Source organism: Pempheris klunzingeri, chromosome 6 (genome assembly GCF_042242105.1).
Source record: "Pempheris klunzingeri isolate RE-2024b chromosome 6, fPemKlu1.hap1, whole genome shotgun sequence".
NCBI classification, from domain to species: Eukaryota; Metazoa; Chordata; class Actinopteri; order Acropomatiformes; family Pempheridae; genus Pempheris; species Pempheris klunzingeri.
In genome coordinates, this window is record NC_092017.1 from 21,454,704 (window position 1) to 21,576,599 (window position 121,896).

General features: G+C 40.7%; 1 protein-coding gene across 1 annotated transcript; it reads left to right on the forward strand.

The window, feature by feature from the left end:
- The first annotated feature begins 54,163 nt into the window (after positions 1-54,163).
- On the forward strand, positions 54,164-121,396 carry pde4ba (phosphodiesterase 4B, cAMP-specific a). The gene is made up of 14 exons (XM_070831580.1): positions 54,164-54,539; positions 68,439-68,633; positions 69,840-69,876; positions 70,138-70,208; positions 72,770-72,822; positions 104,719-104,831; positions 115,059-115,152; positions 118,512-118,795; positions 118,918-119,082; positions 119,512-119,611; positions 119,722-119,876; positions 119,994-120,116; positions 120,565-120,747; positions 120,873-121,396. Exons 1-14 carry the CDS (start codon positions 54,439-54,441, stop codon positions 121,311-121,313), a joined length of 2,115 nt encoding a protein of 704 aa, XP_070687681.1. The 5' UTR covers positions 54,164-54,438; the 3' UTR covers positions 121,314-121,396.
- The last annotated feature ends 500 nt before the right edge of the window (positions 121,397-121,896 follow it).

Sequence of the window (121,896 nt, forward strand, 5' to 3'; positions counted from 1 at the left end):
CCTCCTCCTCAGGTCCCGGCGTGCTACCGTATAAATAGGGAGAGAGGCAATTTACTGCACCTGTTCCCAGGTGCGCTGGTGTTACTTGCCTCTCTCCCGCGCCATCTCCTGGGCCAGCCCTGCAACTCTCTCCGTTGCAGCTGAGCTCAAAACCAGCCACCCCTCCACAATTAGATAAATTGCCATGACATTTTAAAACAGACATTCGTGGTCCCCTGAGGATGCATCCTACTGACTTTGCTAACCCTATGTAAAATGTCTCAACAATTGATACACACATTTATACGATATATGAATTTTATATATAATGTAGCAGCACCATTTGGTCAAAATTTCAATCTGTCGAATACTTTGGTTTGTGACTAAAAACCTGCAAAACTAATTGCATTCCCATCAGCCTCAGCTGTACTTTGTGCTCAGTATTACAGGCTAACATAAGATGTGACCAGGGTGAACATTACACCTGCTAGATTAGCATGTTAACATTGCCACTGTGAGCATGTTAGCATCCTGATGTAAGCAGCTCAAAGCACTGCCCTCATAGAGCCATTAGCAACTACTAGTCTTGGTTATGATAAATGACTCAATAATCCAATTCATTTACTTGTCAATAACAATTCATAATTATTTCAGCACACAAGACCTTCATTTTTGGGGGTGGTCCAGAAGCCTAAAATAAAGCAGCATTTGTATCAGTCTGCACTCTCACAAGTGCCAGCACTAAGGTCCAGAGGAAGATAACACACAGGTGAAGAGCTGCCAGAGCTCCTTTACTGTTAGCTGCAGGGCCTATTGTATACCTCAGTTATTCCCTCTGCTGTGACCGTGCATTATGTGCTTCCATTCAATCCTTCAAGGATGCTAAAACCAGAATTTAACATGGAATGAAATGGCTCAGTCACCCTCTAATTCAATCTCTTTCAATCATTCATCTCTTTTAAAATGACTTGTTGGCATTGGCTCTCTGCCCCTCTCATTTGTGCCTTGTCATTCATCTTTTGTCCTTTTCAGTGCTGAAATCTCACTAATGTATAAGAGCCAGCAGTAATATTTTTACGATTTTGTTTACAGGTCATTTTAGGGTCATTCTTTCATTTTTTTTATATCTTTATTAGTAAGTGTTCAGCAGTTGCACTAGTCTCAAGAAGAAATGGCACACAGATGGAGAAACTGTGAGAATTTCTTTTTCACTTGCCATGAAGTGCCTTTTAGCCGTGTTAGCAGCATGGCTCTAGGGATGGCATTGTCAGTCAGTCCACCACTGTGGCTGATTTATGTCAGCCCAACTATTGTGTGGATGGCCATAAAATCTTGTACACGTTCCTCAGGAGTGCCTTCAGCGAGACAAATTTTCAATCTGTCCAATGGTATATGACTTAACACAAAACCAATTCCCATCAGCTTCAGCTGTACTTATGATGGTGAACATGGAAAGCATTACAGTATACTTGCTTAACATCAGCATGATGTGATTATTATTGTGTGCATGTCAGCACGCTGACATTAGCTCAAAGCACCACAGTACCTACATACAGCCTCACAGAGCTGCTAGCATGGCTGTAGATGCTTATTCTTGTTTCAAGGTTGAACAGAATTTAGAAGACAGCAGCACCGTACGTTTACAGCAGGGTCCAAGTAACACTACGCTTTTGGGTGGTGCTGGCACACCTTGTGACGTGAGTATATGCATTTCCAAATGTACTTAAGTCAGCAGCACAGACCACACACATTTAAAATCTAATGTACAGAACATATATCACCAATTCTCAATAGCAAACATTAAGCTTCACAGACATTAAAACACAGAATAAGAAAAGAATATCTTACCTTTTAGCAGATGTAGAACAGAGGGGTCTGTTCACAGGTGTTGGCCTGGTAAACAGGTTAAGGATAACAAAGGTTAGATTGTCCCTTTTGTCTAGAGGAGGTCTGTTGAAAATCTGACATCTGAAGCCTTCTCATCTTTTTTTCCTTGGCTGTCTCCTTGTAGCTTGTAATCTCTATTTTCATTGATTGCTTCCCTGGACTACTGTCCCATTAGTTTTGCCACATCTCCTATTTCCTTTTCTCCAAAGAGACTGTGGCTGTCGCTCTGTTTAAGCCAGACAAGCATGTCCAGAGGTTTCAAAAGAGCCAAAAGAGCCTCTGTCAGGTGAATGTTTAACCAGATTATCAATGACAGCCCAATAGAACTGCAACATGTTTATCTTTCCTGGGGTGGCTGTAAGATCAACACCGTTTAACTGGCCTGTGGCAATACGTCTCCCAGTGCCCTCCCTCTTCATCTCTCTCAGCACATCATCACATCAGTCGTCAGATGTGTCACATTTCTCTAACTTAAGGGAACGAGTTCACATACAATATCCTTCATGCATGCTAAATAACTGAAGAACCCTGGAAGCAAGATGTTTGAGAAGGCCTCTGTGTTTAACACTCACCACATATGAACACAATGATGTATCATCCTTTCCTTTTTGAAAATGATGGGCCAACTCAGCAAAGTCCTTCACCACAGCTTTCATTGTTTTGAAGCTGCTTGCAGTCATTTTATACTAAACAACTTGTCTGTCGGAAACTGTGCATTCAGTCCCCTAACACTCTTACATTTTTCATAGACCGGCGGTACAACGGATACAATTGTAACAGGAGACAATCTAAATGATTGCATCCTCCCAGTTCTTTTTAAAGAATTGCACTGAAAACACCAAGTGATGAGCCAGGCAGTGAACTGAACGGACAAGAGGAAACTCCCATTTAGTCACAAGTCGATTCTCTCTCCCAGTCAGGACAGCAGCTCTATCTGTGGCAACATGGATGAGATATTTGTGCAGAAAGTCATCATCCATTCCGGCACCCCCAAGGCTCTCTTGTGAAGAACTGCATATCAGCTCAGCATCTGTTCCCTTTTCCAGTTCAGCTATGTCAAAAACGCATTGTCTATATCTCCATGACTGCACATCCGACATAAACAATCACGTGCGCATATCCTCATATAGTATTTTCATCCAAAATGATGCTAATGGTAATGTCAAGCGATTTGACATTAGACACAAATACCGCCTTTTTTTTTGGTTATAGGAGTGGTTGGATCTGTGTGCACCACTCAGTTCATTAAGCTTTATGAGGGTGCTTATTTTTTGTGTAAGCCAGCCTCTCTCCTCAGCAACCATATAAGCTGATCTAAATGAGCTGATTTTTTTCCTACATCAGACCAGCACCCTTTTCATTTCTGAAAAGTTGCTGTCATGGTGCATGTAAATTTCATGCACAGCTGCTTTTTTTTTACACTGCAACTCACTGTCTCATGAATCAATTCATGTGCCACATGCACACCTTTCACCTTGTCAGCAAGCTTCTCTTTACACAAGGCAAATTTTGTAAATATATGTACAAAATTTAAATAGTTTTGCCTCTGTTTTGACATTGTTTGAGTCTTCTATTTTCCCAGACAACTGACCATGCACTGCAAAGACCCACAATAAATGCAACGAGATTTAATTCTTTTGAAGTATATTGTATAATTAGAAATGATATAGTATAATGGTTTATTAATCATCTGTTTTTTGCTCAAGCTTGAACTTGTGTTGCTTTTAGGGGTGGGCTTGGGTCTTTTTTTGGGGAGCTAAGCCCCCACTGGCTCTCAAATAATTCGACACTGACCTAATAATACAGGTCAGTTTTTTTAATCTAGTGTCCAGTGTTATGATTTTCAAGTATTAGTTTTATTGCTGGTGAAACGGTTTGCTGGTGAAACTGATTTTATTTTTTTGTACTGGAATATAAAACAGGAAAGAGCCAGGGAATACCATGCGTCACTGGTTGATTTTAAACCACCAACAAATGATGCACATTCTGGCCTGCTTGGCTCCTCTGACGCCTTTATATTACTACAAGTGTTTTCTTCTTTATACACCAGCTTGGAAAGACTATTTTCAAAGGAATTATTGGCAAGCATTTAGTGAGAAAGCGCTCCATGCTTGGATGGCTCAGAATCATCAGTGACTCACAACCAAAACAAATCAGTCCACAGAGCAGATGAGCTGGTGCTCACATTTCCAATACTCGTCACGCTGCCACTCTGCCTCTTCTGATGTTCCTTTTGGATTTTTCTCCCTCATCTTGTCTGTCTCTCTACCTTTAGGGTATTACCCTTCTTTTTCTCTCTCTCTTCTTTTCATCACTCAGAGTAGCCCTTTGTGTGTGTGGATATGTATCTGGAATGACTGTATCTATCAATTCTTTCTTTCTTTCTTGCTACATACTGTGGCAATCTCATGGTTGGATTGTTTCCAATGAGAGAGAGAGAGAGAGAGACAGAGAGAGAGACGGAGGTAAAGAGAGATATTATATAGTGATGGAATAAACTGTGTGTATTACGTTAATATGTGGTTTCCTTCTTACAGCAGAAGGACTTATGTATAGGCATAAGTGAATGCTTTAGAGTGTTTATTTGAAACAGCTGACCTTTGAGCAGTGTGTACGTTTCTCCTCAGTGATGCCCATTAAGCTGTTTGCTTTAATCCTCATTCCAAATTGCCATGTTTTTCTTGGCCTGCATTCACCAGTTGCCTGCCTCACGAAAGGTCACAACATCATCTGCAACATTACCACAAATCCTGGCTAAACAAAAAATAAATAATAAATCTGACAACCTGTTACTGTGCCTGCCTGCCTGTCGTCACAACCACCACCAGCCAATCCTTAACAGGGGAGGCGTGGCTTGCATTCGCTGCGTGCCTGCTCTCAGCTCCTTGTGTATATTCTGAATGAAGCAGCAAGTGAAGCATTTGCCTGCTCGCTGTGCTGTGCTCCGCTTACCGCTCTGACTGTGCGAGTGAAGGGAAATCTGACTTAAGGCTTGGCATAGTGGGAGCCACTCTGTGCCTCACTGGGAGTGCCTTTGGGAGAGGTGGGGGTTGTTTGCAGAGAGAGAGAGGAGGTCAGTCAAGCAGTGGTTGATGGAGGGAGAGCGAGGGAGAGCAAGACAGGAGGAGGCAGAGAGCAGTTTTCTGCCCCTCTGAATCTTTCATAAGGGAGATCCTCCAACATCAAGCTGCCTAGATGGACTGAAAGAAAGAGTTGGCACTCTGGTGTGCATTTAGCAGGCACCAAAAGTGACAGAGAGACGGGGGTGCACAGAGAGGGAGGTGACAGAAGGGGGGTTTTTACTTTACAGACAGCAAGACCAGGAGGGAGATGGGCGAGAAGCTGTGGTGAGAAGAGGAATTCTCTCGTGGAAGGAGCTGTATGTGACCCTGCTGTGGGTAAAGCTCCTTTAAAGCACGGTGCATGAGCCAAAGGAAAGAAAGAGGGAGAGGGCACGACTACGGGCTGGCTAATCCCTAAACCCGTGAAGAACGGGGAAAAGGGGGAAGGATAGAAAGCACAGAGGCAACACAAACAACAAAAAGGTATGTGTGAGCTGGCCTTTTCCTGGGTGAATGTTTGAGTCCGAAGTGGCCTCAATCTTTCCGCTACAACATTTCAACCCAGTGCAAACTTCTCTGTGTCTGGATAAGGCAAGAGGAGGACAAAATCAGCTGTACATGACAAGCTGATGTGACTGAATTTGGACAGAAAGGGGCAGAATTCGAAAGTGGAAGGAAGGTCTGCCGTACAGGAGTCAACCCAGCCTGCAGGGATGTCATCCAACGAGCTGAGCGTGGAGATGGACTCCTGCATCCGGACATTCAAGGAGCACATGCACCTGGAGCTGGAGCCTCCCAAAATCCCAGGTGTCGTGGGAGGGAAGAGGGGTGCCACGTCCCCCAAGCTGTCCCCCAGAAGCTCCCCGCGGCTCTTCCGCAAGCTGATGGTCAACAAGAGCATTCGACAGAGGCGACGCTTCACTGTAGCCCATACCTGGTAAGACCTGTGGTGTGGGTCATTGAAAACATAAAGGGTAAAGGGGAGGGGGGGATATGGCTGTGAAATACAGAAAAACAAGGCGGTAGGTTTCGGGAGAAGGGGTCGATGGGTGTGATAGGATTAAAGCAAGGAGAGATAAGTTAGAGAAGGGAAGGATGTTGGTGGAAAGGGGAAATTAATGTCACTTAATGGGGGTTGAGGATGGGAGCTTAGAGATTGAAAGAGGAATCCTGGAAGAAGAGGGGTAGGTTAAAGAGGGGTTAAGAGAGAGTCGACAAGGGGAGGAAAAAGGTGAGGTGGAGAAAAAAATATCTACAGAACAGAAAATGATTGTAATATACTGAGTTTTAACACAATGAGTGGGGTCAAACATCTATGACAGGGCTGCTGTCTGGTGATTTGTCAGGATTATATAATGGAATAAAATCACATTCAAGAGACTCCCCTGTCCTCCATTTTGATGTCAGTATCTCTGCCCTGTACCTAGGTGAAGTGTGTATGTGTGTGTGTGTGTGTGTGTGTGTGTGTGTGTGTGTGGATCAGTCCTTGTTTTGGATGGCTGCAGTGATGTGGAGGGTGTGTTTGGTGCGTTATGCAACCTGGTGGTTCTTAACCTTTTTGGGTTGACAACCCCAATGAACAAATGGATGTCTACATAACACAGCACAAGCTCAACACGAAACGGCAAATAAGTTGCAGTGTCACACAATTTGCAATCTGCTTCCATTCACATTTTGTTGATGCTGCAAGTCTGACTTTCTCAATGTAAGATCATAGGACCAAAAGAATGATAGCATCTTTACCTCCATATAAACATCACACTCCCATATCTTATTATTTGCATAATTTTATGCCCCATCCCCCATCCACTCCCTGAGTCTACCTCTTCATTTTGCAGCAGTTAGGCACTATAATAGATGTGAAGGGAGGTCTTGCTATGTTATGCAATGTATGGATTAGAGGCGAGGAAAAGAGCTGCTGGGATTTGACTACAAAGGCTCAAGGTGACTCTTGTATCTCATAAAAACAACAGATGCATTCAATTTGTTCAAATTAGGAAGTGGCAGACAGAGGGGCTTTGTTGCCTTTATTTCATGAGGTTTCTGAAGGTGAAAACCAACGTCTACAAAAGATGGAATTAGCATTTATCCATAAACTCATACCACACATCTCTGAAATGGGCTACATGTGCTGAAATGTGTGGTAACATGATAAAGCGGGCTTGTCACTGTTTGCATGGGGAGGCATGAAAAGAAGAGGGGTAGGGAGGGAAAGGAAATAAGTCTAGATATGAATCTGCTCCTGTATGTTGTGTTTACAAGCTGTGTTTTGTATAATACAACAGATAATATATGCAAATGTGTGTTTTTCTGTGTGGATGTGTGTCACGTCATTGCTATCATACAGTATTTGTGTCTGCATGACAGTACGTACATATTTTTTGACACTATATCCATATGTGTTTTTTGATGCACATATTGCATTTGTAAATGTTAAGGATGTTTATTCTCCTTTTTCTCCGTATGTCTCTTCTCCCTCCACAGCAGCAGTCAGAGTGGGGACTTTATCTCTTCTCTCTCTCATTATATAGCCTATTTCTGAGCGGAGAGAGAGATTGGTGGGGGTTGGGTGGGTACGGGGGGAAAGTACAAGGAAAAAAAAACAAAGAAAATGGCTTCATTTAGAAATCATTAAAGATGTCAGTAGTGTCCTTTGCCTTGTTTGTTCTCATAAGTCCACAATATATGGGCTCGATCCAGGGACATGGCAACACCCATTACAGCCATTAACCGATAGCCCAGCCCATCAACAGCCATGTCCATGATAAACTGTCCTTGAGCAAGACACTGAGGTCTATCTGCTCACTTACTGTAATGCTCTAAGAATGACAGTTAAAAAGCTAAAAATGGAAATGGGGGAAAAGGAGCAGAATAGACACCATGAGAAAGAGCCCAAAGGGAAAAATCAGCAGTCTAATCCAGAGGGGGAGGCGTGACAATCAGAACAGCAAGGAGAAAATTAAGAAGATAATGGCATTTACCAACCAGCACCAGGTGTTTGTCATGCTTATGTATTTTTTATCGGGCGCACGGTACACGTTAGGTTATACAGCAGTTAAGTAATCAGCAAGACAACAAGATTAAGCACTGCTTTAACCCATGTTGTTGAATACATCATGTTCTACCCCAGAATGTCATTATCCCTTCTGCCTTAAAAACATGTTGGGAATCCTTCGGGGTACGTACTGTCCACACACTCTCTCTGGCCTAATTGTCTCATCACCTGTGTCAGACCTTGGGAATGTTATAAAAAAGGATGGTGAATTACTAATATGTGCTGGTCAGGCCATTCTTGTTCGACAAAGGAACAAAAACGCAATTATGTAGACGTGGTTTTATATATTTTCTGAAAATTAACACTGCATTAATTATCACTGATTATCATCATATGATAGGGACAAAGAAAAAAACAGTTCCTAACAGTTCGAGTATATAAAGACTGTCGAGGAATCTTATTTACAGTTTCAATACCAGATGTTTGTTGCTTTTCTAAATATATTACATTATGTAATTGGTACAGTCTTTATAGTTATGATGTTACTTTGTGTTTGAAATGGCAATAATCAAATGTTTTACAAAAACAGTGTATCAAATGACAGTGTGCAATGTTAAAGAGGTGGCTCATATGAATCCACAGAGAATTTATCCCCTGAATCTGGTTCAGATTTAGAAATGTTTACACGGAGAGAAGACACACGCTGTATTTGTCTTAGTCTGGGCTCGAATCAGGAGTTTAAATATACCAGCTAATTTTGACATCGTGTTCAATCACAGATGTACAGAGACATTTCATGGATAATCTGATTCATTTGCTCTCAAACCTCAAAAAATCTTATTTCACATGCATCACACACACACACACACACACTGCTCAATATTATTAAGATTATCTAGCGAGACAGACCTTTCTCTCCACACTCGTTGTTCTCTATACTGTTTTGTTCAAGGCCGGGGGCATTGTTTTCATGTAGTACAGTCTGGAGTTTAAAATGAATATCTGTTGCCAATTTTGAATCCACAACATGCACCAAGTTTTCCAGTGTCCTGTATGATCGATTATAAATTCCGTCCTTGTTAGCATTGTTTGGCCATGCTGTGGACGAGTGGCTGGTGAACTCCTGACCTACTGGCACTCAGACAATGACTCTTCTGTTTGAGCTGTTCAGCTCTTGCCCTCTCATTCACTGTCTGTCTCTGTCTTTTACACTCTCTTTGTCTGTCTGTGTTTGTGTCTTTCTTTCTGCCCTCTTCTGTCTGTCTGCTCCTTTCTTCCTGTGACTTCCTCGCTGTCTGTCTTCTTTTTGTCTGTGTTCTCGTGTTTCTCCATGTCCGTCTTTGTTTCTATTGTAGGCGCCCCTCTCCTTTTCTATACGTGTCTTCCTTCTCTGTCTTTCTCTTGCACTCCAAAAGCACCACATGATGTAAATGTTTGATGGCCGGCTGAGGCATATGACCATTCTGTTTTCCACTCACACAAAAAGCACATTAAGGAGAGAGAGAGAGGGAGATTGGAGGGATGTAAGAACTATGCCATGGGAATAGGAAGAAGGGAGTGGCGGTAAAAATGGGAAAAACTGGAAAATTCCTCTTTCCTCAGCAAAACTTTTGATGTTGAATAAAAGTAATCATATATGCACTTACACCTAACCAAGTATCACCACACCTACCTATCTGTGAAATGTAAAACACATAAGGATGGATTTATCTACAGCTACAATAGAAAAGGGTGCTCACAGATTATGTTGAACTTGGCCTCATCCCATGTGTTGACGTCTGTCAGATGCTTTCCGGCTGGGCTAAGAGATACCAGAGAAGGCGAGAGGGAGAGATAAAGAGGCAGAGGAAATGCACAAGTTGTATATATCGAAAAAGGGAGACAGATAAACAGAAAAGCAGACCTAATTTACCACAGAGGAGTCAGCCCCGGCAAAAACAGAGGTTGCTCTACACAGAGGGTTATTTACCTTAGCTTAAATGTCAACCAAAATATCCATCTCGCCACACTATTCTGTCCAGGTCTCCGTCTGCTATTGATTTGTTTTTTTCTCCACTCGCCTCTGTGACTCACCCAAAACCGTCTTTATATGCACGTCAGGGAAGGTTTGACGTGATTATTGTTACTGCTGCAGCGACTATGATTACGCCAACTGTTCATTTGAGTAAGAGATAGGGAGACAGATGGAGAGAAGGAGAAATAATTCCATTACAGATCAAATGGTTAAAACATCTATCATGATGACTGAAATATATTATGACATCTTATTATAGTTGTAGCTCTGCCTTTTTGGAAATACTAAGTGTGCCCTTGTCTCATTTGCCTGAAGAGTCTTTTAACTTTCTCATTTTGTGTGTGTGTGTGTGCATCATGTAGCCTAATGTCCTTTATACTCAATTATGTATGTAATACGTGTTCACATTTTTTGTTGTCTCTGTTTCAGGAGTCAAATCAACTAAAATAAAAACCAGCTTTTTTAACACAGAAATCTACACAATGCATTGTTGAGATTTGGGAGGTGTGCACATCGGCTCCCTTGCAACCTGCAATTACCCATAACACCATTCTCAGTGTATGTCCTTGAAGACATTTAGCATGATTCTAGCATTTGACCACAAACACCAAGCATATCGTGGACTTGGTGTGTCAAAAAAAGAAAACCATTTGATTTACTTGGTTGGTGGCCAAGCTCCACTTGAAGGCATCAGTTGATCCCCAGAATCTGTCACAGCTTTGTAGCGTCACCTGTATTTGTCCCACCCACAAAGGTTCTGTTTGGCTCAGTTGTCTCTCCAACCAGAAAACAGCCATTCACGAGAGCAATATCAGTCCTTTTTGAGTCACCGATAAATATGGTGATGTGGGCAGAGATTCTCTAGAGGTCTGGAACAAGGCTACCTCCTCCCCTCTCCTCTTCTTTCTCCTCCTCTTTGTTCTGTCACACTGCAAGACTCGGTTCAGCACCCTCCATCTCTCTCTCTCGTCTCCCTGTACCGAACCAGTCAAGCAGAAATCTAACTATTACGGATGGGTGAAGGAGTATGATGGCTTAGGGTTGTGTATGTGTGTGCATGCATCTGTGCATGTTAACATGTTGGTATGTGATTATCCTGGCCTGGATTGGGACTCAAGGGATGAAAACTTGTGACAAGTTACGGGTGACATGTTTCACACTCTTTCACATGTTGACAGTGCAAAGCACACATGCTTTATTGGATTATCAGATTGTTCAGTCATTCATTGTTCATTTCATAACTGCTCTGAAATGACTTTATTTGTCCTGGCTGTAGGTTTATACATCCATTAATAAAGCAACATAAGGGATTCATGAAATCTGTTGATGCAATGTGTTAGCAACTCAACTGCTTAATTAGCTTAAGTCTTTAAGTTTTCATGCATACAGTGGTAAGGGGCTGATGGGAAGGTAAGCGCCATTCTCATGGGATATCTTAGTGGTTGCTTTAAGCTACTGTAAAAAAAAAACATACTGTACCATGTACTTACACTGCTGTCAGTTTGAATTCAACTCATGAGATGTATCACTGCCCCCCCCCCATCATTGCCCCTTTGGTACGTTACTGTTTATGATCTACCAAAGCCCTACAGTGTATTGGTTTGGATAAATATCTAAAATACTCTATTTTGCTTTTATTTTCTGGCAAAGCCCAAAGAATAATTACATTATTAGATGGTTAATTGTAGTGACTGGATGATCAAAATGTCAGTGTTTCATGAAAGAAAAACAAGCCTCAAGTCCAAATTGATGCCTCTGACCTACTGTTCTTACTGCAATGCCTTGCATGCACACATACGGGTGTGTGTGTTTCGCTTATTTCCATATTCATTACAAATGTGCCAACCAGCTGTGGTGAAAAGGCACATCAAAATACACAACATCGCACGTCAAATCTGTAGAAAGAGAAAACGAGAGACTACAATAAAAAGAGGAATGAGCACAAAAATGGTCATTTCACTGTATGATGATAGGGTAATGCTTTCGTTCTGCGAAAAGGTTAGTTTTTAGGAGTAATAATGATGTAGAGAGCAATTTGCCTATGAACATAAGGTTCTCCATTTTACTCTATAAAAGGTCTCAGGGTTTCTTAAGCAAAATTTGAAACTCAAATTCCACTGTTGACAGAAACCGGATTATTAAGGTGACCAATACATTTAAAAACATGTAAAAGGTTTTAACGTTATTGCTTTTCTCACAGGGAGCACAGATAAACCCAAATATGACAAAATTAATGAAAATGTTCAATTTTTACTTACAAAAACAATGAAAACGCTTTGGCGATGATTCAAAGTGGGATTAACAGTACTGTAGCAACCTTTCTACATTACAGGGAGTGGTTTGGTCCATTGTTGATATTAAAATTTTGATTACAGCTGCTTGTAAGTACATGAAATATAGGCATGAGGCAAAAGTTATGAAAGAATACTTCAGAGTTTGGAGTTGATTATCAGTGGGATCCGCTGTACAGCAAACTCTTCTCATTACAGGAAGTCATTTGATTCGTTATCAGCTTTAATGTTGCAATGTGCAGAACATCTGTGTTGGACTGAGGGCAGACTGGGCACTCCAGTGAATTACTGTCTAAGTGGCATTACAAAAAAGAACTGGCCGAGGCAAGCTGATCTCAATAGATATCTTTGGAACACAGTACATTGACGCACTAATGCCAATACTGATATGTCTACACATCCTGGTGATATTTCTGAATGTTTTTAACTAAAACTCTGACCTTTCTTAGACATGGCTCCTCTAAGGCTCCCATACAGTAGGATACATGGATATTTTCCTGTTGTTTCATACCAAGTTTTAAATTCATATGACGTTTGTATGGCCACAATGGAATTTCAACTCTTCAGGCTCGTTTACACTCACTTCAGTTTTTATACACTGTCAAATCATAGGCGGATATAAAACAGTAATTGGTGTGTATGTATTGGAATTACATGGCCCTATGAATCAGCATTTGGTGCCATTGTAGTGCTGCAGGCACTTGTCCTTGGGTCTCTGGGAAACATGTGGCCTTTAGTGCTTGCATTTGGGAAACATCAGAAAACCCATTTGTCTTCATTATAGTCGATGCTCATCCCCTTTCCTCCTCCTCCTCCTCCTCTTTTTTCGAACACCACCAACCCCGTCATCTACCCTTGACGATAATGTGACATTTGAAATGAAATTTGGGATGCTGCAGATCCCATCTCTCCTCTTTTTGCCATTATTTAAGCATATCATTTACAACTGACATTCGCAACCATTTGTATGTTTTATAATCTGCTGCATTGGAAAATGTTAGAATGAGGGTGCTGTGAATTCAACCTTTTCTCTCTTTGACAGCTTCATATTTTTTCTCTCTCTTTGGTTGGGGCACTAGTAAGTTAGGCTATAATTGATTTCTCTTTCATAAAGACACACAACATCCTCTGTTAGATTGAAGGGGGAGAAACAGAGAACAGCAGCGGGAGAGAACCAGGCGCAAAAAATGAGAGCAATTACTTGCCATTTCAATTCGGAGGTAGAGAATGGGGTTATATGCTGTTTGGAAGGACCACGGCTCTATTGATACTGTGACTTTGTCATTAATATATTCCTCACTGTGTGACTGAGCAAGCATGTGTGTGCTCTTGGTCTGAGTGCATACCTTCATCCTTCTCAGTAGGAATACAGCTGTGACATTAACGTATTACACATGAGAGTGTGGGCCTTTGCATTTGTGTATTTGTGCGTGTATCTGTGTGTGTGTGCGTGTCAAGTACCAGCTGTATGTCCTTAAAGCTCATTCAGGAGAACACAAGCATTCATTAATTCAACAAGAGCTCTAAAGCATCATTTGTATGAGTTAAAGTAAGCGGAATGCAACAGTACATTTCCTCTCTAGCTTTTCCCCTCCTGTCTTCACTAAGAAAGAAGTAGCGATTATTCTCCGCTTGATTGCTGTCTGTCACGATGACTGAAAGGAATTGTGGCAGCGTCTTTTTTTTTTTTTTCAGCTGGCAACAATGCGCAGCAATGCAAAAGTGAGGCAGAGCTGCATTGTGCTTTATCTTATCGAATGAGCGCAGGCTAGCTGCATCGGAAAGCTGAAGTTATTGTAGCTGAAGTTATTCAGAAGTTGTTTCAGCTGAGCATGAATTAACAAAGAAAGAACATTTGCCATCACATAGACTTAGTGACCCATTACTGTTCATTTTGTCAGCAAAACAGATGCACAATTCTTAGCTTTCACTTGCAACCTGGTGAAACAGCTGACAATGATTTTGCATCAGAAAAACTGAACTAAATACAAACTGCATTTTGCCATTACATCAAATGTGTTGTCTTCCCTGCACACACAGCCTACCTTTCATCCTGCCATCCTATTCTATTTAAATTCTATCCTGACGTCCCATCATATTTAAATTGATAATGAGAAATAAAAAATACAAATAAAGAGCAGAGAAATACAGAGAAGTCAAGTCAAGGCAAGGTGACTTTATCTGAATAGCAACACAGGCACTTCAAAGGGCTTTAGTTAAGTTGAAGATATGCAATAAAAAAAAACATTTAGAAACACAATAAAATCTTGTGTGAAATCAATAATTACAGAATAAAATTAGATATTGAAAATAGATAAAATAGGATACAGTACAAATAGACAAAAATAATCGACTGAGTGCACAGATTATCAAGCTGCCAGTATGCTTCTACTTGTTTGATGGTTGAATAGCCTCCTTTACCTCTCTGATGTTAGATTAGGAAGACGCTCTGAAAGCAACGATTCAACATTCACACCCAATTCACTCAGTGGGCTGATCACTGAGGTGAGAAAGCAGCCAGGGTTTGAACTTCTCTCTCTAGCTCTCTTTTTCTCATTCTTTACACAACTGTTTCTGTCACTTTTGGTGTGAACAAGTGAGTGCAAAACCACACACATGGAGAACAGAGGCTAGAAAGACATTCATAGACATTCACACTGTCTGGGAATGTGTGCTGTACTTATCAACCCTCTCCAGGATGGTTATCTTTTCTTTCTGACCTTCCAGTGTGGTCTTTTGGATTCTGAAGTGGTCGGACAACATAGAAGCTGGTTCTTTTCGAGCGTAACCTGACCTCTAGGTTCCCTTAATAACAGTAGCCCTGCAGTAGGTCCTACTTACATGAACATTTAAATATTCATTTAGTGAGTAAGTAAAATTAGTTTTCAGAGTAGTGTTGATACAACTTTATGGTAATTTTGGAGGGTGTAGATTGTGGTGCTGTTGAATTATATTGTGTTAGGCTGAGAGATCTTTGTGATGATTAGTCTACCCTTAATTGAGGCTAAAATATTACATTTCAAGTGATTAATTACTTAGTGGTTTAGTTTTATCTAGAAATCATTTAGTGAAAAGACTATCAATCAATTCCCCCCCATTTGTCTCAACAAAAATCAGTTTATACTTTTTACCAACACAGCATCTCATGTGTCTGTGGCAACCAGTCACCTTACAAAAGCTATTAAACGTCACCTCAGAGCTCCAGCTATGTGAAAAATAGTGTGTTTATCTAACGGCTGAAAAGCACAAAGCTTGAGGAATGAGCAGGAGATGGATTTAGATAACAATCCCTCTCAGAAATATCAATATTGTTTGAAAACCTGAAGATGAAAGATTGAAGATGAAATGTTTTTTTTTGGTGAAATATATTTAGCCAAGGGAAACTATAGCATAATCCCATAACTAGCTAATAACTAATCCCACAACACTGTAAAACTCATATTGTATTTATGAGTACAATCACCTTATTTGAGACAGAAAGAGCGTGCTTATTGATCACAGGATTACCCAGAACACTGTTGGTGACTTAAACACGAGATAAATTGTTCAAATTTCCACAAAGTTCATCAAACCAACAGGGAAACAGCGTCTGCCGACTGTCTGGCTCTGAGGTACCCAATCTGAATCACAATCTTCTCGTACAAGATTTGCTTTGCTGCTATCTGATAAACAAGGTTTTGGCCACACGTTCACACATTATCGTGTTTTAATCGCCATTGTCCTTGTTGTCAAAGTCGTTCTTATCGTTCCATACTGCCCATCAGTGTTCTTTGCAAACAGCAGTGCAGTGAATGTAGGAATGTGTGTATACATTTTAGCCGCAGAGTCTGTGACTTGGTGCATGTACAGTATGTCCATCTGTGCCTAGGATTTTTGTGTGTGTGTGCGCGCGCACACACACACACACACACACACACACACATGTTTGCACGTCCCTGTCTCCTTGACTCATTGTCACCACAGGCCTATGGGGAAACCACCACCCACACACTTTCTGATATGCAGTGTGAGATGCAGTGTGTGTGTGTGTGCGTGTGCGGGTGTGTGTGTGTGCGTGTGCGTGCGTGCGTGCGGGTGTGTGTGTGTGCATGTGTGTGTGCATGTCTGATGTGAATAAAATTGGACTTGTAGAGAGGCTGAATGGTTTAGTGTTAGTTTGTGCTCAGGGATAAAAGGATTTGTGTGCATTGTTTCTGTGTGTGTGTGTGTGTGAGAGAGAGAGAATGAGACACACATAGTAAACCTGGGAGATTATATGGAGGAAAAAGAGGAAATAATGGATGTATTGTACAGTATTATCATTTTTTAATAGATCATTTTAGCTAAAATGGTGATATTGCACTGGGTAGGTCTGGTCTGTAAAAGAAAGTGTGGGAGCTGCGTTTTTTCTTGATAAAAAGCACTATAACATATACATGGGGCAAACAATTTCAATGACTCATTTTTATGTTCAAGAGTTAATGGTAGAAAAAATATTTGATTTTTTTTTCTACTTTATAAAAATGACTGAAGTCAACTGAAGAATGTAAATGTTACAGTGCTTTTTAGCCAGAAGACAATGATGGTTTGCAGCAAAGGGCTGAAGCAGCCTATGCAGTGTGTACATAAATATGCCTATTGGTACATCTACCATTTTACATTTTTATCAATCAAATGTTGATACTCTTGTATTTACTCTGTTTAGTGTTTGCTGTGATTCACTAGTTTTTTTCTGCGATCAGCTTCCTGCTTACCAAACTAGCCACTGCACTAGCTGTTTGAAGCTAATATGCTGCTAATACAACAGTGATATGTCATTACATGAGGGACAGTGTAGTCAGCATATCTTTTTCTGATTTGTAATCACAATATTCTTCACTTTATTGGGAGTGTGTTTAGCTCGCCGTATAGCTGTGTACCTCCACCACAGAATGTAATGATAGATCTTTTACACGACTTTGTTGAATACCCGATACTGAGTGGTCAATTATGGCATTCTATGTGTCCGTTTTTTCGGTACAGCAGACCATTGCCATCTATCATATCAACAAAATCGTTTTTAATTGAGTATTTTGTGTCAAATTGTTGATTTCTTGAGTACAAAGCCATGTAATAAGCAGGGAAATGAAATGTGCAGCGAGCGGCGGTGATTATTGCAAAAGAAAAGATTGCTCTGCTTCGCGTCAGGGTCCTGCACCATCCTGTTGGGGCTCCCCTCGCAGTAATGACCAGTTCGCTGTACATTATCCCTTACATAATGCTGTCTATGACTAACACACATACAATAGTGAGGGCAGTAGAAAAATAGTAGAATCATGTCACAAAGATGAATCACTAAGTTAAGGCAACACAGACTGAGGTATTATTTAGGAAAGAGTGATACATTCTGAAGGGCAGTACATCTCCGTAGCACTGACTACATTTTTTTTTCTGTGCTCGTTTTATCGTCATTCTCAGTACCTGTGTGCCTTAAGTCTGTTTTGGTGTATGTACCTGTGGGAAAAGGCACATCCTTTGACACCACCTTGCGTTTTGTTAACCTGGTTTAAAACTGGAGGGTTGTAGAAGTGTGCACACACTGTGCAATCATAAGCGGGACTTGTCCCTTGCCTACATGCAAAACAGAAATCTATGTGTAAACAGTTTTAGCAATGAACCAAAATATTTTTCAACTGGTTTGCCTAAGTTTATTTTCCCCCAACCACCCACAATATGCCCCCAAGCTTACTGCGAGAGGACATTGCTCCTCAGAAGCTATGTTCATGCAAACTCATGGAGTCAGTAGGGTTTTAAATTCTAATTTCAGGATGTGCTTTTAGAGTGTTTTTCAAGTAAACATGTTCTTGTTTTCTTTCTTTCTGCACATTTTGCTGCAGGCGCTAATTCGCTATTGTCAGATGACCACAAAGAGAACACGGTAAATTTTGGAGCATTTCGGATAGCTTACCGGCCGTCTGCCTGGTCATCTGTTAACCCCGTCTGTAGAGGTCTGTGTGTGTGTGTGTGTGTGAGCAAGACATGGTAACACTCATTTGTTCATGACTGCTCCTTTTTCTGCATGTTTGTGTGTTAAATAATAGAGACCTGAGGGTCACAGAGTGCCATGTGGCCAGTGTTTATCCACGCTGGGATGTTGGCAGTGAAATATTGGCACCACATTCACATCCAACAGTCTCTCTCTCTCTCTCTTTCTCGTTCTCTCTCTCTCTGTCTCTTCCACCTCCTGTGCAGACAGTCGAGCCCAGTGACTGAGTGGGTACCCATGGGTGTGTTAATTTTGTCTGATCACCCTTGGCTACTCTCAGATTTGCAGGTGTCCCACTTGACATTGATGCATCCTAGGCTTTGTGTCCCTGCGGCCAACTGTTTGTTTGTCCTGATATTCATGTTTCAGTCAGGGATGAGGGCTGTGAAATTGTGGCGCCTCTGAATATGGATCATCTAATAAAACGCCTCACGTATCTCCTCACAGTCTCTAAAGGCCAACAACTTCTTGGATGCTGTATTAGCAGGCTGTTAGGCTGTTACTGAAAACAAGTACGGCACTTTACAGGGGTTTACCACATTGGACCGGCTGATGCAATTTTAGTCAAATTGGTAATCACACAATAGCATTTCAAACTTTATAGGCCCATAAAAAGGTTGAAAAAAACATAAAGAAACACCATTTTAAGTCTTTCTTTCCAGCCATTTTCCACCTGCCTTCTCCCCTCCCTACCTCTCTCCATCAGGCCTGCCCCATGATTAAGACTCAGTTTGCCTTCAGTCCATTTCTGTTCATTATCCCTTCTCTCCAGCAGGGTTTGTTTAGTTAGTGTCACATTGATTTATAGACACACAAACTGTTAGAGGCCTTTTCATATACTCGTCAGACTTCTTTAATGAGCTTGGTGCCTCACAGCAAGAATGTGAGTGGATAGAATAGGTATTCACAGTCAAACCGAAGCTGCTTACATCCTTTAGATGCCCACGTTTGACCCTTAAAGATCAATAAAGTGAGCAAAGCATAACGTAATTTTTGTGCCATTTTGTTGCAATTTTTGTCTAGTAATTTCCTTACATATTTGTTATCTTCCTTACCTCACGCCTAAAGTCTATCTGTGGATTTTTTTTAATGAGTTCTGATGGAAATAACCTTCGTGTTTGTTAAAGGGCTGTTATTTTAGGTTTAATAGTGACAAAAGCAGTTGATTTTACTTGTCTCACCTATCTCTCAATGTAGGAACGTCCCACCTTTTTGAAACCATGTTTCTCAGAGATCCTTCCTCGTCATAGTAATAGCCACGATGTACCGCAAGATTTCCGGTAACAATTTTACACTAAATATTTACAGTTTACGGCTAAAGGCATGGCTGTCAGTTGTTTTGTCATTCTGCTATTTTGGCTAAGATTTAAATATCTAGAGTACCTATGAGATGGTTTGACGTTAAATTTGGTATATACATTCATTAATTGAGAAAATGTCTCAATAACAACAATCCTTAATTTCCATTTAGATCATCATCAGGTAAAAATGTTAATTTGTCCAATATTTTGTTTTATGACGAAATCATAAGTTATTATCAGGATACTCTTCAAACTGGCAGCATTATCAAACAATAACAGCAATGCTTTTGTGGCTTTTATGCTTTTTTTTTATCATTATATATATCAATTGAACAATATGGGAAAAAAATATTGATATTGATATTTTTTGCCATATCGCCCAGCTGTAACTAAAGCAGCCAATGCTCTCATCTCTCATTTCCAACAAAAAACTGGACTATTTGCCTGCCTTATTACCAGCCACCTATAAGGGGGTGAGGCGATTCATCTCTCACAGCGATTCTGTAGACTAAATGGACATACCAAGGCCAGCTCAAAACCATTTCTGTCTACTGTAGTTCTCCACTTGATGGAAACATCATAACTCAGTGGCATGTGGGGGAGACTTCATATAGCTAACCATTCCAGGGGGGCAGTGGAAACACACACACACACACACAGATATGCAGTCATACATGTATATAAACACACTCAAATAGAGGTATACTGTGCACAGAGATAAACACACACCCAAATACACGCCTAAAGCCTGTAGACTGATGTTAGGGTGAGAAATATATAGATTTGGAAAATATATTTGGAACTTCCTAGAGAAGTTAATGAGGAACACATTCCAGTGGAGCAGTGAAATGTTTTGCGTGCACACACACACACACACACACACACACACTCCTCTATTACCAACAGGGGACTCTCATTCTACACTGACCAAGTGTGAACTGATGTTCCTGGTCATTTTGGAAAAAAAACCCTAACCCTGACATTCATAATCTAAATGCAAATGTGACTTTTATAGCCTGTTATGAAACTGTCTATCGTGATTAGAGATTACAAACTGAACACATACAAAGACTTAAAATGTTTCATTTAAAGTGGACTTTTTTGGGGGATTTTCTGGTTTAACTTCATTATGAAGAATCATTATGAAGGTATTGATTGTGTAGTGTAATGGATGTAGAGTAATGACAGTAGAATAATGGTGTTCAGATTGGTTTCCTACAAGCATCACTTTCACCATGCAATTCTATCTACCACCAGGAATTATCTTCCAGGAAAATGAAGGCTTGATTTACACCACAAAGGAAGTGTGTCAACAACTGCGCAACCAAAACAGGAAGAGGCTGGTGCTTTTGTTTTCCCAGTAGCTTTTGGTAGCTATCCCCAGTAGTTCACCCCTACTACCGCACACAGACAGGGTCCAATGTTAATGATGTTAGTATATAAAAGAAATTACATGAGCAATTATAGTGCCTAGGAATAGTCCAAATATATTTTGAGTTTGAGACCGAATATAATACTTACAATACTACTTCCAACGAAGACTCCAGGGACTAATAAACAAGCTTAGTGAAGCTTCAGGAATCTGCATTTACCTCCATAATCTGGTCGGCGTGCTACAGTCGGCTCTCGGGGATGGATGGCCTGCACATCCACCAGCACACTGCCCAGCTCCCAGGCTGTCCATCCCCGGGACCTGGGAAGTGTGTTGGTGGATTTACGCAGTGGAGGATGAAGGACTTTTTGGCTCATTGCTAGGACTTGGCTAGCTAACGGATATCACTCTTAGGACAGACTGTGACACAAATGTTCTGAAAAATTCACAACCACTTAAATTTGGAATGTTTTACCTGTAAATCATCAGTTGTTTGGTTGTATACATTAATAACATGCACTTATCAAGAACTACAGCATCAGAAAAGAGTATGTATGTATGCTTCTGACCTCCTCTGTCTGACCTTGAAACTTCAAAAGCAGATAGTATTAGATGTGATTTTAGCGTAATTTAAAACAACAGTGAGCATCCAAGCTAAAGTCCACTGTTGGATAAGTATGAAGTGCACACACACACACACCACTGCCACCATAGTTTTAATTGGCATAACAAATGGCTGACTGGAATAATATTTCACAAGATGTAGCCTAGAAAATCTTAAAGGCTTTTTTCTTAAAATGTTATCCCTATTTAATTCATCTGTGTCTCTTACTTTTCTTCTTTCTTACTCCACCACGTTCAAGGTAACAAAGTCAGTGTGTCCACTGCTCCTTCACATGCATTTCATTCTTTTATATGAAAATGAATGTATCTTATTCGCCCTAACTATCCAAAAGTCCACTGTGCACTGGTCATGTGTTAGCAGCACATTGAGGTGAAGAGTTTACATTAATTGGCTAAAACATCACATTGGAGGTTTAATGAAAAAGTCACTGCTGTCATGTTGATATATTTGAGGTGAAGTTGTATTGATGTAGGTGTGGCTGTAGCCATTCCTAAATGTCCATTAGGACATCAATCATGAAATTGTCCAGTATTATAGTGGGGTTCCTGCGTCATAGGGTATTTTCTGCTGCACTGCACAAGCTATCTTGTCTCTGTGCAACTGCGTTTGGATTTCTGTCTTTAAATCTCCGTCTTCTTGCCTTATTCTTGTCCACATAAGCTCATTGACTAAAGTCTTCCAGGAGTGCTTGTAGTCTTTTTTTTTTTTTTTTTTACACTCTCATTTGTAACCTTTCAGATTATTCCAGGAGGCACAGAGCGCTGAGCCAATGGGCCTGGCATTTGAAGGTCAATCGTACAGAACCACAGAGGAGCCATGAACCACTGTTCAGACTACAGGGCAGAGGATGATAGAAATTAACATAAATACCCTCACACGTACACATGAAACATATTGACGCGTGTCGCAGTAATGAATGGAATCAAACACTCATATGAAAATAAGGAAAACTTCCTGTCCAGATAAGCTCTTATTTTTTGAATGGTTTAGTGATCTTCACACAGACATCAGGAGACACATTTGAATTCAGTCCTTGAATTCAGCGAGTTAATGGCCAGCAAATTAATGAGACTTGCTGTAATCTCATTCTTTGCAGCTCCACTGTGTCATTGCAGCTCCACTGTGTCCAGCAATAACTGACACACAATTAAGAAGCAAAAAACGTTGCTTCGGAGACAAGCATGTATTTGTGTGGCCTCGCAGACCTTTGAAATGTTTAAGTGAACACTATGCAAAAGAGCATGTTTTTATATTCAAATCAGCCTTTCAAAGATCCAGAAAAGTTCTGTTCTATCTGTTTACAACTGATCAACAAAATGTTGACTGATAACACCGTCCTTCATCTTTAACCTTGTGTGTGTTAGCCTATTTTGTTAGCATCCATGTCAGAATACACAACTTCTGTGTTGTGTAAATTGCGTACTCTGTCAGACATCATGGAAAGCCCTCCAAAATCCCTCAGTGTCACTCAGTGTCATCTCAAGGTTGGTGACGATGTGGCAAAACAACAGATCAATAGATTGAGGGGAGAAGGCGCGCTGAAGGAGGCATGCCATTTTTTTTTGTTTCACAAAGTACAGCAGTGTCACTTTCTCTTTCTCGCTATCTAACATCCCTTCATTTTTCATCAGCGCCTCAGACTGTTCTGAGGTTTCTCGCCTGAACTCATTGGCAGTGAAAAAGTGACCGTCATCAGGAAGTTGTGGCATGTCTTGCTTGATATGTGGGTGTGTGTGTGTACCCAGAATTCAAAGATGATAATGAAAAATCTGTCAGTTTTATTAATATTCTGCTTTAAATCCTATAATATCCTCTTCTTGTTGCCAGAGTTCTGGTGAATAAATGCAAGTACAGCACAGGATTACAGTGGTATGTATTGTCTTCTCTAAATTTTATTTTACTACTAATTACTTCTTTGGCTTTATGGGATCTGCCTCCTAGCTACTATTTTAGAGTTAAACCTCTTGTGGCATGTGTGGATAGACTCCCACAGAGACATTGTCTGACATCTCAGCTAAAAGCCAAAAGTGGTTGAGACTATACTATTTAACTTTGGCTTTTTTTGTGAGAGGTTTAGACCAACTAAAACCTGTGTGAAACACAGTTTGGGAAGTTTACTTTATGACCATGAACCACAATGTCCCTGGTTCGTGTCTGGCCAGAGGCCTTTGCTGCGTGTCATTCCCATCTGCTGTCTCTCCTCATTTCCCGTCATCTCTCTACTGTAGCTATCTAAAAAAAGGCATTTTTAAAAAAATCAACCCCATTTTACCCCCAAAAAAAGATAAGTTACAAGGAAAGAAAATGAAAAGTATATTTCCCCATCCAGTTCAGAATTTTTATTCTGTATTATTCTTGCCTTTTATCATATTAGCACTGATAGTGATGTTAAATTGTTCATTAAACACTTTGCAACAGGGCTGAAAATGTTTGTTCACAAGCTGCCATTAATGTGCTACTTTCTGCGTGTGTGTATCCTTATGTGATTATGCCCCTGTGTTTGTCCGCTCAGTGATCCAGACCATTTTGGCGTGCAAATGTGTGTTTACTCTGCTACAATTGACTGGGATAATTAAATTCTTTCTTTCTTCCTTTCCTCTCCTTTCTTCTTATTCCTCACGACACTCCTCCTCCGCTCATGTCTGTTCTTATTATGCATATTTCTCCCTTTTCTTCTCACCCCAGTATTTTCCCGCGGTCGACTCCCTTCGTATTCCTCTGCTGTTCATGTGTCACATGCAGCAGAGTGGTTGTCTGCATTGTAGTCATCACTAATTCAAAGCAACCGTGGGCCTTTACTTGCCTCTCTGCTGCATGATGCATCCATTATTCACATGTCTCCAAACATATTTCTAATTGCTGGCACAAACACACATCATGGGCATAAAGAAAAACCCAACTGTATGTATTGCTGTTGTAAAGAGAAAGCTTTGTTTCTAAAAAAAGGCAACATCAAAAAAATCCGCTGTGTTTTTATAACAAGTTAAATGACTCCCCTCCATTTTGAAAAAAAAAATATAGAGAGATTTAATAAGTGGATTTAAAGGGAAAACTCTTGCCACCTCTACCACTTGGCTCTTAGACTTCACTCTACACTACTAGAGAGTTTAGGTTACTGATTGCCACTCTCAGACACATTACCTGCTGCTACTTTGCGGTGGAGCTAAGAGGATATTTCATGTAATCTTCCTCTTTGTCACTCTATTTCCTTCCATTTACACCTCCGTCCCCCTCAGCAACAATGGGCTCCCTTCACTACATCGTACTACATTTGCTGAACGGGATCATCGACTTCATGTCGTGCATGCCGCTTAATAACAGTTATCGTAATTGAAATCAATAGGGTGATATAGAATTTGCTGTAGCCGGAGGGACTGGGTGGTGGCAGCTTATGTATTTCCTGCCTCTCCACTGCTCTCTTCCAGCCTGTCTGTCTCACAGTGAGTGTTATGCCCTAGAGATAAATTCATCTCAGGAAAAACACCAATAGTTGTAATTTTGATAGATGTTTGAAAGTTGTTTGTTATGTAACTGCAGTCCTACCTACCTACAGCCTCTTTGCACTTGTTTTTCTCTCTGCTGTCTTTGGTAGTTTGGCGGTAGAGACGGGAGGGAGGCATGATGACATGAGACAAAGGTTGCATGCCAGATTGGCGGGTACACAGTATGCGTCTGAGTCATCTGAGCTGCCACAACACCATCAAACCCCACAGTTTATGGCACTTGTTCCAGCTTCAAGAGGAATTATTCAGAACATTTTTGTAGGATAGATGGAGAATTTGTCTCTCGGCCTGTGTGACTCTCTTTTAGAAATCAAATGATGTAAATGCCATGCATTGTTTTATTTACATTTCACCGATGCATGCACTCTACAGTCCCCAGATGTCTAGAGTCATTGTATGTATGTCAGAACACAAACCATTTAAAAAATTAACCCAAAACTATCAGCTTTCATATGATTGAGTGTCTACAAAGATGAACTATTTACAGCTAAGTTAATACAGCTAAAGTAAAACACCAGTTTTTATTTACAGTAGCTAATTTGAACCAGCTAACAGTGTATGTATTTGTAAAATTAAGAGAGACATACAGTACTCTGACGTGTTATTGGACATTTACATTCTAAATATTTTGAATTGGGACAAGACCAAAATATTGTTGCTTGTCAGTCCCTCTTTATATGTTTATGTTTAGTGCCTTTAATGTTGCTCTTGTCTTAAAGCAGAATCCTTGCACATCTCCAAGACAATCTTGTATGATTTGACTTTGAATAATGAAAATATATTCACTTTTTGCTCATTGCCAAAATTGATGCATGAGTGCTCTCACTGAGGAACTGGGGCACACAGTCGTACTGTGTACCAGCATCTAATGGCAGGAATCAGCTTGCTTTACTTTAATTTGCCTTGCAAATGATTAATTGCCTTTGATGTCAGCAGTGAGGAATGTCTACTTGAAGTCTGATCATATTCTCTATCCTTGAACATGCTTTTTGCCCAGTAGTAATTTCTCCTAGCCTTTTTCTCCCATTATTGTAATTCTATTGTGGGAAATCTTGAACCACTAAAAGACCTCTTGATCTCTCTTCATCGTCAACTCATCCCAAATTTAAATGCATTTTTTTGCATTATAATGCTGCGTTATGATGCTAATCTTTTTCTGTATGATCAGTATGACACAATGTGAGCTCATAGAGTAAATACATGAATAAATTGATCGGATGGATCAACCTGTTTGTTGACATCAACCTGTAAGATAAACAGGGAGGACATGCAAGGTTGTGTCGAGGACACTGCAGAGTAATTTGGTGTCTGCTGCTCTGTAGAAGATGATAATGACTGTGTGAGGTGGCAGTGCCCTGGCAGCAAGCTGGGAGCAAGGCAAGCAGAGAGGTGATAACGGGCTGGAAAGGCTAACTAAGCAAATACAGAATGAAAACAGGATGAATAATTGACCCAGTGCTTGCCTTCTCATTTAGCAGGGCTGCTAATAATGATTTTCAATGATTGGTTGTTGATTAATCTGTCAGTTATTTTCTCAATTAACAGATTAGTTGTTTGATCTATAAAGTGTCAGAAAATGATGAACATGGTGTTTTGTCCACCACCCGAAGAAATTCTGTCTTCTGTCATAGTTGAGTAGAGAAAACAGAAAATGTTAGAAGAAGAAGCTGAAATTGGCTTTTTTTTTCCTTCTTCTTCTTCTTCTTCTTATCGTATTATTACTCATACCAATGAATTGACTTTCAAAATAGTTGCCGATCAATTCAATAGCAGACATCGTTGCAGTTCCAGAGTATTGTGTGTGTGTTTGTGTAGTAGAGCATCATTAATCTGGATCATCACAGGAGCCCAATTTTCATGTGTGAAGTGAAGTATATGCAGTAAACTGTCTGTAGGAGGTAGGTAGGTCTTGCATGTTCAACATGGAATCAGAGAACCAGATTCAAGTTGTAACAGCATTTAACAACCTGTGATAGCTTCAGGAAAACAAGCTAGTTTAAGCTCTATGTAATTTTACAGGCTAAATAAAGAAACTCACAAACATAACTTTACTTCAAAATCAAAGTTCTAACATTTTGTCGAGCCGTAATTATACAATCGTAGAGTTTTAATCTGAATTTCATAATTTTATCCTTCAACCCTATGCCTCAAAATTTCCATCTTTCTTTTGTTGTTTTGCTTTTAATATAGTGCTTAAATTAAACTTTTACATCGCCAGTCAAGTGTCTACTTTTGTGATGTTTCTTTAGTAATTGCCACAGTGTCAGTTAAGACTCCAAGTGTGTGGAAGTTTAGAATAGCTCACTAGGATATACTTGATTAATGAGGACGTCCCATCATTCATTAAATGCAGATACTTTGCATGGCACAATTAAGCTCTGATGAATGGCTGAAACAAAGAAGAATCAACCATATAGTGCTACAGTTACAATTAGATGACTACAAAAAAAGCGTATATTCCGGAGCTGAGAGGACTAATACAAGTTATTTATCTAGGTGCATGTAGATCTGCTGTTCATTAAATAGGCCTAATGTGTTACCATTTTGAATGGTTTCTGTGTGAATAAAGGGATAGAAAATGGACAGACATTTAATAATGTAAAAGAAAATGGCATTTAATGTCAGAAGAAGACCAGATCAAGAAGTCATTGTCATTACATGATAACTATTGTTATATACATAGATATACATTACAGGGACATTTAAACTTCTTTATTTATGTTTATTTATCAAGCTGATGCAGCCTATTGCTGCGCTACTGCTAACAAATGGACTTTGTGTGGTGCAGTAGACCTTGGTGAATTGTGGGATACACTAAGCTCTGAATCACACTTGAGTGGAGTGTGTCTTTTTCAGACATGGGACGGACTATTACCTATTTTCAAGTGAAGCTGCACTTAAATGCTTAAGACGTGAAGTGTTGGTATGAGAACCGATCCACATAATGAACTGGAAGCAAGCGGGAAAGCAGTGGTGTGACATAACAGTGATGGAGTCTCGATCTCCAGGTCAATATCACTGCTGTCACACATGCTAATAGATTATTGCTACATTATAGATGGTTAAGCTATAGAGTCATTCTGTTAATTGGACTTATGTAATGCTGTCAGTTGGATTTAATAATATAATTTGTCAAATAGTACAGGTCACTGAAAATTGAATAGTAAGTGGTGCATAAAACTAGGGTTCAGTCTATTGAAGCCTATGAAGTCTATGAAGCTCAATTTTCAATTCTTAGAGCACAATTCAACATATCTCAGGACATGGATGATGTAATTATGATCAGTCTCACACAATTTTTATAGAATTAGTGATGGCTGTTGCTCCTCTCCTCTGGGTGTACACTTTTAATACGCTCTGGTGAGGAAAACTTGGTTTTAAAGTTTAATGCTCACTTTATTTAGCAATAAAACATAGCAATTACAGTGCTCACATCCTAATTTACTAATTCTGGTTACAGAAACACATTAAATGAATAGTCTATAGCAATAATAAGATTAGCTCTTAAGTACAGTATTTGTCCTAATAATCCTATTAATTTACATCTTCCTTACAAAGTTTTGGTCACACTATTGTATCCCAGGAGGGTAAAACTGAGGGTATACTGTTAAAGTGTGTGCAATAGGTGTTCGTAGTCTGATGTTGTGTTCAGTAAGACAATCCATACAGTCATTATTATCCTCCATACAATGATACTACCTTATAAATATTGGGTGATGTTGCTATGTTTTTTTTTTTTTAGATTCATAGAGATATTTTGTTCTTGAACTCTACTCAAGTATTAGAATATGTTTCAAGTGTGCATCTTTTTATGCAAATAACTTCCTCGTGTGCTCAATTGTATAAGCTTACATGCAAAAGCGCAGCTGCCAGCTGTTTCTAAAAGGCCAGTGGCCTGTTTACATAATGAATGGAAATCATAGAGTTTTACTAGTAACCTGGCTTAGATTAGATGGGAGTGTTATGTGACAAGTTGCCTGCTATTATCATATTAGCTGCATAATTCTGTGTTGGATGTACAGCGGCAGCAATTACATTAACACACACACACACACACACACACACACACACATTCAGGTGCAGCAATTCATCTATGACAACCAACCTACTTCCCCTCCTCTTGTTGTCTGTCTGGCCCAGTTCTTATGGGGTTGTTTGGGCTAGTTTCAGTTACGCTGCTTAGAGAAGTCCACAAGGACACTCCCTGTCTGTCTCTCTCTCTCCGTCTCTCTGTCTGCATGTGTTTTGTGTAATGCTGAGTGAATTTGCATCATCTGTCAGCAGTGACACAGGATGTTGCCGGGATTTGGTTGATGTGAAATTGTAGGGGTGCAGCATTAGCAGTGGGAGGGGTGTGTGTGCTGCCACAGTGTGTAAACACACACACATGCACCTACCTTCTCTAGGCTGCGGTACAATTTAATAGGATTAATGGTTTATGTGTGTATATCACGTGACAAGGTATTTGCAAGATATGCAAATATGTGTGTGTATGCCATAATGTGTGTCCAGAATGCTCTGTAATTACTTACTCTGCTGTTGTGTGTATAATATATTCACCTCTTTGTGTGTGTTTGACAAAGCAGCCTCCTGAACCGCCATCCTGCTCACATTATAATGTGATATGTTCCAGACTGGTTACTTGGCTTGCAAAACATGTTTTACAAATTTTGATTTAACTGCTGTATAACAGGATTGCTCTAATACTGACCATATAAAACAAATTGGGTGTTCCAGCAGAGACAATTCTTTTGTCACTTATATTAAATAATATGATTATTGCAATCTTTGCTGGCCGATCTCTGATGGAGAATTTGATTGTTTGATTTTCAGCAGAGTCGTATCATAATGACATGGCCATGACATTTTAAAGCTCTACTAATTTTTTTGTCCAAATTAATTGGAATTGGTCCCTTGTATTGCTTAATAGTGGAACACAGTTTATTGCTTTGAAGAACAGTTAGAATATATGTGTTAATTTTGCATAGATTTACTATATTGTAATATATATCAATAAGATAATACCCTTATTAGATATATGATAATGACAGATAATGACTTTGCACAGCCCTGTCATATCAATAATAACATTTCCGCTTTTGGTTAAGAAGTGTCATATGTAGAGAACAAAGATCACAATCAGTTCAGTGAATTAAACCCTGGTATCAGATTGTTACTCGGCATCAGCTATCACTACTTAGGTAACAGAAGCAGTATCAGGAGATCCATGTGCCCTGACCATGTTTACATCTTCATCTGTACGTATTTGAACGCATATCGTGAACTGTGTGTGTGTGTGTGTGTGTGGAGGGGTAATGAGGCATAAAATTTGACATGGCTGGTCCTGCGTGGTCTTGTATGGAGGCTTGGTTGGAGACACACAGGGCCTATAGACTGTTCAAACACTAACCACTCTCACTGGTTATTCCCCAGGGACTAGGGTGGAGCATATCAACCTAAAATGAAGTCAAGGGGTCATTTTACGTAACAGAAACATATATTCCTAAATGTGAATGTGTGAAAACACACACATACACATACAGATCCACACACACCCTCTCCATCACTGCTCCCTGCCTCTTAGTGTGACAGGTGACATGTGGCCAGGCAGTGACATGTTGATGATTACCAAGGAGGCAGTGATGGGATGACGCTGAGGGGACGGATGGATTCCGCACTGTTCACGGTCATCCTGGTGACCCTTTGGCCCCTGCGGGAATAATCACTGAACAGCATCGTTGTGTGTGTCAGCTCTGTGAGTGTTTTTGTGTTTGTCTTGGCAACAGATGTGGATGTTTTGTGTGTGTGTGTGTGTGTGTGTGTGTGTCTGTGCGCCAGTGAATGCCAAGGATGGGACTATCTTTTTTTTTTAAATTCTGTCTGCGGAGATGGCTGCTGCTGGGTCTCTATGGTAACGAAAGAAGCAGGAACCATGGGGTTTAGTGTGTGTTTGTGTGTTTGTGGTGTGATGGGGTTGAGGTGGATGGAGGGGATAGCAAGTGATGTGTCGTGATAGCAGGTTGTCAGGTACAATGCAGCGTCTCCTGGCTTCTAGTTCATGTTGTCTACCCTCTCCAGCAGTGGCCATTTTTAGGATTAGAGGTTTTTACACTAAACCAACAGCTGTTTGTAACATGTGTTTTTGCCAAGAAATCAATGGCCTATATATATCTTTATATATTTGGTGTCTGCTTTGAGTTTTATACTTTTACTTACCTATTGTAATTACCATAAAGAAGCCAAAACATCTGGATTTCCCTCTGGTGGCAGGCTGCAGCACAGATCATAAACCCTGCACCCTCCATTTTAGCACATGAAACATGGGCCGAACTAAAAAAAAAGTATGCGTGAAATACATTTTTAGCTCATTTTAGCTCGTTCTACCACACTGATGTGCTTTTAAGTTTTTTTTTCCAACTCACAATGCAATGTCAGTTAATTTGATCTGTGCAATATCTGTGAAGACGAAGTTCAGAATTGTTTGGAATATTGTGCTGTTTGAGGCTACCATCACTGCAGCTGAACATACGAAAGACAGGAAGAAAGCTAATGCTAGCTAGATGCCCCTTTTCTGTTATATAGAACAAATATGCATTAGAGAAAGGACGCGGAGTGTGGGAGAGGCTAGTTACTCAGCAGCTAAATAACAAAAGTAGTGTCTAGCACTAATGTTAGGTGAACCAGCTTTCATGTCTACATAGAATATAAACATTCAGAGATGTCTTAAATCACTAACACTAGCAAACAGAACGAACACAACGTTAAAAAACTGGACAAAACTGTGTCAGTGAATCATGGCCGTACATGGCATCAATTTGAGCAATTTTCATCCCATTAAGGAGTCGGTAAGGGTCATTTGGCATCAATTATTCCAAAATTATTGCACTATTAGAATCAGCTGAGCTTGAAATTACTGTGAGGATCATATTATGGCTCCCTTTATTTTCAATAGTCATCACTCATTTAACCTTGAAGATCAATGCAAATCAAAACAAAATTTGCAGTGCAATCTGAAGGTGCAGCTCCTTTTGAGGATACTTCAAAGTTTGAGCAACAAATCCCAACAAATCTCCACAGTGCACAATGAGCTTTTCTTTTTAAAACAAACCCTCATTTGCTAGAAATACACTGTTTTCTCTCGGTGAAGCTACATTCACTGTCATCTGAATCAGTTCTCTCAGTTTATCGTACGTGTGTGTGTGTGTGTGTGTGTGTGATCTGTAGATCACTTTGTGTGAAGGTGTGATTCAATGTGTGCCCTTTGGAAGGACTTCCTCCAACAGCATGTGTTACTATTTTTTGTTGAACTACTGATTTGGCTGTTATTTCGTCATTCATCAGCACAAGCTATTTGTGGTTTGTTCGTGGCGAAGTATGATGTCACGAATGAACAACAAACATGCTGGTCCTGCTGCACTGTCAGTAAACCCGCTGATAGAAATCCATGAAACTAATTGAAAATTAATCGGATGTAATCCAAACATTGACTCACATCCTGCAAAGTTATTAATTTTCCTGACAAAGTTGGACACACACACACACACACACAGATGACACAAGCATAATTTCCTGCTACCCTTCAATAGCAATCTTCTGACTCTTTGATCATCAGAGGAAATTGAATTGGCTTTTGGTATTTTGGCCCTTGTTCCTCATGTCCAAACAAAAAGGCCTTCGTTACTGTTTCCAAAGCAACAAAAATGATTGATTGGACATCATAATGGCCCATTTTAAGTCAAAACTTAACGGAATTTTAGGGTAATTTTTATCATTTGCTCAAATCTAAATGTGCCTGGATAAATTGTTTAATTGTAATTGTATAAAGGTTCTACATAACAAAAAACTAATGATGGAAAGTATTTATATTTTCTCTAATGCAAATATAAGCAGAAATACTATTATTTTATAGCTGCTAGTTACTGTAGATTATGATTGTTAATACAAAACCTATGATCAGTTTATAGAATATGATCCATTGTGGTAGTTTAACCTACCTAACAATATATAAAGAAGTTCAAATTAGCTCACCCTCAACCAGCTATGACAGTACAGTACTACTTACACCATAATATATTACTCATAGTAATAAAAAAGATATGATATTTATGAAATAACACCCTGTGGAAGAGGCCTTTCAGCATAGTTAGCTCCTTTGATGAGCCCTATTTCCATACATTTTGCTAATAATACTCAATAAATGTAAGCGACAGTTGTGACTGTTTGTTTTTGCAGTTATTACCTAATACCTCTCATGTTCTTATTCGCCGTCTGCTCCACTTAAGCCATAGACAAACATGATCATGTTGCAGAAAGCTAAACAATCTTATTAGAACAGGATGTCCCACTTGATAACAGCTTTGACTCCTTGAAATATTTATTTCTGGCTTGTGAGTCATTGCTGGGAAATAGCCTACAATAATAACAGTTTTTTTCTTTACTTGAGATTTTCTAGTGAATAAACTTATAGTAAGTAGAGTATTCCTCAGTTTGTTGGAGCACCTCTATCCTTCCATTTACCCTGGAGGATCACAGACTCCACTTTTACAACTGCTGGCCTAGAAAAGTCACACCAGGCCCAAAATGAATTATAACACTGCAAGTCTTGGCCACTTCGCAATCTGGGCTGCCAGTCTCCTTGTGTGTAGTAATGAGTGTGTGCTTCCATGCGTTTGTAAGAGCTCCGGCAGTGTGTTTAAGGTTGACCTGTTTGCTAGCACCTTGTGTCAAGTGTGTGCGGCCTAAAAAGCCTCCCTGTGGCTGTGTGCTGCTCTGCCTGCTGGCAGTTGGTGTATGGCACCGGGGACAGAGCCCCTGCCAACACTCGCCATCTGCCAACGTCCTTGTAGTGCTCCTTGTGAGGAGTCCAGGCGGAGAGTGTCGGGCAAAAACAACAGACCTCTGAAACAGAGGAGAACGCACACGGATCACACACACTGGTTCCCACTGACACATTTATCTCACTGACTCTTCTCACACCTCTTGCTCATCAACATACAGCAACTGTTGAGGGTGATAGAACTGGAGAGGAGGCAGATGATAAATGCCAGTGACTCTGAACAGCCTTAACGGGTCTAATGATGGTTAATAATGACAAGGGCCGTAATTATTTTAGGTCACTGAAGAGGGTCATGGTAGCGAGGATGATGACGGTGGTGATACCGACCAACGCAACAGTCGCATGGTCATTTTGCCACAGTTAAAAGGCTTCAAATTCAAAGCCAACGTGTAACGCCATGTAACCCACATCATAATAACGGAAGACAAGGACTAATCAGCATCAGAAGAGAGCCTCAGAAGAATCGATCTTAGGCACAGAGGACAAATTTAGCACAGCAGCTTATGCAATAAGAAACCAAGACTTCCTCTCATCTGCTATGAATAGCTGGAAATGTTAGTGGCTCTGTAGCTCTTAGGATAAATCATCCTGACTTGTGGAGAAAGCAATCCACTTCCTGCCACCAGGGAAACAAAAAGAGATGAGCTTTTAATTACAGACTTGTTTACTGTTGTCATTTTAATCACCTAAATAGGCCCCAGAGGGGTTATGTGCCTCTCTCTCGCTCTCTGACTTCATCTGTCATCACAAACCACTCAACCAGGCTGGGCGCGGCGTTAGGGACAGCCGCAGACATTAGTAGATCCACTTGCCTCCGGCTTGTGTTTTTCAGTCGAGGTTGGTGCAGAAACATTCCTGCTTAAAAAAGTGACAGATGTGTAACTGGATCTGGTAAGCAGTGAAGATGGCAGACAGTTAGACCGTCTGTGCTCGTGCCCATATTCCTTATGGTCCATCACAAGCGTGGAACATTGCGAGACCAAGTTTCTGTCTGCAAGTTTCTGTCTGCAACAACCTGCAGTATGAATCAAACACTGTATTCTTGATGTGGTAGTCATGCCAGTCACGTGAAGCCATCATTTCCATCGATTTTGATTGCGCTATACTCACCAAAATCATTTCTGAGACCTGGGAGCGTAGCAACATCACTAGAAACCTGACTGGGGAAAAAATTGAGGCCAGATGGTGACTGCTTTCTGTCAGAAAGCACCTTAAGTGAGTAATGAGAAGGGAGACTTTCCTACTTACAAATGATTTTGCTCTGCCTATTGCACCCAAACCATTATCACTGACAGGAACAATTGCCAAAACTATGAAAATGAGACCCAAGTTGCAAACAACCAAAAATAGCCCATATGCACAAGCACAGTCTGATGGGTACTAGTGTCATTTTCTTTGACAATCATCCAATTATGCTACATTCTGCTCTTTTTATTCCTTGCTACAACATATAATTCAAAACACAGAATGGACATAAACATTTAGTTTGCTTTATTTTAGCCCAGGTGATGTTTTCCAACAGTATAAAAGCACTGATTTACTGCAGTTTTCCCCCAACAGGCCACCTTCCTGATATTATGGCTGTTATTACATTTGTTGCTGTTAAATCCAATGGAGTGCTGCTTGACGTTGTCTTTTTGGGCTTGTAAAAGCCGGGCTTTCAGAGGTCCACATTAAGATAATCAAATCAAACACCCCCACAGCAGATGAAGGCAATTTTCAATACCGTCCTTATTCCCTTCACTCCCTGAAGTGGTGAAGACAGGTGATGGTGAGAGGCAGTTAGAGAGTGACACTGCAGGTTGGATAAATTGTGTTAAGCTTCCCAAACTTGGTACAACTATCACATCTTTTTGAAACGCATCCACATTTGTCACTTCCACTTCCAAATTTGATCCATTACAGCTAGACACTGGAAACAATTTTAACACGTAACAGGAGTTTTTAGACATGTGAAAGATGTTCTTGAGTGGCAAAACATGTTCTTAGTCCCTGCTGATCTGGATTAAAATGCAATTTTCATGCAATTTCTTTTTTTTTTTTTCTTTTTGATTGTGTATCCCTCGTCTGCTTAAGTGGAACAAACCGAGCATAAAGAGTGCTTGATTTGTAGTGTTTAGGCACAGTAGATAGTGCCACCGGAGTTATGCGGTTATTAATGAGTAGTGTTGATTGTCTTACACACCGCGAGTCCCATGACAGGACTTCGGCTGTTTAGGTCGTTAATCTAGCGCTACTTTATCTCTGTGGCTCATTAAAGCTCAAGGCTACAGAGAAAGGAGCACTTGCACAGTCACAGCCATTTAAATAGCTTTTTGTGTAATGCAGTCTGGCACATCATGGCACAAAACGTGTCTGACAATTTAACTGTCTGCCCCATTGCACTATGGATTTCAAGGGATGGCAAGTGACAGTTTCAGCCTTGTTATGCAGCTGTTTTTGTGCAACACTTACAGCTGTTGTAGGTACGGTCCCTGAGTGTGGCTTTGTGTGTCGCATAATTCATCAGAGCCCCTGGCATCATCAAATGAAGGGAAAAAGTCTCAAGTTATTTTTATCTGTTATGCCTCAAAGCTTCATATCTATTAGTAAGTGGGCATAGTGTGTTATAAGCAGATCATGAGTGATACATTTTTTACTACTACTACAGTCCATGTGTTTTGAAATTGTTTCAGAATCATCACACCCACCAAGCCAGCATTTTTGAAAATTATTTTAGTATGAATCACAAATCAGTACCACTAGGAATATGTATTTTGAGTACTTATGAAAGCTCTTAGATGTGGATTTGTATAGGAAGTAGTTGGGCTTGCTATGCTGTGTTTTTTTGTTTTTTTATTGACAATTAATACCATAAAAAAAACTTCCAAAATAAAATGCTTTTATAAATCCCAAAGTTTGAGTTTAAGCTTAGAAATCTGCACCACTCTGCTCTGCGACATGCTGATGCAGTGTGTCGCATTAGCATGATCCCGCAACTGTACCGATTTTGGCTTGTTAGGCAGCGGTGTCCGTGCCAGCCTCACAGCTGCTGTAGTGGCTGTGACTGTGCTTGTTTGATAATTTATCAGAGCCTGTGCTGTGAAATAAATGCAGGCCAGACCAGAGGTGGCTGAGCTCTGCGGTTGCTCTGCAGTGAGTGACTCAGCTGGACAAGCTATAAGGAAGCCAGTGTATGGTCCTTTTTCACTTCTTTTTGATCTTATCCTTTCCTCTCAGTCTATTCCGGATCCCTTTACTCTTTCTGCTTGTCTGGAGCTCATTTGCCTCCTTCTTTATCTGCTTACTAATACGTTTCATTCCCTGCGTTCAGTCTCTTCTGTCTCTTCTCTCCATTATTTTCATTTCTCCCTCCCATTCCTTTTCTTTTTTCCCACTTCTCCTTCATCCCTTAAGACCACTGATTCCTTGCCATTTGGGGCTTAAGACTTTGATGCAGGCTGTGTCAGAAGGCTGTAGGGATGCTGTTGCAAAGTATATGGACATACAGGCTGCAGAAAAGGATTGAAACAATCCTCTAACGCCTACATAGAGCTGTTCCACCACTGGGCTCATTGGGCTCATCTTCTCTCCCGGCCTCCCCTCGTCTTACTTGTAAGGATGACTAGGTGTGAATGCCGCCTTGCCATATGGTTGGGACACCTGCAACGAGCCACACTGTGAGCAAACCACGATCAGCACCAATGATTCAGGCGTGGCACGAGTGATTTTCAATAAGACGGGGCGGGGCACGGTAAAATGCCTCCCTTGATCACATGTTGAAGGTTTCTGTACTGGCTAAAGGTGACTACTGGGTCTATAGCTGTCGGCTTCCGCTCCTCAGTAGCACATTTTCTCTTTCTTCCTGTAGTACACAAACAACATTCATTCTCCCCTATTAAATAATACAGCAGGAGAAATCCTGGAGGGTAAGGTGAGAGGACAGAGTAGATGATTGAGTGACAGAGAGGAACCATGAGAAGAGTGGATGAGAGTGCAGGAGGAGTATGAGAAATGGAGAGGTGGAGGATGAGTAGAGGAGAGGAGGGGTGAAAGAAGAGAAAGAGGCCTGTTCTCCAGTGTGCTGATGCTGCTAAAACACCGGCCTTCCTTTGTCATTTGTAAACCAGCATGACGTAGGTTTCCCTCTAGTCTGCTCCCATGTGGTGCTGGTGTCATATAAATTATATGGCTCTCTGTCAATGCTTCTCGGGCCTATTGTGAGATAGAGGCCCCTGTGTGTGTGTAGAGCGGCTGGAATCTGATTCCCAGAATCAGGTTGCAGACAGTGTGGTTTGTGTGTGTGTGCACCTGCAGGGGGTGAGTATGTGAGTCTACCTTCATACACTTAAGGCTCTGTGGGACCGAGCTACACAATGGTTGCATAGAAAGAGGACCCCCCCCCCCCCCCCTCACACAGGAAGTACACACAAGTACACATCGGTCCCTTTACATTCCTGTCACCAGTGATGTCACTGACCCATGACACAGGATAACCTGGCACCTGCAGGGGAGCCTGCCGTGGAGCCTTGCCATAGCCCACGGCTTCTAATTTGATCCTCTGGCCTAGAAGCTTGTAGGTTAATGTATTCTCTCATCGTGTATGCATTATTTTTTTTTATAATTCACACACAATAGCACCATGGTCTGCGACACTTCCATGGCACTGTGAAACTTTTTTATTTGGATTAAATCATCTGGAAAATACTAGACCTTTGTTGAGATGTGCATAATAATGTAAACTGCGTCGGATGAAGTTTCTAGCTGAGCTAAACAAAGTTATTTTGTCTCTGTCATTTAGATCATCAATGTAATGTATTTGGTCTTCCTGGAGTCACTCGGTGAAGTCACAGAAAGGGCGGCAACCAAGAAAATTGCAGTTCTGCCTAAAGGGGAATCAATCTGCAAGACCTTTTTTTTCTTTCTGTGACCCACAGGAGGTTTGAGTCATAAAATCTGAGTAGGCCAAGCTCAAAGCCTTTGTTGAGGATGTGGCAGGTCAGAGTTGTGGCTAGAAGATAGTTAGTGCCTGTCTAGATGTCGGGCTGGAGGAATCCACGGGACTGCACAATGACAGAAACGATTCCAGGAGGAATGAAGTACTCTGTACTTAATCATTTTTCTCGTGGTTTTGGTGTTAAAAGAGTTCGGAGGATCCATGGAGGAAGGAGGAGTGGATAGAGAACGGTTCCTGACTTGTAAAGAATGACTTAAGGGTGTTCTCAAATTATGAGGGTATCACACTGCTCAGGCTCCTTGGGTGCCAGAAAGGAAGCTGATTGTCAAACCTCAAACTTTCCTGCAAGTGTGAATATGTGAGTGTGAATGTGTTGTTTGTGTACCCCTGTAAAAGACATCAACCCCTTGCCCAGTGCACACTCAGATTGCAACCTTGCAGAAGATAAGCTGATGTATGAAATGATGGTTAGAAATATATGGACAGAGAGCCGTGAAAGAGAGAAAGCAATTAAAGAGAGAGACACCTGAATCCAAAGGATGATGTGAAAATGGCCAAGAATGCAGTTTGAAATGTTAGTGCCATGTGGTTTCAGATCATTGTTGCACCAAGTGCTGTTCTCCCTTCAATTCAGACACAATGAACAACACCTCAGAGAAAGAACTCAGCACAGGGAAGTCAAATCCCATGTGGCCCATTGAGTTGTTATTTGTGGGAGACAAACTCAGACAAGACAAAAATAGGCCTTTGTTGGAAGCATCACATGATACACTGTTCATCTCTAATATAAAGATAGACACAGGTAAGGACACACTAAAACAAATGCACCAATTGATACTAGAGATATAATAATAGAAAATGAGATAATGGCATGGCATGATGACGATGAAAAAAGGAGGACATACAACAGAGGAAAAGGAGAGATCAGCCCAATTAAAATAAAAGATGTCTCTAGCACAAAGCAAACAGAGAGAAAGTGACAACAGAGGAGAAAAAGGGGGGAGAAAAAAAAAACGAGTGACTTGGGGAAAAAAAAAAATAGGGGAGACAGAGATGGCAAGGAGACACAGGAAGCTATTTGAAGCTTGGCTTTGTTGAAACCGTTGGCCCTGGCAACCAGGCAGCGATGTTTACTTGTAAGTATGTGCGTCACGCTGTCACACACCGACATGTGCACACACCTTGTGAGAGCACACATGCCTATGCGTGCACAGACGCACACACACACACACACACACACATGCAGAGATAGTACATGTGAGGGGAAACAGGCACAGACTCACATCGGCCCGTGGTGATAATTACATTACATTGCCTACATTGTTATGTGAGTCGAGGTGATGTCAGTGGTGGCCTATGTGGCATTTATGTTGTACATGAGTGTTCTTTATGTTTGGTTTGTGTGTCAAGGACATAATGCAGTAGGGCTTCAGTTTGTACTGGTTTAGAGCTTTGGGAGACAATTCAAAACATTATATTTCTATGTACTGAAATGATTAGACATAATCCTAATATGGAATTGCAAATGCGGCTAAATCCTGAAATCCATAAGAGGTAATGGTAGAGGTAATCTTCCTAATATTTTTCCTAATATTTCATGCATTCACTGCATTGTACTCAGCCACGTCACATATTGATTGAGAGCGTTTTAATTGGGAACGAAAGAGAGTATAGATTTTGTTTTGGTGTTGAGGCTAGAGGTTTCATGTTGCTCCCTGCCAAGCATAATTTAAAGCCAACGAAAGTGAGAGTGCAGTGAGATCAATGCAGCCCCCCCGTAGGGAACCGTGAAGAAACAGAGCCCACAGGTCGATGCAGGGGTGGTGGTGGGCCGTGACTTGCATTGGCAGCCGCAGCAGTGGTGGTGGCAGCAAGCTGAGCAGCATCTTTTTTTTTTTTTCTTTGTTTTTTTTTTTTTCAGTATTTGACTTGGGAGCAGTAATACGAAGGGAGTCTCACATCATAAATAATACCTTAACTGGGAAAGCAGCTAATATCCACATTATACTGCTGGCATTTAATTGCACTTACTTGATTTACTCTTCTAGTTGCTCAGATATTAAAAAGGACCTACATTAAATTTCATTTACAAGCTTAACAGACTAGATATAATTTCAATTATGAAGCATTTTTTCTGGCCAAAATTAATTAAGTGAATATTTTATAGTAAATATTATGTTGGAACATTTTTTTTCTCTCCAAACCAAAGATGTTCATTCATTAAATACTGTTACGTAATAGTGACCTGAAGTCTTGCCCTCAATGACATAATGTGCTGGTGAACACAGAATTTCTTTAATCTTTCTCTTTGAAATGCTGAAACATGCCCTGGATTTCTGTCCATACATCATTCTAAGTTAGCAGGTATCTACTAATCAGAATCAGAATCAGAGTTACTTTAATAATCCCCAGAGGGAAATTGCTTTTTGTTACACACAGCTCCAAAATAATAAGAATAAGAATAACAATAAACTTCAAACACAAAGTGAAATATAAATATATAAAAGTAGGAATAAAAAAAAGATTCTTATAATAATAATAACAATAATACCACTACTAATACTACTACTAATAAAAATATATAACAACATGCACAATCATAGTAAGGTGCTGTACTATATAATACCAATAATACTACTACCACTACTACTACTGCCAACAATAATATATGACAACATGTACACTCAGAGTGAGAAGATGTATTATATAATACTAATAATACTAACACTACTACTACTACTACTACTACTACCAACAATAACAACTAATGTCATTTGAATAAATGCATGGTAGAATAAAAGCTGGTCCATGAATTGGCTCTAAGTACACGGTGGGAATCAGTCCTATCTAATACAAAATAAATCCAAAACATTTGAAACTCAACTCAAATTAAGTGGTGACTTCTCTTCTCTTGTCTTTCCACCTGCTTTGCTCACCATCCAGCCAATTAGTCATTCATGTCAACGATCATTTCCACACCCGTCTACCACAACTCTCCAGCTTGTTTGTCTTCTACCTTGCCAAAGCCTGCCCTCTTTCACTTTTACGGTCAGCCAACGTGGACTTTGAATGTATTTTTAGACCCTCTTTTCTCTTTTCTTCCTTTATCATTTTCTAAGGATGTTTAAGATTTAGGCATCATGACAGTCAGGCGTCTTGTTGTTCAATTGTCTTAAATTAAATGTGTGCATGTGAATGTTTGCGTTGTTACAGAGCACTAAGGCCATAGGGGACTTTAGGCTGTGGGGAAATCAGCTGGTTATGAGATACTACATCCACCTCCGGAGAGTCAGCATTTATGTGTGGCTTTTAGCAAGCCTATGAAAATGGGGAGAGTCATAAAAAAAAAAAACGTTTTATGTTTAATCAGCGGTAGTAAAAGAAAACTACTATTGCAACATTATCCTGGCTTTCAAGCAAGACATGTGGGTAAAATGCTGCCAAGTCATGCTTCAGATATATTAGGAATTGTTAGGCTTACTATAAGGTCACAGCTCATTGGTGGAGTCAGGCTTATGAATGTGGTTGCCATGGAAATGTCTCTCACCTCCATGCTTTTGTCTGGGTTTTTTCCCCTCTCTCTCAAGTTAGTGTGTTTGAAGAATTTCCCAGCTGAAGGGGATTTTAAGTGTTTTTCTGTATGGTTGTAGAATATTCAGGCTGAGTAATATTTTCTGTCATCCCCTTTCTTTTTTTTCAGGATGAGTCGTTGCCTGGATTAAAGTCTGTGCGTGCAAGTGTTCGTGCACGCGTTAGTGTTCATGTGTGTATGTGACTGCACGTGTGCTCATGAGTTAGCTGAACTTTGAATCACACTCCATCTGTGATTTTCTTCACCTTTTAAGCAGGAGTCACAGCTCTCAGCTACAGAGCGAGGGAGAGAGATGCAGTATTTGGTTTTTAATTTTGAGGGTCTAGTGGCTGGTTTAATGTCAGTTTGTAATATAAAATGAGACCTCTAACCTTTAAATCACTAATTAAATGGAATTGTTTACTGCATAAGAACAGATCAGAGTAGCCTTAGGCTATAAATTATTTTTCAAGCCATAATTTACTCACCTAAAGTCTTGCCATAAAGCATGATTACTTAATTCAAAGTTTAGATCGGACAAATGTAAATAATTAGATACAGCTCAGAGTTTGTCAGAGTAAAGATAAAACATTTCCATTTATCAGATTCTGTAAGGGAAATCCACTTGCAATAGTCTATTTTTGACCATTGGGGGGCAGAAATTCTTCCAAACAAACTTATAAAACACAGCCCTAATATATTTTTACAAGTAGAATAATAACAATTGCCTACTCACACATCTAGTAGACACCGATAAACATAATCAGCCCTTTGGAGCCATGTTTGTGGCCACCTGATGAAGTCCAACAGTGAGTTTCACGGTTTGATTCTTAAACAATCTTTACACAGGCTGCGTAATGAAAGCAGCACAATAGCAGAGCAGTAGCTTCACTCCTGTGTCAGTGACTTCACAGGATGCATTCAGGCACAGCACTGTTGTGTAGGTCATCTGTGTGTCGGTACTGCTCAGAGCCTAACACACAATCACTGTAGTTGCAAATGTAAACCGTCAGAAAAGTGACACTTGTAAAACCCTCGTATATGTGCATGTATGTTCTGTGCCTCACTGAAAAATGCGGCTGAAACACCTCCCAGGTAGACAAGCTTTTAAGCTGCTGCATGCTTACATTTCTTGGCCAGCTATGCGATAACTTCAGCTTCTTCTGCTGTATCTTGATGCGCAGGCCGCGTACAGTCAGTCTGTGTTTGTTTGCTAAAAACAGTTGGCGGTGATGTGATTCATGTTGAAAAGTTTATGTTCTAGTGCAGCCTGGAAAACCGAGGCAATATGCTATAAAGACTAAAAGCTGCACAGAGCTGCAGTGTTAGATGTTGATTCTCTGTGGGTTTGGCAGCACCGGCGACCTATTCACATTACACAAAGTCATATGATTTGATGTCCATGTGAAATATGTTGCAATTTGTAGCTTTAAGTTGGGGTGGAAACCTCCTGTTGATTGCAGGTTTTAAAGGTCCTTCTACAATATTATACATTTTATTCCTACTTGTGCTGATTTTTTACAAAATAACTCACTGTGGTTGTAAGATGTCTGTCCACAGAGTGTATTTCTCATCTTTTGTGTTTCTCTCAGTTCTGTTTAGTTTGTTAGAGTTTGTGATGCAGCTTCAGCCAGCTCATAAATTGTTAGCAAAATGAACATAAGTGGTTCAGTTCAAATAATAAACTGAATGCAATTCTCCTTTAGTTGTACTCGAGGAGGAAACACTTCTCACGTTCAAATAAAACATCAAGCTTCTGTCCAAGCACTTGACTGACAGTTAACTATTAAATGATTAATGACTTGTTCGAAATAGAGGTAGGGAGATTAATGAGAGTGTGTATCTTTATTAAAATCTACCACTGCACTACTGGGCTTTATTATCATTGTTTGAAACCAAAACAAATCAGTTTGACCAATATAAATTCTGCTTGACTCAGTCAGCTCACCTAACAAAAAGCTTTTCCTGTTCCATCCATGAAAAAACATCTTTCAACGAAAAATTTCCTGAGCCCATCGTACAAAAAGTACCAGGTTTCAATGCAAACAATTGCCGACCACACAGAGCCACAAGTCAAGTGCTTTCGATCCCACTTGTTGCTAGGCAGTTTCACATGCTGCGTTATACAGGCACTTTGAATGGGCCAGTAAAGTGGGCACCAGTGTAAAAACAGATTTTGTATCCAGCTGCAGTCGTTTGTGTTTGCTGAATGCTATTTGATACACGCGGTCTCAAGTGTCAAGCCGCCAGGGCTGGCTTTTTGAAACGCGCAGTTCTCGACGTGTGTGTTGCTTTCAAAGGCGGGGATTGTGTGTCTCGATGTGGGCTAGATTTGTTGCTGCAGCCCTTATCGCCTCGTACCGTGTGCCACTGCTCTGTGTAATCAGACCCCGTGCACGTACAATCAGCACGTACAGTGAGACAGACATGGCTGTTGTGACACAGAGAGTGCTATGAAGGAAGTGGTCAGGTAACACGAGAGGGGGGCACCAATAAGAATACGATTCTCCTTGCTTGTTGTCAAAATCCTTTAATGCTGGGCTGTTATTTGAATGAAAAGGCCAGAACTGTTGTTAACAGCATTTTAAATTGTAGGTAATCAAGAGTTGTTTAATGTAACGTAGACTAAGGTGAGATAGACCCTGTAGGTGAAGGCCTATACAGTTGCAGCCATTAAAAAATTGATGATGCATTCTTGCTCTTTCACAGAAACAGATAAGAGACTTCTAAAAGCAGCTTGTATCAACACTGAGGTTTGACTGTGCTATCAACTAATTTCTGTTGTTCCAGATTAGATTAAAGTTGTTGCTAATCTTGTTTTAAATTGTAACTAAAGTAGAGAAAGAAGTGGGAAGGAAATGGCCTATCAGAATTTACGGTACGGGGTCATGAGAAAACAAGACTATTGTCTGAATTCAAAAATGCATTTTTTTTCCCCTTTATTTGGAACTATATTAAATCACAAAAAGTTCTCATTTTTTCCAGGAAAGCCAAGATTGTTATGCAGTTGTTGTCTTGGCCCATACAAACATATACGTTGGTTACTCGGGGCTGGGGGATCAAAGATCATCCATGAAATGTGACCTGTACGTAGTCCAGCAGACCTGAACTGAGGCAGAGACTAGAAAGAGGAACAGCGTCAATTTCAGCAGGACAGGGACAGGCAGAGACGTGAGACATGGCTCTGGGTGCTCAGAGGAAAACTGACATGGAATAGATGCTATGATGATCAACACTGGTTTAGAGGATATGGAGGTGTTTTCATAAAGAAAACATTTTTATTTTTGGATCCTTTTTTTTTGTAATTCTTGTGTTTTGTCTGGTCTTGTTTTTTTCAATGCTGGCCTTTAAATGCAAGGACTTTGAAATGTTTTAGCAGCACTACAGATATTCTGCTCTTTCCTGAGTGAGAGAATAAGGATTGTTTTTGCATTGTCTGAAGCCTAGTTTTTGTCTCATCCTATTTGCTGGAAACTGCTAACCTGCAGTACCTGAATGAACATGGAAGGTGATTTTCTGTGGCCAATCTGAGACAGCACGGAGAACGGAGCAGTTACCAAGTGATGGATGCTGAGATTATCCTACTGAATTTCTGAAAACCTGAGACGATCCACAGTGGGATTCCAAGATGCGACGACTGTGTGTCAACTTCTTCTTAAGAAGATTGGTTCAGTAAAACCAGTCTTACACTTTCATCATCTATGAATCAAATCAAGTAAGTTATTGAGCTGAGACTTTCAGAGAACAATAAACAAACAAGAAACAAATTGATTCTTGATCACAAGGTTAGCCAAGACGATGACGACGACGTCGTCATCCTGTCTGGAAGTTCCCATCAGCCCTTTCTGCTTCCGTCGTCACTCCTGGGTTTGGTATGTGAAGATAGAGGAAAAGTGGCGACCTTGCTTTGTCACTGTTGCCCCTCACAGCATGGGCGTGTGTCTTGTGTCTCCTAGAAATTACCTCAATATATCACTAAATTGTTTTGTCCCATCTGCGGTTAGGTTTAGTCTTTAGTAATTACCTTCACACTTACATTACCTTTAGTAAGGCAGCAGTTTCTACAAGTAGATATTGTTTTACACGTTTTGATATTTTGGCATAAAACAACTAGAAAATGTTTTTATTTTTTTACTGATACATGCAGTGTCAACATTATTATGACTTGCCAGATAACAATGTTACCTCATTGTGTTGATAGAAAAATGTTCTCTGGACAGCATTACGTGTCCTTAAACAATTGTATGCTGCTGCAAATTAGTTGTATATAAATGTAATTTGTAGGAGACGGCTGACTATTAAGTCTGTGCTGATGTATGTGTGTATGCGTCTGTGTGTGCTTTTGCATGTGAACAGAATTGCTGTGAGAGGACGCACTGACGCAGTGTGTTCTCATTAGACTAGTCGTTTGTAGTGGGAGCTCAGTGGTGTACTTTGTGTATATCGCTGCTGGAAATTGCTGATAACACTTTTAGCCGCAAGAAAGTCACCTCAGTGCATAGGGGGAGAGTCGTTACGTGAAAATGACTTTTTTCCCCTTTATCTTTAGTCTCCCTACTCCCTGTTTCTCTTTTCCTTTGTCTCGCTGGCTGCGCGGACATTTCATCTCACTAATGTGCATCTGCACTTTAATCAGACCAATTTCTGTCTTTCAAATGGGGCTTTTAATGACAAACTTCAAGTGTGCTCTGTTTGTCTGGATGTACTGTAAGCCAGCCTAAACTCTACGGTAATTGGGTTTCTGCTTCTCAGGTTGTCTAAATGAAATGCGATATTACAGGGTTTCATTCACAAGAAGTAGACATCCTCTCAGGGGATTTCAGTGACACCCATTCTAATTTTATGAAATAATGTAAAAGCTCATCCAGCCAAATTGACATGTTTTTGATAATCAACCTAAAAGCAGGATCAGTTCTAGTAGAATAACAAAGTCACTGATCAACAGCTAATCACTTTCACCAACGCTGCATTGATACGGTATAGTAGTGCGCCTTGAAACTAGTTACTTTTGTTCAAAAATCTAATCTGACTACAACATTAGCTTAGTTTATGCATGTTGCTGAGCAGCTGAAGTGCGTGCAGAGATGCCAGTTTACTGATTCAGTACTGAACACTCACATATTCACTCTCCTTGATCCATGAACCTGAATTGAATCATTGTTTTGAACCACTTTGCGGATTACACTCCTACGGATCCTGTTGCCAAACAGTTGGAGATGGACCAGATAAAAAGGTGCTACGTTTAGAAGCAGGAAGGAAAGAGCGTGCAAGAAAAAAAAACTTGGCACATGTGGGCCGTGTTACCTGACTCCCCGTTCTTATGTCAGGATCAGGCCCTCTAACCCTAAACACCATCCGCCATGTTCTTAGTCTTAAATATCCTCACCACCGCACACACATGCATGCACGTTATTGGCTGGACATTGATTGGAAAAATGAGAACAAACAGTACCATTCACAAGTACATGCACACTCTGCCATGTGATAGACTATAATATAATGTGTGTTGTGTCTTTGAAATGCAGCAATGACGTACGCGCTGGGTTTCCTTTGCAGTATATACGTAGCTGTCATAAATAATTAAATTGGACTGTGCGGGGAGTGAGACAAACTTCTTTGTGTGAGTGAATGTTGTTTTTATTTTGACAGAGAGGGACCAGATGCCACATTTACAGACAAAAATGTCACAAACAAAACAACAAAACAGAAAAATACATTTACCAGATAACACAACGACACTCCCAGTGCTGGGTAAGTTGCTTGAAAAGTTGAATCGAGCACTCATTATATATTACTCACTCATAGACTCATTTACATGTTAATTAATTACTTGAGAGCAAAAGTAATACGTGAATTATTACCAGTGATGGAATGTAACTAAGTACATTTGCTCAAGTACTATTCTAGTACAAATTTGAGGTACTTGTACTTTACTTTACACAAGTTGTACTTTTCCTCCACTGCATTTCAGGGGCACATGTTGTACTTTTTACTCCATTGCATGTGTCTGATAGTTGTAGTTACTTTCAGATAAAGTGTTTCCCTTCCTGTTCAGTGAAAGCCATGAATCTTCAAATTTGATGAATTTAGATTTTTCTGATAATCTGCAGGATTGCTTGTTTTAGTATGTGTTGAGAAAGTCTTTTTAAGATAACTTCTTAAGCTACCTTAACTATTTAAACCCCCTTTGGATTAGCTGGAAAATGCATCATTACAAAGCTGAAAGCAGAACTGTTTTTCTGAGTTACCTTCAACAGCTACGACAGTAAAACACCCCATACACATCAATGCACCAGTAATATTAATCCATACGTGTATATCCACATTTTTCTGATAATACATACTTTTACTTAAATAAGCTTTTGAGTGCAGGATGTTTATTTGTAGTGGAGTGATTTAACAGTGTGGTATTGCTACTTTTAGTAGCTGAATCTAGATCCGAATAATTGCAGTCCAACTCAGTCAAAGCTACCTTTAATCATCTCCAGAGCCTCCACACCCACACGTCACATATTCTGTATTTAACAAATGTACTAACAGCCAACCTTTTGGAGGTATTTACTTTGTTGTACTGAAGGCGCTTTTATGGCTTAGTGCATATTTAGTCCATGTTTAGTAGTAGTACTACTTAAAATTCAAAATTTTTTTGCGGAGTATGCCCCCTGGTTATCACAGCGTGAGTGCTGCTGACGTCAAATACGGTATGGTGTTGGCACGGAGAGCAGCGCTACTCTGCGATCAGGGGATTAGGTTAATCACAGGGGGACTGACTGCAGTGCCCTCTTTTTCAGAGAGGGGAATTAGATTTAGAGAGAGAGACATGGTGGGGGAGAGAGGGAAAGCTATGTGGTGGTAAGACAGACTCAAATTCTCCATCTAGTGTATCTGAAAATCGAATGTGGCAGCTCGTAGATAAGACCTTATTATCTCTCTTTTTTTTCTCTCTCTCTTCTCTTTTCATACCTGCCCCCTTCACTCTCTCCCCTTCTCTTTTTTCTCTCTTCTTTCAATTTGAATGGAAAGCCAGTGGAAGGTGGGAGTGATGTGTCAAGAGCAAAGATTGGATGAATGAAGTGTCTGGAGTGATGCTCATGCTCAAGTCAGACCTCAAAGATTTGTGTGTGTGTGTGTGTGTGTGTGTGTTTGTGCTGCTCGCAGTTTTCTTGGCAACTCAGTAACATAAATGGACAAATTCAGACTGTGCAGTATTACATAAGGAGCAGTAAAAGGGTTAACCTTGGCAATAACAAAACCACACCTGCACTTTAACATATCAGGATCATTTGATCGCCGGGCTGAAATCACTGTCACCAACACCATTAAAGCGACTGGAGAGTTTTCCAAACAGGGTCGTCCTGTACTCCACTTCCACTCCACAACCAAGTGTCACTCTAGATGAAGTCACACTCAAACCCATGGAGGACACTCCTTATTAAGTGGAAGGTTAAATGAATAAATGTTTAAACTGAAGGATGCCCTGCCACTCTTAACCAGATGCAGGGAGGAAGCAGTTGTTACTCGATATGACGCCTAGCTTGCTAATCTGATGTGTTGATGGCTGTTTTGGTATTTGGGGAACATGGAAAATGTCCCCAAAACAGTGTTACTACACATGTCCAAGAATGATAGTAGAAAAGCCAGCAAACGGGAGCACATGTGTCCGTTCAGGGGTAGTATCATGGGTAGATTTCAGTGTGTTAGGCTCTTCTCGTGAAGGTGCTGTTGTGTGCTCAGTGATGGGACAAGGATGTAGTGGCCGGACAGAAATCGGAGTTTGAAAATGTCTCACCACTCCCCCGAGATGTTTCATCACTTCTGCTCAGTGGCTCTGCGTGGTGGACATTCACGCCTTGATGTTTTGTTATGATCACGACATGAGCTGTATAGATCAGGACCACACTGACCCCTCTTTCTCCCCCCTGATACCCTCCTGAGTCAGATAATTAAACTAGCAGGGTAGCTAAGGAGTACCGACCTGATATCTGGCTATAGTGATAAAAATGATGCTAAAATGCATCATTTCTGTGACAGTTATAAGTCTGCTGGCAACATTTTTATTCTTCTGTTTGTTCCCCGGTCCTTAAAATCACATCATATCTTTCACAGTGTCTCGCTTCCTTTGTCAGCCTCTGTCTTCTAAACTTGTCTTTCTATCTGCCCCTCTGAACCCTGTCTGCCTCGTACTCAATTTCTCCCTTTTTAGAATTTATATTTAAATAGCTTTCAGGGATCACGCCTGTACTTTGATCCTGATTTAATGTGATCGTGTGTGTGTTTGTTTGAGAGAGGCAGCTTTCATGTCAAAGGTGATGTTGTGCCTGTCAGGTTCTGTCTGATACATCTGAGGTTCTATTTGCAGTCTTTCTTTTTGGTACACCGAGACAAAGGGCATTTAGCTAAAGTTTGTCTTTTTTCGGTCGCCTCGTGCGTAGTGTGATATTGATTTGAATCACAAGGACAAGCCAGAGGTGTGGTCTGCCGGCGACAATTTGACAGGCTATACTTAAGCTGTCAAATGGAGCCCTGATAGACGTTTAATTATGGTTCTCTGCTTCTATGTGAAACCCTGTTAAAGCTGCAGACAATGAAATTGTTCTGCGTGTTTCAAGATTTCTTTTTGTTAGTGTTTGCAGTCAAAATACAGACATACATTATTTTCCAAGACAATGTATCACAATAGGATAAATGATAAAAATGTCAGATGTTAAGCAAAAACAGGGTTCCAGTTGAACAGAAGTGGCTAATTGCAGCAGGTTGTGTTCATCAATAGATACTAGTTAAAACGCTTCAAGCTTCAAGTGAAGATTCCTGTCGTGTAATTAAGGGTTCATACGGATGTATTGAGTTTCCATCTTGTTAACATGGTATCCAGAGAGCCTATTATCGTAATTCTTAAATATGGATTTAGGATGTTGAGGTCACAGGCTCTCATCACTTTGTCACAGTGACGTTGTGGCTGCTTTACAACTCCCCTGAACCATTATCTCTGTCATTCTGATCCAATATCCGATAACATTGACACCCTGTATGATGTCAGCTCTGTAGGGCATGGCTGTGCATGTGGTGGCACATCTCGCCTGCCACATCCTGGAAATGTTAGCTTCATGGCTCCCCTGCTGTACCTCACTACATAATACAGTGACACACTGCCATCTTGTGGATGCAGGCCTCCAAAAAAAAAGAAAAAAGAAAAAAAGGTTTTCTTTTTCTGTGGAATGAAATTGCGCCCTCTGTTGTTCAGAGAGGAGTCCTGCGATTATACAGTCAATGTTTTTACCCATCAGCATTGTTGGCTGTGAGCACCAAGGTGCCCTGCCCAATAACACATACCTCTTTATGTGGTATAATTAAAACTGGTGCTGAATATAGTATAGTTCCATTGTTTATTACAGTGCCATGGTGGCTTTTAATACGGTTTATTTTACATCTGACAAAGCACCAAGCCTTATAAACACAATCAGTCTTCATGCCAGTTTACAGTGTTATAAAGCGTCACTATTTATTCAACAGTTTAAAAGTATATGTACTCTACATGAGCACATGTATGTAAGATGGCAGACTTAGACTCAATAGAGAGGGTTTTTTCCTTTAAACAACAGCATTTTTAGGCTCATATGGACAGCTATTTTAAAACAACAGCCCTTTCTATGTATTTTTCTGTCATGATGGAAATTTGCTAGTTGCATGATATTCAAAAACATAAAGCAGATATGAGATTATCCGTACATTTCAGCAGCTCTCGCTAAATATTCTAGCTGTTTTCATCTCCTGAAGTGCTTATATTTACAGCCGAGATCAATTGTACGTTTTCAGAATCGGTTCCTGCTGGTGTACCATAAATGATGACCATTAAAGCGCGAGGAGGAGCTCTTTCTATATCTCCTTCGATGGTTAACCCTCGGGAGGTCATTAAGGAGGAGTGCCATTGTTATTGTCGCGCAGGATACACACAGCCCTGTGGCTACCACGTCTTCCGCCTCTCCCATTTCTCATCTTTGTGTGTATTGTGAAGCAGTAGGGCGAGCTGCACTGTGGGAATGTAGTAATGTTTCAGTTCTGGTCTCTCTGATCCTACTCCTCCCCTTATGTGTTCTTTAAAGTGCCGGTGCAATGTGTCATCTTTCCGATTCACTTTCAAAGAAATTACAAGGAAGCTTATGTGTCCTGTCATGACATTATTTACTTTAAACTCCCTCAGCTGTCAGGAGGGTTTATCTAAGACTACCGTGGGAAGACTATAGCTTTGGCTGTAGCTGTCAGATAAATGTAATGGAGTAAAGAGTACAATATTTCCCTCTGTGGAAATACTCAATTAAAATATAAATATATCAAGAATGTATTTAGTAAAGTACTTGAGTTAATTTACTGAGTCACTCTCCACGTCTGGTTGCGTTGGTGGTGTATTTTATTGTTATATTGCATTCATTTTTGTTGTCTATGCAATTTGGCTCAACTTTCGCTGAAATGACTTTCTTATGTTTTGCACAATCAAAAGCTTGTTGACATGATTTACACACACACATCCTTCAGTGGCTTCAAATTCGATGTATTTCTGATCCCTCATTCGTGCTGCTATATATCACAAATCTGTCATCAAGGCTTCAGTGTCACTATACTGTACTGTACTGTATGTACAGTGTCATCAGGCACTGTGGCCCCCCTGCGAGGGTGCCAGATGCCACCTCTTCCCCACACAGACACACTCTTGACAGTTAAGGTAGACCAGGTTGCCAGAATGACAGTGAGTCAAATCACCTTTGCACAGTAAGTGGATTTCTGATCCAGTACAAAAAAACATAAAGCAACCTCCACCATTACATTACAGAGTGTTATTAACCATTTAATAAATGTCTAAATATTGTTTTCTTTTATCATTGTGTCATGCATATTCTATAGACAGTATACATTTATAAAAGCTGCACATTTTCAAACAGTACAATAAAAAAGTCTAAACATTTTTTTAAATATAAATTCACTATTAAATCTACAGATTGTCATTGTCATCAGTGAAAGTGGACGTCAGTGGGAAAACATTTACTATACAATAGTGGGGTAAATATTAAATATTCTGTCTGTCACTCTTTTCCAGCCCTTTGAGACAAAGATTTGTTGAGCCATTTCCTGCAGAATGAACTCTCTTAAATCATTGTAGTTTGTACAGTACAGCAGTTATGCACGTGCAGTGTTTATGTTTTGAGTGGCCGTGTGTGTAGCCGGTATGCGTCTATATGTTTTCCACAGAGACGGCGTTAATTAAAGCTAACAAGGCAGAGTGATGGATGAATTATGACTCCACTCCAGTGACTCCACTCCAGAACTTAGATGCTCCTCCTCACTCTGCTGGGCCGTGCTGAAGGGAACAGAGCTTCATACACACACATACTACACACACACACACACTCACAGAGACACACACATACACACACACACACACACACACCGTGGGGAGGAAGTATAGCCTGTGACAAAGAGAAGAGTCCGCAAAGAGAGCACAGAGAGAGTGTGGAGAGTGTCAGAGTGTGAACAAGGGCTTAAACAGTTCCGTGATGTGACGTATGGACTGCTGTTGCTGTTGTGTGTGACATGTGTGGATAAGGTGTTTGGATACCTGTTTTGCTGCTTTTATCTGTGCTGGGGAAGGGATGGCTGATGGATAATCTGCTGAGTAACTTTTTAAACAGAGACTTCATGGATAACAATCATGTGAATGTATGACTGAGTGGCCTGAATAGATGATGCATGTGATGCTATTTATTGAGGGGAATGTGTGTGTGTGATGGTGCTTTGTAGTAACTGACAGATACAGTAGATCTCATTTAAAGCGCCTAGTTTGTGCAGTATAGTGTGTGATCTTTCTGTGTATATGCATGCTAGCGAGCAGTTATCACTAATGCTGCTGTCAGATGTGTGTATGATGGTGTGCTTGTGTGACATTCATATGCTTGGTCTGGGTGCGTGAAAGGCTAACACCCTGGGTGTGTTCTAGTTGATCTGTTTGTGGTTCTGTATGTGACATTATGTGCCGGGTAGCGTGCGCATGAGTGCATGTGTGTGTCGGGGCGATGTACCGGCGTTCACCCTGTGCCAGAGGAAGGGTTCATTTTGACTTCAGTGAGGAAGTCATCAGGAAACTCCACGCCACCAACCATGGCCACGCTCACAGGTTAGGGCGCACGGATAACCACACAACCATACACACACATTTCTCGCTGTCTCAAACTTAAACAGATGCTTCTGGTGTGGTCCTTTTTTTTAATCTAGTGTAATTTTTTAAGCTAATCACTTAACATTTGAATATTTTCTTCCATTTAAAGTGGTCTCACATCAATAAGTCTCGCGTTTCTCAGAGACGCCAAACTCCTCACTTTGCTGTGCGTGTCTATAGTAAATAGTATGTGTAGGCTTACTTCCTATTTCCCATACATTAAGCAGTCCTCTCATGTGTTTCTCATCATTATAGTAATCCTCAGATGGAATGTGTTTTTATTTGCTGTCACATGTTTGGGTGAGAATATCCATCTTAAGTTATATTTATGGTTTTGGGATGCACAAATTTTTGCAGAATGATGTTTTCAAGAGGTTACGTGTGGTTAAGAGAGTCAAGCAATTTGCCACGCAAATAAGTCTGGAAGTGTTGAGATTAATTTGTATATCATTCCTCCGTTTTTAGCCACAGTGTAAACATAGTCTTGTCTGTGAGACACCAGACGACCCGAAGGATATATCTAAAAAAAAAAAAGAAGGGAGAAAGAAATCGTGACACTGAAGGGTCTCCATTTGTCTCAGCCTTTAGCAACAGTGGTAAATTTGACTTTGTTGCCAAGCAGGATTTCATGTCTGACTGTATTAGTTAGTGTTTTGTACGTCCAAGAACACCAATGTCAAACTCTTCTTACACAGTTACCTAAAACTGTGGTTTCCAACCTGTGGGGTCAGAGGATCCAAACACAAATCTGAGAAGTTGCAAGATGATTAACAAGCTGAAGGGCAGACATTAAAGAAGGGAATGAGATGGGAAAGAGTGAGAGTTTTGGTAGATTGGATGGGATGACATGACAGTTTTGCTGTGTCACAGAACAATTTAAAGAGCCTGGTCTGGATCATAGCCAGGTGAAAATCAAAGTTCAAATGAGAATCTCTGTTTACAATGATTAAATTGACTTATTTTATTTAGTTATTAGTTATTTAGTTAATTTACTTCATCTCATTGCACCTGCTATTTTCCTTTTTGATCAGTTTTGATAAAACTCACCAGGTCTATAAGCATATTTACGAGTTCAATTTGACTTCAAATTGCTTTATTGGCATGAAGGCATAAGAACAGTGTAGCCAAAGCATCAAAATACATGTAGTTGAACATTAGTGCAACATCAATATATGTGTTTATATGTATTATATAGATCTGTAGATGTAGATCTATACATATAATCATATATTGTAAACCAACCAACCAACACCGATGCTGATGTTGATAGCAGACTTTTTTTTTTTAATGTCTGAGTCAGAGAAGGAGTAAACCAGTGTGAAAAACTAGGCTGGGTCTCACCCCAGGAGGACTGAGGGTATTCTGGCTCATCTGGAGAAACATCAAGTTTAGGGGACATCATATAATGAAATAGAGCATAGCGAAGAAAACAATGAAACAAACACAACAAGATTAAGAACGGATGTCCTCGTGAAGCTGGACCCAAGTCTTCAGAATGACTTGACATTGCTGCAGCTTATTAAAACAACATGACATTTACTGAGCAGTTTTTGTGTCATATGAATTGTCATTTACCAATAGAGTTCCCCAAGTGCATCAATGTAATGCAAAATGTTTCCTTAATATTCAAAACATCCGGATGTCTAAGTGGCATTCATGAAAATGTGGAGAGCTTGAGCTCTGGAGACATTGGGCATCCACCTCTGGTTGGGTGGGTTCCACCTCTGTGACTGAGGGTTTCCTGTGGAAAGTACTGGACTACACTGAAGAAAGCAGAAGTGCACAGATGGTGTACTGTACTGTGCTGCATGTTTTCACTCATTAAATAGGTAGACAAGGCCCGCGTGAGCGCCGGGGAGGATAATTACTCCATGACTGCTTCCTCACACTGGTCTATACATGTGCTTTTGTTTGTGCATAGCTTGTAACAAAGTTACACACATTCAGTTGGCTTGTCTGAGCCATTTATGGTATGTGGGTGTGCATGAATTAGCCTATATTTGTGTGTCAGGGAGTGTTTCTCACATGTTCAGCTAGGACAGCTAATCTCCTGGAGAGATGGGCTTAACCAAATATTTGAACAGTGACCCGGATTCCTATGGCATAATAACAAAGATCACAACCCCTTTTATCTGCACAGAGAGTTGTTCTGGGCGCTGGGTCATTTCGGGTCAATGTCTTGGAATAAGTTCTAAAGTGGGATGACTTTTGTGGGATGGACTTTGTGGTAATGTTATTCTGAAACATGGGCTGAGACACTGAGTACAAATTAACAAATTAGATGTCACTCACATCTAGTCATGCTGCTGTCTGAGTGGCGTACTACATCGGGAGCCCTCTACGGCAAAGAAGAAGCGCGGCATTGTCTGTAACATGATTGTAATCAGTCACAACAAAAACACATAAGAACAATGCGATTTAAAAAGAGGTTCCACAAAATATTGCCCATATCAGTTTGGAGTCTAACGCTATGTATAATTAAACTAAACAAATCTGATCCTGAGGCTGCTCTTCATCTTATATTTTGTTACATGTTAAATAGCTGTCAGCGTTTAAAAAAACAAATTTCTTTTAATTTTGGTGCCCAATTTTCCTTTTCCATCGCAGGACTTTGTGCTGAAATAAGAGTGTTTTGTGCTTGCTTGCCCGTGGGTGGGGTGCAGCACTGTGTTATAGAGTTTGTGGTTCAGCAGTATTTTATTTGCAGTGCACTTCACTTACCGTATAACATGTTGTTATGGAGATGGATACACAAAAAAAAAAAAAAAAAAATGCGGTGAGGACTGGTAAATGTGCCTTGGTTGTGTGGTCGTGGCTTTAGATTCTCTGAGTGACTCGCCAAAGTTGAAGTTGGCCGCCGTGACCGTGAAGTGGGTTTGATGATGATAAAAGTCATCGTTTCAGCTGATGGAAGATGATGGCAAGTGATAGCAGTGATGGCTGGGAGGATCACTGTGATCACTGATGATGATGATGATGATGATCGTTAGGAGCATGAAAAAAGGATTCAGATCTTTTACTTTACTAAAATAACCAATACATGTATATAAAAATACACCATTACTAGTAAAAGTCCTGAATTTAAGAACGTTCTTGAGTAAAAGTACGGAAGCATTGCAGCAAAATGTAATGAGGAGAAAAACGATTCAATCTGCTAAAAAAAAGAAAATCTGATGAGATTTAGAAGGCAAATCACTTCTAAGAATAAAATATAATTACTCACATTAAGCATTAAGTACGTAAATACTATGATTAAGTACATTACTTGAGTACATTTACTTTCCACCATCCTGCTAAAATGATTTTCTTAACTGAGCTGTGTACACTGTTCCAGAGTACACAGTTCAATGAGAGCAAGAGAGAAGCTGGGTACTGTGACGGTTATAGCCTGACTCTGTACAGACCAGGGAATGTAATGGAAAAGAGATGCCACACTGCAATTTACCAGCCCTGGAATGTTTTTTTTTTCTTTCTGTCTAAGCAGCGTCCTGTGAAGCCTCTCTGTGTTTTTCCTGCTCTCTTTGTCTTCCTCGCTGTTAAAAGTGCATTTCAGTTCATACAAGTGTCCATCAGTCTGTCAGCCTCTGTAACACATAATGTCTCACTGCACCCACCCACTTGCACACACCACACACACACACACACACTGAACCACCCATAGCCCCTGTTCCATCATCACACCTTTCGACCACCTCTGCTTTGTGTTTCTTGAAGTCATGACACATGAGGCTGCGTATTTAGACTGTAAATGATTCCTAAATGGGAGCATCTGTTAGATGAATTTGTTCCTAAATACGCATGTATAATGACTTGGCACAAGTCCTGATTATGTTAGTGGCCTAATTTCTATTAATAAGTGCTGTGTCTAGTTGGATACCAGAGTTTTCTTCTGTTTTCGGTCACATATTACAAAAGGCCAGAAGCTATTTTGATTCTCAGCAAGGGTTTTAGCCTGTTTTTTTTTTTATAAATTAAAAGTCAAGGCCATCTGTGGCTTATGGGCATAATTCTGGAGGATCATTTTTTATATTAATGTGATTGGCAGGAGAATGGATTCTTCAAGAATGCAGACCTCAATATAATTGTCACAGTTGATGCAACTTAACAATAAATCTTGAGGCAGTGGGAAACAAAATGCAATATAGGCTGTAGCCAACAAAGTTTTGCAGCTGTATTTATAGTTGTGCGTTCAGGGGAGCCTTCAGAGCCGCCTCAAAACATCAGGGTTACAGAGATACCACATGAGAACAGAGCAGCAAGAGCTGTGATTGGTCAGCTTGGGCTTCCTGTGTTTCTGATGCTGGAAGAGATTGTTGATTTTGAAGACAATGTTAAGGAAGCCGGGGAAAAAGCCACTAATCTGTAGCTTTTCAGTAACACACATCTAGTAAAGGCATCCTCACTGCAAACCTTTTGCTCACTATGAATGAATGAATGAATGAATGCAAACAAGTAATTTCACAGCAGATGTTACCTGCATGTAACTCCATTTCTATAACTTACATGAGTAGTTCACCATCACTCTGTATCACAGTGAATGAAAGAATGTAACCACAGTGACAGGGATATAGTAATTAGCAGAATACAGCCTCATCACACACACAACATGCCTGGCTGGTGTTGTGGTGGTGCCATCAGCGGGTGAATCATACATCAAAACTTCACAGTGCTTTAGGTATCCATGGCAGAGCACCCGCTAACTCCTTTCAGGGATCGTATCCATGGATGTTTTCTATATTTCTAAGATATCTGATGGAAATCCGGAGATGAGGCAAGCAAAAGAACATTTCTTGTGTTGATTGTTTCTTGATGTAATCAAAGTGGTCTGTGTTTAGATGGTGTGACAACCGAGAGTTAGTACTGGCACAATATCTTCATATTGCATCATTTAAATGAATCAGGAGTTGAGCAGCTTTAAACATTTCCACTGTGGGTGAAGGAAGCCAAAAAGAGACGTTACTGGTATCAGGCTAGATGTGGGAATAGATCTGTTTTGGCCAATGAAGAAATAATATTTGTTGAGTCATTGGTTGTTAAAGGTGAGCCCTTTGCTCCAGTAGAGTTCATGTGTTGGGAAACGTCTGCTTCAGCATTCACATGTTTAGACTTGCTCGGGTAATTAATGTATTTTTAGATGCCTCTGCTGCAGATTCATGTAAGGAAATGTTACAGTGATCTTTTGGAGCATGAATGTAGCTGCTATTTTTACTTGGTCTGATGGGATAGCTCAATCAGCTCATCATCCTTATGAGACATTTGAGAGCTCTGGCACATTTCACCGAGATGGCCGGTTAGACAGAAAGGTCTTTTTAAGGATCCCTCGCATGTCTCCAATACATTTTAGCATAATGCTCTATGTCTGCTTCTCTGATGCAGTGACACAGGTGGCTTTTATCTATTATTTTTCAAACCACAAGAGTGTTAACATTAGTAGAATTGCTCATTTAATAACAGAACAAAATCCAATTCAAGTGCGTGTAGAAGAAATAATATTTAAACCTCGGCAAACGCTGGGACAAACAGGAGGTGTTACCATGGCACCTCTGTTTGCACAACCCAACAGACAAATGGTCACTGGTTTCCCCCAACCATAACACACAGGAAGGAAGAGATTAATTCAAAGTATAAGAATGCTCTCTCTCTCCTTGTCTGTGACACTCTGTGGCTCTCTCTTTTCAGACACACAAGTGCCTGTCTGTTCTTCACAGACTGTGGCCAAATTTCAGTTATAGTCTCTTTCATTGTATTTTAGCTCACTCAGGTGAGTGAGTGGTATTTATGATGTAGGATAATTCAATATTAATCATTTGTTGATTTCAGCTTCTTAAATGTGAGAATGTGATGCTTTTCTTGTCATTCATGGTAGTACAGCTTGGATTTTTAGGCTGTTGGTCAGACAAAGCATATATTATATATGATATATGAACATATATTTGAAGACGTCGTCTTAGGCTGTGGGAAATTCCCTACTTTCTGACATTTTCTAGCCTGACAATTATTTTAGAAGATAATCTACAGTTGAATCAACACTGAAAATAATCACTGTGTCCCACAGGGTGTAAAACAGCTCTACCTCACACACCTACAGTCACATGAGTCAACACGCAGGATACTGAGTTGCCTCACTCTATCAGTAAATGACACTCACTGCACTGACCAGTAACTACTGTAAACTTGAGATAACACCATTGTCTTAAACCTGGGAAATGAAGTCATTTCTTAGGAAAAAATAATATTTGTCACAAAACTTCCCAAGCTCCTTGCTATCTTGATTTTCTCTTACTGGATGTGTTTAGTTCTGTTTTCTTTTCTTCTTTTTACCACTGTAGGAGTTTCCTCATCAAAGCCACAAGACAGATGTTACTCAATGTCAGAGACTGTGGTCCCTGATGTCTGCTTTGTCAAATTTAGAATAAACTACAACAAGTCTAAAGTACATTTTCTGTCTCTGGTAATCAGTGATGTATTTTACATATATTTGACTTTGCTTGTTGATTTATGTAGCAGTTATGTATCCACTTTAGCCCGAGTTCAAGTCAAGTCAAATCTTATGTATACAGCCCAAAATCACAAATCCCAGTTTGCCTTTGATGGTTGATTTGATGTCAAGTAGAACGGACCAACAAAATCATAATATATACAAAGTACAATGACAAGATTTCTTTTTGATCGACGTCTTTTTATTTATTTTAGACAATGTTAAACATTAAACACAAACAGAACAAAACAACAAAAAAAACCCCAATCCTACCCCGGCTATACCGGATCAGAGCGTTAGGCAACATATTTTATGTGGCACTGATTTGTATACAGAGTACAGAGCTTATGCAAATTAAGAACATTTGTCAGCAGACACACTTTCAAAGTAAGATAAAAATGGTAGCCACTGTTCATAAAATTTCCCAACAGATCCTTTCAGTGTATATCTAATTTTTTCCAAATGTATATGACCCATAACTTCTTTCACCCAATGACCATATGTTGGAGGACATGGATCTTTCCATTTATACAATATTAGTCTTCGGGCTAACAATGAGCAAAAAGCAATCATGCTAGTTTGATATCTGCTTAAGGGAGCATCCACTGAGACCACCCCGAATAAAGCAGTCAATGGGCAGGGGCGTACCGCTTTCCCACAAATGCTGGAAAAAGCCTCAAAGATGGATTGCCAATACCCAGAAAGTTTTGGACAGGTCCAGAATGTGTGTGAAAGCGTAGCAGGAGTTTGTTTGCACACATGAAGGATCCAAGTCCAGCTTGATCTTACAATGACAAGATTTCTGACACATTTAGATGATAAAATATATGTGAGGAATGTTGATCCAGGAGGACATTCATCATCTTCAGGTGTCGCCAAACAGCTCCATGCCCCGTCCTGTCAACCATGGAGAGCAGGAAGAGGATATGACACACAAAGAAAGAAAGAAAGAAAGAAAGACAGGAAGAAAGAGACAGAGAGAGGTAGAAAGAGAGGGAAAGAGAAGAGCTTGGAAGCTCGTGGGAACAGAAACAAAAACAGAAGGTTAGAGAAAAGCAGCGGTTATTAGAAAATGTTCAGTTTAAGTACAAGATCATTTTTAAAGTCCCATTCTTTAACTTTTTGGACAGCTTTCAATGCAATGCAGAATCAAATTTAAAAATCTTTAAACTGCTTAGTGGTTGGCTTCCCTGTACATTTCTGACATTCTCACTGATAATAATAATAATCCAGTATAGGTCCAGCCCATGTGCTGATTTTCAAACTGTATCTAACAAATCTGATGAGAGTGACGTTTTGTTACTTTGGTCTTGTAACTTCCCTGTGTTTTGATCCGTTACTGTATGTGTAAGGTTACTTCAATGTACGTCAGAGGTTTTGTTCAAGTCTCAAGCTTTCAGTTTTACTTTCACCATCATTACCAGGAGCAGTTTGCTGTTGCGAAACCAGTCAATTCAAACTGCTTCAAACTAATGCAGTGATTCAAACTGCTCCTGCCTCTGTCGTTTGTTGAAGTAACTTTAATCTTACATGTGTTAAATACCAGTAGAATGTATCTGTGTGTGTGTGTGTGTGTGTGTGTGTGTGTGTGTGTGTGTGTGTGTGTGTGTGTGTGTGTGTGTGTGTGTGTGTGTGTGTGTGTGTGTGTGTGTGATTGATGTCTGTGGGGTGGGTGTGTGTTACTTACTGTCTTTAGGTGTTAATGTAAACCACATAAATAGTTTATAAATCATTTACTAGTGCTTTATAGATCAGCCATTAGCCATTTACAAGAACAATCAATGCAACAGACTGTTAAACTGCTCACAGGAGCTTCTAGAAAATGAGCTGCAGAGCATCTAAACCGAAATCCATTAACATTAAACTCATCAACATTTACAACCACAGACAAAGGAACACATTTATTAACAATTTGGTTGAGTGGTTCTTCTAGTTGATGGTCTATAACTGATCTTTAAAGCATTCAATTATATCAATTATGCAGGAGTCACAACTTATAAACTGCTTGTAAGGGGTCCATTAGTAAGTCCCTAAATTAAAATGTAGGTAAGGCTTTATTTTTCTAATTTCTTACTAAATTCTCTGTTGGTCTCCTGGAAAGAATTCTACAATTTATATATGCAAAAATCTAAATACATAAAACATATAAACAATACTCATTTGGTCCACTTCCAAAATTAATAGTAACAACAATTCAACAGATATGAAGAATAAAGTGTCCAATAATGAAAAGTATTTACTTGACTTTAAGTTCCCCCAAGTAAAGTTGAGTCAGCAGCTCAATATCAACAGCTGCTTTTATACACAATAATTCACAAGGATAGATTAAAAATAGACTTTTACTCTGTTTTCCTTAGAATTGATACTAAATTACTTAGTTTTTCCATGAAATTGTTCTGAAAAGGACAGAAAAAACTTCAATTAGTCCAAAATTAGAGTTCTTGTTCATGCTGTTCTAGTATTATCGACATGTATAAACATCAGTCCATGGCTCTCAGTTGAATTCTCGTCAGCTTTTTTTCCACGTAGAAAGCTATTTTTTTAAATACAGTTGAATATTTTTTAGCTTTATTGAAATATTCTGACCAAACACAGTTATGTACAGAGCTTCTGGAGAAAGGAACACGTTTTTAAAGTGTGATGAACAGGTTATTACATGTGTGTCTCGTATTCTTACATTTTATGGATGATTGTCCATGAAACATGTAGTCAGTTGTATTGTGGAACTTATTAGCTGTCGTTTCTGTGTGCTTGGATTGAATTATTTGGCCTTGATTTTGTACATGTGTGATAATTTGATTCAGTGGTGGCATCTGCTTCTGTAGAAGGTAATGGGGATCCAATACAATGAACAAATTAACACTGAAAGAACTTCTCTCTACTTATCTGTTACTCCCAGCCAGTCTGCTCATCAGTCACAGAGATGCAGCTGGATCATGGGAAAGGAATGTAGTGTCATCATAGCGAATAATTTTCGGGTCAGAAGGAGCACTTCCTGATTGCTTTAGTGAAACATAACACCAGAAACATAACTCCCCCCTATATAGTACCATGATGGTCACAATTAAGTAGAAAATGTCTCCATCACTGAGTCATTTTATCCTCCGTAGTTCTTTGGAAGGACACACTGTTATGTAAAAAAATGAAAACACAACCGTGCGTCATGAAATCTGACACTTTGATCCCTCTCAACCCCCATTCACACATTGTCAGATTCTTTAAATTCATGCTAGTCTAACTAATTATTCTCCTTCTACCAAGGGAGTTCATGATTGCAATAAAGCATTTAGCCTCTGGTTTGTCTTGATCTCTCGGCAGTTCTCATCCTGTCTGAACAGAAGGCATGTTTCCGGTTGACAGAGCAAGAACTTGAATTTTACGTTTTTACAGGTGTAGGTGTTTATATATAGAGTAGAAGTGTGGGATCCAAATGCTGATGGCCATATTGTTCTGTATGTGAACTTCAAAGAGACTGATATGAGTGAGAGTGGTTTCCCAGACAAATGCACTAAATCCACTAAACCACCAGGACACCCCATTAAATGGAAAAGGGTCTTTGTTCCCAAGTTCTCTCTTTGTGTTGTTTTTTCGAAGGTTAAATTCTTGGATATCCTTTCTTTGTCCTGTTAAGTAGACCAGCGCAAAAACACAGCCATGAGATAAATGTGCTTATTTTTCGACTTTTTGTAATTACTTGAGATAACCATTACACAGCATTTAGAGTTGCCTGTTTTGGAAATATATGGAACAATTTTATCAAAGCTCAGAGGATTTCTTTGTAGCTTTTGGAGCTGACAACTGTGCCTCACAGTGTTTACTGAAAGTTCAGAAAGTCTAGTAAGGAGACTCTTGACTTTTGATTATTTTCTTACACAACATACATGTTTCCAGAGGTCACTACTTCAAGTTCAAGTTTAGATATTTTTTCTGGGGTCTGATGGGACTTTGCTGGTCAGGGGGGAGCAGTCAGTGCTACCTGAGGATCAAACTAGACACAAATATTGTCATCAGTCACCCAAACAGTCACAAGAGAGTCATAAGACTGTGTTTCAGTGCAGTTCAGTGCAGTTTAAAGACGGCTGCTCCGCAGTCTGAATGTTAACTGAATGATCAGCTTCTTCGTGGCATCCCCTCATTCACTGTGGCAATAACTGCATATTTAAGTGACTGTTAATGTAAATGTTGCCCCGGTTTTCCTTTTTATTTCGTGAAACAATATTCAAAATGTACAGCAACAGAAATAGAAATAAATCTAACAGGATCTTTAGTCCATCTTTAAGTTACTCCACGGTGGTGTCGCGCCCACTCTGGGAACCACTGCTATAGTATTCTTCTTCTGATATTTCTTATTGCTGAACCAATTAGTCAATCAAAAGAAACAATTTGGTAATTATTTGGTAATCATGATTTATTTTAATCATGCAAAAATGCTAATTTTCAATGTCACAGTTTAGTTGTACTTGTAGTTAAAATGTCTTGTTTTGTGACTCAAACTAAACAAGTTATTATATATATATATATATATATATATATATATAGAATATATAGAATCAAAGCACCAAGTTCAATATATTAGATTATAAAGTATACTTATATTTAATTCTTCTTTACCAGTTACTCACTGGTGAAATTAATTTAATGAACTGTGGGTTAAACTAACTGACCACGAAGAACTTTCTAACAAAAGGATGGCAATTTCAATTTCCTTAATGCTCATAAGTGACCATCATACAAGTATTATGTAAGGGGTGACGCAGGGAGTTGGTCATTATTGCAAAATGAACCCCGACAGGACGGTGCAGTTACCTGTTCTCATTCTCATACTTGGCCATCTCTTTGTGTGTTAATGCTTACACAACACAGTGGTCATCAGCCCCCTCTGGTGAGGGGCAATCCACGCCTTCTTTTTCATCCTGTTTTTCTTCTCATAACTGGATCAAGCACCATCACAACACCTGTACCCCAGCTATTACCGTTACACATGACAGACATGACTGTCATGAGGATGTGACTCAGCTCAGTGCCGATGTGTTTGTGTAGCAGCAGAACAATACATTGGATTATACTTACTCAAATACATTTCAGAGGGAAATATGTTTTATTTCATTGATTTGATAGCTGGAGTTACTGGATACTTTCCAGGAAGGACATATGTTTACGCTTTGGTATTACTTACTTAAATCCTTACACCAAAGGAACTGGCTTATGAACTTTGCTCTACATTATATCGTCTCATCCAGTCTCATGAAATCAAAATCTTGGCAAAACATTTCTGGCTTTTATAAAAGATAAGAGAAAAAGATGGGGCAAGGTTTGAGGTGTGTGTGTGTGTGTGTGTGCGTTGTGGATAACTAGACTCGGCTCTTGAGTCAGAAGTCTCTACATGTGATCACAACACACAAAGCAGTTGAATGACCTGAGGGCAGAGCAGTCAAGCATTCAATGCATGATGCGTAGTGCAGGCATGCATGTGCATGTATGTATTAGGCCCACACACACTTTCGCTTTGCACTGATCTTAATATCACGTCATAATTCGCAGGGAAAAGGAGAAGCTCCTGAATTCCTTTTACTCACACAACGAGAGCACTGAGCTTTAAACACACTGGTCTTCTGTATGTTCTTCATGCCACTGAATGCCTGTTTTTGGACACATATTTAGAATATTAAACTGACATTTCTGTTTTTTTATGACGCATGAGAAGCTTTCTTGCACAGTTTTTTTTTTACGGATCCTATTTCGCGATTCAACATAAACATAGTTTATTTTGACATGTCCGACCAACATTCAGGCCTTTTGTGTCCAGCAATATTGGCCTTGGAGTACAGACACAACAAAACAATTCCCCCTCACTGTATATGAATTTAAGTCATGTCTTAGCTGAAACATTGTTTTACAGCTCACTGTGTTGTTGTACACTTTGAGCCACTTTTTTAAAATATCTTGTTTGTCTCATTCATTTACTGTCTTTACTCCTCTCTGTATATGCTGTTTTGAAAAATGTTATACATCTAAACTTGACTTGGACCATGCCAACTTGTCTTAGTTCATATTTATTTGACACAGACTCTCTTAGCTCTGATGTTATACATGTTATCCCATTCATTTATTCCCATATGCCCAAAAATGGTTCAGTGGTTGGTATGAGTTGACACAGGGGCCTGTACTAAAGCACACCAGTCCATGAGAGCTCTTAAATCTATACACCGTCTGGTGGATATTTCCTTTTGAAAATCTTTTTGTATAGATGAACTATTCCAGATTGGATTAAAATAAAGGGGTGCAACGTTTTCACAGATACTGGATATTTTGTTAGGATAACATCACAAATAAAACTTTCACTCATTTTCTAGATCCCCATTAGACATGTTTAACATAAAATTACTTCAATTAACTAATTACAAATTCTTTAAACCATAAAAATCTGCCCAGACTCTTGTTTTAACTCAGATTTTAAGTCAGCGCAGTGAGGCGTTACCCTTTCCAGTGGATGAATGTGTCAACAGCTGCTTCAAACTCTGCACCTACATCCGTCTGCACGGCGAAGGTCAAACATCAAAACGAAGTAAAAATAAGCAAACATATTTTTGATTGCAATGGGACTTTTAAGTTTGTAGTGTAACCAGCAGCCACTGTGCTGGTGTGTGTGTTTACTACACAGAGGGGGAAGTAATGGCCATCAAGGTGGAACAAAGTAATAAAAGCAAAAAATCAAACAACAGTGGAAAATGCATGGAAAGTGTCACATGCACGGTTTGTTTGAAAAGTGATCCCTGGGCGGATGCACCACAGCCATACCGCCTCCTCCTCTCAGATGATGTCTTAATGAGATCCACCTCCACCTTCCCCCGTTCCTCCCCCTTTCTCCTCCTCCTCATGAATGTAGGAGCCTCAGTCTCAATCATTTCCATCGTCGCGCACTCTCGCATGTCATGCTGCCCTTTCTGGCCCGGTCATGTCAAGTCTGTTCATGCGTGTGTATGTGAGCGTCCTCTATGCATAATCAGAGTCAGTGAGAGTGTGTGCCTGCAGCTTATCTCCTAAGGGGATGCTGATGTACGTGAAAGAATTGCTCTTCCCCTTTAGTCATTAAAACCTGAGTTCACAGAGTGCTCGATAATGAAAAGAAAATGTTATCAGAAAAGTCAGAAAGACTTGATGTTGTTTTTTTGGTTCTTTGAAGGTCAGAATGGGAGTGTTTAATGGCAAAAAGCTTTTGATGAAGTTACAGGAAAACCAAAAGCACTTACTGCAGATTACTGTTACTATTACTTATATATAATTAATTTCTCTCTGCTGTATTGCTGTACACTCAACATTACTGGGGAAAAAAGCTGCAAGGAAAAGAAAATTAACGTCTTAAAAACTGTGTGTTTCAGTTTCGATGTGGAGAATGGCCCGTCTGCCAGCTGCAGCCCTCTGGACCCACAGGCCTCCCCCGGCTCGGGTCTGGTGCTCCACACTAACTTCCCCGGTCATAACCAGCGCCGAGAGTCCTTCCTCTACCGCTCTGACAGCGACTATGATCTGTCACCCAAGTCGATGTCACGAAACTCCTCCATCGCCTCTGAACTGTAAATAGAACACACTTGCAAATACACACAGCATGAACACAATAGCACAACTATGTCTGCAGGCTCATTAAGCTTAACAACACAAATGAGGGGGATAAAAACTGGATTTTTGAGTGAGGGGAACATGATCCGCCCATCTCCAGTTGAGATAATCTTAAGTAATAAACTGCATATACTGTAGATGCACATATAACTGTAGCCAGACACCCACAAGATGATGGATCTTATTTTTTCTAGACATGGACTATGGATATTGATTGAGAAGTACATGAAAACTAGGGCAGGGTGATTCTTCACATGTTCAAGTAAAAACTTGAAATATTTATTTTTTTCAACAAGATTTCCACAGATTCGTTAATTCAAAACAATTGTGTGACATGATATGATCATATAGTTGTGCTACAAATCCATCTGCTGTTTTTTTGTTAGGCTGTCACTCCTGTGTATTGCTGAACATGAGTGCTGGGTTTTAGCACATGTTTCTAGTATTCCTAATATATATAATATATATAATCAATGTACTATGTTTTATGTTCACGTGTGTGTTTCATTTAAATGCAAAACAAATCTTCCCTGCGGGATAATAAAGTTCAAAGTTGAAAGGATGAAGACAATAGCACTGATTATCACCCACCCTAATCGAAATTAATTCACGTGGGAAAAAGTTTAGCAAGCAAACTGCAACCTCTGCTGTTTTATTTACCATTAAACTACATCACTTGATGCGCAGCAGGCCAGAGTGGGGTCTCTGCAGCTAAATTACTGCTCTGCCCCCCCCGCCCAGGTGGAAAATCTGGTGATGGATACTCTATCGTGGGGGTTTGCGTAAGGAGGCATAACATGACAATGATTTGAAGCCCACAGAAGAGTAATTCAGTGTTTTGTCCTGTCTCAGTGTATGAAAATAGGTCACTCTGTGAGCTAAGTGCCTTACAAGGTTACATCCATTCAGAGCAAAAGAGTCCGCTTTTTGACCCATGACCCATCCCCCCATGTCCCACTCCCTCTTTGGACATCTCTTTCAGTTTATTATAGTAAGGAGGCTGGCTGGGTCAAAGTAGTCATTGTTACTGTTCTTATTACTTTGCTTTTCACCATGACTACGCTGACGGAAAGCACTTTGGCGTATGAGAACATCAAAATCTGATGTGCATCATATTTAAGGGTGTTTCTTACCACCTCTCTGTCTTTGTGTGTGTGTTTCAGACATGGTGATGACCTGATCGTTACGCCTTTTGCTCAGGTAAATATCTCACCATCTGTAGCCCAAAATGTGTATTAAACAGATGGGGCTATTAGAGTACAGTTGCCAACACTAATTACATACATGTAAAAATATCAGTGTGTAATGTATAAATGTGTAATTTTTTTATGATTAATTTTTTTTTATCATCACAGATTAATTGCACTAGACCCAAGCAGAAACTGTTACAGAAGGAAAAAAATACCAAGGAAAATAAATGTGGTGCAAAGGAGCCTAAAAATTCTTTCTCTGCTTTTCCAGGTTCTGGCAAGCCTTCGAAGTGTGAGGAATAACTTTACTGTACTGACCAATGTCCAGTGTGCCTCCAGCAAGTAAGTGCTATACACTTTTTTTCTAACATGGCTTTTCCTCCTTAAATAGTAACTTCAGTGACCCTCTTTGAGTTCACATTTGATGCAGCGTGCAAGTTTACAGACAATATTAGGAAAATACGTCCAGGCGACTCTAAAATTCAGAAGAGCCTGCTGATAATAAAACACAAGCTTTATACTTTATCAAGAGCCATCATGGGAACCTCAAAAAAGTGTTAGAAATCAAGTGCACTTAGACACTGGCAGGATTAATGTTTTACATTCCCGTGTGGCAGAGTGCCACATACATTTGATATGAACATTATGCGCCAAATGTTGTGGAAGTGGAAATACATCAAACTCATCAATTTCGCCTCTTCACAGCTTTTTTAATAAACAAAGCGTCAAAGTCAAAGGCTGGTCATAATGTGCACTCAGTCTGCAGTTCCATTATTCCACCACAAGGTGGAGGTATTGAGCTTTACAGAGACTGAGCTGTGGGGTCTGACGCCACAGCTGCTTCCACCACTCACAGTGGAGCAGGTTAAGTAGTCCATCAAACAAATACAGCACATGCATTGTACAAACGCGCATCCGTACACACACACACACACAGACACAAAATGCAGTAGTGTTTTGAACATTTTTAAGGGGGGATTTAATAACCGACTGAATACAACTTCTCAGTGTGACAGAAATAAAAGTGGAATTGTCATTTTGTCGTTGCCGTCATTCATCGTCTTTATCTCCTGAGAAATTAAAGAATAGTTTCCAACTGGTTCAGTCAATTTAAATGCTCTTCAAGGAATTCCTCTGTGGTGGTGAGGCACAAACACAAAAACACACCCACAACTGTTCGCGCAGATAGAACGCCTCATTGGTATGCATTTAAAGTATTTGTTGTCTTATTTATTCTGCACTGTAACGGAGGCCAGCGGATCGAATTTGTGTCTCACATATAATGAAGTAGAACATGTCAGAAAACCAGCCCAAGAACACCTCACTGCGCTGGCTGAAACAGTGGGATGTTTGCTGCTTGAAAAGTTGCATCAACTTTATTATTTGATAAATTAATTTTCCTTTGAACTACTAATTAATCAACTAATACTTTCAGTTCTTGTCTAATCAAAGCGGCACAGTTCTTTAAAGCAGCAGCAGCAGTTAGCTTCAGCATGGCAGCTCCCAATGGAGGTGAGACTGCAGATGCAGGTACCCTGAAAATATCTATGTGGGGCGCCTTTCCCTCTCTTCTGCATTGCTAAGAGCACTCCAAAGCTGTTCCAAAGGCTGTATGAACGCTCAGTGTGCTGTATTGAATACCTGAGGCCGGTCTGACCTACATTCTGCTCTGACACCCACACATAGACAGGAGCAGAAACTAAGACACACACTGAAGCACGCAACCAAAACCAACATGCTAATACACACATATATAATTCCAACAAAATATCAGGCAGATGATCGATGAGTCCCCGCTGAAGGGAAATTTATCAATACACCATTAGCTGCCCACTGTCCAGCTGCCACTCTCTCTCTCTCTCTCCCACACAAGCACAGATCCTGCAGTCTTTTGTCCCTTCAAGACGCCACATTTTCACGTGGCTGAGACCATTACACAGCGTTTGATGTGACATGAACCTGAACATACATTGAAAGAATAACATTAATATGCAGTTAAATGTTAATGCAGCAGGAGGCTGGTTTCATTGCTAAAAGCAGGGAGGACGCAGAGCTCAGCGTGTCAGTATGCAAATAGAACGAGGATCAAATGCTTATAAGGACTGCCTACAGTAGTGTTACTAATAGCTCGTGGACATATATAACTGAATGGTACATGGGGCATCAGACTATGAAACAATGTTTGTACCAGACTACCACGAGTTTCCGTTACAACTAACAGACTAAACTGATGAAAGGAATAAGTCTGACCTCCCTTTCAGTTTTGAGTGATGCCATAGAAATATGCTCTGTGGGTGGGGGGGCGCCCCATGTCAATTTCCAGAACAGACACATAAGTTTGTCATACTTATAGAGTCAATTAAAGGAATCGGCTAGTTTGGCATTTTGGGAAATACACTTACTTGCTTTGTGGCCTAGAGTTACATGATAAGATGTCTCATGTATGTCCATTTAGTATGAAGCTACAGCCAGCAGCTTAGCTTAGCTTAGCTTAGCTGCTAGCCCTGTCCTAAGGTAACAACATTTCTGTCCCGGGCTCACTGATTAACATGTTATATGTCTTTATTAAATCATAAACTGAATGGAAAAATGCCAGTTTGTGCTAGCTGTTTCCCCCTGCTTCCAGTCTTTATGCTAAGCTAACTAGCTACAGGCGGTAGCTTCATATTTACAGTACAGACATAATGGTTGTATTAATCTTCTAAGTAACAGCCACATGTTGAATTATTCCTTTAACAAAGATGATTAACCCTTTAAGCTCTTACACCTTACTATGAGAAAATGTTAATTGTGATTTGGGCGAACCAACCCTTCAAAGGTGAAGATTATGTGCAGAATATTTGTAGGGTATTTGATTTATTTTCTAACATCTTTCTTTCTCTGTCTTTCTCTCCTTCTTTCAGGAGGTCTCCTGCAGCAACAACTCAGCCTCCAATCACCAGAGTTTGTCTGCCAGGTAAGAGGATCGTAGGAAAGTCCTGCCTCTGACTTCTGAAAGCTGTGTTAAGAACATGCATCTTTTTCTACGTATCTGGTTTATATCTGGCTTGAACTTTCCCCCTGCCACAATTTTTCCTTGTTCTTTTGATTCTTTTCTCCTGCCTCCCTGGCTCCCTCCCTGCCTATGTCCTCTGCCTCGTCCTTCGCTCATGAACTCGCGTACGTGACGACTTTCACTTTTTGCGCCATCTGTCTCCAGCTCCAACAATGTAGTCCAGACTATTTTGTCGTCAAGCTCATTAATCTTGTTCACAACACAAATGAACTGGTATTTCAGACAAACGCTTTCAGACTCACTCACACTATGGTCTATTAAAGCAGCTCCCTCAAAGACAACAGCAAACCTCCCTTATTTTCTTTGATCATGTTTGATTTTAAGCAGCTGTGTGAGTGTGAGTGTGAGTGTGTGTGTCTAAGTGTACAGTTTGTGTGTGCAAGTACATGTCTACGCCAGTAAGAGGCAGTGTGTAAAAGTATATGAGTGGACATGAGCGCTATACATGTGAGTGTACGTGGTTGCAAAAAGTGTATTGCTCGTGAATAATTTTTTTTTGTGATGCTGGACACATGATGAAAATTGGTTTTACACATACTTTATACGCATTTGATTGTGTGTTTATGAATGCTTTTAAAACTGGAGATTTCAGATATTCTATGATCTATATGACAATTTTATAATAACGATGCATCAAAGACTATATGAAAACAATGTGGCAATTTGAAAGTGGCCGTTCGTAGTAATCTGCAAAGAATTTTCACTGAATCTGTAGATCCCCCTCAGCTTTGTGGAGCTGTATAATGACTTTCAGTTAATGTTTTATCTGCCTCGCCTGTTTTGCTTCACTCTCACCGTACTCATAGCGTAGCTTTCGAGCGCAGCAGGCAGCAGTTTTCAGCAAAAAACTCTAATAATTGGCTGTACACTACCTGTATAGCACCAAATGGCAGACAGACACAATCGGAGACTAGGTGGTGATCAAAGTGGAGCATTTAATAACTTATGAGCCAGATATTTCCCTCAGGAGTTGATGGGGAGCTAAAAAGGAGAAAAAACCACACAAGCACAGGGAGAACATGCAAACTCCACACAGAAATGTTCAAGGCTCTTACATTTTATATACGTTTTTACGATATTTTTTTACTGCAGGACCAATATGGTGTTTTGGCGAGTAAATGTAGTAGTATATAGTGTGTGTATCATTAGTTTTTATGATAAAACAATGAAGTATCAGACCTTTAACTTCACATCTGTAGGTGGATGTTCCCACATTCTAGGCAGACCATTGAAAACAGTGAGGTGTGTTGTTGTGTAAAGAGGGACTGAGATGAGCATCAACGAAACCGAGAACAGTAAGCGTAGTTAACCATAAAATCACCAACATACTTTACATGAAACCAACTTGGGGCAGGTATGACATCAAAGTCAAACTCAGCCAGTTCCACAAAGATAACAATGTTTTTTTTTTGTTTTTCACAAAAAACACAAGTGTATTTTTTTCCAGCACATTTAATCATTTCTAACCAAAACACTGCAAGGAAATTACACCCACACATTTAAACGAGTTAAGTTGTGCTTATACTGAAATGTATGTTGTTGAAAAGAAAGCGTGTGTGTGTGTGTGTGTGTGTGTGTGCGCGCGCGCGCGCGTGTGTGTGTGTGTGTGTGTGTGTGTGTGTGTGTGTGTGTGTGTGTAAGTGTGTAAGTGTGTAAGTGTGTGATGAGCATCTACTAAAACATTGATGTGTGTGCAATGGAGTGGTCAGTATGTAATGATATTTGAAGTTTGTAATTTTGCAATTGCAGATTGAGAGGGTGTATGACTCGAATGAGTGTCTCTCATGGCATATATACATCACTGTGAGTAATATGTGTGTGAGTGTGAGTGTGTGTGTGTGCGCGCTGTGGGGAGGTGTTCCTGTGGCTCTGATTGACGTCAGCAAGCCTGTATGTGGCTTCTGTTGACTTCCTGTCAAAGCAGATGGACTGAGTTTTCACTTCCTTCTTCAGAACCGCAGCTCATCAGGTGCTCTGAGTTTGTGTGTGTGTGCGTGTGTGTGTGTGTGTTTGTGTGTGTGTGTGTCTCTCTGGTAAATCAGCTCCATAACGTGCATCATGACCTTTGAGTGCGAGGGCATACAAGGTTGTCACCAAATTACAATCAACTTAATTTCCCTTACAACAGCCACTGAGTTTAAATAGGACTGACTGCAGGGACTCTGCAAAACATTTCTTTCATTTTCTTTATGTGCAGTTCTGACCCGTATTCATCCTATCGATCGTTTTTTGATCATAGCAATAGAAATGAATCTTACAAACAAGCACTGTGACGCAGTGTAAAGGTGTAGCCATGTGCTACATAAGGAGCTGCTTCAGAAGATGCAAAGAAAGAAAATGTCTGAAAGACATTATTCTACAGGTTTAATTGTATATTAAACATCCTCACAGTTAGAGCTTTTAGTTTGTTGTTTATGGTCTTCAATTCAAAAATTAACTTTATGTCGGTTTTAGTATTATTATTGTATTATAAAGTTTGGTTGCTGTAATGTCTCTGCTAAACGACACGTGCATCATACTTTGTAATTTGTGTAATTTAGACTACAGCTGAAATAATCAATTAGTTGATCGACAGGAAATTAATCAGCAACTATTTTGTTAATTATTTGTTTTATTACTTGTGCTATTAGGTATTTTTGGTTTTTCATCATTATTGGTCATTTATCATTATTAGTCTTGGACTGTTTGTTGGACAAAACAAAACAATTTGAAGATATTTCCGTGGGTTTTAAATTGTAACAGGTATTTTAAACTTTTTTCTGCCATTTAATAGCCCAAAGCAATTAATCAAGGAAATAATAAACAGATTAAATAATAACAAAAGCAACTGTTAGTTGCTCATTTAAATGTATTTGTCATGTATTTATGTGCAGCACAACATCACAGTTTTTTAAAGTGTCGTCGTAATAATAACGAATCATGAAAAGATCAAGTCACTCCTATTTTGCCCATTAAAACCTCATCCTAACTTATTAACTATAATCCAAAAGTTCTCTTAAATATATTTTAACATGTTGTAGTACACTTCTTAAAACTTGTTGTACTACAAGTTGTAGTAAACTTCATAAAATGATGCAGTATTTCACTGGTAAATGCGTCATATCAAATTCTTGTAGTTTTGTTGAGCGCAGTCAGCGCCTGCCTGCCACAGAATCTCCCCTCAGCTCTTTCCCATGATCTCAGACCACATCTGCGCTGCCGACCACCTCCTAGTCACATCTTCTGTCTAATTCATTTTCAACCTCTGTCCAGCTTTTCCCCTCAGCCCCTTGAGTCTTTATTTTTCCTTTTCATTCATCTGTTTGTCTCTCTCTCTTTATCATCATCAGAGGAGGAGGGGGAGGGCAGGAAGCGTGAGGCAGGAAGAGAAGATCAGATTGTTCCTGTTTTGCTGTCTCTAAACTGTTGTAACTTGACGGAAGCCAGGAGGAACTGTGTGTAGACAAGGTGTGTGTGTGTGTGTGTGTGTGTGTGTGTACGAATGTCTGCGTCAGCCCACAGGAGAAAAATAGGATGCAAGGAGACAAAGGCCTATTGTCTTTGCACACACACTGCACAAACATGCACATGCTGACACAATGATATGATACATGAATATCTACATTGCTGCACAATCACTCTACATTACACACAGGTGGACCTGTTTCACCCTCTCTCGGGGCACACGGTGAATTCCCCTAATTCTGTGTGCAGACAGATAAAGAATATAAAGCTAAAACTGCATAACATGCATGTTCTGACTGCCATTCATTAAACAAATCAAAAGAATATTAAGGCATGAGATAGGTGCGTGTCCTCTGAGTGAAGTGGATACTCTGCTTAAAACAACTCCACAGGCGCAAAATAAAACTTTCAGTATCTTGTTATCCATTAAAGGTACAAATCACATGTACGGTGGCCAACAAGGGCAAACGGCCCAAAACATTTCCATCAGGAAAACGTGCGGCATCATAATGATTGGATCATTTTTGAGGCTGCAGCATGTTTCTCCTAACATGTTTTAGACAGTTGTAGGCACTGTAGCTTCATAAACCTGCACAGCTCTTACAAGTTACATTACATTACATTCATCAGCAAAGAAATCTCACACAAGGAGTTGCCGAGGCAGCATTAAAGCATTAATGGAGGCCGCTGTTTTTTGCTGGATTTCACTGGTTAAATAGATGACTGAGGTTTATCTCAGTATATTTGCGTCATGCAAAATCAGTTGGTTGAAACTAATATCATGTTTAGTTTACATCATGAATAATGGGACAAAGTTCTCAGGGTAAGGGCAAGCAAAAAAAGTAGTATGTTAATTCGGTGCCCTCTTTGAAAATGTTTCATGTTCAAGCAATTTATGTTGCACAAGCCTCCAACTCAACAATGCTGTGTGTGCCTCAGTTGAACTGAGGATGTATATGCATTGAAAACATGTTATGCAACCTGAGCCAACTCTATCAGTGTGCCTTAATCTATTCAGTGGTGAGTGGAAATAGACACAGAGCCATGTGTTCTGTTAATTTTGTTTGCCAGCGCCTCGTGTTCTAATCTTGTAGTGTCACAGTATTAAAGCACAAAGCGCACATTGTAATGCTGTCTAGACGATAAGTTATATGTATTTTTAAGAGTTAACATCATGCTTCAATTGAGACTAGTGCCCTCTTAACCACGCAGTACCCTATGGGCTGCTGGGTAGGACAAGCACTGTATGGCACAGATAATCTGGATCAAATAAGGCCAAGATGATTTAAACATGAGTTGCGTCATACAGGTCTGCAGTGGAGCTTTTTGCATGATATCACCCGTAACTTATTTTGACTGCAAATCACAGTTTTCAGACATATCTGGCAGTATGCATGTTCCAGACGTTATTATGGTCCTCAGGCTGCAGTGTCTTTCAACACTGCGGTTATTGAATGTAATAATGAAAACTATAACTGAGGCTCATTGCCATTATCACGTCACGATCACAAAACAGGTTAGCGAGGTCTGCCCGCACATGTGCTGAAAATTTCCACATAATAGAGATCCACTGATCCAAAGCAGCTGCTTTATGTCATAGTGTCATAACAGGGCCAGGAAATATTCCGTCCCATTTCTACAGCATTTAGCTGTGAGAACCTCAAAAAGGTATGACCCGACTTCCTGGCGAGCTCGGCCTCTGTGATGAAATGCTGTCATACAGGATATATGTGAGGCAAAGGGCTCTTGAACTCTTCCGACCTTATTCACATACGCACTGTGTGTGCACGTATGTGTTTGGCTGCTCGGTAGTGTGGAAAGGTGTCAACGAGTTGGCTTTTTAAATCCCATTGTGCCTTTCCATTGTGTCGGTGTTTTCATATGGGGCGGGCAGGCCCCCCCGTGACATTTTCCCAAAAAAGAAGCCCTGTTATTTCAAAGCTAGGAGCTGGTGTTTGGTCAACACTAAACAATAAGTATGTGTTAAGTGCATAGGTGAAAGGTATTTGGACAATATGGAACTGTTATGCAATAGGGTAAGAAAACACAGCGCACAGTTTTTCTGTGTATGTTGTGGTACAGACACACGGCTTTATCTTTGTCTGACCAGGAAATTCTTACTGGACTGTGTCACTGATTTAGACTTATAGTCGGGAAAATATGTTGCCCATCTGTCTGGTTTTCAGCCATTAGTTTTAAGCTACAGCAAGGCTCTACAGATGGCAATGTCACTCGGTCGGTCGGTCGGTCGGTCGGTTGGTTGGTCAGTCTGTCTGTCCACCACTTTGGTCCTGACTGAAATATCTCAACAACCATTGGATGGATTGCCACGAAAATCTTACTGACTTTGGTGATCCCCCCGACCTTTCTTCATAGACCACCACCAAGTTTGTACTTATGCTGTTAAACATGCTTGCAGAATTGGCACAAAATGTGATTTTTCCTACGGCACCACCATAAGGTTAATATCTACGTTTTTGAGGGAAATATCTCAACAGTTATTGGATGGATTGCCTTGACAACATTCATGTTCTCCAGAATGAATTCTAATAACTTTGGTAATCCCTTTACTTTTCAACTAACACCATCATGAGTTTAAAAAAAATAACTTTGGTTTATAAGCAAACTCCGGTAAAACTAATGTTATTCTCATCAGTCTCTTCCACTGTATATGTTTGGTGCTACTTTGCAAATGCTAGCATGCAGACATGCTGAACTAAGATGGTGAGAAAAGTAAACAATGTAGCTGCTAAACATCAAAGTGTTAGCTTGAACAGATCTGCAAGAATGGTTGTAGACTGTTACAATATATGTAAAGGGTTAATTTATCACATCCTGTAAAAGTAAAAGTGAAATCTGTTCTCATAAAACCCCATCTGAGAGTTTGGTGGAGTCAGCCAGGAGAGCGTTAATTATATGGGATGGCATTCAGGGCCCTAAGCTACGCTGATCAGACAATGAAATATAAACAGGTTAATTTTTCATGAGCTGCAAACCCAATTTGATGAATCTTAAAACAGCAGTTACCCTCTTTTTTTTCAAGGTGCTGCATAAGGATTTGTCATCCTCAATTACCCTCTCTCAGTTGTATAACATGAACTCAACAATCCACGATTTCAGTTTGTTGTTCTGGGCTGCAGTTAAGAACAAAAAAAGATGATCTTTTTTGCACAATTTCATCAAGTCACTGAAAAGCACACAGTTTTGTGTCATCTCTCTGTGCCAGCAGGGTTACATAGAGCAGAGCAGTGAGCAGTGAACAAAGAAAACCTCAACAGTCTCTTTATGAATGTTATTTAATTCAGCCCTCAGACAACCTTGTGCTCTCAGCACCATACAGTGGATCAAGTGCGTGCAGGAATGCACTGAGGAGGTCACAGAGACAAGAGAAGGACAAGAGAGACAGAACAGGAGGAGGGATGAAAGGAGGCAATGAGGAGTGATGAGGTGAGAGGGCAGCGTCGATAAGGGTTGTCTTGAGAAAGGAGGAGGAATAACCAAGAAGGTGCCTGAGAAGACGTGATGCAGGGAAAACGGGAGAGGGGGCTGGAGATGAGGAGCCTGGAGGCTCTAAAGCAAAAACAGAGAAACAAAACACGTTCTGTCTGTGATTCAAGACTTCTCACAGTACACCGTAGACTTGTCATTAGAGCTCATGATGTGGCTCATGGATGTTATAGTTTCTAAGTTTTATTTTACTGGCATTTGTGAAAATATCCACCTACCCAGACTGGAGATGATGGATAAATTAAACCCCAGTGTATTTGTACCATTCTTATCACAGGAGAATGCTGCTGATTAGAATATAAAAGCCTCAATTTTATTTCAAAAATGTGAACTTTTTGGCCATCAATACACAAGTAGAATGTACAGAATGAGAGAAAAACCCAACCATTTTGTCATGTGTATGTTTTGTCCTACTAAAGGCTATTTTAAAGGAATTTTAATTGATATGCTGTGCACACCCCTGATGTGTGTAGCCATAAAGATATTACTAATGATTCATTGTTAGACAAATCACAATAGCTACACATGAGTGTGTTGCAATGAAATGTATGTCTGACATAATGAGCTTCGTCATGCACTACAGTTCTTGAAAGCACAGCAATTATGCCAAAAAAAGCCACTACATAAAAAAACTGCTGACAATAACCAGATCAAAGGTTGACTGTTATACAGAGGGTTTTAGGTTTTAATTTGTTCCATCTAAACAGTCTTCCTTGAGACAATGGGCTGTCACTTAGCGTGTTTTGTTGTTAGTGGAAAGAAAAAAAAAGACACGCATGACGCCTGATGTGGTGAGCATGAAGTGTGCTGCAGGAAATGCACACTTCCCTTCAGACTGCATTATATATCATATATATGTGCAGCACTACTGCTCTTCTTTAGTACTCTACATACTCTACACACACACACACGAACACACAGAGAAGCTATGTCTATGCAGGCATTTATTTACCAGTATCTCATAATAGGTTGTCATGTGACACGCCCAGCTAACGCCAGAGGCTTCAGTAGCAATAACTCCTCCACAGCGGTGCATCTGTCTGGGGTTTCTCACTGATGCAGTCTGCTGACTCCAAACAGAGATGAATATCTGACAGGGTGACCAGTGTGCTCATCTCTTTGATTTGATTGATTGTTGTTCAAAGGCAATACGTGTTAAAAAATCTGATCTTGGATCAGCACTACCAATGTCTATAATCAGGGCCTGTCTTCAGTCTTGGAATGTCATATACATGCTCACTCCTACTGCACACTTACTACTTATTTCCAAGAGAAAATATCTGGCATTAAGCATGTTGCTGTTTATTTGTTAAATGTGGCACCTAGCTGAGCTGTTAGGTCTATTTTTTTTTAGTATTTAATGTACAATAAACGACATTGTGTTGCTGGAATGTGGCACCCAAGATGGGAATAGTGGCTGTGGAAATCGGTGGAAATTTGGCCACCATGGACTTGCCATCTGGAAGCTGTATACTAAATGAATTTGCTAGGATATGATTAATAGGAATTTACTAATGCTTTCATTTGCTCTTTGAAATCACATGTCAGAAATAACATCTACATTGCCTCTGGGGCAACAAACCATTTTTGGCTGGTGAGGTAATGCTGGATTGTTGCCAGCCTTGTGGTGTTCATGTGGCATTGGTTCAAGAAGGGATATTATGAGAGGGCTAGCATGTCTAAATGTCACAGATACAGTATCTGCCAACCCATCAGTCTGTCTCTCGCCTCACACTCCTCTGTGCATGTCCACAAAATGCCAACATGAGCTGTTGCCATGGCAGCAGCTCCCTCCTTTTTCCTCCAACCCCGACTCTATTCCGGTCAAAGCAATGCCGTACGTCTATAACCCCCCTTCCCTCTTTCTCGTTCTGTCCCCTCTTCTCTGTGCTTTTCCAGGTGTCCAGGTATTGAGAAACATATTCTTGGCCCCGTTTCTCTCTGTGTTGGTAGCTAATAAGTCTGAGTATTTCTGTCTCTGGGTGTCTTGTGTTACCTGCCCTCTTAACTACTTCCCGCTCCTGGCTACTTTAATAGCCTCTGTGGGTGCTCCCAGAGCAGTCTGGCTACTGTGCAGACTTCCAAATATCACTTTATACAAGTACTGTACTGCAACCTTATTCTGCATCATGTATGAATGTTTGAGGCTAGATGTTAGGTCAAAATGGGATTAAACTCCATTACATAAAGACAAAATAACCAGAGGTTTTAAACATTTCTAAACCCTACTTTAACTGTTTCAGGTATCTAGGCAGAGTGACCGGTCACCGGGCAGGGTAGGGAGGTGAAACCGTAGAGAAAAAACTTATGATGGTGACAAGGTTTGGGTTTCTCTTACGGAAACTCTTTAGACAGCTGACAGGAAAGGCTGCGATATCTGTCGAATAACTGCCCCCTCGGATTTACTGCAACTGCTCTTAGCAAGATAAACAAGCAGAGTGTGGATGTGTGGATGTGTGCCAGGCACTGTGTTTTGTTTGTCCATACCTGACTTGCTATGTGCTAGGTCCTCATGGTAGAGCCCTATGCAGGCAGCATGTGCATTTGACTGTGTGTTGTTATCAGATCAAGAGTGGTTCTTTTTTTCTTATGTGGCACCTCGGTGTTTGTTTGTTTTTCTGTTGCATTTCCGGGTGGAAAGATTTCCGACAAAATTACTTAGCATCAACAGTAGTGTGTGGGTAGTATTGCACAGCCTGTGGACCTTTGATAAGATCTTGTGAGCTGTAATACAGAACAAACAGGAACATTTGTTTATTGGAAACCAAGATGACGAGATATTAGCACTTTGTATGCATGTTTCTGGCAGTACTGGCACAGCATGCAGGTAGCGGCTGCTCACTGACAATAGCTGAATGAATGATAGCAACAGCTTGTGAAGTTCAGGGTCATATTCAGTTTACAGCTGCTGCTATCCATTCACTAAAGAAAGAGCATCCTTCTCTAATTATTTCTTTTAACCATTTTAAAGTACTGTGCAAAGCTTCCTGATGGCAGAAGGAGGATTGAATCATACATAGTATTTCACTTTATGAAAGGCAAAGCCTCAGTGTTATCAATGTTGTCTTCGAACCCTTTGACTTAGAAGAAACTGCAACACTCCCCTCCAATATGTAAAAGTATATGATAGTATTGAATTGATTCATGAAGACACATGAAGGTTTTAATATTCAGTTTTTGTTGAAAGTATTTGAAAGAGGTGAGAACTGTATAATCATGTCAGAGAATGGGGTGTGAGGTGCTGTTAAGCTGTATTGCGTTACACAGGTGAAACAGGTGTTTCTGTTATTTATCCCACCCTCACCGATATGAATATGGTGGACAAAACAATAGAAGCACCTGTCAGTGCAACAAAAAAATTATACAAGTAAAGGAACACAATAGCAGGTTTATATAAGATGCTCTTCACATTAACCTTGTTAAAGTTCAGAGACCTCCATTAATATAGTGCTGACACTCAAGGGTGTCCCTGTTTTGACTGAGAGACAGGATGAGGAATTCCTCTACCAGAGGACTGATTTGTATCCAGAAATGCGTCAAACCAGGCTTGGCAGGTGCAGTCTGGGTGTACGTGTGTGTATGAGAGTGTACAAATGATACAAGATAAGTTTGGAATGCATGTACGACAAGAGTGAGTATTTTGTGAATGTGTATGAATGTGTGTGTTTGTCACACAGACACGTCTCTGTCCATGGAAGGAAATCCACACTGGGCAGGACTGTGACACTAATGAGGAAACAGGCCACTGGGACAACAGCGACTTCCTCACACACACACACACACACACACACACACACACTCCCAGGTGTTTCAACACCCCCCGCAGGCTCTTTTTCTACAACAGTTCATCCATCTTTCTCTGGGGACAAATGAGTTCCTTTGGCGTGACACAGAGACAAAGAGCAGACGGGGCCTGACCTGCGTCACAAACCCCAGCATGAAAACACTCATTACCCCATTCACAAGTCATCTATGGCCTGGCTGGCTGGTTCACAGACTGGTGTTAAACCTGGCTCTACACAAGCAGTCGTGATAGAGATCTGCTTGTCTGATTTACTCTCATGTTAAATAAACTGCAATGAAATCAAACACACTATCGCTCAGCCACTCGATTATTCTTTCACTTTTATCACCCAAAATGAGAACATTTGTTTGATCAGAATTGAATTTAATGGTGTAGATTTGATGAGAGACTGTAGAGCAAAGCCTAATTATAAGTCTTAATATAGTTTTATCTGACACTGTACATGCACAGTGAGCACAGACAGCCAGACTTGCATCCCATTAACACAGGCTGAAACATCACAACTCCTGTTATGAACTGAAGGGGGAAGCAATATTGATCGGGGAGTCCATCACTTTGGTCCATGTTGAGGAAGTATCTTAGCAACCATTGGATTACCATGAAATCTTAAACAGACATTCATTGGCCCCAGAGGACGAATCTTAATGTTCTTGTTGATCCGTTCACTTATACACTATTATGAGGTTCACAGCTGAGGTTTTTGGTGGAATATCTCAACAACATTTGGATGAACTATCATGAAATGCACACATTACCACCCCCCTCAGGATGAACAGTAAAAACTTTGGTGATCCTCTAACTTTTCATGTACCTTCGATTTACAAAGAAATTACATTATCATTGGTCTAAAGCATACTTCATGTTCAGTACTAGTTACCAAATGATTGTATGCTAATGAGCTAGTGAGTATGGCAAACATTATACCTGCTAGACGTTAGCATTTCAGAATTGTGTCCATGTTAGCATTCTGATGTTAGCATTTAGCTGAAAGCACCAGCGTTCCTAAGTAAGGCCTCACAGAGCCACTTGCACGTCTGACTCTTCGCTGACAATGAGTCTTGTTGATGGAAGGTTTCAGCGCACAGTTATATAGAAAGTTGTTGAAAATATATATTTTTTTCTTTAAATCTATCTGGTGGTGTTTTTTTTTAAGGGGTCTCTCCCATCAACAGCTGTCTTTAATCCAACCCAAGGGGAAATCCAGTGATGTGGTTTACTTCTCTTTTGCAATGAAATCATTGAACAGTGTTTTATTGAGATATTAAAACTACTTTATTTAATGTTGTGTGCAATTGTTGTAGTTTTACATTTTTTTACGGTCAAAATTAGTTGAGATTTTACATCCCTGTTATTAGTTTTCAAGGTGCGGATAGTCTTGGTAAGTTTGCTATGGAACAACAAGTCCAGTGTCTAGAGTTGTTTAACAGGTGAAATTATAAACGTTCACGTGAGATATTAAAAGTGTAACTACATGGAATAACAGAGCAAGTAGGCTGTCAGGTTTCTCTCTTGTGACTCATTGTCAATCATACGTACAGTACAAATTAGCACGTACTGTACAGTACAAAATGTGCATGATGTTGACCAAGCAAAGTTTAAACAAGCGCAGTTTAAACAACTGAAGCACTAAGTGGTGTGCGTGGTGTGTTGGGCTATGCAAGGTGAACTGCTGGTCACATAGAAACTGGTTTCGTACAGTGTATCGAGAAGTCATCGTAGGGAGAGAAGTGTCTGTTCTTGGTGATTATAGATAAGACTGTTTACCTTCAGACTCTCTCCCTGAGAAAAAGACAGACCTTCAGTGTTTGCTCTAGACTGGAATGTGTATATTGTACCCATGAACCAGTTCTTAGTGTCTTGGTGTGTGTTTATGTGTGTGTTCATATGTGTGTATACGGTACAGTATGTGTCTGTAGATCTTCATCAGTCAAGCTTCAATGCTTTTCTCAACAGATAGAACTCCACAAAGCTGCTTTTGTCTGTCTTTTTCTCCATTTATAGTCTGTGTGTGTGTGTGTTTTTGTGTTAAAGGTGACATAGTGGCGTTCAACCTGATCGAACAAAGCTCTTGGTTTTGTTCATTTCTCCCTCCTTAAGTGAAGGGGCAAAGTATCGCAATAATGCACTTTATATTTTCTACAATTAGCAACACATGTATTAGATTAGTCTGTTATGTTGGCACTTGTGTTGGTGTTTCTCACCCCAGAGCTCATAAATCTAAAATAAACAAGATATAACTACAACATATTTTCTCTCTTTAGTTCAGCATTAGAGAATTTTGCTAATTGTGTAGTGATGATGATTTTTATGCCTTAAAGGGCCAATTCACCTGAGGCCCAAATACACCATTTCCCCCCCCCCCCACTTACCACCTGTGGTATCTATCTGTGCAGGTAGTTTTAGTTTTATTTGTCCAGGTTTTGAGATAGATGTCTGAGATATCAGCCTCCACCCCAAAACAATGGGGAAGAACACAGGACTCTTTTTTTTTGCCAAAGAATTAACTCTCAATGCCAACTTTAAAGCCAAATTGGATAACAAGTGGACAAACGTCACCCACTGAAGAAGGTCAAGTTACATGATGGAAAGCTCCCGAACAGCTGAAAGGACCTGGTGGTTTTGCCAACAGCTACTGTCTTTTTCAGACAACAGTGACCCAGTTTCTCTTGACAATCTGTATTATTCTGAATAAACAGTTTTCAGTGGAGCCTCTTCTCTCTGAATCATTCCTAAAAAAAAACTCTCAGCGTTTGGATTATCCAGAGTAACCTGTAACCTTGAAATGTTGTCAGCACCACAAATTAAATGCTCATCATAATCTCAGATGGATATCTGAAAACCTGCCCACATTAAATCAATACAGTTTAAGTGGCTTGATGCCAATTCAAAGAGAGTAAGTAGAAAAGTTTTTCATACTTTGGGTGAACCAACCCTTTAATTTACAAGTATGATGTTATCTCATAATTTCAGTGTAGAATTTCTGAAGTATGAAAACAAAAAGTTTTACTGTATTCGTTTTTTGGTTAAAATGAAATGTGTATCCGGTGTTCAGTAACCCAAACAGTGGTGAGTTCCTCCTCCAAACCCCGTTTGGCTTGATAATATTTAATTAATTGTTAGGTGTCAGTTTTTGTCCATTTCTACACAGTGAACAGTGTATCTCATTGAGGAAGGGGACAGTGTCAGGCTCATTATGAGGACCCTGCTGTTTCCCAGGTGCTTAACCCCGGGTCATGTATTATCCTCTTCTGCTCCCACTGAATGCCCATCTCTCTCTCTCACACCCTTACTATAATGTCTGTCTGCACTCAGATGGTCACTTTGTGTTTGGTGTGATCCCCTCACAGATCAGAGTTTTGATTCAGGACAAAGATCCACTCATAGCAGTGTCCTCTGATGACTCATCTATGCACTCTGTCACAGGGCTGCAAAGACTAATCGGACTGCAGCAGTTTGGGCTGCACTTTGTGTCGTGCACACTTTGGTTTTTGGCTCTGTATGTTGCCAAAAACAGACTTTTGGAACTGTAAATGGGATTACTCTTGGCACCAAAAGAATCTGTTGCAGGCTAAGGGCCTTTTACTACCTTCATTCTGCCTCACAGTCTTTTCTGCACATTATTGCCACTGCTGCAGAAGAGCCAACACCGTCAGACAAATCCAGACAATTCATATAATCCACACTTCATATTTATTATCTATATTTTAGCCAAGCTGCTGCTGCTGTTTTCTGTCCGAATAAATCTGAAACTACTGTCCTGTCAACTTTGGTATATAGTGAGTTTTTATGCACAAATTTAAATATGTACAAATTGAGCATATTCACTGCTCACCACTGATTTTATGCTTTAAGACTTACAATGATTAAAAGTCCTTCATTCAAGATGTCAAAAAATAAATAAATAAAATAAATTACACCAGGCATAACTTGGTCCGTTTTATTTATATTAGTTTTTTATCTTTAAAACTCTAACTTAATGGCTTTATACAATATTTACATTTGAAAACAGCACAAAAATGTAATAAGCAAAAGTCTTAATAAAGCCTGGTTATGTAAGTGAGTTGTAGTTTGTTATTCTGTGAAGGTGAGTGATTCTTCTAAACTACAGTTGTCTCATTTTCAGTTAATAAAAGTAAGGCTTGTCTTCTGTCAGAAGGACACTTAAGCCCTCAAACCACTTGACATGAATGCATGAGGCTGTCATTGCCAGACTGGGATGTGGTGAATGCCCAGACAGTGCTGTCCGCTGACAAACATTGTTTCATTTTTTAATAACTAACAATTAAGATTTCCATTACAAAGAATTGTAATGAAAGTCTATGACATCCTCCATAAATCTAGCATCCTGGCAAAATGTGTTTGTCAGGATCATCAGACCACTTTCATTTTTTCCTAAACCCTTCTTCTTTCCATCATCTTGATTTTTAGGAGACCAGAGCTGCAACATGGTGGACTTTCTCTTGATTTACTTTTTAGGTGTGAAAGTTTATTCCTCTGAACAGCAGCCTGCTACTCTGCTCCACAAGCATTGGCTACTGTTACCAAACGTTGGTATAAATGCCCAAAGTGATCTACGTTTACCTGACATGGACCTTTTATTAACATTTGTGTCTCAGAAGCAAAGGCAGAAGCACTCTAGCTTGATGTTGTTTTAACCCGACAAAAGACAGGAGGTCACAGTTGATGGTTGGATCAGTAAAGCCTGGGAGTCTGACATGAGAGACCACTGTTGGCTTCTCATTTTCTACCAAAAATCAATGCTGGCTTCCTTTTACCATGACCACAGACATTTCCTAACTTTAACCCAGTAGTTTTATTCAACCTAAAATATATTCTTTCCAAGTACTTTTTGTACACAAACTTAATCAGACCTTAACTGTAGAAACATTATGTCATCCTGCTGATTTGAGCCAGATTTCTACGGGTCATTTTGGAGGGCAATGATGACTTATTTTGTCGTTTAGTTTGGACGTTGTTTTTCCTTGATGTCTTGACCACTGAAATTTAAAAGCCGTGAACTGTGGCACATGCATGAGGAAGAAAATGAGATGACGAGAGCGCTGGCTGCTTTCTCTGTATTTCCATCCATCGGAATCCTTCCAGGCAGCCACACTGCCTGTCCAAACATTATTGTCACACACAATCTCCACTATGTGTCACACACAGAGACGTAACCAGAGTTCAGAAGAGGAGCGGGAACCACCGCTCAGTTGAAATAACTATTAAACCACAAAAGTCATTTAACTGTCCTCTGTCTTTCTCTCTATTCCCTGCCGGTAACACTGACTCACTACTTAGAAATGTAATGTGTATACAACCCTGGCTAGTGGCTAGTGGCTACTTGGACAAATGCACGTCCCACTGTGTATTCATATATGTGTGTGTGTATGTGTGTGTGTTTACTCAACTCTTGTTTGCCCACCTTGCATCATCAGGTGAAGTTGGGAGTCTACTTGTGTATGTAAGTGAGAGCCTGCCATCAGTTTGTGTGTGTGAGAGTGTGTATACACTCTGTGACAGATGTGGGTAGCTGTATGTTTGCTCTCAGAGAGAACGTGAGGAATATCACGGCCCTTCTCCAAACCGCCTGCTCTGCGGCTCTGCTCAGATCTAACTGTTGTTTTTATGATCCGACTCCTGGAGACAAGTTGACGTCACCAATAATATTTTCTACCAGAGCTTCTGTGTCATACAGGATACAGTAAGCGTTTGTGTGTGAATGCGTAACAGTGTCAGTCCTCTTACTCACAATCTCCAGCAGGTAATAAGGGAGTAGTTCAAGCTTTTTGGGAAATGCTTCTTTGAGATGAAAAATATGATATTAGTCATATCTGTGTGTGAAGTACAGAGCTGTGGTCAGAATGTGCTGAGGCTAACTTAGTTTAAAGACTGGAGACAATGAGGAAACACTTAGCTTGGCTCTCTCTTCAGTTGAATATGGGTCTGAATGAGTTTTTTTTTACTTATACAATATGTAAAAATGAACAAACATGAAAAGGTTTGCCAAACTGCTACAATAAAAGAGTGCCTGAGGATAATCCAGCAAGGGCACGTGAGGTGTTGAAAAAAAGATATGTCAGTTTGTGTCATTAGTTTGGACACATGTCACAGTGTCTGTTAAACTGTCAGTGGTGGTTGCTACTCGCAACAGAACTGAAAACTGAAACCAACTGCTGCCGGCAGAAACGTACTGAAAAAAGCAAAGGAAGCCTAACTTAATTAGCATAGATAAATAAAGGTTTAAGTTCACATTACAGGGACATTGCAACCGTTATTTCCCCACACTTTGATGTATCATGGCAAATATTTTACTTTTTTGTCTCATGCAGATGGTAGAACATTATGTATTGCATCAAATTTAAGGATGTAAGATTTTGATCTTGATTAATCTGCAGGCCATTTTCCTGATGAATAATTTAAAATGATATTTCACCACAGTCCTTGTTGACCTCACCAGATGTTAAACCAAAACCCCCAAATCTAAGAATATTGAATTTACCAGCAAATCCAATCAGATGGCTTTTTTTTAAAAGCATTTTTGCTCTGAAAATGGCTTAAATGACTCATCAAATATAGTTGCTGATTAATTTTCCCTTCAGCGTCTTCCTCGTCAGTGCTGGTGGCAGAAGGGAGGGGTGACAGGACTAAGATGAGAGACCAGAGGTGCTCGTGCCTCGCTTCTTAACGGAGGATCTCTTTGGTGGATGGTGGGCTGTGGCAAACACATAGGAATGGCACACAACCCTTAAAATGTCTGTCTGTAGACATGACAAGTAGATTCTAATTTAATGAAATCATTTCCACTTTTCTCATTTATATTCATCGGTTTTCTGCTACGCAGTTCAGCCCTGAAATTTACCTGAAAACGCAACAAAAGGCCTTAAAAAAGATGAACTCTTCTGTCCTTTGCTCCTATCCAGGAATTTGGCTCTTTCTCTTTTCTTTGTAGCTGGTGATTGATGAGTTGGTGGCTGCTCTGACCCTCAGAGAGAATGGGGAGCGAGAGAGAAAGGTAGGGGGGGGGGGATATGTGAGCCTATCTGTACACTGGAAATTTGTTGCATAAGAGTTTAGCTCATTACCACATTGTGATGGGAAGGCTCGCTTATATGTCAATGTCATTCCAGGAGTCTCTTTGTCCTTTAGACCTCTCTGTTAGTCTTACTGAGGTTGGGCTTTGCTTTTTTTTTTTAATTAATTTTGATAGTTACATGAGATTATTTGGTATCATTAAGATAAATGTGTGTGGCGAAAGTAAGAATGTGTCTTATTTTAGCTTTAGTTTTTTGTTGGCACCTCAGTTGGCAGCATCTGTTTACTACTCTTCTATCATTTGGACACGTAAAATGAAATGGCCTCTTTGTGTTTGTATGTATGTATGTAGCTATCTCTCCTTGTGCTGCCATGATGTCATGACATTAGCCTAATGTTACATAAGCCCCACACCTGGATTGTGTTTCACCAGCTATTTGCAAATCCATCTCTAATTTGCGTGTTAAGTTCTTCTTAAATTACACAACAGCACTAGCTAATTTCAAGAGATTTACTAAATGGAGTTGCACCAAAATAAGTTCAGAGATGTCTTAGCAAGTTAAAAAAGTTTTTATTCATAAATTCTAACATGGAAAAATGTATTTCAGAGGTAGTGATAATAATACAGGTTAAAATGAGAGGGAAATGTAAGATTTTGCTAACTTCATTGGCATTATTTGTTTATTTAGTGTAGCATTTTGTCATTTTTGAATGTGAATTGCGATCTGAGAACATGTGACACAGGAAAAGAGCAGGAAACATTAGCAGTCAGACGATCATACAGATTTTAAACAATTCTCTCAGTCAGTCAAACTTACTTGAAAGAGAATACAACGGTTAGTGGTAAAAAATATCACCTAAAATGGCCATTATAACATTAATCACAGAGAACCTGCACCAAGTACGGTAGGCCATGAGGTTGGTTTATAAACTAAGTAATGAAGGATTATTACTGACATTTCATTGTCTTGAGTTATGTTGGATGACTGAGCTGTATACTATACATGGTTGTATTTGTGGGAGGGGGGGGGGTGTTTGTCAACAGCCGTGTTGTCTCAAATAAGACATAGAAAGGTGCCAGCTGATTGGCATGCCTTGTCCACCATTAGGTCACATTTCGCCGTCCCCCTGCCCTCAAACTCTCAAGTGTCAGTCAGGTGCCCAAAGAGGTTTAAAGAGGGCTGGAAGTTTCCATACACTGACTGACTGCTTTCAGAAAAGCTGGCACAACCATCCAATCTACTGGATGTTCCTCACTGAACAACAAGAAGGAATGCATTTCCTGAAAGTGACCGTCACAAGTAATCTTTGTGTCACTCAATCTGAAAGATTTTTTAAAAGTCAGACATAAACTTCTATTGTGGTAGTGGTGCGTTCTGGGTTTAATTGAAAATAAACTGGGTGTTGAAATGCGGCCATAAATGTCAGGACTGGCCCCTGCTTTACAAGTCTCCAGTGTCAGAGAGAAGCTGCAGTGCCAAGTATTTACCCCTCTGAAAGCTCTCCATACCCCCATTGGCACAGACTCCACGGCCTCTAGCCAAGGGAGATCCAGAGCTGAGTTTTGGGAAAAGACCCACTTGCTTGTGTGTATGTTTACTATGTTCTTGTGTATGTAGAGACCTAATGCAAGGTTTGGTTGAGTCACAACAATGCTATCAGTAATCCCTATTGAATTTGATTCTGCTTGGTCTTGGACTTCTCTTCTTCTAAGACGCAGAGTGAAACAGGAATACTAATTTCAAAATAAGATCATCATAGCGCTCCCTTTAAATGAGACGACGTGTTGGCATGAACTTGCAGGTCTGTTGCAGTTTTCAGGTTGTAAACAAACCAACAATATCTCTGCGTCCTCTTATTCAGATTGGTTGATTAAGCTAAAAGCCAACAAGAAACAGAAAGACCACAAATGTCAGTTTAGGTCTCAACCTTTAGAAAAACCAGATCCTAGACCAGTTGTAGATTAAAATTAACCCCCTGCCTTTGTTTATACCAGCTTTGTCCACCAAGAAATTAAGCTTCCAATGAGCAGCTATACTTGTGAAATACGTTAGTGAAATAGATTTATGATAGAAATGATGGGATCTTAATAGTATCTTTGATGTTTTAAATCATGTTATATGATGTTTGACGTTTTCTTGCTTCCTTGCAAGAAATTGTTTTGACCACAGCTACAAACTTTTTTTCCAGTTAGGTTCAATTTTTCTCACTTTTGTGAGAGTAAACCAAATTTTGGACTGTTAGTCTGTCTGCAGACATCTACGGCTTCATCCAGTTATGTCATCCTCAGTTATCCCACATTGTAAGTCATGATGTCATTTAAACTGTGGAAAACAATCCCTCCACATCTGACATCAAGGGTCTTCAAGGGGCTCATGGAACAGGACCCCAAAGTGCCTGATCATAGCCATAGAATATTCTTATTGTTGTCATCTTCTTACAATAACAACAACATATTTTATTATTATTAGTTATTATCAGTATTAGTAGTAGTAGTGGTAGTAGTAAACAGCAGATAATAATTGTACAGCTGAAACCAATACAGATAAAGAACAGCAGATAAAAAATGTAACAAATGAAAACAATACAGGGATCATCAGGTAATCTTTGTCTTTTTAGGAAATTGCATTTACTTGCAAAAATACTATAAATAAAAGACTATTTCTATCCCAGCGAATATACTGTATGTGTGATATCGACTGTATTGCTTAATTTACTGATTATTTTCTCGATTAATTGACTCGTTACTTGGGCAACAAAATATCAAAAAATTGAAAAAGCCCAGGGAGACATCCTCAAATCAATTAACAGTTAAACTCATAATCTTAAATTCAAAGTGACACAAAAAAGAAAAAAAACATTTTTGCTTGAAAACTGACAAACAGTTGTTATCAAAATAGTTTCAGATTTATTACCTTTCAAATGACTAATTAATCAATTAATGTGCCAGCTCTGAATACAGCAAACGTGTTTGAGTGAGTAGTCAAGCTACTGAAAGCCGTACACACACCCACCCACACACACACACACACACACACACACAAAATCAGTATCACTTCCCTTTTTCAGTAAAAGAGAATAGCTCTTTATAGGAAGGAGTTTAATTGATTTCATTTTGGTTTTCCTCTTCCCTTTTCAACCAAAGTAACATATAAATGCATGTGCACTTCTTGCTAATAGAATGTCTTTTCCCTCGAATCAGCTACAGTTTCAAAGGGCCCCTCCTGAGTAACATTTCACTCTCAGTAAGCAAATATACAACAAATTTGCAGAGATCTGTCAATCTGTCTCTCGCCTCTATGACGACTGAAGGGCTGGCAAATGGAGAGCATGTGGTTTTGGGCTATTTCAGCCTGACATGACTCCACTCCAGTTGTTGTTTTGTTATTTTGTTTTACCGGAGTCCAACTCCACGTCGGGTTTTAGCTGCGGCCTGCCACAGAGAGAGAGAGCAGGTTCAGAAAGCTGGAAGCCTGCGCTCTGCAAGTATTTGAATTATGCCATTGACGTCAGCACAGTCATAAAGTAGACGGCTGCCCTTCCCCTGAAGTATTCCCTTGCCAGCAGGCCTGTTCAGCTCAGCGCAGATGGATTCAAACGCTCTCTGCTTCACAGACCAGCTCTTTTGTTTGGGTATTTGGGAAGCATTCGGGTCCCCCACACCGCCACCACTGCCAAAAAAACACCGCCATCACCGCCTTCTTTGTGGAACAGGACAGAAAGCCGCCTTGTAAAAAAAAAAAAAAAAAAAAAATCAATTCAAAGATAAAATGTCCCACTTCAATTAAGATCCTCCTGATTATTATCAGCAAAGAAAACAAAACAGCAAAATCATGGTTTGGTTACCATTACTCTGTGGTGAAGTGGCTGATTTTTAGCAGTGATGAGAGTCAGATATCTTTGGTTTTTCTGAAACCGCTGTTAGGCCATGAAAGCCGCCTGCCAATTTAGTTGTTACTTGGGTGGAACTTTTATTTAATCTTGATTCAATCAGGAAGTTTCATTTAGCCAATATGGGCAAAAGCAATCAATCTTGTTTTGTATGCTCACCACTGCCAATAGTCTTTATTGGCTTTCAATTTGATTGTGTTATGTGGTCCAGAATATATATACACACAAACACACACATACGCAGATACACTGACACACCATGCTTACCCATCATAAGGAGGCATGCTGTTCAAGGTCATTTGAGGTTTGCCTCAGCTGGTCTTCATACGTTACTGGAGACACTGATCCTTCGTTGCACGCAAGCCCCTTCGTCATAGAACCCCTCTGATGCCTTTTTCTTGCTCCGCTCATCAAGTCCGCTCCGTCCTGACCTCGACCAGCCTGGCTTGGCTCCGTTTCAAGGCCTGCACACACTAACACTAATACGGTCAAGATAACGTTAATAAGACAGTCATGTTTTTCTTGACAACAGTTCAACAACAGCTGGAAAAGTCTTGGGACCAAAATGATTTCTTGCTTTGGCCTCGATGAAATGTTATTGGGATGTCAAAGCCAAGAAACAAAAGGAAGCATGACAGATGTCCCGAGCCTGTCTAGTTACATATCACCCCACTGAGGTTGTTTACTTCCTCATTATTGGAAGTAAAACATGTAAAAGTGATCTGAGGCTTTTCATATTTTCATCATGTTAAATAAGTGAAATGATCACACCTGCAGACAAAGTTGGCCAAAATTCCTGATTTGTCTCAGTTATAACAGCAATGTGGACCATTCAGATATTCAACAAAGGCCAGTTTTATGCTCTACTTCACAGCAACACTAAATTTGAATGGTATCGCTGCCTTAGGTGACAGATCTCCGTACCCTTAAGGGGCCCCTTGTTGACGTCTGCTTGGGCAAAGCATTAGAACTGTTCTGTGTTTGAGGCGCCGCTTCCAGTCCCCTCTGCTCTTTGACCTGTCTTGTGACATGTATGACATGAGAGTAAGCGCTGTGTCTCATGGGAACATATGAGGTAACATTTTCCACCCAGCGATCCAGTACTTAAAATTCCTAAAATTACATAATTCATACATTGTTAGGTCCGGCTTACTTTCTGTGATAAGCTTAGAGCTCATCTTCTCAAGGAGCATGTAAAGTCAGCCTATTACTACAGAATCATATCCCACGTATTCACCCTCTATATCCGTTACCCCCGTCTCTCTCCTCCAGCTGCATGCTGGCCCATCCTGATTATGCAGAAGCTTTCCTGATGATTTTAGAAATCTGTCCTCACCCCTGACATCGGACCCACCCCTCCACCAACAGTAAACCTCTGTGATCGTAACTCTACACGCTCCTTTGAAAATTAAAGGAAAAAAGCAGTATCAATAGCGACAGAAGTTTGGCTAACAGGGTTCATGGCTCTTCTGATCCATGCTAATCAACCCGAGGGGCAAACGCCAGTCAGTGTGACAATGAGGCCCATTCAGCCCAGTCAGTAGTGTTGCTCCCGATGTGGGAGTTCACCTCAGGTAACACAGACAAAGCCTGGTCTGTTGCTGTGTTTGTGTGTATGCGTTTGTGTGTGTACACATGTTTGAGGGTGTAGAAGCTGAGAGTAAGAGAGCGAGACATTGTGGTGAGAAGGAGCAAAAGGGAGGGAAAAGAAGATGTGAGAGTTTATGGGAGCAGGAGTCAAAACAGACGGCGAGAGCGAGGGAGAGTGCAGCACAAGGACAGCACGGTGTTAAACTCTCAGGTCCGCTGCTGAAGAGTTGCTGATAGGACGGATAAGCAGCCTCATTGACGTCTGTCTGCTTTATCAGAGCGAGTGAGGGAGGTGCAGAAGCAAAACATTGAAGATTTTGACACCAGAACACGACGACCAGTCAGATAGCAGCTAAGACCGAGGCAGACGCCTGGTGCTTGAGTGAACCCCAAGGCCTTGTGACGTCTGACTGTATCTGAGCTCTGTTCACTCCTCACGTTATTCTCCCACATTCACCTCCCACATGCGTAAATCACCCTGTATCTCCCTGTGTGTGGAAAAAAAAACTGCACACGTGTGAATCATGTGTATGTGTACAGGACGTATCCGCAGTCTAATGTGCGAGGCATGACTTGGTGGGAAAAACATGGATGTGGTTTTTCCCCAGTTAAGCCATTTCAAAAAAAGTTAGAAGATCACAGTTCAAATTTGACAGGATGGGCCTCTGGGTGGCTCAGTGGGACTGAAGCCCCATTCTGACTGGATTTATATGCGGTACTAAAATATTTTCCATGCTCCTCAGTAACAAAATGCATTAGTACGGTTGACAAATTTGCCATTTTGGAATTAAAGGAAGAAGGTTGTTAAATTTACATGGTCACATGATTTTCCAAGAAATATCACACAGAATTCAAATTCATCATTCTCAGTCTCACTATCTGGAAATTCAGCTCTTTGTGCTCAATTAATTCATCAATGGGATGGAATGGAATAAAACATTTTCTGGCATTTTACAGACCTCAGCCCTTCTTTGAATAAGCACATGGACACTTAAAATCACCCAACCTTCTCAAGAGGAATAAATCCTTTTCGAATTGGGCTTACATCCATGAACTCCTGTAGTATCTCACCAAGAAGACACCTAAAATAAACTTCTCACAGCCTGAGAGCTTTCAGTTTTCCACCTGGATTTAGATGGTTTGATTAACACGGCAGAGGCTTGTTCACTGTTATTCCAAGGATTCTGCAGGGGATCTGGTATCACCGTCCACCCTTTGGGAGTTGTTGCGTGCTACTCAGATTTATAGCTTTCCGTGTTGCTTTCCCACTGAGTTCTATAGTAAATCAGACAGGAATGTGTACATGTGTATGTTACGGGGAGGACAGGGAACACCGTGTCCAAGGAGAGTGGGGGAAAGGAACAAGCAATGACCATAAGGGGGTCTAACAGCCACAGAAGCACCCACACATGGTTGTTACATGTGACCCCATAGGTTTCGTGGTCAGGACCGACTTTATTACTGAATAAATACATGCAGAAAAGCCACAAGTCGGACTGGAAGCCACATGAATGTGAATCTGCTTGTTATTCTACTGAGTCAAACTGCAATGTTCTATATATGTTCTAAATGTCCCTTGTCGCTGCACCAGAAACAACAAGTTTAACACCAACACCACAAGCTCACCTAAAAGCCTCTGAGCAAACATTTCCTGAGTGCCAATGAAAAAGATTTTCTTTTTGACATCAGTGTTTCAATTTATCTCCATTTTGTGATTGCATTAAAAAAAGTAGTTTGGGGAAATATGTTCATGTTCATTCACTTTCTTGTTGAGAGTTAGATGAGGACCGATACTACTCAACTAACCACTAATCAATTTGTTGTTTAGTCTGTCCACAAACAGAAATGTTAAGTTCTCACATTTTTATTACATGCAATGTTGTAATTAGTGCACTTTAAGTGTTTGTAGACCTGTAGACAAAATGTTTAACTATTCCTTTAACCAGATGAGGCCCTTTGGGATTTATGACCTCTAAAAGGTGACCAGACTAAGATGACACCATAAAAAGTTCTAAAGACTACAGAGATATTCGTATGAAGTATTTTCCATATAATTTACAATCAAATGTTAACTTTGGCTGGTTATCAGCTTCTTCAGTTTAATTTCCTCCTGCAGATTCCTCCAAGTGGCCGCAGAAGAAAACATGAACGCTTTGGTCCCCATCTCTGTCTTTGCATTAGGGACAGACAGCAAATACACAAGTATGCAAAACACGTACTTCAAATAGTTCACCGCCACATTACAACACAACAGAATTCTTAATCTGTGCGTCAGCGTCCAATATGTGTCACAGTGCTGCTTCCTGAGGATCACCACATGAAAAAGGCACCAGTAAGTTTTACCGATACGGCATCCCAGAGTGATAAATGTACCCATTATGGCTCCATGGACGGTCTGCTGTAAATTCATAAGTGGTAAACCATGCCCAAATCCTCCATTGGAACAGAAGGTTCGGTCATTATTAATCTCCCTTCTGTTTATAATTCAAAACCACACAGCAAGAAAAATCTATTGAAACATTATTTGTATTCCTCCTCCCTGTAAATCAAATTAATGAACTCTAACGAAACACAGGCCCATGATGTAATTTTGACACTTCTCAGAACCTGGCTTACAGAAATGTTTCAATCAACAAATACTTTACGGCCACATAACGCGCTTTTACAACCACAGGCTCCACCACCACCCTTCTTCCCTCTTTTCACAACACTTGTCATTGATGGATTTTGCAATGCTGCGCACATGAAGTCATAATTCGGCTCGTAAGAAGTGGAAGAGCAACAACAGCCCACTGCCTCACCATACCATCTCTGGTCTTTTTAAGGAAGTGTTGTGTAACCGCACGCAGGGTTTCAGATCAAATCGTTCCCTGTTTCTTGTAAAGCAAGAGATGCTACCCCCCCTCCTCCTTCTTCTCTCTGTCTCTCTCATTCAGGAACCTGGTACTGCTGCCAATCGGCCTACGTCAAAGTTTGGTTTCTCATTATGTGTGTGTGGTCTGGTTATGCTGGTTCACTGGAAATGTGGCACATCACCCTTCAAAACAGATGTTTACACAATGAATTCTCGGCCAATAAATTAAAAGCAGAAATTTTGCACCATTGTCCCCTGCTGACCTGTTATGCTGTGCGTTTATGAGTGTATGTCAGTGTGTGTGACGGTGCCTGTAGTTAATCTCCACTGATGATTTAACCTCCACAATACCATATAGATTTTAGCTGCTGATAATGTGCTGCAGCCCTTCTGCTGTGCCGCATACAACAATTCATCACAGGCAGGAAACTGACTATCCCCATGAGAGGATGACCAATACAGCTGTCGCACTCACTCACACACACACACACACACACACTCTCAACTCGTCCGGTCTGATGTCCCTTGGGCACACCTGTCCTTAAATAATCTGTTTGCAAAATATGCCGTACACTTTTTATACTGTATCTGTATTAGGCTTTGGGTGCGTGTGCACCTGCCGTCTCCCATAAAGTCAAAGACTTGTGTCAATAAATCGAAAAGAGAGCAACAGAGATTTAGAAACGCCATTCTAATCGGACACTTTGTAAGCAGGCATAAAGGATATTTGGGAAAACATGTTGAATAAAACTCTAAAACTATTCCCTGAAATAACTTAATTAGAAATATTTAGTAATAATACCATAACAAAGGTGGTATTGTATACACCTGTGTACAATACTGCTAATACAGCTCATTCAAATCATTGTTAAGGTCACATTTTGTGTTCTTGTTTTACGTTTCATTATGCATGTATCTTATTTTCAGGTTTTTATTGCTCACCCGTATCTCCTCGCACTCTTGTACATATATAGTTATTTTCACAGAAATGAATCTGGAATGAGACAGAGAGAGAGCTGACCTCATATCCCTTCTAACCCTCGCTGCCTCTGCAGCCTGTTGGCCCTGCCTCCCTCAGCTGGAAAGTACATGTTTGTGTGTGAGTGCAGTAATGTGACATTTCAGTTGATGTAAATGTACATTGGTGTGTGTGTGTGTGTGTGTGTTTGTGACTGGATTGCACATGTGTATCTATGTGTTTTCCTGTCTGCCCCTGTAGGACAGACATTGTAGGTCTGAGCGCTGATCAGAAAGGTCCTTGTGTCTGGGTGGAGGCGGTGGAAATCCCCTCTTACATTGTGGTAGTGTGTGTGTGCGTGTGTGAGACATTTGGCTTTTGAAAGCTGTTTCCCTTGGTCCATCTGAGGCCTTGAGGGTACACAGCACAGACTGCTGTAACTTAAGTAATTGTTGGTATGCAACTAACATGCATCCCTCTTCTCTTAAAACATGTGTGATGACTAAAGCATGTATTCGTTGGTAATATTTTTGTGATTTTAGGAACAGCAAGTTTGGCAAGACATAAACACAAAGATCAAGGCTTAAATCCTTCATTATGGTGGTGCTGAAAACCACTATGAAGCTCATGCGTTAAGTCTTTAATCACCCATTACATTGTGTCTTGTCTATCTACGACTTTTCTATATCTATTCTCACCATTTAACGCTGCTGATGTTATGCTGTCTATTATCAGATTCAAGGATCAAACTGGCTACTTTATCCTGTTAACTTTTGCTCCATTTAATGACAAAACCACTTTAGCTGCTTTTTCTGCCTTACAGAAAGTTTCTGTGTCAAATTGGAACTGCAAAACACTCCAAAACAGAGCTAACTTCTTTTTGACATACTGGCATGGCACTGGATCATCATTCAATTCATGCCTTTGATGTCAGTCGACTCATCTGTCCATTAGCTGCAGAACAAAAACAGGGACTGGGTTGTTTAATTTATAGTCACTTCAATCCCATTTCTGAAGCAATTAAAACATTGACATTAGATTTGATGCTTGCTGTAAATAGTATGGAGAAATAACAGAGTCAGTGTGCAATGCCTCAATGCTTAACACATAAACCTTTGTTTTTTATTTGACTAGTGGTAAACTGGGTCCAGCACTGGGGTAAAGACTGGTATTGGCTCTGCTTGCCAGCAGGGCATGGATCAGAGTCAAACTGTTATACAAGCATCATTGTTAAGTGGAACTGGCACTTACCTAAAGAACGGATTTAGTATGTGGGGACCCGCAAGAAGTTGGCCTTGTAACCAGTTTTTGGTCTTGACTCACTGAACCAGATTTTAAAGCTCTGTACCCATTCTTGTGTGTTTTGAAGTCATGAATGTGGTTAAGAGCTCAAGCAATCAATCTAGCAATTTCAGTTTTACACCCCGATGCAGCTTCACTATGACACAAATAAACATGCATCAGTGTGTGAGCACCTTTTGTTGATCACATCAGCACCCCTGAACTGTAATCTAATCCAGGAAATATTACACCTTCATTTTTTGAGAAGCCGCCCTGTGGAATTTTCTTGTAAAAAAAAAAACACACATGGGGTCTAACGAAACGTTTTGAATGTGTCTCCTTCCACATGAAACGTTCAAAGCAGATTTTTCTCAAATGTTAGATTCCAGCGTTGTTTACTTCCATGTTTAATAGCTTGCAGTCCTCTTCTCCCTGACTGTGCGTTGGTGCATTCTTGGCATATTATCAACACTTGTAGATCAGTGAAACACCAGTGGCAGGACTGTATCACGACAAAACAGTGAATAAGATGGACCCAGTTAAAAAAAAAAAAAAAAAAAGCTCCATAGCACAACAAACAAAAACTCCACATAGTAACTTTACTACTGTTACTCTTTCAAAACAGGATCAAAAACTTAAATCCATCTACTCTCAACCCACAATCTAAAAGTGAACCGATTTTAAACTGCTGAACTGAACATATTATCCAGCTTTTACAAAGCATAATACACAGCTCTTCATAAGTAGTGTGGAATTTTAAGATTTGTGATTGGCTGTTCCTCTGGAGGGACTGACTTCTCTCCTCAAGTTTTTATGTACACTTTCGAGGCGCACCTTTTTGTCAAAGCAACCAAATTGCTCATCTTTCGTACTGATGATTCAACCCTGAGAGATTCACACTCAGCTACGCCTTGGATGAACCCTCTGAAACGAAGAATAACGAAGCAACCTCACCATTCACACAGGCTGGTACAGGCCAAAAGTGCTGTCAGAGTTGCAGTTTGCCATTACTGTTAGGTTAAAGATCTGGTTGTCTCATGAGCTATTTTAGAGGATGACAGTCTGAGGTGTGAGCCCATAGAGCCCATGTCCACACAGTAGCTAGGACCACTCCTGTTATACTTTCTGTCTGAGCAGAGTTTAAAAGTATAAATGAAGAAACTGCTCCTTTCTACGCTCTTCAGAAACACAAACCACCTCAAAAGTGTTGGGAAGAAACGTCTCGCATGAGTGTAAGCTGTTTTGACATCAGACAGACGCTTGTGGAGTTAAACTAAACACACACACACACACACACACACACACACACACACACACACACACACTCCGTCTCTCTCACTCACTACCCTCATCAGAGTGAGGGAAGGCTGTGGGCAGAGCTCCAGGTGCCTCTCATGTTTGGGAGAGCAAACAGGCTCATGTCTTTGATGGCGAGGAGATCAGAGCAGGGGACACATTCTACGTGGCCACGCTAAGGTCGCCACAGTGCACACCCTGCTGCCATGTTGTGCTCCGCAGCTAGGAGACCCGGAGTATACACAATGCAGCGGCAGCACACAAGAGTGTGTGTGTGTGTGTGTGTGTGTGTGTGTGTGTGTGTGTGTGTGTGTGTGTGAGTCCAGCCCCACCAGCCACCCAACACAGCCTCACTTCAACCTTGACGAACAGTTGTAGTTGTCTGAAAAACAGTTGAACCACAGGAACAGGGTTGGAATATTGACTCTTAGTTCATGCACAAATACTTAAGCTGTGGTTACAACACACTCCCCTTTTATTTAAAAGGAAAAGTCCCTCATTAAATTGATAATCATGCTTACTGTATCGTAAGGTGTGGAAAATAAAACCATGGCTCATCTTCCTCACACGTATTAGAGACCTGAACTCTGTAACTGTTTGTTTACTCTGATCTTTATTTGCATTTTACTTTCTTAACCAAGATTCTTTTTTAATGTGGCTTAAATGTGCAAATTGAAGCATAACACGCTAAAATTTTTGTCACACAACTTTATTTTGTAGTATTTGGTTATGTTTTAATTCTGTTTCTGTTTTACTTTTGTTGATCTAAAAGCACTTTAGATACTTTAAATAGATAAAATTAATATCCAATATAGAGCTGAAATGATTATTCAATTAATTCAACAGTTGGTTTTTTGTATTTTGTAGTTGTTCAACAGAAAATTAATTGGCAACTTGTGTTAAGATTTGCTGATTTTATTTGGCTTATGGGATAGTAAATTATGGCTTAGGGTTGGCAGTTTATTTACTGAACTGTTAATAATGGAGAGAATAATTTACAGATTATTTGATAATGAAAATACTTAGTAGCTGCAGCTCTAATTCAATAACTAATATGTAGAATTAGTGTATTATAATACACTTGCAATATATGTATAACTTGAGAAGCTAGTGTACACATGCTGGCTGTTGCTGAACATTATACAGAAATACTGTTCAGTTCTGGTAAAATTACTCCTCAAGCCAGTTCCTGTAAATTTATTTCTGGGTTACGTTTGTGTCTGTACTGTGGTTGGGCCTGCGTAAACACTGAAAAACAATTACCGCATGGCCCAGCTGTTATCATTTTAGCTGCAGACCAAAATGTCGTCTACCCTGTGTGGACTCTTTGACTTTTTGTCTCTTAGTCACCAGGAGCAGATCGACCCATTACCAAGTTTGTTTGTCAAGTCAAACAAAACTGTATCACATCTGTAAAGTGGTGTTAACAGTCAACAGTTAATAATTGGAGGTATCACACACTGATTAAGTTATACTACTTAATCTGTGTTGCTTATGTGTATGTATGCATGTTTGCATGTATGTGTGTGTGTGTGTGTGTGTGTGTAGAAAATTGAATAATAGTTAACACAAAACTTTGGTTTTGGAATGACAAAAGCTTATGAGCGTGTTTCTGAGTAGAGGTACCTTTGAGGTACCTTCTTGCTTCCTGTGAGATGTGGTAAAGTGCATCTGTGTGTGGCAACGGTGAGGGGCTGTGGAGGGAGTATTTGGTTTCCAGCCCAAGGGGGTTGACTTCATGTAAATGAGCCGGGGGCCTCAGATTGGAGGTTGAGGGAGGGTCACACACACACACACGTGTATAGACAGAAAAGTTGAGTGTTCGACAGAGTAATCTCAGGTCAGCTACAGTAGCTTTTCATCCGCTCTGCTCGGCTCTACTGACAGCTGCGAGTCCCACGAGCTTGCCACAGCTACACCTCCTCATGATGAAGGAGCGCTGCAGCCGGGTGCCACCTTTAGCCATTGCCCCTCCACAGCAGCAGCAGCAGCAGCAGCAGCAGCAGCAGCAGCAGCAGCAGGCGCCCCGAGTGGGACCCGTGTGTGGATTTTGCCTGGGAGTGGCTAGGCAGTGCTCGGGCTCCATGTGCGCTGTCTGTTCTGACTGTGTGTCTCTGTGTGCCGGCTGCTTGTTGACAGATGAGGCGTACCAGAAGCTGGCCATGGAGACGATGGAGGAGTTGGACTGGTGTCTGGACCAGCTGGAGACCATCCAGACCTACCGCTCTGTCAGCGACATGGCCTCTAACAAGGTAGGAGAGGCAGAATCTTTGTTTTTCTGTTTTCACTGTTCAGGGGCACAAGGCTAACATTGTCTTCATTATATTTTATCTTTTGAACAATGCTCCATTTATTTAAAATGTGTAAATAGACAAAAGGCTCTGCTCTCTGAGGGAGCTCTCAGCTCTGAGCAGCAAGGCGCACTAATCCTTCAGCATCATAAACACATGAACGACAGGACAGAATCCAGAGATACTGTAGCTGTATACATACATGAACTTAGCATGACCATAGCAAAGTCAAAACATTGAAAGTCTGAACATGCACAGTAAGAACCAGGATGTGGTTGGTTTGGTAGAGGGGGCTGCAGCAGTAAGCAGTGTAGGCCTGATTGCTGTCTGGTACACTTGTGTGAATGTTATTAATCAGCTGATTTCTGCCTAAACCAGCATAAAGCTCCATTCATTTCTGCTTGAATTCTTTGTCTGGTTCGATAAAAGGAAGAGTGTTTTTTTTTTGTTTTGTTTTGGCCTGCTGTGGCCCTCTTTTCATCTTTCCTGTAAGAACTTTTAATCAAGTACTGATATTCCGTTTCTTCTGAATCGTTGATTGACTGTGTGCGATGTGCACCAAGGTTCAGTTCCTGGTTCTTTAAGTAACTCCTTAAAAGCATTACTCACTGACTGAGCATGGTATACAGCAATATCTGGCTGAGTATGACATTTATTACACATTACTTACTGCTTCTGCTGTCTTTGTACTGTGACTCCTTATCTATACATGTATATGAAAATTGCTGAGATGGATATATATTTCAGGTTAGTTACTAATTCAGCCTCTTTAAATGGCCTCTTTAAAGGCCCAGTCAACCCTATTCTGCATAAGCTTGTTCTCTCACAACTGAAAACAGACCAATGTCTGTCCAGTCGTATCCACTATGATGTAAATTACAAGAGTGAACTTCCTGATTATAACAACCATCTGGATTTTCAGAAACTTAGCAGCACCCTTTAGGTCATCCACCACTCCTTTGTGCTTAGATGGGATGGGACAGAAGGGAGTGGTTTGGTGTCTCTTGTGGTTTTTGTTGCCCATCTTTCCCGTCAAACAACTTCTCACTGTCCACTGGTTGCTTTATTTCTTCTGTGTCATTGATTGTGTGTGATGTGCATCAAGGTTTTGTTCCTGGGTCTTTATGTAAGAACCAGGAAGTTGGCAGAGCATGACTGACCTGGATTAATTTGAGCTTTCTCTCGGTGCTGGCTCCTGAAGATCATATCTAAGAATTAATGCGCTGCACTCATGCTTTAACATTGAGTATCTTCATGTATTTCTTGTGAATTACATTGTAAATTTTATCGTGAGAATTATCATTACTTTTGCCTATAGAAAGGGCAGTAATAAAGGTGACTATTGTCTAAGTAGATATTATAATAAAATCATGGTCCGTGTATCAGCCTTTTATTGGTGAATCAGTTCTACACATTAAATTGAGCTCGGCTCGATCATGGATGTATTATGAAAACAGAATAATGGACTCCAAGAAGATTACCTTTCATTCTAATGAAACTGTTGACAGTGCACCTTCACCTGCAGCGTTATCCATGAAGGTTTTCTATTTGTAAAGCTTAGAAAAGCATATTTTTAAGTGGGAAGCGAACCCAGAAGCCACAAAACTTTTAGCATTTGTGCTGGATGAGCAATTTTCATTCAAGTAAGTTGGTGCCATCTTTGAGTCCGGTGCCCAGTTTCTATAAAACATCAGTGGCTAAAACAGTAACATGAGTTCTATAAACATGAGACTGGACGCTCGGCCATCTCTGTTACACTTTACTGCTGCGGTGAAAGGCGACAGCTGATAGACAGTTTTTTTTGTTGACTCAAAACTTAAAGTAGTAAACACTGGTTGCTTGTGCCAGTGAACTCCCAGAATGCCCCTGCGTAGGCTGAGTGGTAGCTGTGAGTGAGAGAGCCTGAAAACAGTTTGTCAAGTGAGCTAAGAGGATAAGCTTGTTATTTCTCATAAAACTGGACAACAGGATGCAAGGGATCCCGCAGTGGGTCAAACACAATAAACTTAGAGAGGAAGAGAGAGAATTTTGTGTGTGTGTGTGTGTGTGTGTGTGTGTGTGTGTGTGTGTGTGTGTGTGTGTGTGAGGGATCCATTGGCAGAGTGACTCTCTCTTCCTGTCTCCTTCCTGATCCCCCGCGCTCTCTCCAGACGACAATAGGCATCCCATCGTGCCTGTTTGGTTGGTTAATGGTCGTGCTTATTTGTCACATTACTCGTCATCATCTGGACACACATCCAACATTTGACAGTCAGCTGGACTGGTTTCGGTTAGAGCACATGAAGAATGAATCACTGAGTAAATTTAAACAGACATTTAGACATGAGTATGAGGACAGAATCACACAGGAAAGACCAATAGAGACACTGTATGTCCAATATAACGAAATGAGAGTTTGAAAAGTTACAACTCTTTACAACTTTTATCCTGAAGCTGGTGAAGCTGTTTTTTTTTTATATCAATACTTATTTTTAGAAAAATGGGATGAATTATCTTCAATACAAATACATCACAAACAGTCTTAAGACTGTAATTTAAGCACTTTTGCAATCACAGAAATGTTGGCGGGATTGAGGCTAAAGTTATCTCTAGATGATGAATGATTTCAGAAAGCTCCTCAAGTTGAGAAATACCAAAATATCCCAACTACGGAATAATGAATTGACAGTTCCATCCTCCATTTGCCAGAAAACATTGTATTAGACTAACCCCTTCAGCGGCCAAGATATTAAGACTGTAACACAAAGTAATAACAAAAAGTACAAAAACAGGAACAAAACATGGCCACTTTAGAAACTTTAGCATCCATACACACATTATGACTTCACAATCTGTACAGCAACTGGTTGGCAGAGGCATAAAACCACGGGGTGGTCATTCTAATCTTTCAAAGAAATGAAGACGTGATGGATGCAGCTGATCTACAGTGGAGCACATCAGGTGGCACAATGCGCTTGTTGTTTATTGCGACCCTCTCTCATTGATGCGATGTTGGCGGGTGGGTCCTGACACGTAAACATTTGCGGATAAGATAATCCTACTCAAACATGTCTATCTCGTACACAGGAACTGTGTGCTTGAGGGTGTTATGTGGCTATGTTATGTGTGCATGTAAACAGAGGATTAATCCCATTGATATCTTGGCTATTTTCCTCCTAACCTTGTTTTTACAGTAAAAGAAAGCATTACACAACTGCCGCCCCTTTGTCACGAGGATCATTACACTTGACCTAGTTTTAACAAGAATATGCCAATCAGCCAATGTGACCCCTGACTACCTGATGTATTTAGGATGGAAAAAAAAACTGTTATTCAAGCTGTGGCAGTGTATGAAACATGAGCATGAGGGAGGTGAAATGCGAGAAGCTGCTACTGTACCTCCAAGGTGAAGTGCAGGGGGCTGATCCCACTGAGGACTCGCAGTGCGTGACTGTCCTCCCTGTTATGTATGGCTGACATAGACAGGTCAAAGCCTGCTGTGAGTTATAATATTCTTCTATGTCAAGGTTATAGCCCTGATATTTGACACTAGGAGTGAAAATTGAGTATTAGATTAGTCAACATCCACTGCTCAGTTTCTCAAATGTGAAGATTTTCTGCTTTTCTCTGTTTAATATCACTGCACAACAAATATCTCTGAGTTTTGGAATGTTTAATAGACAAAAAACTTTTTTTTTCACCATTTTCATTTTATAGACTAAACAATTAATTGACAAAATTAAGGACAGATTGAATGATAATGGAGTGATTAGTTGGCAAAGCTCCTAAAATGTGAAGAGCTCTAAGAAGTTCTTTTCTTTAAACGTCAGAAAACTGTGAAAAATGTCCTTTTACCACCTTCCTAGAACACATATATGGGATGTCATCCAATGTCTTGCTTTGTCCCAACCAAATGATGGCCTTTATTTGACTCAACCGATGCTGTGAGAACCGAACACAGTTGGCAAACATAAAACCCATGCGCCTGTTGGCTCATCTGTGTGTTCATGTGTAATGCTTTCTGCAGTGACCAGTGTAAGAAATTAAGCAGTTTTGAGGCTGCAGCGTGCTCTGCGCCTTGGGGGAAATACAGTTTGCACACTAACACGAAGTATGAGTGAAGAAGTCAAACTCAGTGGATTCTGGAGTGCTGAGTACATCCATACAACAAAAAGGAGCTTAGTGATTTTTGTTCTAATAATACTATTCTACCACAGCACTTTTTTTGTAAACTCAAGGACTCAAGGAACTAAACTCAAGGAAAAAAAAAACTATGCCTAGCTACGATTTAGTAGTTCAAGTTCAAGGAAATCCACTGCATTCATCAAAACAGGAAGTCATCAGAATGATCAGCACGATATTGACAGTGTAAACCTGAGAGCTGCAAGAGGAGTGAATAGCGAGCAAGAAAAGCGAGAGGCTAGAGGTGGGACTACCCCCATGAGGGAGTGTGTATGAGGCAGAGGTCTGTCTCACACACACACACACACACACACACTCAGTCACTGCTCTACATGCACAGAGTGTGAGGTAAAGCCTAGTCAGACCTCGCAGCCGAAGTGAGTCACTAGAGCTGTGGCGTTTCCCAGCGTCAGAGAGCTAAGGCTTGGTCCTTTTACTCATGCTGTAGTCAGACTGAGACAGACACTTTAACGGACGGCAGCCTCACTCTGGTCTACACTCTACACACAGCAACATGGGAGCCTGCTGCTTTGACAAGAAAGAGAGGAAATTAGGGAAGCTGAATGGTTGGAGAAAGGTGAGTTTTCTTGTTTTTTGTAGTTAGACGCAAAGAGTTTTTGCTCTTTGTGGTATCTTGGTTGATTGTTGTACTCTCCGTCTAATGCTAAACTTTTGTGCCTCGCTTAACATGGTGTGAATGGTTTCCTTTTGTCCATTGATGGTCTGATACTGTTTAAGTGGTCATCTTCAGAGGACTTTAAACATATTTCACTGCTGCAGATGCTGAATATGTGCTTTAGGGTTTTCTTCCTTTTGAAACCATGTGATGTTAAGTTACTGTAGCTGTATATTACGAGAGTGCACGATTTAATGTTGAAAACAGTGAACTTTTGTATTTGTCAGTAGTATATTCATGCACATCTTTTCAGTGGTTCATGCAAGTCTGTGCATGCATTCCGCTTTTGAGAGCCCTTGTGCAGCCGTTCGTATGACGCTGACTTTAGTGTTGCAGTGTGCTCTGAAGCTAAAAACACAAATTCACATATATTGCAACACACTGAGAGGCCGCTCTTCATCCTTTGACATAAAGATCAAAGTTAAATTCAATGCTGATTATAGATGTTGTTTCTGTCTGAGTTTTTTGGTTTGTCTGTCCAGGTACAGCTTTAGTTCAGTTAAGTTTAGATTACTTAAACCTTTCTCCCAGGGTGTTGAGATTGAAGGCAGATATGGAGAGTTAATTGCAAATGAGGGTTTTTCCTCCTCGGAACAATGGTAAACTAATCCTTCCAAGATATTAAGTGACCTATGGGCAACAGTACTCTGTACTTGATGTGAACTGTGTAGCTTGTGCGTGAAAACAGGCAAGCAGAGCAAAAAAGATCTTGGGAAAAATGAGCATGTGTGTTTGTCTTTCTCTGGTCTCTAGAAGAGTCCAGTGTTGTCTGAGCAGAAGGAAGAGTTAATGAGGAAAATGGCCGTGGATTTAAGTCACCAAGGGCCCAGAGCGATGAATAGTGGTGTTTTTCAGCATAGTACCAAAGACTGGAGACAGAGTCTGACTGAGGCTGAACGCTCGGGTCATCTGGGGAGAAAGAGAGTTGCAGTAGTGGCATGTGGTTAGATGCTGCTCAATGCTTGGTTTGTTCAAACAGGGAGGGCAGAAAAACAGTAAAGTGGTAAAGGAAATCTTTCTAGTAAATTGGGTTTTTCCCAAAAGTTAGGAGGATATCTGCCATTAGTTTTGTTGACATGATAAAATGTTGCTTTTTGGTTTGAGCTTACATTTGAGTGTTTAAGACATTCTGGTGGTTCCAGCATTACTTGTTTCTTAGGTTTTCAAAATAATGTCTTGTAATACTGTAATACTGCCTCTGTGGGATTTCACATGGGGGTGCTTTCTGCTTTCGCAACACCTGCCTGTTCATGTTTCTCCAGCCAAAAATCTTGTTGCGCATCACATCTGACTCAAACATCACATCTGAATCAATATGAGATTGATTACTTGCTTTTATCTCTCATTCCGTTTTTTTGGGTCATGTCCTTAAAGGTGCCCGTTCTTTTTCCAATACTTCTTAGAGCACAGGTGGACACACAAATACACTCTCTCATACAGACACACAATAGCATGGGTGAGTGAGTCAGAGGAAGTGAGAGGTTGTTGGGCCGTTTGTTGCTTGACTCAACGTACGCACGGTTCATACGTAAGTATGTTCCCTGATCTTTACAGAGTTGTCTCAGCAAGTCTTTGCCATAGCATCAATGATACCACTCTGTCATTTTCGCTAAGGCGAGGAGGAGAAAATGATTGCATACATTGACATTGCATACTGTAAATATGTTTGCATGTTTTTATAGTTCAGAGAAATAAAAGGATTTATGCAAGTTTATCTATAAGTCAGGTCATTCAGTTCTGTCACTGCACAGTTAAAGGGTCAGTGCTCTCTAAAGACTGAGCAGGCTGCTGTATAGCAGTTTGAGCTTAGTGCACCCACTAGTGGCTCAAAGAAACAACTTCAGTCTGAAGCACCGTAGGTGAAAACAGCTGATGATTTAAAGCAAAGCATTTAGACAGGAGAGAAGCTGGACTGAATCAATTTTAAGAATTGTGGCAGTTAAAAGCTAATCTACCACAAGAGGTTAAAAACAGAGAAAAGAAGATGGGAAAGACAAATAGAGGATGGAAGGAAGTGAATTGGTAAAATGATAGAATAAGGATATACAGTATAGGGGTAGATGACAGAGATGCCCACAGAGCTCTAAGAGGCTAATCTGCCTCCAGTGTCAGTAGGAGGTAAAGAGGCCTCCCTTCTTCCTCTAAAGGGACAATGAAATCAAGCACACACACACAGGCAGTAACACACCCATACAGAAACATGTGTGAAACATGCATGTGACATGTCAGCATCAACTGGGCTTTTCTGTAGATAATAGCATTTGTAGGCTGGTGGTGTGTGTGTGTGTGTGTGTGTGTGTGTGTGTGTACACTGAGGCATTTCTTTCAGCCTCTGGGGTAGCATAGCTCCTCAACACATTGCAGAAAGACATCCCCCGCTGTTATTTCTGGTTTCTTTATATATTATGCAGTGAGCTATTATATAAAGAGCTGCCTCCTCTCTCTCTTATTTTTTTTTCCTCTCTTTTCTCGTGTCCTACCTCTCTTTCTGGTTCTTTCCCTCAGTGGGAGGATAATCCGGAATCCTCTCGGGGAAGCTTTGATCTCCCCCTCATCTTTCCGAACTGGTACACACACAAACACGTCGGACTGAGAGGTTCTCTGGGAACTTCTGTTTACAGTTTCCCATGGATTGGCTCTGACGTGACAAGAACTATGGATGTTTTCTTGTTAACGAAGCATTGCAGCCATCCTCGAGGGTTTCACCAGCAGAAGTCGTGACTAAATTGACAAAAGCACAAAAGCGCCTCAAAATTGGCCGGTGGTACTGATGTAACAGTATATTCCAGTCAGGTGGCCCTAGCCTTGTACACTGCAGCAGTATCAACACCTGCTCCAAGGACAGCCCATTGATTCTGCCAGCGAGGCAGACAGACAGAGAGATTGATGACTGTGTTGGCAAGTGGCAGCCGGGAGAGAAATTGACATGTAAGTGGTGGAGAGTGAGGGAGAGACGGAGCAGAGAGGTGGGGGGGGGAGGCAGGGAGCGATTTTCAGTCTGTGCATCGGTTGATGCAAGCAGAGGCGATGTGTGTGGTGTGTCCTCGTGACAGCTCAGCAGCTACACCACATGTCTGGGAAGGAAAGGGGGAAGCCTCTCCTCTCTTCTCTCCTCCTTTCAAAACAGCCTCACACTGGCCGCCTGATGCTGTTGCCATGGCGTTGAGGTGTTCTGATAATTGGCACATACACACTTGCAGGCGGAGAGAGAACGCCGTGGGCTGTTGTCACCTAAATTGGGGAAGGATGCAATTATATCCCATTCCTCCTTCATTTTCTTTTCTTCTCTGACCAGCTTCCCCACTCTCTTGTGGTCTTGCGGTTGTTAAAAATAGCCTTCCGCAGACACCCTGACAGCATCTAATATTATTGGGATCGAGATGTGGTTAATGAACAGGCTTATGAGTTCCCCACAATGGCTGCCGCACTCGAGGATGTCAGGACACAACTGAGGACTCGAAAAGGGGGAGAGGAGCAGATAATACAAAAAGATAATGGCAATAAAAATACAGTCGCTGTGCATTCGCTTTCTCAACCCTCATTGTTTCACTGTAGAGGGGAGGCATAGCTGTACGGCTCAATGACATTCCTTCACAATGGCTGACTTCATAAAAAAAAAAAAGGCTTTTAGAGGGAATTACAGGGGCTGCGAATTGAAGAGGATGGGTTTTCTCCGCAGCGGTTGCACAATTGGAAAAGGAGAAGAGGGGAAACGAAAAGTTATATCTGGAATCCAAGTCTGGATATTATATATCAGTCACTCAGTCATCCCCCTTCAGCACCTCACATATACGCCAATGCCAAGCTGTAATTAGGGCTCCCCCCTTCACCCCATTTTATGTCAAATCATGTGTTCTGAATAGAGCGTGTTGCTGGGGCAGGCAGACTACAGCAGGGGAAAAGAGACAGAGGGGGGGAGGGAGGGAACGAAAGAGAGAGAGAGAGAGCGCTACAGCAGTGAGAGCAGCGAAGCAAGACAAATCCAGTGGAGGAACCCCCCCTCCAGTCAGATGAACATCGCTGCCTCACTCCCTCCTCCTCCTTCTCCTCCTCCTCCTGTCTCCATCGCTGTTTTTTTTCCCCTCCTCCCTCCTCCCTCCTTCTCCATTATTCATCAGTGCGGTGAGAGTCCCCAGCTCACGGCTCCAGCTGCTGCTGCTCCAGCCGATCCACCGAGCCTGCTGGATCTCCACCTAGCCTCGCTACGGTGCCTGCTTTATCCTACATCTATCCTTCCCCAGGCATGGAGACTCAGAGCTGGCCCTTTTCTGCTGCTGAGAGGGAGAGTGAGCCATCATCGAGCTGCTCTCTTAGCTACTGAGAAGAGAAATATAAGAGGAGAGAAGAGGGGATTTTTTTTGTCATTTTTGGCACTGAAAGAATCCTGTTCGTCTGCCTCTATTTTTTTTCCATTGGATTACAGTTCTGGCTTTGTGTAGGAACGAGAAAACGGGGTCCAAAATGCCTGAAGCCAATTACCTGCTGTCGGTGTCTTGGGGTTACATTAAGGTGTGTGGCGTTTATCTACGTAGCTGTCGGGATAACGCACTCATTTGATTGTACATCTGTGCTGTGTTGCTGTTCCATTATGGGCCGATTCTAAAGAAATTCAGCATTCTGATAATGTCTATTGTCTTGTGGAGCTTTTCAGGACAATGTGCTAACCTGATTGCACCAAAAGATATTTCCATCATGGTGAGGGGGGTCTGACAGAATGGTGTTTAGTGGCTCAGGCTCCATCTTGAGCCCTCTGCAGAGCTGTGTGTCTGTTTGTATGTGTGTTAGTGTGTGTGTGTGTGAGTGCATGCGCATGCATCTGTCTGTCATAAACAGCTGCTACTGCAGTCTCCATGTACTGTCAACTGTCTCCCTCAATTATCTCATCTATTCAAAACTGTTCATAATGTGAAAAGTACATGAAAAAAATATCACCAAAATGTTGTAACAAAGAGGAATGTAGGGAGCAGTGTGCAAATTTTCCTCTTGACATCACTGAAATTCTTGCACAGTGACGCAAGTAAAACAGCTAAATAGGTCCCAAAAATGTGATTCAGTGTAATAAAACTGTGAATTGGTTGCAGGGGGTGAATTGAGTGGCATTAAAAGGTGATGGCCTCCCCGCTGGTAACACAAATAATGATCCGCACCCTAATTAATTGCAGGGAAAATGGAGGGGAAAATAAGATGTGCCACTGATTTTACGCTGTAATTAAATAATATCCTTGAGCTGGTGGAATAAAACAGGGTGCTGCTGTATTTTCCATGGAATCTTGTACCATAATTTCTCCCAGGTTTTCCCTCACTGGAAACTGACGACATTTTCTCTCTCTCTACCCCCTCCTCTCTTGCAGTTTAAGAGAATGTTGAATCGGGAGTTGACGCACCTATCTGAGATGAGTCGGTCTGGGAATCAGGTTTCTGAATTCATCTCCAACACCTTCCTGGGTAAATGAAAGTCTTCTGTACATGCACTCAAAATCACACCAACAGATTCAGCAATTTGGTCTTTATAATCCACCTTAAGTTACCATAACTGTAATTATGACACATGTGTTCACCAAACAAACATACAAAAATGCAAATATCCACAAATACTTAGTGGCTCAAGCAGATCCCCATTTTTCTGTTTTGCTGCATTGATTTTGTCTGGGTTCAATTTTTTTACATGATGTTAAGCTGTGCAAGTTGCTCTCGCAGTCTGTGGGGGCGTACCATAAAGCACTGCGCCATTAAGCTTTGTCTAGATGTTTACAGCATTGGGCACAAAATGGCCATTAAAATTGAAATAAAAAATGTACATTTCTCAAAGTATTAAGAGAAAAAAAATGGTATTTACGTTGGCTAGATACAGTAAAAAGTGCAATTTGACTGACATGGGAGCTTGTTAGCCAGAATCCGAGTGAGCGGATTGGAACTGGATGCTCTCAGTGTGGGTTGCACATGCAAGATCTGAGAACAGATAACGATAAAGCTGAATATAGATGCATTTATACTGTCTTTAGAGAGATTGTACATGTGCGTGTCAAAAAAACAGCAGAAGCAAAGTGTTTCATGACGCTGGTTTAAAACCATACTATTTACTGTAGGGGAAAGAGAACATAAAGCAGCACTAGTGAGCCAATCAAATGATTTGTCGAAAATGGATGAAAAGTTGTCTTTTGGTAAATGTGAGATTTCCACAGAAGCGTGATGGACAGACAGAAAAGCGAATGAGTTTAAAGTAACATAGATTGACAAACAAAAAGGATAATAGAAGTCAGACCTAATGCATATAGAGGTAGTTAAGATTATTTTTAGACACTGTGCTTCTGATCGATTGGCATCCTGATCCGGTGTAGTGTTGTTGGTGGATCCCTCACTGTCGGATCAGGGAAAGGGAGAGAGGAGGAGTGAGGAGAGACAGACGAAGCAAATGACGGAGGGAGGGTGGGTGGGAGGGAGAGATGGAGCTGACTGCAGTGAAGGAGAAAAAAATAAAGAGGTTCAGAGGAACCCCCTTTGCTGGCAGTGAGATGAGCTCAGCAGATCACATCATCACCATCCTAATGCATCTTTGTCAGCAGGGACACCTTGTTGTCCCTACACCTCTCCCTCCCCCTTTCGCTGCCCCGAGAGTCCAGACAGAGATGGCTATCGCTTCGATAAAGAAATCACGACTACCCTGCTGGCGGTAGAAAGAAAAAAAAAAAAAAAAAAACAGGCAAACATTAATAAAGAGTGAGGGGAAAAAACGGCTGAAGCAGCACAGCTGGCCTGGTTTGGCCTCAGCTGACCAGTAGGACTGTTTAATCCTTCCATCCATTAAGATAAGCATCACATCAGTAATGCATTTATTTCTTCTTTATACTTTTTTTTCCACAAAGGCATCCATTCAACTCAGAAATGACATTTTCCTGCCGTATGCCTGCTTCTGAAAAGGTCATCCTCTCCCATTAGTTCATTGTAGATCAGATTTTTGCATTTTCTCATTGAGGGCGGTTTCAGACCAGGATTTCTCGCTTTCCGTTAAGGATTGTTTGCCAACAGCATGCTGGCCATTCACGTGTGCCTTCCCCTCGCCACAGCTGTCCCCGCAGCGTAATTCTGTCATAATTCCCTTAGATCGGCCAGCAGCACACACCTAGTTTAGGGAATATACTGAGGGAAAAAATGTCCCCGAAAAGCCCCCTCCCAGCTTCCCCGCTGCATCTGCGTCTCTCACAGGAGAGCATATGGAGGAGGATGAAAAAAAAAAAAAAAAAAAAAGAATCAGATGAAATCGAAATAAACGTGGGAGGTGACAGAGGAGCGAGAAGGGAGAAAAGGAAGGAAAGAGCAGAGCAAGATACAACAGATTTTTACTTGATCTTTTCTTTGTAAATCGGTGTCTGAAATGAAGAGATACTAACAGCTAAATGCAAAAGAGAGAGGAGTGAAAACAAGAGTGTGGAAAAAACAGATAAGAGGGACTATCCATGTGACTGGCTGACACATTGCAGGCCAAAGTGCGACAGAGATACTTAATCTGGTAGAATATGGAAACAAGGATCATGATAGCTGTGCCACAAACCTCCTGAGCAGTTTATCTGTCATATCAAGTCAACCGTGGAACAGAGTGCACGCCGTTTACTGTATATTGGCACTTACTTATATAGAAATGGATGATAATGACACTACAAACTCACAATCTGATCTCTCTGTCACGCACACACACACAGAGACCACACACACAAACACCACCCAGCAGTGGTGATAATGATGGCTTGTAATAAATTAGAGGGCAATATATTGCTCTTCCCCTTGTTTCCCACGCAGCACATGTCTGAGAGCGCTTAATTGCCCATTCTCAATTACCACTGGAGGACTGAAGAGAGAGCGAGAGACAGAGGGAGAAGCAGACCAAACGGTGCAAGAGAGAGAGAGAGGGAGAGCATGAGAGTGAAAGTGATTATTTGAATTACAGCTGGTAATTGAATAACCCTCCACAGGGGAAGGCTGATAGGCCAGAGATGAGCTGAGTCGAGGCTTGATAGATGAGTGTGCAGCTCACATACATGCCGATAGCCAGTCCCTGCAGGATTTCATTCAATTCCTCTGTGCTTGCAGTAAACAAAAGGGTTGGTCATTACAAGAAACTTGCCGTGTTTTTTTGAGTTTATTTTTGGATAAAGTGTGAGGCTGGTGTATTGTTCATAATTGTGGAATATTACATAAAAGCCGTGCTTTTTGCAGCTTTTTTGGGCGTATTTTCTTTATTTTTGGCCACAACAAATGTAACTGAATAGACTTACTAACACAGCCATAAAAAATCCCACTCTATACTAAGTGATTTGATTAAAATGCAGCAGTTTATTAAAGTGCTGATTTTATGGTGATGCTTCAACTGTGTAGAGACCCGGGCTCTCAGTCTTTCAATGGGCTGACCTATAAGAGTGAAAAGAGCAGGAGATGAGATGTGAGCCACCTGCTGAGAGACGAGGGGGAAAGTGGTGCGGGGGAGGGAGAGGGACAGAGCCGAATGAACAGTAGGAGCTCACAGAGAGACTACAGGTGGAAGACAGGGAGCATGAATGGACAAATGACTGGAGGGACAGATGATGAATGAATGACTGAATCAATAAATCCCTCAGGGTCTAACCAGCACTAGGTGTGTCTATAGTGCGCCTGGGTCCTAAGGCAACCCACGCATTGAACTTTTTTTTATTTTTTGTTAAGAAGTAGATTAAGACTTACGCTGTATGGGGTTAAATGGGAATTTTGACCACTTTTTCCCCCAGTGTTCGTGCTTTTCTATAAACAACAAATCTATTTTTCCCCTCCCTCAGACAAACAGAATGAGGTGGAGATTCCGTCGCCGACGTCCAAGACGCGAGAGAAGAAGAAGCAGCAGAAGCAGCAGCTGATGACACAGATCAGCGGGGTCAAGAAGGTCTCCCATGGGCCCTCGCTCTCCAGCAGCAGCATCTCGCGCTTCGGCGTCAAGACTGATAAGGAGGAGCTGCTGTCCAAGGAGCTGGAGGACCTAAACAAGTGGGGCCTGAACATCTTCACGGTTTCGGAGTACTCCCATAACCGGCCTCTTACCTGCATCATGTATGCCATTTTCCAGGTATGAGGTATCCCGCTTTAATCAGTGCAGGAACAATTCTGCATTCGGTTGCATCTTTATATTTTTTTTGTTTGATTACTACTAAAGTTATTCCTAATTACATTTGCCATGTTGTCTTCTAGGAGCGAGACCTGTTAAAGACATTCAAGATCCCTGCGGATACGTTTGTGGCCTACATGATGACATTGGAAGATCACTATCATTCAGATGTGGCTTACCATAACAGCCTGCACGCCGCTGATGTAGCCCAGTCCACCCACATCCTCCTCTCCACTCCAGTCCTGGATGTAAGTTATAATATAAAGCGACGTATTGAAGTGTCAGTTTGTACTCAGTTTTTAGTAAATCAGATCATACATCTTTCAACTCTGGAGGCTGAAAAATTGCCCCACCTCTGGCACCAGCGTGCATCCACAGAAATGAGGGAAAACTAAATTGAGCACTTACATCATCCCATGTGCCACTTTCCTGGATCACCATCCCAGCTTTGAAGAGCTCAACATCCTTCCATTAACTCAAAGAACTTCCCCTCTTTCCTCCAACATTTCGTGTTATACTCCCTCACAGTGAAGCTTGCTGGCCTTGTGTGACCTAGCTCAATTTCGTGACTTAAATTAAGGTTTAAAATCTGATGAAAATCCAGTCTGAAAGGTAGATGATCTCATTTTCTTCAGAAATAGTTTAATGTTCCCGTTTTCCCTCTCCCTCTTTCGCAGGCCGTCTTCACAGATCTTGAGATCCTGGCAGCCATCTTTGCTGCAGCTATCCATGATGTTGACCATCCCGGCGTATCAAACCAATTCCTGATCAATACTAGTAAGACAAAATATTTCTTAACGCAGGACTAAGACATTCAATTTGTTGCTTTCAACAACCAGATAGAGGTAATCATTACAAAGACTTAAATATCTGAATTCCCTTTCCAGACTCTGAGTTGGCCTTGATGTACAACGACGAGTCTGTGCTGGAGAACCATCACTTGGCTGTGGGATTCAAGCTGCTGCAGGAAGACAACTGTGACATCTTCCAGAACCTCACAAAGAAACAACGGCAGTCTCTGCGCAAGATGGTGATCGACATGGTAAGATAGCAGGATTCATATTCTAATCATCTTATTATTATGTCCTGATTTAAAACATAACCTGTCCAATTATCCTGTCGCTTACGATGGATTTTTTTTTTTTTCTGTTTCATTCAGGTTTTGGCCACTGACATGTCCAAACACATGAGTCTGCTGGCTGATCTGAAGACAATGGTGGAGACCAAGAAGGTGACGAGCTCTGGAGTGCTGCTGCTGGACAATTACACCGACAGGATACAGGTACATGCTGGTTTTTGTAAAACTATTTCTTCTAAAAAAAAAATAAAAAAAATGTACATTTATATGGACTGCAAGCTTTTGATTGGACATTCTCTAAGCCCTCCACACCTCTTTTTTCTGCTTTTAATAGCTCTGATCAATAGCCAGTGTTGGCGGAGGTTACTCAGCCAATGATCATTAGCCGGCCTCCTACATAGCTGACCTCTGCTCCCACTGTCACTCCTTTTCTCACTCCATCCATCTTGTCTTTACCTTTACGTGTGCCCTTTACACTTCCCTTCTAATGGTCCTTCTAGTATTTCTTCTTTATTAGAATGCTGTGTGGACTGACCACCTTTCATAACAAAGCACATTTTAGTAGATTTGGGGTTTTTGGGAGAGAAAATATCAATGATTGAACACAATGGATACAGGAATTTACTAAATAGCAATTCTGTATTATTCATAGGTGCTGCGTAACATGGTGCACTGTGCTGACCTGAGTAACCCCACTAAGTCCCTGGAGCTGTATCGTCAGTGGACTGATCGGATAATGGAGGAGTTCTTCCACCAGGGAGACAGAGAGAGGGAGAGGGGGATGGAGATCAGCCCTATGTGCGACAAACACACAGCTTCAGTGGAGAAAAGCCAGGTAGGCGATTGAGGACACGGAAACTGCATCAAACACAAACGTGGATGTATACATTCACATTTGTGCATCGAACCCTCGAAAGAATCTAAATTCCAGCTCTAATATGTCCCCTCACTTCTTTCCAGGTGGGTTTCATCGACTACATCGTGCACCCTCTGTGGGAGACCTGGGCCGATCTGGTCCACCCTGATGCCCAGGACATTCTGGACACTCTGGAGGACAACAGGAACTGGTACCAGAGCATGATCCCCCAGAGTCCCTCCCCGCCCTTCTACGACCAAGGCACGCACGGACACAGTGGAGGCACTGGGGGGCAGGGAGGCGGAGAGAAGTTTCAGTTTGAGCTGACCTTGGAGGAGGAGGAGGATTTGGACGGGATAGACAAAGATGGCGACGAGGAGGAGGAAGAAGAGGAAGAGTTAGAAGAGGAGGAGGACAGTCTCGGAGATTCTCGTTCTCCTCCCCTGGACTATTTGGACGGTCAGGAGCACGAGGAGGGCAGCATGATGGAGCCCACGACAGCAATAGAGATCGTGACACACGAGGCATCACCCACAGACACATAGGGCTTCCATCAACAGGCTCACATGGTGATTTGAAAGTTTTTGGAAAAAAAGAGGGGAGATCCTCTTGCAGCTGTGCTTTTTAATAAGCCCACAGAAGCAAGGGCTTAGTTTCGTCCCGCACAGGGGCGTCTTGCACTTGGGTGTTTGAAGCCAGACACGGACGGACAGTTTCAGTGAAGCGGCTTCAGAGTTCTCAGGAAATAATTACTGCGAACATTTTAGTCTTGATGGACAGGCGAGACTGAAGGTGGAACTTGAAGGATTTCGGCCAGTTTTGGAAATGGTTACCTTTCTTTTCTGGACTGGCATTAAATGGACATTGACACTACTGAGAGAAGTTTTGTACCTTAAGACTTTTTTTACAGATATGATATGATCTAGAAGTAGCATAGAGTAAGATCTACTGATGGAGACACATTTGTATAGCAAGAGAAAGTGTTTACTTTTTTCCTGTACCATTTGTCAAAGGACTTTTGTGTGCCTTTTTTACTATTGTCTTTATAATAGTTTTTTATTTATTGAACACTCTAGTATGTCTGTGAAATGTTTTTTTTCTTATCTGAAAGAGCAAAATCTTTTTTGT

Bases quoted from the DNA above. Each gene is read 5' to 3' on its own strand.
- pde4ba (XM_070831580.1), top strand. From the start codon at position 54,439: ATGTACCGGCGTTCACCCTGTGCCAGAGGAAGGGTTCATTTTGACTTC. The intron at 72,823-104,718 runs GTAAGAGGATCG...GCTTGTTGACAG, and splicing joins CACCAGAGTTTGTCTGCCAG to ATGAGGCGTACCAGAAGCTG. The intron at 119,083-119,511 runs GTAAGTTATAAT...CCTCTTTCGCAG, and splicing joins TCTCCACTCCAGTCCTGGAT to GCCGTCTTCACAGATCTTGA.